Here is a 143,335-nt window from a genome sequence, read left to right as displayed (position 1 = left end):
TCTTCAAATGTCAAAATTACTGTAGTGTTCATCATCCATTTTCTTTCCAATTAAAGGCCCCCCAAATGTCTTTGATAATTCAAATAATTGCCCTTTTGCTGCTCAAAAATTGAAAACTAATTTACAAATATTAACCCACAAATTCAATATTTTTAAACTTTCCACCTCGGAACCTTTTATCTTCTCTTAGACAAGTTGGCATAATTAAAAAATGATAGAGAACAAAAATACCCTACCCTACTGTGTATAATTACCTTTTACTTATCGTGTGTGAAATTATTTTTATCTTTGGCTGCAAAGAGAAAATGTTTTCATTTTAGTTTCAAAGGAATTGAAGGTATAAAATATTACATTATGACCAATTAAGTCCTATGCAATGTTATATTCAGTAATATAGGTCCCGTTCTAAGTTTTCAAAAGCAATTTATGCCTCATTTTTGTTTTTAGTTGCCAGAAGTGAATTAAAAAGTTTGGAAGGGAGCCTACAAAATTTTGTTTTTAAAATGAAAAGTGAAACCTGAAAATAGCTGAGAGGCTACAAAATGACAGAAAATATGTAAAAGTCATATTTTCTCCTTTTTTATTTTCCTAATAATGAAGTTACTGAACTAGAGGGACCCTCCAGAGTTTTTACTGCAAAGATCACTGAGCTAGCTTCTCTCTGAATTCTGTATGTTCGTGACATCCAACTCGAGCTACTCGATTCTGTCTTAGTAAGTCTATTCTGAAAGAGTATGTTCTGCTCAGAAAACAGAGACAAAAATAATGTCTGTAACAGAGTAAAATTAGTTCCCCTCTCTAAAAAACTGACAATATAATAATGTTATGATAAACATCGCGGTGACATATCTAAGACAACGCATGCCAGGGATTCATCTACTACAGTTTAGAATTTAGAAAGAGGATCTTTGGCCCTCATTCATCAGTTCCGAGCCAGCTCAGGCTAAACATGAATGCTTCCACGCTCACCCTTTCTCTGACACTTAGTTTCAATGTCCGTTTCCGTGCTAGGTTTATTGGCCTAATATTTGCATTGAATATATCAGGTCTACATTAATCGACCGCTTGTCTTCAAGATAACTGAACTCTAAGTAACTAAAATAACACCTATATTAATATAATTGTATTTACTAACCTTCCACTACACCCTTCTGCCTGACATAAGTATTGGAATTATAAGTCAGCCAGGCCTGAACAGCAATCTTCAAGAAAATTGCTTTAAATTGGCCTTCATTAGCGCTCACAGCACTGAAAAACAACTCCAAGTGCGTGTCTTATGGAAGGTAAGCCAGAAGCAATAGCTGCCTATTAAAAAGGCAGCCATTTACCTGCTCAACCAGCACTCACCACATTTTATAAATACTATTCAATAAAGAATCCTCCACCGTGGAATAATCCTGCTATTTCTAAGTACTGGAACTGTTACGACCAAATTTAAAATTCCATCTTTCGATGGCATGGATGTTAATTCCAGTTTACTTCTTTTTAATTCTAGGGAATTGGAGATTGTAATTGAACTTTAAAATTTCCTTTACATAATGTTGCTCCTGGGTTATAAAAAATTAGTGCCACACAGTAACAAAGAATAAAGAAACCAATACTTTCACAGAAAACTCAAACTTATGAAATACTAACACCAAGAAGAAAATATATTTCCAAGTGAAGCAAAAAATTTTCTGTTTCACAGCTTTGCTTTGAAGAGCATGCTCTTTCTTCCCTGACATCTGCATAGTAAAGGGGAGTTCAGTTTCCTTGGTCAACTACCCTTCCTGAAATCCCTGCGTTGGCAGCCTTGGAAATGGAAGGAATTTTCTCAGGGATTAATTCGCAGCTCTTCTTAACACTCAAAATTCTGAATATCTTCAGTACACAAGCCAGAGAATTTGCCCCTTGGAGTTACGCTTTTTAGCAAACAGATGTTAACAAGAGATGTTTTCAACAGAAAAAGGCCACATGAAATCTCTCAGACGTGTGGAATTGTCTGATATGAAATCGAGATGATATGAAGGGCCCCTTGAGTTCCCTCCAGTTTACAGCTTGAATGGGCGCCAGCATTTTATCCTTTATATTGGCATTTCCATTTCTGAACCTCACCACTGGTTTTATTCCAAAACATAACATTTCAAAACAGAACAGTAAAGTAAAACATTTCAGGCCCAGCAAGTAAGACCACCTTCTTGAGCGCCAGGTAATTTTTCTCAAAGTCTAAGTCACAGCCAATTCTTCCATTCCAACCTGAACCGTTTAATTTGGTAAACATTTTTTTTTTAAATACAAGGTTCTGTGAATTCATGTCTGTTCAGTGAAACATGGTTATTCATATCAATAGATGGATACAGCTTAGAGCGGTGGCTAAAATTTGGATCTTAAAGTCAATTGATCCCAGCTCCATTATTTATTATCTATATGGCTGTAAGGAAGTTACTTATACTCTCAGAGGCTCGATTTTAGTAGTGATAATACCAAAGATTTTCATAATAGCAAATGAAATAATGTATGTAAGGCACCCAGCACAATGCCTAGAATGTGAAAAGCTCTCAATAATGGTAGCTGTTATTTCCATGTTTGATTTGACTATTTTTTTTAAATTAAGTGCAATAGTTTTTGTTCAAAATGCCCAGCCACAGCTTTTAAAGCTTTATCAATGTTCGGTTTAAATTTCAATTGATCTATCATAGATGGCCTAAACTCACCAGATAAAATACAAAAATCTGAACCAATCATAAAATACTACCCCCCCCAAAAAAAAAAGCCAGATTTTTTTTCCCTCCAAAATATCTGGACATCTGTTCCTGTAAGCAGGATATAAAGTGACAAATGGAATTTTTCACTTTTCTTCAAAGTCCTTTGCTTTGTGATATTTTCCTTCTGATGCCATTTGGTTTACATGCAAATGGCATAAGAAGCAAAATGTATTTTAAACATTTATTTCAAGATTTAACTTGAAGCTGACTTTAATTTTTTTCAGAATTGCCCTCTGTCAAGTCAAATGTTCAAGTGTTGTTCTTTATTCAAATTCCAGGCTCAAACAAGTTGCTTTTTTGCTAGATAGTTAATCTTAAAAAAAAAAAAAAAGCTAAGAAAACACATATATAGGAAGTAGGTGTACAGTTTTTTCCACTTATCTAGAATACATAAACAATTTTTAATACAGGTGATATAAATTCTTTTTCTTCATTGCAACACCCATCAGGAACCAGGATTATTTATTGCTGTGCCAATCTACCTGTTCTTTACTCAGATAACCACTTCAAGGGGGTTAATTATCTTATTGAAATTATTCCTAATTTTAAGATTAAGACTAAAGAAGTATAGAGATTCATGATAAAAGCCACAGTGGCTCATTGTTTGTGTGGGTGATAATGATTTCAAACCCATTGGCACTAAGGAGAGAATTGGGTGCACTGCTAAGGGAGAAAGGCAGCTTTAATTTAGGTTTCATATTTGTAAGACAAAGTTGGGAGGACAGCCTAGGCTAACCAATGGCAAAAAATATATCCCCAATGTACAGATGGACCTGTCATGTGGTCTCCAAAAAACTGGCGGAAGAAAGGCCCTGGGAGTTACGCGCTTCCTTCTGTCCTGGGGCCAGGGCCCCTGTGGAATGCAGTTAATGTCAGGCATACATACGCACCACACAGATCTGACCAGTTTACACTTCACCATGCCATTTTCTACTTGCCTTCCTCCATTCAGGGAGGAGGTGGGGACTCTGGAAGTCAATGGGAGTTCAGGGCCTGTGAGCATGTATATAGCAAGCCCATACAGCCCAACCAGGCCCATAAAAGCCAGGAAATGAACAAGTTCAAGTTCTCATAGTGTGTTAATGTGCCCACAAATGTACCTACTTTATACATTTAACAGCTCATGTAGTAATGAAAAATGCTATGTACAGCATATAGCTGCATGTGCAAGGTGGGGTAATTAATATGCCTATATGTGCTGCTTAATTGTTTCATTCCCTGTATTTTTGGTCAATGTAACACTCTGCAAATTTTTATATAAATAGTTTCTATTTTATATGGAATTCCACGTAAAAGAAACCAAGGGGGAATGACGACGAAGGGAAAATTCTAATGGTATTCTTGTTCAATTTCATTAGCTCTATATTCTACCCCTTTCTCCCCCTATAAACTGCCAATATATTGACACAAAACTTCCAGTCCTAGCATGGTCACTCAGCAAGTCGATGGCTTGCAGATAGTTCCAAATCTGTCTGGATTAACATTTTACATTTTCACTCATTTCTCAGCCAAGCCATCTTTGTAAAACAGCCAGATAATACCAAGTTTGACATTTTGAAGTCCAAACACGTTTGGACTGTCAGTTTGAAATCTGGGGAAACCTGGGATAAAAAGCTACATTTAAAGTTTTCACCGTCACTAGGGCGGTCTGGGTTTTTGTTGTTTTCCTAGATGTTTTTTTCCATCCACTTTTCATAAGCATTTAAGCTAAAGGGAAAGAAGCGGGGAAAGGTGGGAGGACATGGCTTTCTCCGGGGGAGGAAATTACAAGACACCGCAGATCATTCACTGGGTAGGCAAAGACGAGAAAACACTTTGTGTGTCACTGACAACTTCCCCGCCTGCTGCTCCAGGGACGGCCTGAGCCTCTCGCTCCACTTCCGACGCGCAGGGAAGGGGCTTTGAGAAGGAACAGGGGAGGGGCCGTGCCAGGCGTGGGTTCAGCTCGGCTCCCGCCTGCGGCCTGCGCAGGTGGCTGTCGTTGGCAGCGGGACCCGGCGCAGGCCGCCCCACTGGGGAAGCCTGACGCGCCCCTCGTCCGAGCAGGCAGGAAGCGACGCCCCTGCTCCCGGCGCGGCGATAGCGGCCCCGGCGAGCCGGCTGCTGCAGGGCCCAGTGTGCTCGGGGCAAACCGCTGCACGACCCGAGTCAGGAAACACTCGAGCCGCGACCCTGTCCAGTTGCTGGACCGCGTCCCATCCAGCCACACCCCAGGGCTGGCGGGGGGGCCTCCTCGCCGGACTGGGCGTCCGCAAAGACGCTCGCCAAAAAGCCCGGAGCCCCTGCGGGGATCTGCGGCTCCAGTGCCACCCGGGGCCCCGCACAGCGGGCACCGCGAGACTCGACGCTGGGAAAGCGACTCGAAGGCCAAAGGGACCCGGGAAACGTGAGTGCGGGACAGTGCGTTGGCCCTGCAGACGTTATCGCGGAGGTGGCTTCGCTGGAGGAAGTGGCTTAAGCGCAGAGAGCTGGTCCCAGGCCTGGCTCTCCACTGCTGAACTGTCCGCTCACCGCGGGCGGGTCTTCGGCCCTCCGGATGTCCCCAGGATCCCTCGCACGGGGGTCCCAGAACCAGCTGATGGAGCCAGGCCCAGACTCCACTCCCCCTGACGCCCGCCCCGCAGCTCCGGGCGTCTCTCTGTGAGGTCCCTGAACCACGTGCCCCGGGACCACCCGGGGGTAAAGCTGCGGATCCTGGGCCCCACCCTCGCCCGCTGAAACCGAGCACACTCCCCATTGAAGGTTTGCGCGTCCCGAAGTGGAAGATTTGCTGGGCCGGGGCACTGACCCGAGCTTTTTCGTTAAGGAAGCGCCTCCGCCCTCTTTTCGCTTCGCAACGAGGGAGGCATTACCAGATTCTCTTAGGGTAGAAGGACCTGCAGCGCAAAGAGAAGTGGGGGTGCCCAAAGCCGGTGCCGCAAGCTGCCCCGCGCGGCTGGGGCTCTACCCTCAAGCGAGCCGTCCGGCAGGGCGCAGCGCTGCAAAGGTCTGGGAGATTCAGCACTCCCGCTACTGTGAACTTGAAAGAATTGCCCCTCCACCTGCTCCCCGCACTTTGATTGCTGGGGTTCCAGGGACCGGGAGGAAGTGTCCCCTGTGGAGGGCAGAAGCAGGTTTCAGCCAGCTTCACCTTCCACCCCTGGGAAGTAGCGGGAAAAGAGGGAGAGACCGGCCCTGCTTGGCTGGACCTGTGCATCGGGCCGGCGACCTCCAGGAGGCCCTGAAATGTGCCCGGCAACCCCATTCCACGCAAACCACGCCCGCCTGCGGCCCCTACCCCATTCCATCCCAGTGGCGCCAGGCCTTCACCATCAGCTGGGTTCCACTCCACTCACCTCTGGCCTACTTCCCCCCCACCCACCCACGCCGGGCACCCCAACCACCACCAGACCAGGTTCCCGGCCTGGTCCTCTCTGCCAGTGGTGCCCAGGTGATGCCCATGAGACCAGCGTGGCCTTCGGGCACAGACCGTCCCCCCGACCCCCTTTTACACACGCATTCTTAGCTCGCGCGCCATGGCCTCCCGCACCCTGGACAGGCTCCATGTTTTGGATGAGATGGTGAGTCGGTGGCAATGGGGTGACCTCTGACTGGAGCGCTCCGGAAATAAATCAGTGTCCTCTGGTCACCAAGCCATTAATTCACAGACCCTCATGCTCTGCTTGGAACAAAAAAAAAAAAAAAAACCGCGAGCATTGAAGGACAGATATATATTAAGCTAGTGGCTTTCTGCCACCGCGATTCTCACCACGGAAACGACCCCACGCAGCCTCGTTTCCCTTCCCCGCGGGATTGTCCCAGCAATTCAGTTCTGCCTGCTCATCTTGGACAACATGAGGATAACAGCAGCTTCCTCTTTCCAGCTGTCAGGCACCATCATGGGCCCCAGGGGAGCAGCCGAGGCCGCACAGAGGCCTGGCTAGAGACGCAAGTTGTCAAGGTTCAAATCCAGGTTCAGTGTCTGGTTAACTGTAGGACCACAGAGAAATTTCGTGTTTGTAGCTCAGTCCCCCTATCTGTAAAATGGGGGTGATAATGATATGTCTCTTATAGAACGGATGTGACAAATAATCTGATGAGCTTGCCCAGGCGGCCGGCCTCTATGGAAAGCTCAACCAATCATGAGCTGTCTCTCTTCTTACCTTGCTTCAGAGTGCAGCATGATGCCCACCTGCTCTGGTCCTGCCAACCTTTCCATCGGAGTCAGAGGGAAGGGATGCCTACGTGAAGAATGAAGGGGGGAGCCAGCAAGCCCGGTGCTCTGTGGGAGGCCACCATTTGGCCCCCTGCCAATAGGAACCGGAAAGCCAAACACACAGAGATCCCTCTCTGCTCTCCCAGGCCTTGGGGCCTGGCTACACACAGAGGTGATCGGGAAGTGCCAGGGCTGCAGGGCACGGACCAGGTGCTGCAGAACCAACCTTGGGCCTCCGGTGGGCACAAAGAGGGCCAAGAGAAGCCGGAGACACCACAGCCTCCCTATGCACGGGCGGCGCTGGGCACTGCAGGCCGGCAGCAAGCACCAAGGGAGCTTAGCCGCACCTTTTCCGAAGTAAACTCCTAAGATCGCCTCATATCTGAGGGGGATTCCAATAGAAAAGGTCTCTCAGCTGCAGATGTGCGTCAGTGAAATGGACCAAAGCTGCAGCACGGGACTGTCAAAGGCTCTTCTGGGAAGGCTTAAAAATAAACCTGGAGCCTTCTTGTAAATATGTCCCAGAAGGTCCTGCTTAGGCCCTTTCCTTTCAGGCATTTATGATCTGACTTAATAATAGGGACTTCCATTTTTTCCAGTACTGTGTTCTAGGCGCATTGCCAAGCATTTTTACACGCTCTAATTCTAAATCTACAAAAGAGGTGCTGAAGCCTGTGGACCTTTCGGCACCTTGCGGGCACACCGTGAGTGGTACCTAAGATGTAAGTAATAAGGATTTCTGAGCAGCATCGTCTTCCAGGGAGCCCCAGATGAATTCTGCTCTTCTGCCCATGTTTTACGAAGGACTAAGTAGCAAGTGCCCCAGTCAGTCAGACTAGAACACAGCCTGTCTGTCCCAGGCACAGACCTGAGGACATGCAATAGGATGTTGGCACAGCATTTTGCCCGTTATGGGTGGACAGCCAAAGCCCCGGGGTCTGTGGGCGCCCTACCAGTGGGTCACAAGAACACACCCAAGGCAAGAGCCTGTTTGCCCTGCCAGAATAGCTTTAAGACAAACTCCCAGCTGCCCACCTCCACCCCAGAGCTCTTCCTATTAGGAAAGCCACGAGTCTCTGCCTAAGTGGAGGTCGTTCTCCTCCTCGGAGAGGTGGCAGCTGACTCAAACAGGCTGTGACTGGTGCAAGGCCACCCAACTGTGACTGATCACGCCAGGCTTGAACTCAGATCCTCGCTGAAGCCCTTGTCCCTGGGCAATCAAACACAGTTCCCAGAGCATTTACCAATTATGTCATCTCCCTCTGTACTGGCAGTGCCTCTAACGGCAGTTTATATGCTAAGAAGGAATAAAAGCTAACAATATTGAGCTCTTACTGAATGTCAGACCCTGAAATAAATGCTTTACGCTTGTCTTTTTTAAAAAATCATCTACAAAAGAAGAAGCTGAGGCACATGCATGAGTTCAAAGTCTCTTGGCTAGTAAGTGGCAGAGCTGAAACTGACATACAGGCCCCTGACTTGAGAGGCCAGGCTCCACACTGCATTCTAGGCAACCCTTAAAACACTGCTTTGCACCCTGGCTGGTGTGGCTCAGTGGACGGAGTGCAGGCTTGCAAACCCACCAGTCACCGGTTCAATGCCCAGTCAGGGCACATGACTAGGTTGCACGTCAGGTCCCCAGTGGTGGGCATGCAAGAGGCAACCACATATTGATGTTTCTCTCCCTCTCTTTTCTTCCTTCTCCTTTCTCTAAAAATAAATAAAATCTTTTTAAAAAAGATTACAATCTTACCACTTCTTGGCCTTAAAACACACACACACACACACACACACATAAACACACACACACATCACTTTGCAGGACTCCATCAGTGAATGGTAGCTTCTATCTATATTTGTTTGTTTAAACACAGACAAAGACTTGAGTTTCCTTCCCCGTGAGCCACAGAGTATCTTTGAAAATAGCTACCACGTATTAATTGCTCATATGCCAGGCACCAGTAATTAACCAGTCATTATGTGCCAGGCACTCTTCTAAGCCATTTAGAAGTTTTAAAACATTTAACACTCAACAGAACCCTGTGAGGTAGGTTATATGGCTAATCCCAATTTACGGATGAGAAAACTCATGAGGCCTAATGTCATGCAAGCAGTAAAAAGCAGACTCAGGCTTGACTCCCACACAGTCTGGCTGTAAGTGATTCTCTACTGGATGCGAAACAGAAGATCCCCTTGGGTAGGGGCCTCTGTACCAATATCTACCGCATCCTTTCCCCCCAATGTACTTACAGGGAGGTGTCTCCTATCGGACGGAGTTTCTCTACTGACCTAAAGCTCCAAGCAGCCTAAAGAAAAGGAGAAAGCCAGGACCCCAACACTTGGCCTCGGTGTCCAAATAGGTAAAAACGAATGGCCAATATGACTCTTGTCAGTTTGAGAGTTGTGGATTGTGCCTGGATCCTGAATGACAGGAAGGCCCGAAGGGCTCTCAACCTGGGCCTGCTCTTATAGAAAAGGGTGGGCTAGCTACCCCCAATGCTCTTTGCTTACTCTGATGGCTACACAGCCCTTTCACAAACATTCATCCATCAAGGAAGGTGGTAGAAGGAATCTGCTATTCTCTGACTTAATAAGTAACCGAAACATAGAATCGCTGCAGATATGACCCACTTTGGTTTCAAGTCAACCAAGAGATTGACCCAAACAGGCTCTTAGTTTGTCCTGAGAGTTCATTGTCTTTAGTCGCCCCCTGTGGAAGCCTCCAACTTATTTGTGTCTGAAAAATGTATCCCCAAGACATTTTTCTTTTAATCAACGAAGGCTGACTCTGGGGATAGGATGGGGTAAGTGCCACAGAGAAGCTGGCTGCTTTAGCATTTACACTCCTTGGGGCATCTCAGGGCCTCTTCCTCCGTCCGCCCCTCCCTGGGAGAGCTGGACACCACAATGCAGGCTGAGGCCCTGATGAGCTGGCCCCCAGCAGACCTTCGGCTCAGGGAAGGGCAAAAGCCCCACGGGAGGTGGAGAGCGGAGCCCAGTCGGCCAGGGCCCAAGGACACACACAGGTAGGGATGGTGCCATGTGGCACGGGGGCCAGCGCATGGCTTCCAGACCTCGGCGTGTGATTTCTCTTCCCCAGGTCAGTTTCTCCGGGTGGGTGCCAGGTCTCCTTGAGCCTTCTGAGTCAAGGCTGTTGTTGTGAAAGAGGGGTGTGTTTAGAGCAGAGGGCATCTGCACACTCGGGGGACCCCTAGCAGGGTGGACTTCCCAGCGAGGGCCCAGAGCTCGTCCTCAGCCTGTTCCAAATGCTTGTATCACCCTCAGCTCAAGGAGACACATGACTTCCAGGGACTCACTGGAACCCTCGAGGGAAGGCTGTGGCTTCCCTGGCGACTGGGGACGCATTCCTTGGCAATGCACCCGGTGCCTGGAAGGTTGGTGACTTCCTAGTGCCTGCACAGGAGGCCTCTACCAATTTCTCAACCATTCTCAGAGGTTGACCTTTTTAAACCCTTGTCTTACAGAAGATGAATCTGAGGTTCTGTGACAGATTTCTAAGGAAGGGTTAGTGAATTCTGAGCAGACACTCACCAGGTGCACCTCCCTGTTCCGCAGAACAAGTGCACATTGGTCAATATTGGGACCCTCACACCCTTGAGATGCGATCACCATTGTGAACCCCTTGTGGAGGGGTTGTATTCCTTCACTACGGTATCCTCAGGGCCTTGCCCAGACCCACACCTGAAGCGAGGGTTGTGGGAGATGCAGAGAGGGAGTGGCTCCGGAAACTGGGATTGTTAGCTAACAATCGGGTTCCCTTGGGGCCCCCCTAAAGTGGACGAGACCTAGGACGTGGACATGAGAATCTCAATGTTGGCTCTCACCTACTGGCCTCAATTTCGTCACACCCAAACTGAGGATAATAATCCACTCCCTCTTCCCCGGGGTGGGTGCTGAACGTGAGAGGTCAAGGTGAATTTTGTGACCTTAGAAAGCTGTTAAATTCCCGGGTTCTGGGCTGCACTCCCACCTCTACCAGCTCCGTGATCTTGGGCAAAGGACTTGCACTCTCTGTGCCTGAACTTCTCCCTGTGCCCGTAGCCCACACACATTGTCCGTGTTCTAAAAGGCTCTGCTGCCTCCCTGAAGTTTGAGGCTTGCAAGTAAAGGAACAAGCGAGGTCTCCCTTTCCAGGGCTGTGGGACACAACCGTCTCACTGCTGGGGACACCAGAGTGCTTCTGAGAAAATCTTGCCCTCCATCCCACCCAGATCTCAGACAAACTGCACTCCCCTCTCTGCCCCTCTGTGGCCCCGTCCATAACATAGGTCCCCGAAAATGCATCAGTCTCAGGTCCGTTCTGAGGTTTAGTTTCTGTCACTGGTGGCAGGGGACCTCAGGTTGGAGGAAGGAGAAGCCAGCAGGCTGAGGATCGAGCAAAGTCCCTCCCTAGGGCCCCTCCGGGGTGGGAGCACCACCGGGCAAGATCGCTTTGTCACTGCCTTCGGGAGGGAAGACCACGGGGCCCAGAGTTCCCCCTGCCACATATGGTCTGTGGATTTAGGTGTCAAAAACCGGAGAATTAGAAATGGTAATTTTCCGTCATTATGGCTGAAACGCGATCTGTCACAACAACTGGAACATGTCTCCGTGCTAGCGAAAATAATGTTCGTGATTAGGAATCATTACGCATGTCAAGCCGAGTCCATTAAGTTGTAGGGAGAAATTAGCCTTGACGGGCGGAATCAAACTACAAATATACAGGCCTCGCCTTCAGGAGGTTGAGCTTGGGCCCCAGGGAGGAGGCGAGCAGGGGCTGGTGTTTTCTTAATAGGGAACTGCCCAGAGAATTAATACCCCCTTCCTCACCCCCACCCTGGGCTCCTCCTCCTTCCTTCACCAATGAGCCCTACCCCCCAGGAGTGGGAGTGGGGCACAGAGGTGTCCGAGGCAGTAGCTGGAAGCTTTGAAGTCCTTCAGGCCCAGGGGCGGTTTCCTTGCTCACCACTTGCAAGCTGTGTGACCCTGCCCTAGTCACTTGACCCTCCTGAACTCTGCTCCCTCATCTGTAAAGGAGAGATAATCCCATCCACTTCATGGGGTTCTCCTGAGGATTAAATGAGAACAAATATGGTCAGTGCCGAGCACTAGAGGCTCTTGGAACCTGGGAGACCCCCTTTTCCTTCTCAGAGCTCCTGTCTCTGTGCTGGGGACTCCGGTGATTGGTCTGCAGTGTGTGTTTGGGGAACAGGGGGAGGTGGAAAGTGGCATTAAGAAGCTCTTGCCAATAAAGTCCTGAGAAAGAAAGTCAGAATTTCTGAAAATCAGGGAGGGGTGAACTCACAGCAACCCAAGTGCCTTGTCTAGACCTTGTACCGCCCCTCCCCCCACATCTAAAGGTATGACAAGGGGAACTGAGTTCTCCAACCTGCCTCCCGGGGTCTGCCCCAGCGCACAAGACCATGATGTCACCAGGAATCACACCGGCAGTCACCAAGGATCGCTAAATGGCAGATGGGGCCCGGATTTAAAAGCCTTCCTTTCCAGACTGCTGCCTCAGTCCCTGCCAGAGGTGAAAAGGCATTTACTGTCCCCTGACAGCTCCCCAGTAGGACATTTGGGGGAAATTCTTCGCCTTCTGCAGATGGGAAAGAGACTCGGGTGAGCGAGTGGGGAATGGGTGCTAGGCACCAACTCCAAAGGGCTCTGTCTGCAGCAGCTCCTTTTACCTCCCAGCAAGCCTGTGACTCCACTCTTCCACTGGGGAAACCGAGGGCTAGAGGTCGGGGAACTCACCCCCAAACCACGAAGCTGGAAAGAAGCAGAGTAGGACCCAAGCCTGGCCCTGCGTCTAAAGCCTCAACACCACGTTGTCCACCTGCAGGGCCGCGGCCAACGGACCCTGTCGAATCCGGTTCTCTTTCGTCCTGCGCCCCGGGCGCGCGAATGCTGCCTCTCCCAGAGCGCGTCAAGATGAATCGAGCTAAGAAACCTAAACCATTTAGCTTGGTGCCTAACAGAGCTTACTCTCCCTGGGCTTCTTTTCTCTCCTCTGTACGGGGCATCTCATGGGGCAGCTCTGCGGCGGGGAACCCATCGGAAACGTGGCCAGGGCGGAGGAGCGTGGAGCCAGACAGCCTAGTTCGAACCTCCGCCCCGCCGGCAATAGCCGAAGCCTCGGGTCCTTCCCCAAAGTGGGGTAGGAGTAATTGCTGCCTTGAGGAATGAATGAAGTAATTTATGTAAAGCACTTAGGGAAACATTAAACGCTGACTTAGGCACTGGTTACCAGGACGGTGACTGGGCCCCGCAGGCTGGGAGGGCTGCTTGGGGGAAGAACAAGAAGCTGCCCCTGCACCCCTCTGGAAACTTCTCGGCGTTTCCAGCAGCTCCCAATGTTCGTGATACGGAGCTAGGGCCCCTGGGTCCCGGTGCCGCGCTTCTTAGACGTTCCGGAGACTGGAGTCCTTTAAAAGGACAGACACCCGCACTCAGGGCCCGGGGCCTGGTCTCCGCCCCCAGGTACCCTCAGAGAGGGGAAGATTCGGAAAAAGACAGAAAGGAAGGGGCACAGAGGATAAAGGCAGCCCGGAATAGACATGATGCGGTCAGGAGGCAGCGACGCGGCCCTCCCGATCTGCGCACTGAAAGCTCTCCTACAAACATTCAACGTCCCGGTGACTTTGCTTGACTGTCCCCACAAATGACCTTCGCGCCCCTGCCCGCCACCCCGCAGCCTGCTTTATTTTCCTCCTGGCACGGCCATTCCCAGTCTCCCATCAGAGGGCAAACCCCACCAGGTGCGGGCCTTTCTCCGCATACCCCTGGCGCAGAGTAGGCGTCTCACAAGCGCTGCCGAATAGTTGAACAGACACATGAATGGATCAGGAAAGAAAGCAGAAAAGAGGTCAGAACGGATCTACCATAAAAAGTTACTCTCTTTCAAAAAAAAACAACTTCTAGGTTTATAACTGCCCTTGACCTCTCTTGAGGACTCCGGTGGTGAGCACCTGTGCGGGCCGGGGCGGTTCACAGCGCACACTGTGGCTGTCTCCCCAGTGTGTTCTCCAGCGCATTCGCCTCCAGGTTGAACCTGAAGGCAGGACATCAGCCCCCCACAAACAGGAGGACCAGTGCGGTGGGGAGAATCTCGTCTCAGGCAGCGTTGTGTGAAAGATTGTAAATCTAATGAACAATAGGCATCTTAGGAAAGCATTATTTAAAAAAAAAATCAGGTTCTTGTGCACTGAAGGCAGCCACTGGAAAACAAGGCTTCTCCTTATGTATTCCTTTTCTAAACTCTGAAAGTCTATATATCAAATTAAAACCCCCAACTGCAGTTGCAAAAGATTCACAGAACCTGTTGCCTCAAAGGTTTCCAGTGGAGGGGGAGTGTCTGCTTTCACCGCTTTGGTTCTTTTTACAATCACTCAACACTCCCTGTCCACTCCTTACCATCTCTAGAGATAATGTTTTTAAATGGTAAGTATTCTTATTTAATTTTGCACAACTTATTGTCAGTTAGGCTGTGAGCATTACTGCTCAGGAAGCATGAGGTGCTTGGATGATCCCATCTTCATTGGGGGATTATTATCTATAATTTCAGCCCAGAGGCTCCAGTAAGGTCTTCGCGAATGGCCTAGTTTCAAACCCATGCTCCGTTCCCACGGGGTCTTTCAGGAGGATGCTCTCACTGCTTTCCCTCCAAGACAACCAAGAAGACCTTGCCTGGGTTCGGCTTTCCCCGCTGAGCGTTCCTGGAGGAACCACCAGCTTCTCCCACTCCTGTGGCCTCTCATGGAACCAGAACTACCTGTCAGGAGACTCAATGGAAGTGGCCTGAAGAATCCGTTTGTGAAACATGAAATACTGCACAGTAGAAATCTTTTCTCCAAAAGCATCTGCGTGCTTACTATGTGCCAGTCCCTGAGCTGAGAATCCAGAGAGCTAGGGCAACTCTACTAGCAGCAGTGCATTTGGCCGACACTCACATCCCAGCACTGGGGCGCGAGCTGGGCTCCCCTCAAGGCTCTGGGGAAAGCCGCTCTTCACTCTGCGAGGGCAGCTGAGGCACAGGGGGCCTCCTAAGTGCGGTGTCTCCATAGGACCACCTGCCAGTACCTCTCCAAGGATATCCCCACCCATTCTGCCCTGGTCTCTGCGTTCTTTGGGACAGCTGACCCTCTCCAGTCCAGTTTCCAGACTGGACCATTACCGCCCCCCACACAGAAACCCCAAACAAAACATTCTGTTCAGAGCCATTTTTTTACACAGCTGTTAGCTGGTTGGGTACCGTGTGTATTTAAATGTGATCAAGAATGAGGTGGTGAGACTTTTGTGGAGTTCGCTCAAAGCTAAACAGGCTGCCTGGGTGCCAAAAAGAATCCTAAACCTGGAAGCCGGAGAACTTGACCCCAGACATGCCCAGCTCTCATGCTCTGGTTTTTCCCCCAGGACCTGCGCACAGCCTGGAGAAGGAGAACTGGGCGAGGCTCTGGAGAGCTCCACTGGCTCTCCTGCCCTCCGCTGGCTCATGTCCTCCTGCGGCCATGGACTCAGGTCCAGGGTTGCAAGTAGAAAGGAGCGTGGGGAGGAGACAGACAAGGGCAAAGCTGAAGCATCTTGGTCCTTATTCATGAGTCTTACCAATACTATTGGATGTCAAGAAGGACAGACTCCGCCCTAGGCACCGGGGCCTATGGCACAAGCACTCCTGGCCTTGTCTTCCCAGAGGTCCCAAAGCCAGAGAGCACACGACGGAGCCCAATGTCACTTATCAGTGTGCAAAGTGATAAGGCTCAGGACGTTGGAACGGACTCTGGAGGGACTTTTGATCAAAACTCGTGGGGAGGGTCAACTCTAAGAAAGTCAGAGACCTGTAAGTGGAGGCCTTTAGAACACGGAAGGACGTAGCCAGGCGAGGTCTTCCCGTTAGCCAGCTTTTACTCTCACCTGCCCTGTGTCCTTACGCGTCTCTTCTCTAGTCTTCCCCTAGAGTGTGTGTCTCTAGCTTCCTTTCCCACAGTCTGGTGTGGCCAAGGACACAACGCTTGACCTCCCTGTAAAGAGAAGGAGGGCCAGTGTCCTCCGCCTTCTTGGGAAGCAGGGACCCCTGGAAGTCAGGGATGTCCAGAGGTCCCCCAAGGCCGGGACCCGCGGAGCCCAAACCCAGATGCGGGCAAACACCAGAGAAATACGTGCAACACCTGCACGGGGAGGAATGCCAGGTCTGTTGACGCCCTTTGCAAAAACACAAGCCAACACGCGGGAAAGCAGGACACACCCTCACACCTGCGAATCCTTTGCCGCTGTGGGGACAATTAGGGGCCATTTCTAAGGTTATCTGGGCTCCTTAGTGACCTCTGACTCCCAGCAGCCCTGTATTCCCCAGTGGCTGCAGTCTCGCTGACCTCCCTCGGCAAGGCGTGGACCAGAGGGAACGCGGTGGTCCTGATCTGGCACCCTGGGCACTGCCTGGCCAGCCTCGCCTCTCCAGGCCCCCGCGCGCGCGTGTGCTGGTAGATGCGTAAACACCCCCGCCGCACAGCTCGGCTGTGCACCGAGGGAGGCCTTGGCGCGCACAAGGGGAGCCATTCAAAAATGTTAATAAGCTTATTAAAATGAGCTGCTTTACTAGCTCTTGTTTTACAGTGTGCTGCCCACCTTGCCTTCTGGTGGACCACGGGAGAGAAAGCACTTGTGGCATTCGGTTTTTTTTTCTTCTTCTTTTTAACACGTTTTCCATCCAAGGACAAGAGACTCTCCGAAGCTTGGTGCGGCCACAGAGGTGGATTGGTTTCAAGTCTCCTCCCTCCCGAGCGCGGTGTGTGGGGAGAAGTCCTCTCAGAGAAAGAAAGCTTGACTTTCCAAAAAGAGCTGACCACCCAGAGGAGACAGAGGAGAGCCCAGAGATAACTTTGGGGAGGCCTGGGGCACAGCAACTTGGGGGACCCAAATCCTTTTCAAAAATAAAACATTCCCCCACCCATGCCACCCCCCAAAAACCCACTGCCATTGAAGGGCGTGCCTCATTATTTAAAGCAGAAAATGGCTTTGTCCTTTACCTCCACCCCAAACCAGAGGTGGTGTGGGCTCCAACAATACCTAGGAACCTTAAAAGTTGCCTCCCAATTAAAAAAAAAAAAAAAAGATATACAGAGAAGAGAAGCTCATTGCCTGAGATTCATCAAGTCAGGGGCAGAGCTGCCTCGGCCAGAAAACTGCAGGCCTGAGGCAGTCACTCCGCGGATCTATAAGGCCATTGAGCCCGACCAGATCGTTCCCACCCTGAAGTGTGCAGGGTGAAGAGAGACACTTCCCACCTTGCGGTAGGCAGGGTTTCCGCGCCCGGACCCCCCTAAGCGCTGGGACACAGGCCCAAATGGCAGGGAGCGCTGCTCAGCCTGCAGGCCTGCGTTGGGTGACAAGAGGAGGCCGGGTCCGGGACAGAAAGGTCTCTCCGAGAAGCTCCCAGGGCTGCACAGGCCCCGCGCTGAGTCCTCACACCAGACGTTAAAGTTGCAATAGCAGAAACAGCAAGTGGAGTGTGGGAGGGGACACCAAGGGGGAAAACCGGGGGACTTGTGGGAGGGAGAGGGGATGAGATCGCGGGCCTTAGGTCCCGGGAGTGTATCACTCCCGCACACTCACGAAAGCATGAAGGAAATGTCTGAGCCCCGAGCGAGCTTACCTCGAAGGAGGCTCCAGGGAGGTGAGGCCCCAGCTCCCGCAGCTACCGAGTATTCCCTTTGAACTTGACATCCCGACAGGAACAGAGCGGTGCTATTTGCCGGTTCGAAGGATTCAGGTTCGGCTCTGTGTCTGACAGAAGTCACGCGCGCGACTTTCCCTGCCTGCTTTAGAGCAAAAAGCTGCAGTAGGAATAGCGCCCCAGGCGGGATGCGGGCGTTTGCCTCGTCCTCACGTTCGCGAATTGCCCCCAAAATGGCCTTTTGTCGTTTCCTTCTTAGCAGGCACAGGTTCAGGTACACCCAGCAGATCTGAAAGCAGCTCACCCTTTAGCATTGCCTGGAGCCCCACCGGACCACCCCTGTTCGCAGGGCCCTGGGAATCAATCTTCTTTTATAAATGTTTTAATGATTTGAACAACCCAATTTCTGTTGAATAACTTCTATGTGTAACTACAGGAAAAAACCTTTAATTTATTACATGATGTAACCATTTACAATATAATACAGTTTTTTTTTTTTTTTGCAACCTTGCTTTGGCATTTCTTCATTTTTAAAGCATATTAATCAGGAGAATAAAAAACCGGTGGAGGCCCAGCGCCTCTACACCTGAGGACACTTCACTGAGCACAACTGAGGGCTCTTGAAGACCTCTGCCAGAGGCGAGCGTTCAAGGCACCTTGTTTCATATCAACCGACTCCGTACTGCCCAGAGGCTCACAATAATAATAATAATGGTAACAATAATAGACAGCCCATACCGGTCGCACAGTGCTTAATGGTTTCCAAAGCACACCTGCACATTGTGCTCCAACCTCCCCAGGCCCAGGCCGCAGGGAGGCCAGCCATGAACCGCAGCCCACCCTATCCTCTCAAGTCCTAGGCTTCTGAGCTTGAACACCCTGACTCAGCCTATTAAGGGCCTGTGACTTTCAGGCAAATCACAGCACCTCTTTGAGCTTCAGTTGCCCCACCTTTGAAATGGAGATCTAGTCCTTCGGCTAAGGTGGCCAGGGAGGGGCACTGCTGTGGGACAGAGGCAGGAAGCACTTGCTCACGTGTGAGGCCCCAAACGGATGGAGTTTTCTTTGTTGTTACTGTTCTTAGGTGTTCTTTGGCTGCTCCTCCGCTCTCCCTCGGATTAGGGGCCTCTGTTCCTGCTTCCTTCGTGGCTCAGGCTGCTGGGGCCTCCGCAGCAGCCACGCACCTCCAGCCAGGGCAACAACCCGTTTGCTTTCCTACCACAAAATGCTTTCAAGCATTTGCTGAGTCCGGCAGTCCCTACTCAGTCCGGCGTGGTTCCCACTTAAGATTGTCAGCAGGGGCAGGTTGGCGACCTTCAAGATTGAAGCCCTGAGGCAGCACCTCGCCTGTGGCCTGGACCCCAGCGCCTGTGCTTGTGGGCCTCGCTCCTCTCCTCCTCCCTTGGGCCCAGTCACTCCTCCACCAGTTTTCAGGGGTTCAGGAAATGTCTACTTCTCTCTGGTGCTCGAGGTCTGTCAGGGACGGCTTTCCTTGAAGCAGGAGTTGTTCTGTAAAGTGAGCTGGACTCACGGGAGGTGGGCTTCTACCTTTTTCCTGGAGAACCCCGAGGGAACATGGGCCAAGTGTCAGCCTGGCTGGGACCGAGCTCTGGCGGCCAGTTGGGGAGTGTACATCACAGGACCCTGCCCCGCGGGATGCCTGCAGGCCTCGGATGAGATCCTACCTGGACTGCTAGCTGTGGCACTACCATCCCTGCAAGTTTCCGCTCTCCCAGATGCTCCTTCTCCCCAGCCTCTCAGGGTTGGGGACGGGGTCACCACTACACCACCTGTCAGAAGCGTGGTGACATCACATTTGAGCCCTTCTTTTAGACCTTCTCGAATGAAGTCAGGTTCAGTTCCCCGTCCCTTTTCCCTAGAGCTGCCTGGAAGCTATTTATTTTCGGAATGGAACCCATCCCCTTACTGCCTCTGCTTGGCTGAGCTTTTCAGAGCTACTCTTGGGGTTCTGAGAGCCCCTCAAACTCCTCACTCGATGGGAGTGAGACTCAGCTTGGGATCACCAAGGCCAAGCCCCACAGGATGGTGGGCTTGAAGGGAAGGCCGAGTTAGTTACACAAACGTGCGTGTGTGCGCGCACACACACACACACACACACACACACACCAGCAACACCTGGCAGCCAATGGATCTCAAATTTGCAACCCAGAACCAGATTCGTGGGCTGAACCTTGATCCTCGAGACTGATTTCAGTACAGTCACAGCGTGTTCTGCCCCCTTTCCCAGTCGTTCCTCCTGCCTTAGTTTACCCATCTCTGTGTGTGGGTCCTCAATGGCACCCAAGGCCAGCTCTGAGATTCAGTAAGCGCCGAAAGGGACTGAGAAAGATGAAGCGTTCAGAAGCCCACTGGCCTCAAGTGGCAGCTGCTCAGTGCGACCAGGTCCCAAGGAGGCCGAGAGCGCTCAGCGCAGCCCGTGGCGTAGGGATCGCCTGGGGCAGGGAGCAGGACCAGCTGCTTCTCATCTTTTAAAAAAGGGCTCGGACGTGAGTGTAGAAGGAAAAGGAAATGAAAATAATTGTACCGCAAATTTCCAACAGGAGCCGCGTCTGCGGTGTGGGGCCCAGTGAAGACACCCGTCCTGGGTTGCGAAATGGCCGTGGGAAATCCTCGGAGGCCCAGAGCCCCCGGGGGCCGTCCCAGGCTCCCCACTCAGATCTCGCGGCGCTCGGGCCGACGCCAGCCACGGGACGGTTCAGAGCGAAAGTGCACGGAATCCGGGTCAGATGGAATTCGTTTGAGTCATTTTTCCCGGGCCTCTCCAGCCAGCGCCTCAGATTGGCCAAGGCGGGGAGCCCGAGAGGGGACGAGAGAGGTACTGTCCAGTTCAGGGGACTCCAAATCCGCGAGGGTGGGGCACAAACTACCCTTTCAGGACGCGGCCGCAACCAACTGCCATTTTCAGAAGGGGAGAAAATAATCGACCCCCTCCAAAAAAAACAAAAAACAAAAACAACTCAGTAGTGGTGGCCTCTGGAGAGACAGGAGGGGATTCTAGCATTATTGGAAATGTTTCTACAAAAAAACAAATGCGTACATGGGTAGGAAATTAAAATAGAAGCCTCAGACATGTCGCAAAGAAACCAAATGATTGCAGGAGCCACTTAGGAGCGAGCTGGACCTGGGGACGAGGAGGTGCGCTTTCCCAGGCCCTTCGCCTTTCCTTTCGCGTTCCTCTGTCTCCAGAAGCGGGGATCGTTTCTCAAAGGCTTGTGGAGACTCTCCGCTCCGCGCGTCCCGAGGTGCGGCAGAGGCCCGGCCGAGGCCTTTGGGGCACCGAGGCCCGGGGTGGGGGTGGGGGTCTCGAGGCCGGGGAGGAGGGCCGATCGGCCCTTCCGCTCCCGGTGAAATTGAAAGTAGCCCCGGCCCGGTGTCCCAGCCAGGGCCGCGCACCAGAGGCCGCGGCTGCCGCGCTGTGGCCGTAACCCTTTCTTGCTCGTCCGGGGCCAGGGTGAACGAACGGGAGCGGTGTGCATTTTGCCCGGGTGGATCCGTGGCATTCCGGGGACTCCTGGAACGCCAGCGGGGCGTACTCATCTGCAGAACGGGGGTAACAACCAGCCCTCGCCCTGACCATTCTCTGCTCCCACCTTGGGCTTCCGTGCAGATCGAATGACGCTGGGCCCGTGCAGAGTGGAAGTGCCGTGTGCACCCGGCAGAGGTCAAAGCTCAGGTGACCCACCCAGGGAGAAACTCTATTATCGCCTCTTTCACCCCTAACCGTTTCAGAATCTTAGCGGGAGTTTTGACTGGCCTATTCTAGAAACAAAATAAAACCAGAATCACTTCAGAGAAACGCTGAGAAGTTAAAGCAGAGAGGATGTGGACAGGGGAAGGGGTCGGCAGGTTAGGGCGAGGGATGGAAACTGGCTGCGGGTTTGCCTGTGGGCTCTTCCTGGCTTGAGAAACCAATGCCCAGGAGAAAAAGGGAATCCTAGGGGTCCGCTCCTGCTTCGGTGGGATTCGTCTTTGGCTCTTGCAAAGTCCAGGGAATCACGATTCCCTGAGCTGTTCAGGTTTACACCCTTCCTGCGGCGTGGGCAGCAGGGCCACTCCCCTGGGTATGGCGCTGGGGGAGGGCATCCTGGGTCCAGGACTGAAAAGCAGTTGGGAAATTGAACCCCAGATAGTTCCATGTTTCTGGTTTCCCCAAAGCCAGGCAGAGAGAGGCTCAGAGAAAACGAGGCGTCCAGGAAGGCATGTTAAACTAAAAGTTTATAAATTAAAGGGAAAAATACAGGGAATAGAGCTTCCAAACTTCACAATTAAAAAAAAAAAAGTAAATAGTCTAGTTGAGTGCACAGTGCCCTTAAGGAGGCGAAAAGCGGCGAGGGTGACAAGAGGTTGACAGGGTCACCTGTCTTAGGAGCAAAGACAGGGATGGGAGAGTCCAGGGTCAGGACGCAGGCATGGCAGAGTGGACAGGAGACGAAGGGCCTGGCGCGGGGCTGCGGAGGACGCCACGGAGAGGCTGGTGGGCGATGTTCACATTGAATACAAAAATAACCGTCATTTGAATACAAACAACTTAAAAGTGCTACAAGTTTTAACCTCCTTTTAAAAAAATAAAAAGAAATAAAAATTTTCTGCAAAGGCTGCCAGGGGTAGGGTTTGCTCTCTCCTTGTTTGGGGGCTTCGGGAGCTTCCCAGTTTCTTGCAGCCCTGGACCTCAGAGAGGGGAGGGGTGCCCTGTGCTCAGAGGCCTCCTCCCTTACATTCAGCATCCAATAGGGCGCCCTCCCCCGAGCTCTCACGCCCTGGCGGGGTGGGACAGAGGCCAGAAAACCAAACCCTTCACGGTTCAACCAACCCCTGGCCTGGGGCTTCTAGAGGCTGCCAGGGTTTCGCACCCCTTTGTTACAAAAGCAATTTCCAAAAAAAAAAAAAAATAGATATGTAGATACACATAGATCGGTAGCATGGATACCATGAACTAGTGTGGCCTAGCGCACGAAGCTCCTGGCGGGCCTGAAACTCAGGGGATTCAGGCTATGTGGTCTCCAGGAGTTCTCTCCACCCCGGGGAAACGCCAGCCCCAGGCAGATACAATCCAAATCCAACGCTGTCGTGATAATAAATAATGTCTAGGGGCTTCCAGGCAGGTGGGGGGGGGGGGGGGGCGCCGCGTGGGGGAGCAGGGCTCCTAGGCCACAGGGTGCCTCTGTTCAAACTGGAAAAAGGCGCCCCCTCCGGGCAGACTCAGTCCAGTCGCCAGGGAGCTCGTCCTGGATTGCATCTTCCACCTGATCCCTCGGCTGGACGCCCCTGTACAAAGCACAACCTTCGCTGCCGTCAGCGGCCCTCCAGAGCCGGGGAGCCGGGGTCATTCTCTGCCTCGCCCCCGGCCGGCTCACTGGGTGCCCGCGGCGGCCGCGCACGTGGAGAGCGCCCAGCCGGGCAGGCAGTAGTAAGGGTAATAGTAGGAGGGCTGCAGTGGCAGCAGCGAGGGCGGCCGCAGCACCTCCCCGGGCAGGTACTGTCTCTGGTCGTCGCGTACCAGTACCTTTACCGCCACCTTCTTGGCGGCAGGCGCGGAGGCCAGCAAGTCGGCCGCCATCTGCCGGCGCTTGGTCTTGTAGCGGCGGTTCTGGAACCAAATCTTCACCTGCGTCTCGGTGAGCTTCAGCGACGCGGCCAGGTCGGCGCGCTCGGGCCCGGACAGGTAGCGCTGGTGGTTGAAGCGGCGCTCCAGCTCGAAGACCTGCGCGTGGGAGAAGGCGGCCCGCGAGCGCTTCTTACGTGGCTTAGGCGCCACGGGCTCCTCCTCCTCCTCCTCCGCGCCGCCCGCCGGGCCAGCGCCCGCGCCGCCGCCGCCGCCCGCGCCACTGCACAGCGCCGGCACGCGCGCGCCTTCGGGACCAACGCCGTCGTCCTCCGCCCTGGGGCTGCGGTCGCCTGCGGACCCCAGAGGAAACAGAAACAACAGACCCTCAGCACCTCGGAGGAGTGAGGTCAGGCCTCAACTGTGGGGGTTGGGTGTGGCATGGGGGGGCTGGAAATGTTGGGGGGGGGGCTGGAAATGTTCCGGATCCCACCGGAGCGGCGGCAGGGCCCTGACGCCGGGGTGCCCGGGGACAAGTCTCAGGGCTTTGTCCCACTCCCTTCCCGCATCTAGGCCTGTCGGGCTCAGCTAGTGGCCACGGCGGCAGTGTGGACGCTGTGTGGCCCAGATCCGGCTCCCTCCTCTACCCGGGCCGCAGGCTCCCTCACTAACGCGGGGCACGGAGCCCGATTGTCCTCGAAAGCCTTCTGCGCTCTGGGGTTCTAGATGGCGTTTCTCTTTCCTTCTTTGCGTTCACCCGCCTCTCCACACTCACGCTCAGGCACACCAGGCACACGCGTCCTCACAGCACACACGCCTCGGCTGCACGTGAAGGGAAGGTGGGGGGACAGATCCTGGGGACCCGGGTATTCAGAGTCTTCCGCTTCCAACCACCCAGAATTGCTGCGAGAAGTGTGGCAGTGGGCTGCCCCCAGGCCTTGGGTGGACCTGTCCCTCTCTCTTCGCAAGGAAATCAGACCAGGGCTGGGGGTTGGGGGTGTCTGGAGCAGGGTGTCTCTGCCTACAATCCTTGGATCCGAATCTGACGCCAGCTCCTCGGCCTCCCCCGCACTCTGCACTGCAGCCCAGCTGAGCGGGCCAGCGCTCTGGCCTCTGGCAGACACCATCTTCTTGGGGCCCGAGCGAGGCCTACTGCAGCAGCGTCCACCCGACCGGGGCAGGCACTGGGGGCTTCCCGACCGAATGACTTGTGAGCGCGTGGCTGAGGAGGTCCCTCTCCCTGCTGCGTCTGGGATGACTTAACTCAGCCCCTCTGCCTTCAGCTGGCGGCTGGCTTTGCCTCCAGCTCGTGGGTCCTCAGCCCAGAACAGCTTTCCAGGCCCTCGGGTCTGGGAAAGCTCAACAGATCCTCCTCCCAAAACCTGGACTCAGCAGATGCTCCGCCGGCCCACTGGGTGGTGTCCCTCGATACCTGCCGTTGAGCTGCGGAGCCCGGCCCTGGGACCTCCAGTTCGGAGCGTCTCTGCTTTTTGGGCGCGGGGCCAGGTCACTGGCTACTCTAGGTCTCTGGGCCCCTAGCCCCCGCTCCCCTTAACTGATTTGGGGGTGGGCGATGGGGTAGTGTTTGAGGCAGACACGGCTGGCCGAAAGCATTGCGATGGGCTCAGTTAAGGGCGCGGTGGTTCCCTCCCAGCCCCGTCTGGAGGACGTCTCAGGCCTCGCGGCAGGACGCAGGGCTCTGAGGACTCTCGTCTCCTCTCGGGAGCAGTTGCCAGAGGTTTAGAGCAGCCCGCGCCAGAGCGCAGAGCTCCGGGTCTGGGTCCCAGGGTGCAGGGTGCTCACGGCAGGCCCACCCCACTCGGCGAGGTTGACCTCCTTGCCCAGCCCCTCAGCCCGGCCCCATTCCCCGGGAAATCTCTGCGAACCTGAGACGCTGGCAGACATCTCGCTGTCACTCCGGCCCGCGGCTTCCTCCTCCAGGTCTTTGGCGGCCGGCAGCTCGCAGACCGGCTGCACGAGGCCCAGGGTCCCTCCAGCACGGACGGACCGACTGGCCCTCGGCTCGCCCGCGCAGCGCCGAGCGCCCTCGTTCTCCTCGCTCAGCGCGGAGTCCGAGGAGTCCCAGCCGCCCGGGCTCTCCACGGTCCGCCCCGCAGCCGTTCTGGTCCCGGCAGGGGATGCCAGCAGAGAGTCCTCGGCGCCCCCCAACGCGCCTGCGTCTGTCTCCCCAAAGAGCCGCCAGCAGCAGATAGCGGGCGCCCCAGCCACTGCTACCGGTGTGCCGCCGGGTACCGGGCGTCCCTCCGGTATGGGCAGCCCCCCGCGCTCCTCTTTTTTGTTGAGGATCGCCTGGATGGAGAAGGGCGTCAAGGTGTTGGCACCGCGCACAGCCATCTGCGCCGCGGGCTGGGGCGGCCGGCCGGCCGGGCGGCTGGGGCGCGGGGCAGCTCCGAGCTGAACGGAGCGCGAGGGCCGCCGCAGCTCGAGTGCGCCCTGCGCTCGAGGCCCCTGCAGCCCACTCCTGCGCAATCCAGTAGCCCCCGCCCCGCTCTGGCCGGGATCAGCGCCGACCCTCACCCCTACTTCCGAGGCTCACCCCGCCCCGAGAGCCCCTCCCTCCCGGTTCAGCTCCAGACGCTCTCCTTTCGCAGCTCAGCTGAATTATCTCATGGCCTGGCGCCCTGAGGGGCGGCCTGGGGTCGGCCCATCGGAGGATGTAGGCGGAGGATCCGCGGCTTCAGTCCCCTCCTAAGCTCCTCTGGAGCGCACGACCAGAGTCACTTTTTCTTTGCGCCTCTGTCTCTTCCCCGCCTGCAGGATTTCGCTCCTGGCTCGTCTTCTTCCTTCCCTGCTGGGCCAGCTCTTCCGGAGCCCACCCCCGGCGGCGGCGGCGGCCGCTGGATTCCGAGAGGCGCGGGGCACCTTTTCACCCCCTGCCTTGGTTTTATCTGTTTCTTCTCCTTCCCTTCCCCAGCGTTCCACTGCACCCCCCTCCCGCTCGGGTGTCAAGCCTCACCGCTGAGTGACAGCCGCAGGCCACGCCCCTTCACTGGGCCGTCCCGGGCGCTCCCCACCGCCCATTGGCTGGCTCCAGCTGGGCGACGTTCACTTACAGAGACAAAACTGGGCACGTTGGGAGGAGAAAGTCAGGGTCTGACTTAACCCCTTTCCTTCCAAGGCTGGTCCACGAAGTATCCTCCAGCGTCGAGGAGGCCCCAGAAACCACGGTTCTTACCTTTGTGGATGAATCCATCTATCCCCGCGCTTCTGTGGAACACTAGGTTTAGTTGAGTCAAAGTCTGGGGGAAAATCCAAGATAACGCAGTTCATAAATCGCGCGTGTGGTTTCTGTTCTCTACGAAGGTTCATAGGTACAAAGAACAAAATGCTTCTTTTGCCCCCTTAGAGTCTCGCGGCCCTTCATTGCTAATTATTTGAGCTAAAATAATCAGCTAATTAAAATCACTCTATTATTTTTCTTTCCTGGTCGTATTTTATTTGATTCGATTTCTGTAGAGGAATTGGAAAAAAAATGGTTCAGTTAGAATTATAGTTAGGCGAGAGATTGGAAGTCACCTTTAGGAGGCTGTCTGGGCATTGCATGATTATTCCCTGATTGTCAATGCTGAATGTAATTGGAGCCAAATTTTACACCAGGAAGAAAAAAAAAAAAAACAAACCTTTCAAGTTGTTCCTTAAATATTCTGTTACTTGTGATTTGAATAAGATTAGAAGATATGTGTTTGTATAAAAGAATTTCTAGGAATTACCATAGTAATGATCCTGAACTGACATTAAATGCTCTTCAAAAAATAAATAGCACATTGTTTTCTGTAAAAAAAAGGGGGGAGGATCAAGGTAAGATACCAATATTGTGGGTATGTCAAAACATTTGTTACTTATTTATGTTGTTTATTTTTAAATAAAATTTTGCTCCAGTACCGTATTCTACTGTCTTCCATAAATTTTACCAGAGGTTTAATTTAACACCAAGTACACAATTTGACCCATTAAGTCACTTTAAAGAACTCTGATTTTAATTTAGCAAATTGCAGGGACTGGTGTTTCTGGTGTCCTGAGATAAATAGCATTTCCCCGTGTTGTTTTCTTTTGGGTGGTTTTTGCGCTGTCCCGCAGGATGGAACACACCCACGATTCGCAGTTTTCAGGCTCAGCGGGGGCCTTTGCAGCGTCTGTTTCCCAGCATTCCCGCCACGCGATGCTTTTTCATCCCCATCATAGGACAGTACAGGTCCTGTAGTGTATTTTTGGGTGGGGGGAACGTGCAGAGGTCATTGTGCTTCATAGCTCTTTACAATGACATCAGTTTTTGAGAGAAAGGGGTTTAAATTTGGTGTCAATATCCGGCAAGTGTAAGGCACCGGACGCCCTTCAGGCCGGGAGGGGAACAGAACAGGTTTCAAAAGAAAGCGTGTCCTTTCCTTCCTCTCTCTGACCTTTAAATCACAGCCCCCCCCCCAACCTAAGCAATTTATTTTTATTCTCTGGGGTCCAGCTGAGGAAGGGGTTGATCCAGGTCGCCCAGAAGGGGAGAGACGGGCAGGTGTGAGCTGTGTGCCGCAGACAGCTAACCCATTGCGGAGTCAGGAATTGGTGTGGACAAGTAACAGTGTGAGTCCGGACGCACAGACAGGCAGAGATGTTTGGGGACTGAATAACTGAATATTAGAGTAAGTTTGGGGGCTATTCAAAGGCTTACTTGGTTGCCCCTCCATTTTTTAAGGACCCCAAATCAAAGTAGGATATACCCCTCGACACAGGCTCGGGCAGAGGTGTTCACGGAAAGCTGCGGTTCCGTGATTCTGTGTGCACCTAGGGTAACAGAGTAGCGGCATTCCGCGGCTTCAGGGGGCGCACGGCCGCGGCCACTTCGGGGGATCGTGTCATCCCCGGCAACTGCAGCGGTCAGCCTATCTTTAGGTCTGGTGAATGGCTGCAGGCAGGGCCGGGAGCTGGGTGTCGGCGGAGTGTAAACACCAGGGTCTGGAAGCTGCTCCTAATAAGGGCTTGGGTGGGAACGAAAAGCCTTTGCGGACGGAAAGCCGAGGTGGTCGGATGCACCGAGATTTCTCCGGGTACGCGCAGAGAAACGGCCAGCGAGGGGGGGTGTGTGGCCAGGGCTCAGCAGGTCAGCGTGGAACGCAGATCCGGAGATCCACGGCACCTGGGAGACATCCGCGCTCGGGCGCGCTGGGACCCGGCTTCCAGTCCACTGAGGGCGATTTGCTCCAGCGCGGCTGCGAGCTCCTGGAACCCGCGGTGCCGGACCGCGTCTGGAGTTCGGTCGGCACTGCGCTCCGGGCTGCGCCGGCCCCGGGAGTACGCAGAGCCGAGGAGCCCGGCCGACCCGCCAGTCTACGAGGAGACGAGGGCTCGCTCCCCGCGGTGCCTTCCTCGGTTCCTCGCCCAGCTCCTCCCTGGTCTTTTTCCTTCTCTCTCTTTCCTCCCAGCCATCTCCTTTTCCTTCTCCGCAGTTTGCTTCCTGCGCGCCCCCTATGTGCCCCGAGAGCCGGGGCCCGAGGCACTGCGGGGCGGTGAGGCTTCCCCCGACCGCTGGCGGAGCATGGGATGGGGGTGGGAGAGACCAGGGGGCGGAGAGAAGGAGACCCCGGCTCTCCCGCGCGCGCCGGAAAGCCGCCCGAGCGCTCCGCGCCCCGCGCCCCGGCCACCCTCCACCCGCGCCCCGTCCCTGGTTTTCCGGGGAGGAGTTGACATTTGTGCCGGGGGTGGCCCAAGAGCGCGCGCCAGAGGTTGCTCTACAATGGGCGGCCAAGCGGTACTTGATTCAGACGCTGGTGACCGTAACTGAACACATGTGCCTTTTCTGGGCCACAGTTTCTAGTCCTTTAAAGCGAGGGCTTGTACCGGGTGCCCTCCGAGGCCGCTGCTGAACTGTGCGAGCTGGTGGGCGCGCAGGAGGCTCCAGTGCAGGCTCTCTGGAGCCGGGTCCAGGCAGAGGCCGCACCGGGGACTGACCGTCTGGCCCCATGGGCAGGCTCCCGAGGGCGCTCCAAGTATCCCAAGTGCCAAGCGACTTGCCATTTCCCCACCATCCGACACCAGCTGCCGAGTTCCTAAACCATCCTTTTCCAGGCGCCAGGGTTTTGTCACACACGTGTTCCAGGTGTCTCAGACTGCACAGAAAAGCATTACTCTGGACCAAAGCAGTTTTATATTTAAACAAATACTATTCACTGGCCAAGTTCCAGAAGCCGCAGCCTATTGTTTTATTTAATGTGCATCATCCTGAGGGTGTAGTAAGTAGGACACATTATTATCCCCGCTTTACAAACGAGGAAACTGAGTCACAGAGTTCAAATGCCTTGGCCATCAATAAGTGGCTAAGTCAGAATTCAAATCTGACTTCTCTATGTCAGTCCTGTTGGGTTTTCTACTCTAACCCGGTTTTCTCATAAACCTTCACATTTATTCCCATTATATGTTTCTCATGCTCTTCCCGACCCATTTCAATGGACTCATTCATCAGAAAAGGAGCCCGGAACTTAAGGGAGTCAAAGGAGGAACTCAGGCAGGCGAATCTAAGGAAGGATTTTTCTGTTTCGTGCATTTGAAAATAAAGGACGCCAAGCCCTACGGATCTGAGCCTCACGCTGGTTACGTGGAAAGAAACACCGTTATCATGACGATCAACACACTAAACGGTGCGTTAGAGGGAGACCGCCAGGTGATGGAGGTTCGTTGAGCTCAGAACGACGGGGGCCTGGGCTTTGCCCGAGGCCCTGCGACGCAGCGATACGACTTCCCGGAAGACACTTTCCTTTCTGATCTTCAGTTTTCTTACCTGTAAGCAGCCAGGGTTGGAGATGACGTCTCAGGGTTGGGCCCCAAGGTACCCGCTCGCGCTCCAGCCGGGGTACCGCGGGGGACGCGCGCCCTCTCGCGGGCACCGCTGCCGCACGCGTGGCGCCCCGACCGAGCGAAGCACCCAAAAGCAGAGGTCAGTGTCACCGAACGGGATGGCTTTGCTGTTAGTTGTATGTCTCCACGGTCTCGCGTTATCGGTGATCTAATAGCGGAGGTGTTCCTTTTAAAAGACTCCTGCAGGCACGGTCCGGATCCCCACTGAAGACTCACCTCCCTCGAAGGCAGGAGGGACATATTGGGGCGGGGCAGGCATGGGTAGGGCTCAGTTCCGAAACCGACGCGGTCCCAGAGCCCAGAGGCCTCCTGGCCGAGCTCATCCTCGCTTCCTCTGTGCCGGCTCTTTCGAGTCCCCGACCCAGGTTCCCGCGGGATGCCGATTTCGGGCACAAGGCAGTCTGGATGCTTCTTGGATTCATAAGAAGGTTTTTCACGAGACTAATTGGGGTATTTCACCTTAAACATCAGCCAGTTCAGGCATTACCAACAAGCCTGTCTTGTCCCTCAGGTTTTGTTTTTCTCATTTGAGTTGTCTGTTAGACATTGGGTGGATGATGGTGCTCTTTCTTTCTTTCTTTCTTTCTTTCTTTCTTTCTTTCTTTCTTTCTTTTCTTTTGTAGGGAAGACGAGAAGGTTTGAGTGGATCAACAGGAAGATATTATGTGCAGTTCCTTGTGATGAGTTTTGCTTGTCAGAATTCAAAGAAAGTCTCCTAAATTTGTTACCTTTCTGAGTCTAAGCACCTATCCTGGGAGCTCTCAAGGCGTTATGCCAGATTCTCCTTGCAGAATTTCCCACCTCATTTCCCTTTCTCTAGTCTCTTCCCTTCATTCATTTAACGTCCAACAAATGCTTCTTCTGTGCAAACTACGTCTCAGGCACTGGTCTAGGCTCTGGGGTTCAAGGCCCGCTAAGGGACTAGTCTCTGTAGCTAACATTCCAGTGGTGGAATGCCATCAAGAAATAAATGCTTAAACACAGCAGTGGACAAAGTGTCAGATGGTGTACGTACCATGAAAAAAAAAATTGAAAGCAGAGTGGTGTAGCAGCGGTGATCAGGGGCCACTTGAGATCGAGTGAAATCTGAAGCAGAAAGAATATAGGGGAAGAGACTTCAGACAGCGGGGGAAACTGGTGCCAAGGGCACAGGGTGCTCAAGGACCCAACAGGATGCTCTGGGCACTGCAGCGTGGAGAGGGATGGGCAGAGGGGCAAGAGCTGGGGTCCCAGAGACAACCAGAGGCCAGACTGTGCAGGGCTTTGTAAGCCACGTAAGGAGCACGGACTGTATCCTAAGTTTGATGAGAAGCCATAGGAAGAGTCTAAGCAGAGAGTTAACTGAATATGACGTACAGCTGAAAAAGATGATTCCTCCGGCTGTTGTGCCCCACGAGGATCGTGGGCGTGATGCAAGGACAGTTAGGGAAGTCTGTTGGCAGCTACAAGCCAAAGGTCATGGCAGCTCCTATTAGGGGTGCTGGGGATGGAGGGGATGGACAGTGTGGCATTGATTTTGGTAGTATTTGTTGTTTATTTTTTAAAATTGTGGTAAAATATACATGACATAAAACTTACCCCTTGAAGCATTTTGAGGGTGCTGTTTAGTGGCGTTAAGTACATTCACAATGTTGTGCAGCCATCCCCACCATCATCTCCGGAACTTCTCTGGCAAAACGGAAACTCACGCAGCTACCCATGAAGTGATAACAGCACTTCCTGGAGCAGGAGCATGAGTATTTGAGATATTAGCTGGAAAGCAGAGTGGCCATAGATTCGGGCACCTGGTCAAGATGTCAGAGGGGCTCAGTGAGGCCCAGGTCAAGCGCGATGGCCGTGGGGGCAGGTGCTAATTACTGCAGGTGCTCTTCTGCCTTATTATTATCTCCAGTTGCTAGCACAGCCAGGTGAATCTACGGTGTTCCTGTGAACACCTCCCCCACCCAAACCTTCGGCTCCTGTCTCTTCCACCTGCAGGCCGTCTGCACTATTCCCCACCGTGGAGTTCCCACTGACCTGTGCACTCTGGCAAAGGACACAGAAACAAGAAAATGTGCTACTTTTAAGACACTGTTCTCCACAGCCAGGCTCAACTCACATATTCCTTTAGTCCTCAGTCCTCTAGGGACTCTCTGACCCCTGTGACTTCTTCCTTCTGGAATCCAGGAAACCTGGTGTCTTATCTGCCCATGCATCGAACTTGACCTCTTTGACTTGACCTCTTTGTCTTAAATTAAACCAACTAACCTGGGCAAGTTGCCACCTGGTGGTGATAAACAAAGATGCATAACCCAAGAGCACGGTTTTCTTAGAGTAGTGTTTCCTAAATTACAGTCTCCCCAGACCCCCTCACACCGTTTGCCATCTCTGTGCGCCCAGCTAGATCACTATTTACTTAATACCTTTATGCACATGATTACCCTTGGAACTTAAAAAACCATATTTTCAAAAGAACCTCTGTATGAACTACATAATAATAATGTAAGCATATTTATATAGAAATATATAAACAAATGGAGCACCCCTTACCACATATAAACTTAAAAAAAAAATACCAATAAAGCAGTGTTAGTAAACGAGTTAGATATAGCAAGATGCCGAAGGCCTGGGCCTGAAGTTGGCTCTCTGTTATAGAGACAGATGGACAAGGGCTAGAAAGATATCACAGCACACTAGTACCCACCTGAGACTTCCTTACATAATCAGAAAGACTAGAAAAGAACGGACCCAAAAGAAATATGCATTGTAAGTTCACTGAAAGATATACAAAGTCTGTCCAGAAGAAGTCCAGCCATTGTTAATATAATGAGAATGGTGTGCGTGACGTCGATGTAACCTGGCAGCCAAGGAGAGTGGACTGGAATGCGTATGCGTGAACAATGACGACTACACTGTATTAGTCAGTGGCGGTGGTAGACGCCATTGAGAGAGCATGTGTCCTGTATGGCCATTGTATTCAAAATAACTGAGCAAGTAGAGCAATGAATCTGCATCAAATTTTGCATTAAGCTTGAACATTCCTCCATGGAAACTATTCAGGTGATTCAAAAGCCCACAGCTATGGGCACCTGGTGATTGGCAGCTTCAGCATGACAATGCACCTGCTCATGCATCACATCTCTTGCAGTTTTTTGGCACAACATCAAATCACTCAGGTGACTCAGCCCCCTACAGCCCAGACTTGGCGCCCTGCTACTTCTGACTTTTCCCAAAACTAAAATCACCTTTGAAAGGGAAGAGACTTCAGAGCATTGATGAGATTCAGGAAAATACAACAGGGCAGCTGATGGTGACTGGGAGAACCATGTGAGGTCCCAAGGTGCCCACTTTGAAGGGGACTGAGGTGTCACTGTCCTATGGACAATGTTTCTTATATCTTGTACCTTCTTCAATATATGTCTTTTTTTCATATTACATGGCTGGATACCTTCTGGAGAGACCTCATATGCCAGAATATTTATAGCCTCACTTTCTAGTTTCTAAAACCTGAAGGCTTCTCAAATGCTTGCTAAGAGTAGAATGCATAGCCCTGGCAGGGTAGTTCAGTTGGTTAGAGCATCGTCCTGATACACCAAGGTTGTGGGTTTGAGCCCTGCTCAGGGCACATACAAGAGTCAACCAATAAATGCGTAAATGAGTGGAACAACAAATCAATGTCTCTCTCTTCCTTCCTCTCTCTCTCAAATCAATCAATAAATATTAAAAAATTATCCATTAAATTAGAATGGATTAATCATTTATGACCTATTTACAAAATAGGCTACTACTTCCTATACAGCAACAAGAACGAACTATCTATAGCTACCTGCAGTCATATGGACAAATCTCCTAAACCAAGTTTTAAATGACTCACCATGTGTCCCGTTTGCCAGGAATGAGCCTGGCACATGGTATGCTATTGGCAAATATTTATTGAATGAGTGGTCTCATTTTATCCTCCCACAACCCTCTGAGATCAGCGGGACAGATACCGGAGTTTCTGTTTACGGATGAGGAACCTGAGACATGGAAAGGCCAAGTGATTTATTCCTGGCCGTGCGGACTACGGCCACAACGTTGGGGTGTCTCTCCCAGCTTGCTCTGGAAACCATACTAGCTCCCCACCGTCCTCAGGGCCACAGCTATTCCCTTCGCCTTTTGGCACAAATGACATATTTCAGTTTCTTTTGTTGTTGTTAAATCATCTTCTGAGGCCTCACTTGGAGATGGTTTTTTCCATCCTGGGATATTTTGGACTGGGTTCTGAAAGGGAAAGGGCCAGAAGGCTGTGCTTTCAGAGGAAGGGGCTGGGGGCGGGGGGCGCCAGGGAGAAGCTTACCGGAGAGATTTATGTCCAGGAATTGCAGCAAACTGTCATTCTGCCTGAGTAAGTGTGGCTAGAAACAGGAAGGGGAAAACAGGATATCGTGGTAGCTCTCAGGCTTAATGGAATGTCAAGTGAACAGATGGGGCTGGGCTGTCCTGGGAACTGTCAAAGGAAGGAGCCTGAGGAGGCTTCGGAGAAATCTCTATGCAAATGCAGGTGAGCTGGGGCTGGGACATGTGCTTCCTATAGATTCAAAAAGCTTCTTAGTGAACTATGAAAAGGAAAAACAAAGTCTCCTTCTGTTCCCAGCATCTTCCTAGATCAATCTATATTCAGGCCAGAAGGACATAGGGGTCCGGGGAGTGGAGGGCGGACACATTTATTAAGATGTGGATTTCACTCAAGGGTTAGATTTACTTGTTAATTTTAAGAATCCAAAATGACCAATTCTATCCTTTTAAACTCCAAGGATGTTTACCGGGGAAAGAATCTTTCTGAAGGACCAGAGGACCCCAAAATGACAGGGATGGAGTTAACAACGTTTGAGGGTAAACAGAGACACACGAGTCAAAAATAGGAACAGGCAAGTCCTTGTTGAATAGTTCCTTTTGGTTGAAAAAAAAGTGAGTTTGACTATTTCAAGTAAGACTCACTCAAGACTGACAAATTGGTTTCTGCAAATAAAAACAACTCTGAACTTTGATGATAAACTCATTTTGACAAGATGATATTTTTTAAAAAAACCCAGCACGGACCAGATTCTGCACATGGTCCCAGGGAACTGCGCTTTTTAGAAGCTAATGGAGAGGCTGGTCCTTTAGGAGCTAGGGACTGAGGGAATGGGGACACATGATTTCTGCAGAGATTTGAAAAATGTCTGTGGAGCTTTTGTTAGAAAGTAGGGTCTCCTGGGCCCTGATCAAGGCCCGACGGCTGCAGAACGCGCAGATGCCAGGTACAATGACACCCCGACGGCAGACTCCAGGGCAGTGGTTCTCAGCCTCCCTAACGCCGCGACCCTCTCATACAGTTCCTCACGTTGTGGGGACCCCCACCCATAAAATGATTGTCGTTGCTACTTCATAACTGTAATTTTGCTACTGTTATGAATCCTAATGTAAATATCTGATGTGCAGGATGTATTTTCATTGTTACAAACTGAACATAATTAAAGCATAGTGATGAATCACAAAAACACTATATATATGTTTTCTGATGGTCTTAGGCGACCCCTGTGAAAGGGTCATTTGAGCCCCAAAGGGGTCGCGACCCACAGGCTGAGAACCGCTGCTCCAGTGCATTGCTGAGCTTACAAGGGAATGAGGGAGATCCGTATCACAGCGGTTCTTGTGTAGAAATCTAAGCGTGTATGGAAGCGGGAGGTGGATGGACGTGGGCAGGCAGACGCGTGGGTTGTGCGGATGGTTAAGCTGTTGTCTTTTCTCTCCGTCCCACCATCTCCATTGTGCTCCGCGGTGCGGGACGGGACCCTGCGAACACCATTGGTCCTCTGCCGGCCAGCTCTCCAGCTCATGTCAAGCAAGAGACCAGAAGGCTGAAGCTCCAGAAGGGACATGCTTCCTCTTTCGGGTCACCCTTCCTCCCGTTAGCATCCCCCAGCCGCGATGGCTCTTCCCCCGGTGGGGGCAGCTGATTGCTGTGGCTGTTGGCTCCAGATGCCCCACTCTCTGAGGACAAGCCCCAGTGTCCTGTCTGAGATGCCACCAAATGGGCAGTGCCCTCCTGAGTCCCAGCTCTGCATGGCTTTCTCCCCGCCCCGCCCCACAGCCTTCCAACCTCAGTCTTCCGTTAGGTTCCCCAAGCCCAGGGGACCCAGTGACGGCTGTTTTCTGGTTAGTCCGTGTCACATTGTGTTGTCCTGTTGCTTCTTTGTCCTTTAATGGCTCTTGAAGCCCATTCCCAATATTAAATGATCTGTTAAAATAAGTGATGTGGTTTCTATTAGTTGGCTGTCCCATGACTAAAACCAAGGTCTAAAGTGACTGCCTATGATGCAGTAGGAAGACATTGCATCCAGCGAACAGTGATGGATGCCCCCCAGTGGAGGAAGAAACTGCCCTGGAGGCAGAAATTCCCGCTCACTCTAATGTGTGGCCTTCAGACCAACTGCTAGAGGGGGTTTAGTTAATACTTGTGGAAGGGCTTTATCGGGAGATGCCTGCTCTCTCCAGGGTTGCTTATGGCAACAACAGCAGACACACACACACACACACACACACACACACACACATGCCCTTGGAATCTACTGATTTTGGGGGCATGGCTCCCTGGGAAACATCACACAGAGCTCTGTAACTACCTGAGTAGAGATCCCCCATCACCGTACTGGCTTTTGATTGTGTACAGAGCTGTAGGCATTCTTTAGACTCCATGTGTTAGTCTGGGCATGTGTGTACTGATGAGAAAGAGCCAGGGAGGCAGGTGGGTTGTCCACTTGGGCCTGGCAACTACTTATGTCCTTGGAATTATTATTAAAGCTTGGTGCTGGGTATGATCTCTTAGTTACCGCAGAGGGCATTTCTCAGAATGTACTGGTGCTTCATCAAAATATGGGAGTAAACAAGCAAGCAAGGGGAAGATGTGGGATACAGGCCTCAAGGGATCCGAAAGGGAAGGGAAGTGGAGGGCATCCCCAGGACAATGGTCAGAGGGCGCTGGTTTGACTCGAGAAGCAGCTTAATGCGACGTGCCTGTGATTTTCTTTTCCTACCAGCCGAGGAAAGGAAGATACCCATGAGTGGGCGGTGCCTTTGTGTTTTGTTCCCGAAGTGTGTGCAAAGGATCATCCGGTCCACGCCTAGTCGCCAGCTAAAGGTGGGAGGAACTGAGGAAAGACATTTCAAAGCAACAAGCAGTTGATATGACAGATTAATTTCTGTCATAGTTTTTTTTTCTTAGTGGGGAAAAAAAGGAAATGATGCATTTTTATTACCAATAGCATCTTAGATTTGATGAAATGTAGTATGTTTTGCATATATATGTAAACCAAATAAAACCAAAAGGAATTACATATCGAAGAGGAAATATATCTGACTTGTGGGATTACAAGTGGTCCCCTCCCCGCTTGGTTACTATACTAACCAAGGCACCACTTGAACAAAATCATTACTTAGAACACATCGAGATTTTATATTTGTTTAAAAAAAAAAAAAAATCAAGCGTGCTGCTAAGAGAATGTGGAAGGAACCTGTAGCCCACTTATATCCGCAGGTCAAGGGGGGCCACCTCTGTGGCACTAGCAAGGCCAAGTGCGGAAAACCCTCACCTGAGCCTCCTGGGATCATGGTCTGTCCTGGCAATGCTAGCACGTGGGCTTCAGCTCCCCCAGTTATGGAACTTGGAGCCTGATCCGCCCGGGGCGGTTACTTTGGGTGTGTGTGTGTGTGTGTGTGTGTGTGTGTGAGTTTATGTGAGTGATCCATGGGTGTGTGTGTGAGTGATCCATGGGGTGTGTGTGTGAGTGACCCATGGGGTGTGTGTGTGTGATCCATGGGGTGTGTGTGTGTGTGTGTGATCCGTGTGTGTGTGTGTTTATGTGAGTGATCCATGGGTGTGTGTGATCCATGGGGTGTGTGTGTGAGTGATCCATGGGTGTGTGTGTGAGTGATCCATGGGGTATGTGTGTGAGTGACCCATGGGGTGTGTGTGTGTGTGTGATCCATGGTGTGTGTGTGTGTGAGATCCATGTGTGTGTGTGTTTTTATGTGAGTGATCCATGGGTGTGTGTGATCCATGGGGTGTGTGTGTATGTGTGCGTGAGATCCTAAGGCTTGATAACTTGGAAAATTCCAGGTTAAACAAAATTAACTAGATTTCTTGGAAATGTCTGTGTTCTAAGGTGTCCAGTGAACCTTCCGGAAGGGCTGCAGTGTGAAGAAGCGTGTCTTGGAGCTGGTGTTCGGTGTGATGCAGAGAAGTACAGCTATTGCCCGCACAGCTCTCGGGCAGGAAGTGTCTGAAAGGGGGACGTGGCTGAGAACGGCACCCACCCTTGCCTGAAACCCCATCTTACACTAAACATAAATACTTTTCTTTCCCTGCCAGGAGTTAGTTAGTCCTTCAGGGGCCTTCTGGTCAGGAAGGTCCTTTGACCCCCGCTGTGTGCTGGGACTGGCCGCCAGTCTCGGTGCGGCGCAGCTGTTCGCTTCATGCACTGTCGCCGGGGCCTGGGTTCCCCTGTGCACCCCGGGTGCTGGGCGCGCAGGAGCCCCACAGGTGCCTTTCCCAGGACGGCGGTTCAGTGGGAAGCCCTGGCCATCCAAGTGCTCCCTCCCCGAGAAAAGCGTCCGCTGGCGCGTGCTGTGGGAAACCCCTCGTTCCTGACTTCACCGCAGGCCGGGAGCAGCGACGTTAGGGAACGTGCCTACTCTCGCGTACGGGATGGGCGGCGAATAAAACCCCGGGATCAAAGCGGAACAGAAAAAGGAGCAAGCCACCTCAGCGTTCCCATCGCCCCCCACCCTCCCCAAGTCTAAGACAAATCATTTAAAGAGCAGAAATGGTTTTCACAGGGAGAAATTTAAGTTCAGAAAAGAAAAAGTCTTACTACTCAAGTTTTGGGAAACATTTTATAATTTATATATAAAATCTCAGTAAGAAACCATGTAAAATGACAGAAATATTCACTTTACATTGCGTCGAAAAAAAAAAAATTCACACTGAATGTAAATTTTAATTACAAAAAAAGAATATGAATAAAACATTTTAAAATAATCTCAATTATTTGGCAACTCATCACAACATTGCTAGAGACAAATTTGATCTTATATGAAAAACATAAGTTGGACATTTTGCTCATATGCGAGATTAAAGATGTTTAAAAAAAGATCTGGCAGTAAAGCCAGTTTGTATCCTGAAATAATTGTGCAGGAAACAACATAAAATCCTGAAGCATGATAGGAGTGGCCTAATCTTCAAAGCATTTCTCTTCACGGGGAATGATATGGAGAGAATACGGGTTAAGCCGCGGACCAGCAGAGAGGAGCGAGCGCTGCCCCGTGGGGGAGGGGGCGGCGGGGGTGTTCCCGCTGCAGGTAACGGGGTGCGACTTCACCCGACCCAGAGCCTCTTTTCCCACTGGGGCTGGTGGTAAAATCACAGGGGAGAGTGTAATCTAAGAACAAGTAACATCCTTTAAAAAAGTCACAACTGTGAACAGGAAAGCAACGGGGCCGCCTGAGCTGCACGACTTCACGGGAGCACATGCGGGAAGGCTGCGTCTCCTGCCGCTCATGTCCGTGGTCACAGGCAGGCGGCCCTACAACACGGCTACTAATGACTGCATAGCATTTAAAACCCCCTTTTCAATTAAAAAAATAAAATAAAATAAACAGATATATAGTAAAGTTCACAGATAAGTTTTCTCTGTAAAATAAATAAAGTGTCCATTGATTAGCATCATACACAGAGTAGAATACAGCCTGTTTTTACATGTTTATATACTGTACACAGACGACCAGGAGGGAGCCCGGTGTCTGACGGGCTGAAGGGCTTGCATTCGCCACGTGCCCCATCGGGAAGCCCCAATTTCGAATGCTAAAATATACAACTACTTTGCTTCGAGTTCAGATACAAAGTGAACTTATTTTCCTTTATCTGAAGTAAATGTACATAATATCTATCTTCTATGAACAACAGTTTATAAAGCTGTTTAAAACAGAACAAGTAAAAGCTTGCACCTAGGAACTGAAGAGTACATGCATGTCCTTTCCCTGGTTAAGAACGAAACAAAACAAAAAAACCAAGCAGAAAACGGGGAGCCTACAGCCGGAGGCTGGGGCCTTCTCCCTCTTCTCCCGGGTCCGGCGGGGTCAGCTCAGGATGATCGCTTGGCCTTCTTCCCGGGGGCGTCCTCCACCCGCTGCTGGCCTCGCGTGCGCGCCCCCGGGGGGCTGGCCTCCCGCCTGCGCTTGGCCGAAGGGGAGAGCTGTGCCTTTGACCTGCAGCGGACACAAGCCGGGCAGTGGCGAGGGGTTAAAAGGATCTGCTACCGATGATTTGGGAGTTTTTTTTAAGTTTTTATCTTGTGAGCCAAGAAGAGAATACTCGGGCCAGGTTTATATACGGGAAAAGGGCTCTGGAAGCGCCCGTGCCGAACGGACAGCCTCACCCGCAGGGCAGGCAGAAGCCCGCGCTCACGTCCGGCTCGGCCCTACTCCAGGTGTTGACCTTGGTCAAGTCAACCCTCCCCTCTGGGTCCCAGTTGTTCTCTCTGAAATAATCCACAGCCACTCCCCTGCGCACCACCCCAAGTGGGAACCGGCGGCAAGGACGCGGCACGCTTGCCCCTACTGCGTCCCCGGGAGTGCGCAGTCCAACGGCGCAGCGTCAGCGGGCGACGTCCCAACAGGCGTGCCCCACACCCTGCCCCGCCCGCAGCCCTGGCCTGCTCCCTACTCCGCCACCAGAACTATCCGTCGGAAACGCCTATTAGGACACCCACACCTGTACGCATGTCTCTACCTCTGGCTCTCTGAGGTCTTCAGGATCGTCAGCCACAGCACAACCCACCAAGTCCTTGATCATTTACCCTTGACTTTGCACCCCTGGTCTGCATCCTGCCAAAGTACTCCCTTCCCAAACACATCGTGTTCTTTAACATTTTCATGCTTCGGCATGATTTTTTGGGGGGAGGGGAGTCACCCCACACCTCCCATTTGGCAAACTTCATTTCTGCCCCAGTTAAAAGCCACTCCTCCGGGAAGCGACTCCTGAAGTTCCACAGCACCGACCATGGTAACTTATCCACGGCAGGTTACAGACATTATTTTACAACAAAGTATTAACAGAAGACAGAAAACACCCCTGGCGTCATGTCCATTAGGCCTGGCTCATGAAAACTGGGTTTCAGTTACCACTGCAGTATTACAAAGCACGTTCTCGCTGTCAGAAAGGTTTGGGAGTCACATATGCGTCTCCCCCACTAGACAGGATGTTTCTCAAGGACAGCTGCTGGGTTTCAGTCATTTCCCATCTCCAGGGCCTGGTACCAAGCCCAGCGCACACCACACCTGGGAAACTAAACTTGCAGGAGATGGGAGAAATGGGACTTCACCCGAAGGAAGACATGTTTGTTTACTGTTCCTCTGACAGCAAAATAAACTCAAACTGGGTCAAATGTATGATGAAGTTTCGGTACCTAGCACCGATGCTGGGTTGAGCGTGGCCCATTATTAACCATGTCTAGGGCAACCCGCCAGCCATGAAATGAGCCCTGCTTACTGGACAGGTGGGGTGTCCGGGGTTGTGCCAGGTGCCATGCAGCAGAGAACAGAAGCTTGGGGTCAGTGCTTCTCCCCGCGGCGTGAGCCCGGGAGGTCACCAGGCCCTGAGTGCAGGATGACCAGCATATTGGCACACATGGAGCTTGTTACAAATGCAGACTCTCAGGCCCTGCCCAGCCCCCCAGAATCAGAGGTCTGCGTCTTAGCAAGAGCCTCTGTGATTGGTCTGTACACTCTGAGAAATAAAGAACGGATCTGAGATTCTTCTCTCATATAAATAATAAGGAAAATACTACATTTTACTTGATGAGGGTTCATGGGACAATCTGTACGAGGAGCCTGGCACTTGAGTTTGCTTCCCTTTCTGTACATGGGGACGATGACGCATCCACGCGTTATAAGCATGCTGTGATTGATGCGGTCCCAGATGTCGGAATGGGTTTTGAACACTGTGAAGGGTCTGGTGTTTTCCGGTGCTACAATGTCCGGAGAGTAAGACAAGTCCCTGATCTCAAGGCAGACGCTCCGAGCTCAGAGGGGAAACAAAGCTAATATGCCCAAAGCAACGGCACAGCCGGCCGGAAGTGCGGCAGGAAGGAGAAGGGGATGGGCTGACGCGGGCGGGGGTGGGTGTGCAGGGCACTGCAGGAGCTGGCAGGAGCCAGGGTGGAGCAGGACTCCGCGCAGCCTACGGTGGGAGGTGCCTGAAGGGGCCACCCCACTGTTATGCCCCCACCTCTCCAGCGCGCAGGCTGAGTCAGAAGTGGCTCCGGGCCGGCAGGTGCCCCGTGGTGCTGAGCCGACTGAACTAGGCATTCAGATCTGTGACCGCTCAGGGAAAACACGCCTCGTCTTCGGTCCTGGTGGGCAGGCGTCACATGTGACGCTCACAGGTATCGCGGACAGTTCTGCGTAGGGGACCACGAGGCGAGGCCACCAAGACTCCCCCCTGCACCCTTGCTATTATGTTTGGAGTAGGTTTCCATCTGGGAAACCAATGATCCCCAGAGACAGTTACCTGGCAAGATAAGTCTTCAGGGAAGTGTGCCAAAAATAGTCTCGAGGGTTAAGAATGACCTGAAGTGTGAGCAGGGACTTACTACCGGGGCAGATGTACTGACTTTTACATGGGTAGGTAACATCTCTGGTTGATTTTTGGCAATTTCTAGATCGTGCACATGGCTCGCTATGGTGCTTTCTGAACTAGAGCACAGAAGCCCTGGGCAGTGGCAGCCCTAAACACGCGAGGCCCTGGGACGCTGCAGAAAGGATGATGCTCCTCAGGCCTGCGTCGGAGAATGGGGACTAAAAGCAGGAAAATAGCTGGTCCCCTGGAACACAGTTAATAAGCAGAGCACGTGTCATCTGAGACTCCGCATGGCTTTGAGTGTGTGAGAGTTTACAGTGGTGCAGAGAAAGAAAAATCTGTGACACACAGAAAATATATTGGCGGACAAGATAAAGAGCTCAGACGTGCTCACGAGAGAGGAAAAGGGGCCAAGATTCATGAAAGCACAACTCACAGGCCTGAATGTAAGGGCCCTGTAATGGGTCCACGTGGTCACCTGCACAAGGCATGCGCTGGCGCAGTGACCGAGGCACCGATCGCTGAGCGGCACTGAACCACGGACAGCCACCTCACCCTGAGAATCCGGGATTTACGAAGACGCCAGCACCCTGGACCTACCCACCAATGCCGAGGAACCTGAACCGAAGGGGAAAGAACCCGTCTGTAAGTGAGGCGCACCAGGGGAGAGCACTGGTAAAGCCCGGTGGCCAGAGAGCCCCACGGCAACCAACAGCTATTTTTGAAGGATGAATATTAGAAGACAAATGTGACAGCCACTTTACACACTCCCTTGAGGAAGCCCCGAAGGCCTACGGAATCTTCTCTGAGGCGGGCCCTACCACACTGGGTGGTCTTCCCACGACTGTGAGGGAGGGCTGGTGGGATGTTCTGTACCCGAACGAGCGCCAGCACCCCCACCCCCTCCTGGCAACAGGAATCGTGATTCTGACTTGCCTTCCCTTTATCTTCTGTTTATCTGAGCTGTCCCACCTAATAAACAAATAGGAAACCCCCATCTTCCTTCTAGCCATGGGAGCACCTAGAGCCTTCCAGCGCTAAAACCTGGTCTTTGGGAAAGTAAACCACGCTTTAGAAAAAGTTATTAAACTGTAAACTGATGTAACATTTCTCAAAATGTGCAGCGGGGGGAGGAACACTGGTTGATGTAAAGAGGTACAACGACATGGGTTGGGGGATGGAGTATAATCGGCAAATAATGTTTGCTCAGACCGAGCTGACGGGTTTCTTTCCTTCAGGACTGCGCCCAGCCCTGACCATTGTCACGTACACTGTGACGTAAGGAGGGAGAAGTGACTGGTACTGTGCAAACTCCCTGGACTATGGTACTGCTTTCCAGAGGTTTCTGGCTGTGCTAGAGTTTGGGAAACATGAAGTTACCAGTTAAGTAAGTTAAAAACGGTCACGTATGGGCAGTTTCACGTGACCAGCCTCTGCCACAGCGCAGAGAGGGTGCGTAGGGACTGTGCTGCACCTGTCTGTGCTTTTACGCATGTGCGACATGTACTCATGTTCCATAGCTACTGTAAAGGGACTGAATGGGTTCCACCACTCAGGTACCGAACACCTGGTGAACAGTCTGAAGTGACCCTCAATCCCGGTTTACGATGGAGAACAGGTTCTGCAAGAGGAACTGAAACGCCAGAGGGCAGAGAGCAGGTGCCGCTGCCGAAGACGACAGGAAAAGACACAACCCCCACTGGGGCAGGAGCGAGGCCCGAAAACAGCCCCACGCCACCCAGCTGTTCCCTGGTGGAGAAGCTGGGGAAGGTCTTGGAAGCTGCCCCCCCGCCCCTTACCTCTGAGCCTCGGATCTGGCGGCAGACCTCGTGGTGGCTCCCGAGGGCTCATCATCTTCCTCCTCGTCCTCCTCCTCCTCAGACTCCTGGTCTTTCTTGTCCTCGGTTGCTTCAGAAATGGATTTCTGGCGTTTTCTTTCCGGTTCTGAGGATTCTGTTCAAACAGAAGGGTAACACCTGGATTATACAATCCCAACGATACTTCTTCCGAAGGCCAGAGTCCTGGGGTTCAGAACGGAGGGCATTAGGGGCTTGCAGGCAGAAGTGGTTTTCCATTTCCTTTCTGCTTCAGTACTTGAACTCCACAACTGTTTAACTTAAGTCTCAAACACTTTCAGGAGAGTTTACTCAGGCAGTTCGCAGCCAGCATTCACGCGGACTGCACAAGCATTCGGAAAAGCATCTGGGATGTACCATTTCTGACACAGGATTACAGCCGTTCCACACGTATTTACATAGAATTAATACTAGCTGTACCCCACTGACTTTTTCATCATCCAAAGAAAAGCTTTAAAGAGGTGATTAAGACTCTGTAATCAAGCGTCTGCTAGGCACACACCGGCATCATCCGATGACGTGAGTGAACGCTTGGGCTTCCTTCCTCTCCGACGCACGCTTGCTACTGATTTTTCTTCGCTGTCGTCCTAGAAGCAATGACATTCAAGTTGACGGAGCAGTCTATTGCCATTTACTGAGCTTATTTCTCAAGGACACATCTTGATAAGAAAATCAACACTTACATTGCTTACACTTCTTTCTTGTAGGGCCCCTGTTTCTTTACTGGACTCATCTTTAAGAGAAAGGAAATCTCTGGATTAATACTTGCGCAGTGCAAACTTAGATATCAGCAGTCCGGCTTGTGGTCTACGCCTGTATCAGCGCTAATGAATGCCCTGTTGTACAACTCATCATTGTTCTGTATTAGCCAAGGACAGTCTGAGTCAGAATAGCTGGCATGCTGGAACGTAAGTCAAGACACCAAAGATTTGTTGCTAGTAAGCTGTGTGAGCTGGGCAAATTGAGCTGGAATTCTTTGACTAGATACTTAATGGTGGTAACTAAAAAAATACATATCATAAGACAGTGTTAGGGTGTATTTGCCTGTTCTTTACATATTTGCTTTCTGTAGGTGTTATACTTTTCTGAGACTGGATCTTGGTAAAAAAAAAAAAAGTCTAGGTCAATATACTACTTTCGAATTGCTAAAACTATGAAATGCTCGTAAGACAATCAACAACCCAGATACTTATTAGTGACAAGATAGTAGAAGTCGGCCTTTTCTGCAAGGTCACTATATCCAACGCTAACACATATAGGGGAGCTGAGCCAAGAAAAAAGACCAGCAAAGAGTCCCGTCTCACATTGGCCATCACCACCCAGGTTCAGAAAACGACTGCTAAACAAAACTCCAAACATAATCGCACAGCTTCAATTTGAGTTTTTTAAAGGGCATTCAGGTAACATAAATTCCGTTATATGGATTTAAAATATTATAATATTGTGACTAAAACTTGGTTAAAAGCCAAACATAAGCAGAATCTTCTTTGTAAAACCAACCAACCAACCGATAACCCTTATTTTTCTAAGACATACGAGAAACTGAAGAGTGACCACCAGATCACACACAGTTAACCGTAGAGAAATTGTCACATTCTACATTTGCTTGCCACCGGTGATGGGAATAAGTCCTCTCCTGATCTGACCACACTGTTCATTTGATCCAAAATAGCCGTCGCACTCATTTTTGGCCTATGTCAACCCTTTAAAATCCACGAATGGCTCTTCCTGCTTTTATTGTAAAAGTTATTAAACCATGAGATGAATATATACACATTGTAAAAAACTCTGGAAAATGTAGGCAGCAGTAACAAGTAACATGGAACGTTCCCATCCTCCCACCATCCAGAGCTAATCGGTAACGTTTGGAACTAGGACAAACACACTTGAAACAATTTTATCTCCCGCGCCCTGGCTTTGTCAGCTGCAAAGGCTGCTCTCAGAACTCCTCTTCTGAGAACAACAGGCTTTTGAGCGGAACCCGTGCTTCCCGCAAAGAGTGTCCTGTCCCAGCCTGGTCTACTTCTCCCTCACGCGTGCCCAGTAAATTACGGCTGGCACATGGCAAAGCGCCTTCCCCAGTTTGCTTTTCTTGTCTTCGCCCTCCTCTCTGAAGGCTCCTGAGACTTCTAAAACTGGTAACAGCTCAGATCACAGGAAAAGCCAACAGGCACAGCCTCTCATGGCTACAGGGACAACCGTTTTTCCCCGAGCAGGCCACCCACTTCAGTGAGACTCATGAGACCGTGGAAGCTCCCCCACCAGCCAGGCCCCCGTGCCCCTCCTTCCGGCACACGCAGAGGAACGCTGTGGGTACGGACCTGTGGGCGTCGGTCTCAGCTTGCCACCGGGTGGGGACTGTTCCACCTACATCGAAAGAAAGAGAACAGTGAAGTCAGCAGTGTCATCACCACCGAGAAAGAAGGGCTAGGACTGCTGTTCATTATGCAGGCAGAGCACTCGGGCCCCATCTTCTGCAGGCAGAGCACCCGGGCACCAAGCGCCCACGGATGCTGTGCTTCTATCATGGCTGCCTCGGCCCTCTCCCCGGCCACCCCAGTCCCGGTGCTGGAGGACACGCAGCGCAGCCCAATGTCAACAACTCCTGCAAACCAGCTCACATGTTGGGGAACGTATTCACAGGTGCCCCTTCGGTTTTGTTCTTACAATAATTCTATGATCTCCAAAGAAAAGGAGTCTCAAAGGGTCACGGGACTGGCCCAGTGTCACAGGGCTGGGAGCAGGCGTATAGCTGAGGCTTGAGTCCCATCTGCTTTTGTTAGGTCAGCGGACATATGTCTGTCCTAATGATGTCGTCACTGAAACTCTCGCAATGAAATCCTGATACAATGATTTAGTTGGGCATACGCTTCAGGCTCAAAGATGAAGAATGTTTACAAAGAGCAAGTACCACTGAGTAACTTCCTTCACTGAAAGCAGGGAACAATTTATTACAAAAGGGATGCCACGGAAGTAGTGACACAGGGAGACATTAGCAGTTTTCAGAGAGAAGGCACTATCTAAAAACCATGTAATACAGCACAGTTCTTTATTTTAATTAAGGGTGACCACAACAGGGTAAGTCCCTAGAAAATTTTTATGTAATCAAACTCACAAGTGGTGAAGGAATCAGACTGAAGAACTAATAATGCTTATGTAAAAATATTAGTAATCAGGTATTATTTGAATGGTTATTTAACGTTTTATTTAAGAAAGTAATTTAAAGCTTTTCAAATACTTAAAAAAAAATAAAGTTCTTAAAATACTAGAGACTGCAATATGCCCTTTTGAGGTCAAGGGCAAACTTTTGGAGAGCTTGCATCTATCCCAATTACTTACAGTGACAACGCCAGTATCTGTTCTGCAGTCTTCTTCTAAAAAATGCAAAAATAAAGCTCACTTAGAAACTCAGTTTGAAAATTTCTTGTGTGAGCTAAAAACACACCCAATACCTACTTGTTTTTAACGCTGTTTCCACAGGGTGCTTACGAGGTCTTCCTCTTTTCCTTTTAATAATTACTGGCTGATCTTCCTAAGGGGAAAAGGAAAAAGAGTGATTTATCCTCTATTATACAAATAATATCTCCCTTTCTCAAAATGAGGTTTAGAGTTCCTTGCTGGCTCTGTCACTCAGAAAGCACACGCCCTGGGCTCAGGGCTTCACATCTCAGCGCGGTCCCCTCACCCAACACTGGCAGCTGCAGGGGGAGCCCACGGCCGTGAGGAATCTGAGATAATGTAATGCAAGTGAGCCCTTGGTGCCAACGTTCACTTCTGGAATAAATACGTACAGCCATTTAGATCTGGGGCTAGTCCAGTCACTTGTGACCAAAGTTATTTCTTATGAAGGATAAAGGTGGCCACTGAATTTCTCATACAGAAGTATAAGAAACAGAAAAAACCATTAAAAAGACGGGCAAACTTGGCGATGGTTATCTAGGAGATGTGGCTGGGGGCAGGCAGTTTCCCTTGATTTCTGGGCCTGTCCCAGGCCAGTGTGACTCTGCGCCGCACCGGGCTCTCTGCAAATGCCAATAGGCCAGGAGCAGGCAGCCTCTGAACCCGGCCTCGTGAACCGGAGTCCCACATGGGACTGCCGGCGGGCCTCGTGCACAGCCCGCTGCCGCCGCCGCTCCCGTCCTGTCCTGTCCAGACTCCAGGGGTAGCTGCCCCCCGTTCTTTGGCCTGAGCCGGTGCATGGCTCAGCTGTGCTCAGCTGCCAGGGCAGGAGCCCGATGTGGCCAAAGTGGCACAGCTCTGGGCTGATCCTACGTGGCTGTGACAGAAGTAGGTCTCATACAAATGCTTGGATAAAATGAGGATGAAAAGAACAAAATTAATCAAAATGACACTGATAAAATACACTGTATGAAATGGTGTTCCACTGTTCTTAACAAAGGGAAAAAAAAGCTCCTTCAACTCCTTCGAAAGGACTAAATTTAGGTACCAGCATTTAGTGCAACTTTATTTATTTTTAGTCCTCAAGTGCAGCAGAAGAAACAAATATGAAGACCTTCCTTACCTCCTGAGATTTTACGGTGTCATCGTCGTTTTGCTCTGTCTTTTCGCCAGCAGCTTCACTGCTGCTATATTCATCTGCAGAAATGGCAGAGCTCAGTCACAGCTGGGGACGCGGTCAGCCTCGCGGCTGCGACACCACCAAGGTGACCGGCGCAGCCCCCGTCACACCCGCACGCGCACTGCACTCTCAGGCCTGGGCCACCGAAGTTAGTAAGCCCGAGTCTGGTTAACGGGTAAGCAGCACACTTTGGGTAGCAGAGGATCCAGGTGAGAAACGAGGCCCAAGCCCTACAGGCAGTAAGCAGGTGTGTGACCGGAGCGTCACGGAGAAGTGCAGGAGAGGGTGCCATTTCAGGCGGTGAGGTCTGGCCAGAGAGCCGGTGGTCGGAAGGCCTATTTCTCTCCCAACTCACCTCTCTCCTCCATGGCCCGGGAAGCGGCGCGGCCTGGGTGAGGACTTGTTTTAGACGGTTCTTCCAAATCCCCAGAGCTCTCTCCCTGCAGAGAAGTTGACCAAGACAAGAAGTCTCTTTTTCAAACTGCCTCCACTTATCCTCCCAAAGCTTTTTCTATTTCAAAAACAAATTTCCCATGGCCTTTTGGAATAGTTTGTTGCAAACTTTTTAAAAAGTAACTACCGCTGCAGCTAGTGACACTACAAAAAAGATACAAATTCTGAAGGTAAAAGAACACTAGATAAGGTTCTGCAATGAGGCACCGACGCTGCTATTTTTTTGCTCACCCCCGCAGAATGGAAATCACTCTTCTCCCTCGCCCTGGACCCTGTGTCTGGAGAGAAACTCCGGAGATAAGACAGAAACGTGTACAGACTTCTTCCTCCCCCGGGAGGAAGGGGTAAACTGGAAGGGTCTTCAGTGGGCTGATGGACAGCAATGATCTATCTATCTTTCCAGTTAAATTACTCACTTTGGTTGCAAAAAAGTGTTGAGTATGAAACACCAGAATGTTTATACTATAATACTAATATATGAGCAGAAATGATATAAATAAGGCTTAATCTTAGAGTGCTGTTTTATAATGTTGAGAATATTATATATATATCTAAAATATACATACATTTATATATATACACATATGATTTTTTAGCTTCTCTGCAAACGGAGGAGTATTATCTCAGGATTCTTGCTCTGGGAGGACAGGGTAGTGGTAGCCTTAAAGGCCCGTTTCTTCCTTGGCTACATTCCACTGAAATTCAAGATGATATGTAACTTTCTTTAGTCATTAAAATTCTTTTACTACTCTTTATTTAGTTCATCAGCTATTGAGAGAAAAAAGGACTGAACTGGTTTTAGTGACTGGAAGTCAGCTGCATATATTTTTATACGCTGATTTAAATGCTTTGGGAATATGGTGGAAAAAATAAATTAGGGAAAGGGAGAGAATGAGGAGAGGGAGCTAGTCTAGAGTAGTCACTTAGCAGTACTGAGTCTCAGAAATGGAAGAGCTGCCAAGAATCGGTATCTACCAGCAGATGAGAAAGCTGGGCCTAGAGCAAGAGGAGGAGGGCAGAAATAAAAAACTGTAAGCTATAAGATGGAACTAAACCACAGGAAAAAAAGTAATGGGTACTGGCCATCCTTGCACGGTATATATTTTAGGGGCAGGAGATCAGGTGGAGAGAAGGCAGAATATTAACATTTTATATTCACATGCATTCCTGTATTTCACTGATATGGTGTATGTATATCTGTAAAAAAGCATGTTACACTTCGGAAGAAAGCATCTAAAAACTTAAAGAAGTCAACAATATGACTGAACAAAACCCAAGCAAGGATTATATCTAAAACTGTGATAAAGTACAATCATATAAATCATATAGTAAAAAGTTATATAGAAATCTATACTTAGCCCTGGCTGGGGTGGCTCAGTGGACTGAGCGCCGGCCTGTGAACCAAAGGGTCGCCGGTTTGATTCCCAGTCAGGGCACATGCCTGGGTGGCAGGCCAGGGCCCCAGCTGGAAGCGCTCAAGAGGCAACCACAGATTAATGTTTCTCTCCCTTTCTTCCCCTCTCTCTAAAAGTAAATAAAAAATATCTTAAAAAAAAAAAAAAGAAAAGAAATCTATACTTAAAACCTATATAATCTTATTAACCAACAACACCCCAATAAATTTAAAAAAAGAAAAAGGAAAAAAATGTCCCTGGATTTCTGTTAGTGTCTATCTTACAACAATATTAAATGTAAACTTTTATGTAAAAAAAAAATAACATTAAAAAAAGTGCAATATTCGTTTTTTTGAGCCTAAAAAATACACCTTTTATAACACAGAGGTTGCTATTAAGAGATACATAAAGTAAAAGCGATAATGGAATGAAAAAAGAAAATATGTGCACAGGGACAGAATCAGGTTACTCCCGACACCTGAAACGGAAATGGGGAAGAGATACCTTTGAGTCCTGCGGCTCAGGCTCAGAACGCTGCCTCTGTGCCACTTCTGCTTTGGGATCCGGGACATCGGAACTGTCATCTGTAAGTCAGTGTGGACAGAATCACAAGGCATGAAAGCTAAATGGAAAACCAAACGCACAGTTCTCCTGTAACAGAGTCTGGGACGTCCTTCTCAGGCCCGTGAGGCAGTAGAGCTAGCGGTCCTAAACAACGGAGGTATACTGTCACGTGACCTGAGCCCCGAACAGGGACAGGCCTTGGCAAAGCCAGAACATCAATAAATAATAATATAAAAACCCACAGATGCTCACGACAGCAAAAAACAGCAGCTCTACAGAAAGGGTTCAGGGCAGGCGAAGCCCCCAGATGTCCTCCAGCTTCCTGAACGGGCTGCCTCAGAGGTACAGGTTAGTGATTAACATCGTGGGCCGGGCTGGGACTCTCTCAGAATCTTTTTCTTTTTTTATTAAGTGGTGATAATCCCTAACACACAGTTATTACAAATACGTATAAAGTACCACAGATAATACCTAGATATAGTATGAATTCAATAACTATAAATAGTTATGTTCCTCACCAAAAAACAAAAGCAGTTGTCTGGACGTTTTCACATATTATTTAATAATTACTTGCTGAATGTGTTCTTTGTGTCGGGTAGTAAAGGGTCAGTCTCTGCCCTGTCCACCATGGTAGCCACTGGCTGCACGTGGCCACAGAAGTTTAAATGTATTAAAATGAAACACAGCTAAAACTGCAGTCTCTCGTTGATGCTGACCACATTCAAGTGCTCAGTGGTCACACACGGCTGGCGGCTACTGCCCTGGACAAACCACGCAGAGAGCACCCTTCCCATCGCTGCAGCGAGCGCTACCCAACGGCACCGTCACAGAGCGGGGGGAGCCCAACAGCAGGAGGCACAGCAGGGCCCTCCCAAGCCTCCACCACAGCGCCACATTGGCTCTGCGGGGCATTTGTCTGTAACGCCAGGCCCGGGGGACAGAGGGAGCCCGGGTCCATGTGTGTTCCAGGAGTTGGGTTTCCCAGGAAACAATGTAGTTTCTAGAGCAAATCCAGAAACAACCCCACAGGGGTTAAGCTAGTGTCAAACTGGTCTCAAGAGATAGGGAGTAAATAATTATAATTCGCCCTTGAACAACGCGGGCTTGATTTTTAAAATCTGCGAATATGTGGACTCGTGCAGTTCAAACCTATGTTCTTCAAGGGTCAACTGTATTTTCCTTCCTCATTGGGAATCTGTTTATGAGGAGGGCTCACTTAAGTTACACCCAAATTTTCAACTTTGCAGGCGGTGGGGGCTTCAACCCTTGCACTGATCAAGGGTCACCTGTACTACCCTCTAGAATGTTTGTTATCATCCCATTATTTTGTATGTGAAAATAATATGATTTTCAAAGATGTCTGAAAAAGAAAGATATATATTCTAAATACCCAGTTCGTCTTCTGAAGAGGGGTAATGCTTCTTTCTTTTTCTTTTAGGCGTATGTCTCTCTTTCTCTTCCACCTGGAATTAAAGAATGACTCTGTTAAAGGCACTCGAATTCGCATCCTATCAAAACGGGGCACATTCGATTTTAGCCTTTGGAACACATTTTTATATAAATCTTATAAGTCTAGAATAATACTCTTGGCATCTAGATTTGAATTAGACTAAGCTTGAGTTTGTTTTTGTTTTTTTATTCTAATGCAAATCCATACAAAATATTCAAATGTTTCTGGTTACATACTATAACTCAACAGCTCTAAAACACATTTTAAAGTATTTCTTATTTTACCATCTCTGAATCAAGCTATGCCTTACAACTGACAGCACATCATGGACTAACTGGCAGTGTTTCTAGTACCTGCAAAAGGGCTGATGAAAGGCAGCAGGTGAAAAAGGATGCTTGCGTATCCTGCAAGGACAGGTCCAAATGGCCCCGGGGTCTGTCAGTTACCTGAACAGTGCCCGAGCACACACAGATGAGGTGACAGGGAGAACTCTCACCACTCCACTTTATTTCTCATACATACCAAGAAGTCAAGCCTTGGTGGACAGGTGAAAACACTGTATGAAACATGAATCCTTGAGCTTCTTATGAAAACCCACCTCTTTAGAATTTGCTTCAACACTGTGACCTCTTACGGCTTCTGTGTTGTCCTTTCTACCACTGGATATATCTGAGTAATAAGTATAAAGAAGAAAAAACCTTAATTAATGTTCACTAATTTCAACTCTTACTTTAGGGTACGTGTGGCAAGGGGAGGGGAAGGGGGAGGAGCACATCACAGACGACTGGGACGGGTTCCTCACGACAGCTACGTTGGCAAGGTCCCACAGTGTCCATTTCTAGACATGAGCCAACGGGTTCAAGGAGGGAGGAGGCCCCTGGACGTCACGTGGCAGCTGGCGTAGCAGCAGAGCGCGCAGAAGCACCCACTTCGTAACCATCAGGTTAGCCAACATCCCAAACCACCCGACAACACCAAGTACGGGAAGAGGCATGGAGTGACAATTCGGCTCATTCAGTAAAGCTGGAGAGGAGCCCACGGGCCCAGCAATGGCACGCCTACAGTGACAGGCACGCTCACGACACAAGCACGGGGAGGCAGGGCCAGGGCCACGTGTGGGAGCACTCTCTGCCATGGGGAGAAGTGGCAACAACAGCCCGAAGAAGCAAAAAATAACCGCACTATTCACGTGTGGAACACTGAAGAGAGACAGAAGGGCAGTAACCAGACAGCGTCAACACGGTAACATTTCAGAGCATAGTGCCGACGTAACAAACGTGGAGACCGTTCCTACGTGACAGGCTCTTCCTAAAGCGCGCACCACAGGCTGCACATTGTGGGTGGCAGCGTACACGGCGGGCAGGGTGGTGGTTCCCTGTGGGGTAAAGGGGGCGCTGGGACTGGGGCTGGGAGGGTCTCGTGTGGGCTCAGCTGTATCTGCAGCATTTTAAAAAAGCTTCTGAAGCAAATGTACTAAATTGTAAGATATGACGAGACTAGGTGATGAGTTTATACACGGATTTATAATTATTGCTGCTTTACTTTGGTTTCAAATATAGCATAACACGTTATAAAAATAACTGTATATACAGGGCACTAAGACCTCTTCCCCCATTCTTGGAAGAGAGAATTAACAAAAGCAGTAGGAATGAAGGAAATTCCATGTCCTGTTTGAGAAGCAGATTATCCCTCTGGAGTCGGCAGTCTTCGGGGGCGTCGTGGAGCGAGCCCTGAGCCCTGGGATGGGCCAGCCTGACACTGCCCGTCAGCAGGGCAGCACAGAACGTCTCCCGCTGTATGACCCGCAGGGACTGTACACTTAGTAATCGCACACGATGGGGCCACGGAAGAGGCAACCGGCAAAGTCCTCTATTGCAGGCAAGGCCCCACGGACACGCTGCAGGGCCTGGAAGCAGCCACTGGTTCCTCAATGCGATGCTGTTAACACTCACCTGACTGGATTTCATTGATTAAATAAGAGCAAATCTGAGAAGTAATCGGCACAGGGCCGGGCACAGAGGAGGCACTTAAGAAAAGGTAACTATAATCACTACTAGAATGATCACTGTGAAATTCATTCACGTACCTTCTTTGTTAGGAGATTTGCTGTGAATTTCTTCATTTGTTCTTGAGCCCGAATTTCCGACCTAAACACACAACAGAAAATCTTGTTAATGGATAACCTCAGGACCTGTGAGCAGGAAGAAAAAGGCTGTTTGTGGGGTGCTGAAAGGAGCTGGAAGACAGGTTCTTTTTAGTTTCACCAACAAGTTCAAGTTCAATAGCATAAGCACCTTCCTTTGGAAGAAGTTTACATTTAACAAATTACCATCCTACCGTGTTTGTCCTCCTTTAAAATCGGATGGCAAATGAATAAGAAATGAGAGAATACTTCTAAATTCTATGCATTCTCTTCCCATCCAATGATCCCTCCTGATTTTCTTTCCCTTTACTTAAATATGCTACAGGCTGTAATAGAATAATAAAAAATGAAAAAATAAAAATAAAAAAGCTACAGAATTCTGTATGCAGTCCTAAGATTTCTCTTTCAGTAAATCTTGTCAATTGTACTTTTTCTTTCTTTCCTTTCCTTTCCTATTCATTCATTTTTAGAGAGTGGAAGGGAGAGGGAGGGAAAGAGAGGGAGACTGGCTTATTTGTTGCTCCACTTATTCATGCATTTATTGGTTGATTCTTGTATGTGTCCTGACAGAGGATCGAACCTGCAACCTTGGTGTATCAGGATGATGTTCTAATTAACTGAGACACCCTGCCAGGGCTTTTTTCTTCTTTTTTACCAAGGGAAAGTCTCAGACTACCCTACAATGTTCGAAATCCAAGCTACAGAATGCCATACCTATTTAGAAAGTCTGGTTACGCTGAATGGGGACTCAGGGATTCAGGGAAACTTTGAGGTAGGACAGAGCACATTCTGGGGGCTCCCCATTGTCTTGCTGGCTCTGCAGGGTAAACCTGAACCACCCAAGTGGGATTTCTCCCCCCGACCCCAATCTGTAGACTGTGTGTGACCGCCCAGCTACAAAGTGGGATGTGTCAGCAGGGTGAGGAGAGCGCTGTGACACCACAGCCGTCTGGCACTAAGTCCCCCAGGAGCTCGGGAAAGGCCGCGGCTGCTCGCAGTTTGCAAGTGTTCACAAAACGTTTGCTCCTGGTATGATATCAGGTCCCCCCAAGTACCTTCAGAAGTACAGAGAAGACAAAACTCCTTCAAGCACAAAAGGGATTGTGAGAGCCACATGTGAAAAAATATGTACGCACGGGCATTATAGTTTGGCATCTTCAGAAAAGCTTTCCAAAAACATAAAGTCAGTTCTCAAAATGAAATCTGTTTGGTCTACAAGCACCGTGACCAATTAATGTCACGATCCGATCTGCAATGCCATTATGGAAATCACAGATGCAAAGTCCACAGTTCTTTGGAGGGTTCCATCAACATTCACACACCGGGTGAGCTTTCTAGCCTGAGCAACGTGGGCCTTCTTCTATTTCCTTGGTTTCATTCCATGATGCTGGCCTAGATTCGGTGCTGCTGATGCAGAGTGATTTTCGGGGATGGGGGGTGGAGAGAACAACTATATCTATGTCATGGCAGCAGTGGATATGTTACAGCTGAACGTAGAAAAGGACAAGTAAAAACTCTGGCCAGTATGTTGAACTCGAGCGTAGAGCATGTCACCAACGGCCTCCTGTCCCCCTACGAAGTGCACAGACAGCCCCTCTCATGACGTCCCCTCCACAATCGCTCTCCAAGCACGAAACCAAAACAGCCCAACAATGATAACAAAAGCCAGCCACTACCCCGACTCACCTTCAGTGACTCGTTCGGCAACAAAGGCTCTCTCTGTAGCTCAGCTGTCCAAAGACAAAAAGGAGAAATAAGGAAACTGAAGTGCAGAGAAACCCATTTAGAGATGTTTAGGGCAGGCAGGTAGGACAACGCTGCTAAGTGGCCTGGCTGCCTCTGCGAATTATAAAATTCTGACGAGTCAGTTTTCTACAATTCTTGTCTGTCCCACTACGAGAAAGAAAACAGGAATGGGCGCTGCCTGCCTTCTTCCCGCGATGGCGGTGGTCCCTCAGGTCACTCCAGTGCCTAGTATGTTGATGACCTGATGCTCAGAAGAAAGGTGGGGGACCTTTACTGGCTGTTGCGCCACAGGGTAACACTGGTTCATTTAAAAATAATGCCATGATCCTAGCCCCTCAAACGGCAAAGGTCTATTTATATTCTCTGGAAACTTGAAGTACAAGGTCTACCGCTTCTACTCAACAGCGACAGATGTACATCGAGCTTTTACTGAACCGTTCGTGACCACAGGAACCTGAGCTACAGCTGTGGGGACAAAGGACTGCAGAACCTCCACAATCCTACGTTTCTGACAATTAACAAGTGGGACGTTAATTATTTGTTCTATAAGATACACGTACAAATTTTAACTAACGTCTCTGATCCTTTAGTCAGGGTTTCGACATGCCAGCACGAGGGGCTTCCCAGCCTCAAGGCGGTCAGCCTGGCCTGCCTGCCAGATGCTTCTGCCTGCGAGGCTCCCGAGGTCACACATTGGGAAGGCTGCCTGCGAAGGTCCCCACCCCGACCACCCCAGACAGCCCGGGTGAGGATTCATACACGCTATTCCTTCCACGCTGCCTTCCTCTTTGCCTTTCCCTCCTACTGCACACCTACTCATCCTTCGTTCGCTATTTGGCTAAAAAAAAAAGGGGAAGAGACAAGTGTATATCAAAATTCAAAACTTATGTATTCTTTGACTTCCCAATTCACTTTTATGGAAACACCTGGGGGAAATATAGTTACATGCATATGGAAGTTCACTGTAGCTTTATTAATAGTAGAAACTACAAAAATTGGAGATTCATAACATCTACAAATGGGAAACTGTGTTAGGGATTACTATTCAGCTCAGAGATGAAGTCAATCTGTATAAACTGACAATGAAGGAAGCCAACCCACACTATATGGCTGAGTAAGAAAAAAAAGAAATTACAGCACAGTGTAAACATTATGATTTCATGCCCTGACCGATGAGGTTCAGTTGGTTGGGCGTCATCCCACAAAGCAAAGGGTCGCCGGTTCGATTCCTGGTCAGGGCACATGCCTGGGTTGTGGGCCTGGTACCTGGTTGTGGCATGCGTGGGAGAGGCAACTGATTGATGTTTCTCTCACACATCGCTATTTCTCTTCCTGTCTCCCTGTCTTCCCCCCTAACTACAGATGACATTGTGGCTTCTCTCCTAGCACCTTCCCGTGTCCAGACTGCGGTCCAGGGCACACTGTGGTTTCAGAATTAGTTTAGGGTGCACACAGCTACCTAAGCTGAATTAGAGGAGGTATTAGGATTTTGGCCAAGAATAGTAGGACAAAGAAATTTTCCCGGAGATGATAAATGAGAACACAGTTACCCCTGCTGGGAGCCAAGGGAGAAAATAAGAGATGGGGCCTTTTTAAGACATGTCTGTGGGGAGAGCATCATGCTCCTGAATCATACTTTGCCTTTACTGTTCAGTTTTCTGAATACTGTGGACTGGACATTTGTGTGCCCTGAAATTCATATAGAAAACTTAGTCCCCAGTGTGACAGTATTTGGAGCTGAGTCTTGGGAGGGGACCAGGTTTAGATGAGGTCATAAGGGCAGGGTTCCCACAAAGGGATCAGTGCCCTTATAGTCAGAGGAGACATGAGATCTCTCTCTCTCCCCGTACGCATACACTGAGGAAGGTCTTGTGAGGACATAACCAGGAACCAGACCAGGCTGACCCCATGAATTCAGACTTTCCAGCTTCTACAACCATGAGAAATAAATGTTTGTTGTGTAAGTCACTCAATCTATGGAATTCCAGCAACCTGAATTAAGACAGTGAGCTAATACATTTCATTTAAACGAATATTTGTACGGGTTTTCTGTTACCTGCAACCAAATCACCCTGACTGTTCCATCTGACTTGCAGACATTTTAACCTTGTAAAAAATGAAAAAACAACTAGCTTAAGTTTGGTCACATACACTGAGGTTCCTATTACTCTTTTCCCCAGTTAATGTGTTAATCAGAAGAAAATGTACAATAACATCTAGAGTACAAACCAGAAAAACCCCTCCGATGTCACAATTCTTCTCATTTCCATTTCCCTAACCCTGTGGTTCTCTAAGTGTGGCCTAGGGATCCCCAGGAGTTCCTAAGACCTTCTATTAAGGGGTCTACAAGGTCCAAATACAGTCATAATACTAAGATGCTATATGCCTTTTATTAAACTCATGAGTACGCGGCGAGTTGTCCAGAGGCCATAGGATGTACCCACAATTATTTGAAAAGATTATTATAAAAATCAACCACACAATGTGTGACGCTGGATTTTCTTCATGTATTATAACCAGAACAACAGATAGCATTATACTGTCATGGAGAAACAGATATGAGAAACCAGCTATTTTCTGTTAACCTCGTCTGAGGAGAGATGTGCAAAAATGTAAAACAGTGTTACCTTTCTTACTAAATTCTGTTTTCGAAAATCTAGCTATTTTTCATGAAAAACAATGTTATTTATGTTAACTTACAGTGAGTTAATGATACTGAATTAATGCATACTTTATAACTTTCTCGGTTTTAATTTTTTCTTTGGTAAATGTTAAGAGGTACAAGCCATATGACAAAAGCTCTCTGGGGTCCTCACTGAATTTTAAGAGTGCGAGGTGGTCCTGGCCCGCCGAGTCAGAGTCGCTGCCCCAGCCCTTCCTGACAGCGGGCACAGCCCTACGGTCTGCAGCGGGCACCGACGGCTGAGGCGCAGACCCGAAGAGGCCCTGTAAGCCGGGGGTAGCTCTGGTGCAGCCTGCGGGCCGAGAGTGGGGCTTTAAAGACGTGGGTGCGCAAGCTGCCGGCCTGCCACCGGGCATGAGCCGCGATAACAGCACCCAGGGGGCAGCACAGGGACACATCTGGGGACAGAGCGAGAGTTTGCTCAAAGCAGCTTCCCATTTGCCACAATGGTTTGGAGCTATCGGATTCCAACAATCACCTCATATGAAACTGACTGACACTTCATAAGAACAGGTACATGCTAAGAATAAAACAGCAGAGAGCTCTCTCTAACCTATTTTAGAAAGTGAGAGGCACGTTCGCACAGCCCGCCGGAGCAACATTATGAATCGGCTGCTGATTACAGGCTGCGGTGAAAGGCACAGCCTGCTCAAAGCAGCTTACCCGTTTCTGTCGGCTTTCTCCTCCGTGGGCTTTCTGATGGGCCTGGAATTTCATGATTTTTCTCTTCCTCTGCAGGTAGAATTGTCTAAAAAGTCCAAAGCACCGCAAAAAAGAAGTTAACTGCAGTTTTAATAACAACAAGGCAAGACTAACCTCAAGTGAATGAAAAGAAAAAAAAAAATCCAGCATCTTTTAACAATATACAAGCCTACTTTCAAGTCTGCACACCTTACAAACAAATACATGTCACCCTTTAAAAGCAAACAAAAATGAATCTAATCTTGCATCTCGTCCATCAATGGCTCCCCTACTGCTTTAAAAGTCACACCCCAATTTCCTGCACCGCGCTGTCGCTGGGCTCACCTGCCCCGCAGTTGCCCTGAACCACCGCGGGCCCGGGGCTCACACGGGCCCCTCCCTCTCTGTCTAGCACACGCTCCTTTGACTGGAAGGCTTTCTCTTCGTTCTCCTCTGGTACACTTCCACTGCCCGCAAAACTGAAACCCATCTCCAACGGCCTCCTTGCGAGCCCGCCTGTGTGCCTGCCTGCCGCTCCGGCTCGGCGAGTAGGGCGTCCCCTGCTGTTCCCAGCCCCACGCTTACCACCAGCCTGTCGTGTGTACCTGGGGGTGCCACAGGATCAGGTGGGAAGGCGATAACCACATATATCCGTAGGCCGTGATAAACTTGATTTTATTTTAAGCACCATGGGAAGCCACTGGAAATTTTAAGCAGCGTAACGACGTGACCTAATTTGTTTTTCAAGAGCGCTCCCAGGGCTGTGCTAATCAGACTGCAGGGGGCTGGGGAGGGGGGGGGGAAGTTCAACAGGGACACTCCTCAAGTAGTGGCTTGGACTAGGGGAGTAACTGCAGAGGCAGAGACAGGTAGACTCAAGGTATACTTTGGAAATGGAAACTATAAGAAGTGGCAATGGAGCCCTGAACGGTGTGGCTCAGTTGGCTGGGCATGTCCTGCAAAGTAAGAAGTCACCAGTTTGATTCCCGGTCAGGGCACATGCCTGGGCTGTGGGTTCTGTCCCTGGTCAGGGTGCAGATGGGAGACAACCGATCGATGTTTCTCTCTCTTTCTCCCTCCCTTCCCCACTCGCTTAAAACAAAACAAAACAAAGAACTGGCAATGGATTCAATGTGGGGTGACAGGGAGCAGCAGAGGGTGACGCTGGGCTTTCTGGTTTGCGTACATGGAATTGATGGCGGAGCCACTAACAGAGACGGAGGCTCTTTGCTTCCCCCACGCAGGATGTAGCTGTAGCAACACTTACGCGTCCGAAGTACAACGCAAAATAGAGGTACACACCGCTTAAACGTACGCGTACACGGCTGGTGAAACCACACCCCACTCACAGCCTGGTGTCATGGAATGACCAACCGTACCTCGGCTTTCAGGTTGTCTTTCAGGTCTGATCCTCCCAGAACATCTGATGCAGAGTCTTCGTTGCCTAATGGAATTTAAAACCATTAAACCGTTTTAAGAACCTGCTTACAAAATACAATCTGAACCAAAACATAACGCACTGTTCTTACCTAGCACGCCATGTCCGCTGTGCTGTTTTATTTTGCAGTCTGCAGAAAAGAATAAAAAAGAAAGTGTATGAAAATTATCAGAGGAAGTGCAGGGGTCATTTACTTTTTGCAGAAGGTGAAATTGTTTCTTGCTGTTCAGACGGCTACCCAGAAAGAAGGATACAGTACTATTTGTGGGGACATCTGATCTCTAAGTGTTTTTGTACTGCAGTCTGTATCATTTGTCCCAAAAAGAAAATGTTCTGGGCCACTGAGGAATATTCTTGATAAAAAAGGTGACTTATGAATAGAGACACTATACTTGCTTTACGCTGACACAGCAAAATTGAACATAAAGGTAAAAACCTGTGAGGTGGACGAAAGAAAATCAAGCTTTTCTCTGGTGGAGACTTAGGTCTGTCCCTGTCGTGGACCTTTCTTTCCTCCTCTCCCCTGTCTGCGACTTGTGGCTCACATAAGCCTCCAAAGAAAATCCTTCTTTCCTCCAAGAGGCTGCAGGCTTTTGTTTGCTAAAGTGTTTCTATTTTTGCTCCTTCAAGAAAATAAAGAAGGGGGGGAGGAAGGAAGGAAGGAGTAACAGACTGCGGGAATGATTAAGTCATAAAACTTGCAGAGCATTCAATGTACCACAGGCCAAGTTCAATGGAAAATTTTTAAGTTACTTATGTCAGCCCTGGGAGCATTTCTTAATGGCTCCTACTTAAGCCTCTCCAGTGAACAGGACTGCGTCACAGGCCCCGGCTCCCGAGGCTGCATTAGGTGTCACTTGAGGCTGTTCCAGTTCGGAAGACCAGGGTGCCAGAGTGGGGAAGGTCCTTCTGCCTTCGCACAGCATCCTGTGCTTAACCCAGTTCTAAGCCCCTGTCACACGACAGCATCGCTGCCTACTTTCAACACAGGGCCAAATTCACAGCCGTGTTCCCATGGCGACCATTCACCTCTGCATCCCTGGAGCCTAGCGCAGTAGTGGTTGGTACGAAGTGTCCGAAGCTGGATGGTACAGTGAATGGACTGAGCTCAAAGCTTTTATCTTGGAGGTTACCAACCACCTCTTATAACACCAGCATTCCCTGAAATCTGTCAGGAGAGAGCACACTTCATTTCCTTTTATACAAATTCTAAACCAGAAACTAACTCATTTTACCTGAACAATAAACTCAGTTTTTGTTTTATTTTTTAAAAAGTGCTCCTTGATTGGTCACTTGGATTGAACCAACACACACTGAAAATCTGTAAATCAGATGAGAATAGAAATGATGCTTATTTTTGTTATTATCCCCATTTTATACAACAGAAATGATGTTTTCTAAAAGGCACCCAGGTGCCATGCAAGTTACTTAAATTCTGTGAACCTACCCGCTCATTTGTGAAATAGCGGTGATAAAAACATGACTAATTCCACGGGGCTGTTTGGATTGACAAGAAACCTGAAGGTCAAGGTCGGGGAGGCTCAGTGTGCGCAGCTGTGTCCTGCCTCTGCCCTCCTTGTCCATGAGAAATCGTTCTGGGCCTTGAGCTTCTGAACACACATTTCTTATAGAGAAATTTGACTTTCAGGTTTGACAAGTTATTTTGTGAATTCTGGAACCAAAACCACGTTTTGGAAGGTTGTAAATGTACTCTGCATACAATCATCTGTTAAATGCTAACATGGGCAATTAGAGATTCTCACCTATGCCACCCAAATTTTCTTTTGAAGGAACAGTGGCCGTGACGTCTCCCTCTTTCTGGGACGATCTCCCTGGGCCTTCTCCCATTTTCTCAGCTGATGCCAGGACGGGCCGCCTGCCACTGTGATCCCTCTTCAGGGTCGCGTCCTGCTCACACTCCGGGGCCGGCAGAGCCGCAGGGCGGGCAGCTGGAAGGACTGCGTGGGAAGGAGCCATTTCCGATTCTCGGCCATGACCAAGCTCGGTGGAGGCGGTTTTCAAGTTGCCCCCAGTCTCCCGCGGGGCAGGAGGGAGGCAGGCCTGCTCTGTCACAGCGCCTCCGCCATGTGGCCCGTCATCAGCCACTGTAGCACCAGCACTTGCTGACGTCAAAGAGCAAATCCTGACGGAGGGGTCCTGGGTCATCGGCCCGGACATGGGCTCTGGTCCCCTCGGGCGGCCCGGGGAGCCAGCTCTCCTCTCTGAGTCCCTCCCTGCCGACCAGGGTGCCGTGGCGCTGTCCCCCCGGCTCTGCACAGACCCCACAGTCACACTCGTCTCTGCGCGCGGTGGGCCGTCCTCTGCGGAGAGCTCGCTGTCCGAAACCCCGGTGCGCCCTTCCTCCGCCATCGCTTCCTTTCCTCCTGGGAGGACCCCGGGCCCCCGACGGTTGTCCTCGGCATCGAGGCCCGGCATGGGGGTCTCGCACCGGCTCGCCTTTGCGGCCGGCAGGTCGCCCCTTCCTTCCGGGCAGCCCGCGGGCAGCGGCCTCTCTTCGTGCCTGTCCAGGCCGGTGAGAACCGGCACGCACTCGGCCGTGCTGGTGGAGATGACGGCGGCGTCGCTCACATCCTCCGCCCTCGCCACCGCGGGCCGCTCTTCGTCCCGGGGCGCGGCGCCCCTCGTGGCCGCTTCGCGTCCCTCCAAGGTGCTCGTGGAGATGACGGCGGCGTCGCCGAGCTCGCCCACGGCTGGGGCCGAGGGACGGCCGCCCTCCCGAGGGGCGGCGCTGGACACTGAGCCCTCACAGTCCTCCACGGAGCTCGTGGAGATGACGGCGGTGCCGTCCTTCTCCTCCGCGGTTGAGCCGGGCTGCCCGCCCCCGCGCCCCGCGGCTGGCGCGGACGCCGAGGCCTCGCAGTCCTCCGCGATGCTGGTGGAGATGAGCGCGCACTCGTCCTTGTCCTCCTTGCTGGGCGCCGCGAGCGGACCCTCGCCCCCTGCGGGTGCGCTGGGCATCGGCGCCTCGAAGTCGTCAGCGCCCACGGAGGCGGGGCCCTCGGCTCGTCCCGCTGCTGCCACCGCCGCGGGCTGCGGGCCGTCGGCCACCAGGACGGTGGTGGCGCTGGAGACCGGCACTTCGCACTCCTCCCCGCCGCTCGTGGAGATGAGGGCGCACTCGTCCTTCTCCTCCCCCGCGGCGGCACTGGGCGTGGGGGCCTCGAACTCCCCCGTGTGCACGCGGGGGCTGCCCGCATTCTCGTCCACCCGCAGGGCACCGGGCTGGCCCTCCGCGCCCGGGCCGGCGCTCCCCTGCGAGGCGCAACCCCGTGCGGTGCTGGTGATCACCACGCCCGCGCCTCGGCCCTGGCCGCCCGAGAAGCAAGGCTGGCTGCTAGCACTGCCACCAGCTGTGGTGGCCATGGGGCCGCCGCGCTCCTCGTTTTCCGCGGAGGTGATGACACCCTCGTCTTCCTTCTCACTTGGCGATGTGTGAGGGGCCTCGTAATCCGGTTCTGCACCAGACACCAGCGCCTCATAACTGCCCCCCACCAGGCCGGTGGAAATAGTGGCGTCTTCCACTTTGTCCCGGTGGGAGAGTTGGCTGTCGCGCTGCCCCAAGGCCGCGCTAGTCATGGGCCCCTCCCAGCCCTCTGGCGCCGCGGCCGCGCCCCCCTCTCCCGAGGCCACGCTAGTCACGCTGCTTTCCACGACCCCTTTGGCGCTGGAGCAGATCTCCGCGTCTTTCGTGTCCTTCTCTGTGCCGCTCACACTGTGCACACTGCCCTCCTGGGCGCTCCCGGCGGGGGCCCCGGCCGCAGTCCCCACGAGCCCGAGTCCCCCTTCCGCACTCTCGCTCACGGGCACCTCCTCACCGTCGTCTTCTGTCCCCGCGCCCGTGGAGCTGTGCCCAACGTCGTTTCCCCTTCCAGTGCTCGTCACAACACCCTCACCCTCGTCGTCCTCCTCTTTGGCACCTGTGCTGGTGACGATGTCCTCGTCGTCACAGGGGCTGGCAGCAGCCAGCGGGGCGTTGGTGACGCCCTCGGCCACTGTGCTGGCCATGGCGCTCTGTCCGGTCTCTTCGGACTCAGAGCTTATGGCAAAGCCCTCGCTGCCCTCTTCCAGACGCCCGCAGCTGGCCGGTCCCTCCGCGTCCTCCTCCGTTATTCCCGTGCTGGTGACAGCGCTCTCCCCCTCCGGACTCTCGTTCCCGGGACCGGCTCCGTCCTGGGCAGCAGCAGTACCCGGCGGCGTGGCTTCGTCCTCCAGGACAGCAGCCGCGCCCGTGACCAGGCGCTCCTCCGGGGGCCCCGCGCCAGTGACCGGGCACATGGCCGAGCTTCCGCTTCCTCTTTCTGCTCCTGTACATGTCACAGTCCCCTCGGTTTCTTTTTTGGGGCCCAAGCTCGTCACATTTCTCTGGAACCTGTCTACCTCTTCACTGCTTAATGACCCCTCTTGCATTTCTGTCCCAGCACTGGTGACGGCCCCGTCACTTTCGCCTTCACCGGTGAAAGTAACAGCTCCCCCGAGTCTTTCCGAGTCTCTGCTGGAGGGACCGTCGCATTTTCCTTCCGAGCCGGCACTGGTCACAGCATCGTCTTTCTCCTCTGTCACAGCACCACTGCCACCGTCTTGCAGCGCGGCTGCTTGGGCAGTCACTGGGCCTGCCGCTCGCTCTTCAGATCCGGCCAGAGTACACTCCGCACCTTCTCCCTCCTTGGTGCTGGTGAGGAAGGTCTCACTTTCGGCCCGGCCCTCGGTGACCACGGCGCCGCCTTCCTCTGCTGCGGCAAGCACAGTGCGCTGGCTGGCTCCCGCCCCTGCGCGGACAGCACTGTTTCTGGAGCCTTCTGTGAGGCCTTCGTCCGCCTCAATGCTTGTGCAAGGCATGGCCGCCGCCTCCCCTTCTCTGCTTTCTGAAGAAGTGGTGGTGGCATCCCCGGCGTTTACTGTGTTCGAGGGAACGCCTTTGTCGTTCCCGTCGGTGCTGGTGGCGAGGGAGATCTTCTCTGCTCTGCCAGACCCGGCTGTCACATTCCCAGGTTTTCTATCCCTTTGGTGTGAAGCAGAGCACGCAGGGTTACCTCCAGCACTGGTGCCCACCTCACCATTTTCCTGCCTTCTTTCAACATCAACTGATACATGTTCTCCTTCACCTGCGCCTCTACTGTGCTTATGTTCAACAGTTTTAGCGTCTTTTTTGGTACTCACGCCTACGACGTGGTCAACAGTGATGCCATCCTTTTGGCCGTTTGTTACTGTAGTTGGAACAGTCTGCTTTGAAGTGGGCTCTCTACTGAAGTCGCTTTCTTTCCGGGCCACGTCCACCAAGCCGCCGTCTTTGTTAACATTCTCATTCCCCATACTGGTGTCTGTTAACTTGCTATCGGGAGGCATGCTGTGCAGTAAGGCGGCCTGGGAAACTTCTGGAATGTGTCTTTTGCTATCTAGGCTTGCCTTTGCTGGCGTATCTGCTGGGGAAATCGCACCGCCTTCTTTGCTGGGACTTGTCCTAGGGACTCTGGATTCCCTAACAGTCGGACTTTGGTTGGGCAGATCAGAGTGGTCCCCCAGGCAGGCGCCGCCTGTGCCCCCTTCTGAAACAGCTTTCCTGTCAACCACAGGAGTTACATCAGCACCCCGAGATTGCTTCTGAGGCACAACAGACACTGAACTTAAGGCAGGCAAGGGATCTACATTTGTGGAATGTTCAAGAACAGCATCCCCTTGAGCAACACGCTCTTCAGCGGGTCTTGTGTATTTCAAGTTCTTCTGTGCCCTGTCATCTTCTGATGGAGCACAAGTCAACATTCTATGAGTAGCTTCAGAGTCTGCATTCGACTCCTGAGTTCCTTGTTGAGCTGGTGTTTTCTCCCTGGGGTTTGGTTTGGATGCAGCACTTTGGATATGCACTTTCTTGGTCAGCGTACTTTTATGCTCAGCATGCTTTTCAGAATTACCGGCAACCCCTGTTCCACGTCCCGATTTACAGGCTGGAGCGGCTGTTTTTGAATCCACGGTGGAACTTCTTACGTCATCCTTTAGAACCGTGGCTGCCATTTTTGGTTTCGCCCCGTTTTCAGAATCAGTGTCCTGCTGAGCACCATTACTGCTGCTCTCAGGGGTTTTCGATACTTCAAGTACGTTTTCGACAGCGGGTTCAGAATCAGTTTCCATCGGCTCTTGTTCAGAGATCAGTGTGGTGTCACCGCCTCTCTTTGGTCTCTGAAGGGAGGAACTACTGAGAGAGCTCAAAGTGTTTGCTGCTGATCTCTCTTCTCCTTTGGTCATTTCCTGGGACGTGCTTCCTTTTCGATTTTCACACAACCTTCTGCTTAATTTCTTTTCCGTGGCTGCACCATTTCCTCTGGCCTTTTCATGATTACTGTCAACTTCTTTACCGTCCTTGTCATCTGACCTGTTATCTTCCTTCTTTTTCACGTCCTTATTACTATGCTTTGAGCTTCTGCTCTTGTGCCCGTCTGATAACTTTCTCTCTAGTCTGGAGGAGCTTGAATCCTTCTCACCCTTACATCTGTCCTTGGCTAACAGGAGCCTAGCTCTGTGACCAGAGTCCTTCTGGGCACTGTGGGCTGAAGAAGCTGCATTCTCTAATGCAGGGTCGACACCAGCTTCCTCAGGAGATTTATCCTCGGCTTTAGACTTTCGTTGTCTGTCTGGGTCATTTTCTTCTGAGTTCTTCTCCTTATCTGGTTTTGAAGTGGTTGTCTGTTTTGTGACACCCTCTTGTAATTCCGTTTCAATGACTTTGGACTGTTTGCCTTGACTTTTTGACTTAGACCTGGACACAAGCCTCTCGTCTAACAAGCTCTTTGTTCTCCGCTTCTCCCTGTGAACAGCCTCTTCGGGTTTTGAATTATTATCTAAATTAGTCGAGTCCAGATCACATTTATCCTCTGAATAACTTTCACTTCTTCTCTGTAACGTGGTTCCATGTTGCTTGGAACTCAGAGCATCTTTCTGAATTTTAGAATCACTTGATCTTCTTGATTTGTGCTCTGCCTTGGTTTTGTCGGTTGACAGGTGTCTCTCTTTCTTGTTTTCTTTACGAACATTCTCATCTGTTTTTATAATATATTCAGAAACTGGCTTTCCATCTCTGCCTAAAATTGATAATTTCCTTTCATTCCTATGTTTACTTTTTCGTTCGGCTTTATCATCCAAAGAAAGCTTAGTTTGTTGACTTTGCTTTTGAACACTTTCATCTGCTTTTAACCCTTTCTCAGAAGAGTGAAGCTCAGTCTCATCACCTGTTTTATGCACACTGTCCCCTCTATGTTTATGCTTCATAGATAACTTGTCTTCTGACACAGTTTTTTCTTTTTCAGGCTTTTCCTTGGAATATTTTGTCTCCTTCTTAGGGAGGTTTCTCACATGCGCTGTTTCACAATCATCTTTCTTTAGATGCTTTTCATTTTTAGGTGTGCTTTTCTGTTTCTGGGGTTCTTTCTCTTCTGTGGCCACATCTGAGCGTTCCACTTGCTTTTTCCCGTCTCGTGTGTCAGTCTCTTCCTGGGCCCCTTCCGCCACAACAGGGGTAGATGTCCGCCTTTTATGTTCTCTTTCTAGTTTGGATTCATTTTTGTTTTCATCAGCTGAATGCAAACACTCTGAGAGTCTCCGGGTAGGTTTATTTGCTTCACTTTTTGTATGAACGTGCTTCAAATCCTTTGAAGAAGACACCTTTTCCTTTTCACAATGCTGTAAGAAAACAAAGGTTAAAGTATGAGAAATACTAGTCAATTTTTATATTCAAATTTAACACCTGGGTGCATTTAATACGTTGAGTGCTGTCACATATTTTAGACCTTACTTACTCTTCGCAAGCAGTCTGTGGCTGGCATTATTAACTTTACCCTGTGCACCAGAAAACTGAAGCTCAGCAGGATTCAGTAACTTGACGCCCAGGCAATGAGTTTAGGCGATCTCTGTCTGAGCCTAGGACTCTTCCCATTCAGTACATGGCAGGCGTCTTTACAGAGACTAGTTACTTAACTCTAAGTCGCTGAAGCCCACAAATAGCCATAAAGAAATATAAAATGAAGGAATGACAATCCAGTGTTCTTTTTAGTCTAAAAGTATGATGAAGACAATTAAAAATTTTTGATATTTTAATTTAGACACCAGAAGCTTTTAGGCAAACCTCATGAATTTAGGGCACTTGTTGGATGATCTACTTAGGAAGTTTCAAATGCACACAATAACTCACAGGAACCACATCCTATATATGTGTGCTTATACACCCAAGGGTAGATACTCAGAGATCATAGCATCTAAACTTTCCCTCTGCCCAACAGTATGGCATGGAATAGAATACTAATATAAATAAGTGGATTTTTGACAAAACATACTTTCATAAAGACTTATTGACTACTAGCTATAATTATTTTTAAACAAATAATGAGCTGAAGTTCTCAGAAAAACCTCTGGGCCTCTGGGTAGGCTTACCATGGCACTTCCTTACAATTTAACACAAAGATTAATATACTTCTACTAATATAGGGACCAGGACATAGCAAAATATAAAAAAATCAAAAAAACAAAACAAAAAAAAACCCCAAAAAAACCAGAAACAAAATAAAAAATATTTAAAATTAAAGGGATTTCATAACCTTAATTTTGACAATTTTGTTATTGCCAAGATAAGAGACAGGGTGGTCAAGGGAGCAGACGTAGAAAAGCAGCTATCGTTTAGATAAAGGGTCACATAAACCAACTTGCCAAAACGAGGAATTCAGACCATAATAGGATGGTGGTTAATACTGAACGCGAGGAATCTTCATTGAACTTGGAAGAGACCCAGCTGCATATTGAAGCATTACTCCAAAGGACCGAACAGCCTGTATCTAACAAAAGAGCATTCAGAATGGCTTTATAATTAAGACACACCTCACTGGTTTTGAGGGTTTCTTTGGTTTCTTCTTCAGCTTGCTGTTTCTTTTTAGAACTCTCTTCAACATTCCTACATGGGGGTAAAAGTCAAACATAAACTTTGAATAAAATGTAAAAAAAAAAAAATTTTAGGAAGGTACAAAAAAAGCTTAGCTTCCCCTTTCTATAAACACTTGTCCTATAAATGAAGACTTGCTATATTTCAATTGAAATCTTATTCTTAGTCAACAGAACACAACCCCAAATGTGATATGGACTATTCTTGCAGCAATAGGAAAGTATAATTGAAACAAAAATTCCTCAATTGTTGCTTGAAATTGAATACTTCATAAACTATAGTTACATTTTCAAAGTCTTACTATCTTTTGAGTAAACAGGTTAGTCTTACTTATTCAGATCAATAGAAATGAGGTATGAGAAAACCGAGAGCCGACTCCTCCCATAGTTTGACAAAATGTTGATTCAGGTGTCTCGAAGTAATAATAAATTTACATAATTGCATTTAAAGACACAGCAAATTGTAGCCCATGGCTCACATGATTTCATAGCCACTCTGTTTCTTCAGCTTTCTAATTATTATAGGATCCATTATGATAATGCAATATTAAAAATAATTTGGGTTAGACATCTGGTTAATGGGGAGAAGCATGAGATACTGGTGAAAAGAATTGCCTAGAAATACTGTAAGTAAGTGGTTACTGCATGTCCAGAATGGTGAGACGTCCCGAGCCCTAGTCTAGAGGGTCCATAACCTTCTGAAGCTCTAGGGACAACCATTTACGCATGTGCATTTCTATGGGGAGAGAACAGAAAGCAGTCTGGGACCACCCCCGCCCAAGATATTAATTAAGATTAATTCATGAAATACAGATATTAGCACACTGAATTATGATACAAAAAATGAAACTCCACGGTCTTTAATAAGCATGCAACAACATACACATTCAGGGGTTGGCTCTTGACCATCATTTTTAGTGCCTCTCTTTTGAAAGCATGCTGGGAGAATGTTACAACGGAAACGATGCCAGATAAAATATGTACCTTGAATCTTTTCTTTTTTTTTTACTTAAGGCTACTTTTTTTTCTAAAACTTTCCGTTCTTTAAGGACTTCTTTAATTCTGGGGGCTTTAGGTTCTAAGCTCTTAGTTGATGATTCTTCTAAGTCCATACTATTTTTGCCTAGGAAATAAAAAAAAAAAAAAATCAATAAACTATTTCATAAAAGTTCTAAACAATGTAATATTTATTTTTCATTAAGATTTGCTATTCACTATAAAAATGCAAAACGGCTTTAATATCAAATTGTGCTGGAATAAGAATATTTTAGATGAAGAAGACTTCTTTTTATTTCAAATGCTTATACGGGGTGGGCAGAGGCAGGTTAATAATAACAATAAATAACAAAGTAGTTAATAAATAAATAATAACACAAGAATAAACTGTCTCACGCACTACAGCTACAAGCCTGCTTCTGCCCCCTGCCCCTGTATGTGTGTGTGTTTGGGGATAACACAGGGTTAGTGTCCAGAGGAAATTCAGTTTTGTTCAATTAAATACTGCAGACAAGTATCTGAGATTTTAATTGACATAAAGCACAGATTAATTCCATTAATATCACCAGCACAGCTTGATTACTCACGTGTTAACAATCCATTTTCCAGTGATAATTCATTCCACAGCCACTGGAAAATAAACTGCTAATGTGAGTTGTGTAATCTGGTTGGTACCTGATAGAATGTTTAATTTAGACACAGCAATAGAACTTTAAAAAAAGTGACTAAACACACCAGATTAAAAATTAAGAAAATTTTCCACAACTGAAAATAGATTACTTTTGAAAAATATTAACAGCTTTGCCCTAGCCAGGTGGCTCAGTTGGTTGGAGCATCATCCCATACACCAAGAGATTGCTGGTATGATTCCCGGTCAGGGGACATACTTAGGTTGTGGGTTCAATTCCCAGATGTGGAGCCTATGAGAGGCAAATGATCAATGTTTCTCTTACTCTCTCCTCTTTCTCTAAAAATCAATGAACATATCCTCAAGTGAGGATTAAAAGAATATACATACAACAGCTTCACTGAGATAGAATTTAGATTGTTTTATTTTATAATCATATGTCAGAATAATATAAGTTTCTAAAAACTAATGGAGTATATAAGATAGTTTAAAATATTAAAATTAATATCTATACCTTGACTCTTAGCTTTTGAAGACTTTGTCTTTTCTGCTTTCTGTTTTCGTTTTTCTTCAAGTTTTTCTCTATTAATTTGCCTTCTTAAAAGCCTCTCTTCTTTTTCTTTAGCCTAAAACCACAAAATACTCACAATTATTTTGATTATCATGCAAAAGCAAAATACCCCCCTAAAGAAATGTTTTCCCTTCAAACATTCTTACAAATTAACAGACCCTGCAAAAGTGCACGTACAGTACATAATTTGGAAGCTTCCAGAACAAATGAGACAGATGGGAAAATTTTCCTTTACTCTTTCAGAATGCCAGTGGTTTACAGAACGGGAAAGGTACCATTCTGAGAAATGGTGGCTTCAGAAACCAGGTGCCATAAGCAAAAGGACAGCTGTGAAAACATCTATGAGGAGAAAGTTAAAATGCAGATTCGAGTGACAGGCGGGGCCTGCGACAAAGGTGGCCGGTTGGCCGCACTCTCAGGATCGTGGTATTGGCCGTGGGACTTCAGGCTGTTGAACTTTAAAAGCCAGAGAGCGCCCGGTTGCTGTGTTACTCCCCCTGCCCCCCGCCAGGCAGAGCTCACTGTCTCCGAGCGCCACAGCCGTAACCCCCGACCGAACAAACTTTCCAAAGGCTAAGCCGCTAGTAGCATTGAGTGCGTGTCTTTCAAATCATTTTCCTACGTAATACTTCCTTATTCTGGGATGCACAACTCCCATATTTTAATGTTTCTGAAATTTTAAGTCACCTTACAACGGATGTACACATATGATACGGAAGCAGTTTTTTTCCTCGGCAAGGCTGTTCATTAAAATTAGAAGTATTTTGGAAGCCAGTAACCACGTGGGCTGCACTCCCCTCTGATGTGGTGTTCACAGCTGTGTACCACGAGCTCAGTCCATGCCGTGGGAGGCCGGCTGTGTGGCACAGAGGCCTGTGGCCGCTGGTGGGGCTGGGACCAGAATACGGGCCTCTGAGCCTTAACCGGCCGGCAACTGCGCCCCACACACCATGCTGCCACTCCCACACTCTGGGGGGGGGGGGAGGTGTTAAAAGTAGAATAGGAATGGACCGTACTCTTTGATGCTAATGAAGCCTGCTTGCTCTGTGTAGCCCCAAATTTTTCTCAGCAGAGTGTGAAAACAAAATGTTCAAGTAAAAAGAGCCACCCGGACTTCTGTGATATGCCTTGGCACCTCACGGTCTTGCTCCCTGTCTCCCTGTGCAGATTTAGGCTTCCCTTTGTCGTTACTCCCAACCATTTGGTGGAGGCCTGCATGCTCACCCCGTGCGTTTCTGCACGTGGCTAACTCATTACAAACCCTGACTGAGGAAAGTGATCGGTGATCTCCTCTGAGAGACACTCACCCTCTCTCTCCTCAGACAATTCGTTTCTGGGTCAGCTCTTTCGTCCGCGCCGAGGGAGCTGCGGGACGGGGAACCCCGCACATACTCGATTCAAACATTTCCATACCTTGAAACATCCAGGTTGTTACCAGTTTTTTACTATTAATCACGATGACATGAACACCTTTCACATGGTTATGTCTATTCTGCCCAGTTAAATGACAAGGTGCCCGGAGGCAAAACCTGTGTGCTCACCGGAAGTACCCTGCACGCAGAAGAGGCAAGTCTGTCAACCTGATCTAATATGTGAAGACAGTAACAGGTCGCGTAGGACTTACAATCGACTGTCGCCGCTGCTCTACTGTGAGTTCGTCGTCGGAATCGCTGTAATACTTTGAGTAGAGGTACGGTTTGTGAACATAAGCATGCCGTACACTTTTTGCTTTTCCTTCACTGGGATCACAGGTTTGAGTTTTTGTTTTATTCTGTTTGTTCTTCTCTTCATCTGGAAGAAAGTGAAAAGAAGGAGGAATAACTTTGTCAATTAGCAATAAAATCTACGTTAGCCTGATCAACATCAAGTAGCAAAAGCAGTATCACTGTGGCTCAGCTGCATTTGTAGGTCAAACAGGAAATATCAGTATGTGAAAATTCAGAAATTTAGAGCTTTTTAAAGGCTAAAATCCATATCTTAATTTATTTCTTAACAATCAGCTTCTTACGCATAAAGGAAGACGGTAAAGAAAAATTAAACCTTGTAGTTATTTATGCCTTCTTGACAAAGAGTGGAATCTCATTTTGTACACCAAGTAAATGCTAAAACCTCTCCACCTTAAGGAGGTAGATCGGCTTCCCCCGACACAGCAGGAAAACTGAAACAAGGTTTTTATTTCCCACCACTTGGTGCTCTCAAAATAGCTAACTTCTTACCTTTTGGATTCTATACATATAAAATCTAGCCCTGCCCAGTAAAACTTGAAAAGACCTGAAAAAACATCTAGAATTAAGACGTCTGGTCAAGATGGAGGCATAGGCAGACATGCTTTGCCTCCTTGCACAACCACAGGAAGAATCACAACTAACCTCAAAACAGAAAATGCCCCGACTGCCAGAAAACCGAATTATATGGAAGTCTGACAACCAAGGATTTAAAGAGCCAAATTCATCCAGGTGGGTGTGCTAAAAAAGGGATTCAAAGCAGCTCTACCTAATACACAGAAACAAACACAGGGAGGCTGCCAAATTGAGGAGACAAAGAAATAGGGCCCAAATGAAAGACCAGAACAAAACCCCAGAAAAAAGAACTAAAGAAAATGAAGATAGCCAACCTGTCAGATACAGAGTTCAAAACACTGTTGATAAGGATGCTTAGAACTCATTGAGTACAGCAAAAGCATAAGGGAAGAAATGAAAGCTACACTAAGTGAGGTAAAGAAAAACCCACAGAAAACCAACAGTGAAGGGAAGGAAGCCAGGGTTCAAATTAATGAATTGGAAAATAAGGAAGAAATAAACAGTCAACCAGTACAGAATGAAGAAACAAGAATTCAAAAACAAACAAACAAACAAAAACGAGGAGAGAATAAAAAGACTCTGGGACATCTCCAGAAGTGCCAACATCCAAATCATAGGGATGCCAGAAGAGGAGGAGGAGCAGAAATTGAACATTTATTTGAAAAAAATAATAAAAGAAAACTTCCCAAATTTGGCGAAGGAAATAAGACAGACAAGTCTATGAAGCACACTGAATCCCAAACAAGTTGGACCCAAAGACGACCACACCAAGACACATCATAATTAAAATGCCAAAGGTTAAAAACAGAGAATCTTAAAAGCAGCAAGAGAAAAGCAGAGAGTTCCCTACAAAGGGGTGCCTATAAGACTATCAGCTGATTTCTCAAAAGAAACTTTGCAGGCAAGAAGGGACTGGCAAAAAGTATTCAATGTCATGAAAAGCAAGGACCTACAACCAAGATTACTTTATCCAGCAAAGCTATCATTTGGAATGGAAGGGCAAATAAAGTGCTTCCCAGACAAGGTAAAGCTAAAGGAGGTTCATCATCACCAAGCCATTATTATGAAATATTAAGGGGGCTTATTTAAGGAAAAGATCAAAATTATGAATATAAAAATGACAACAAACTCATAACTATCAATAACTGAATCTAGAAAGCAAAAGCAAACTAAATAAACAACTAGAACAGGAACATAATCATAGAAATGGAGATCATATGGAGGGTTATCAGCTGGGGGTAGGTTGGGGAGGGGGAGAAAGGGGGTAAAGGTATAGGGATTAAGTAGCACAACAGGAAGGTACAAAATGGAAAGGGGGATGTGAAGAACAGTATAGGAAATGGAGAAGCCCAAAGAACTTACATGCACAACCCACAGATATGAACTAAGGGGGGGCGGGATTGTTGGAGGGAAGTGGGGTACCAGACATAGGGAGGCAAAGGGGGGAAACTGGGATAACTATAATAGCATAATCAATAAAGTATTCTTTTGAAAAAGGATTCTAGAATTAGAATTTTAGTTAGGCTAGAAATAAATCTGTAGTACTAAAAGCTTCTACTTTTTCTCTCTAGGTATTCTATCTGGAAGCCAGCATCAAATTTACACGATACTATCTATCTACAATCTTACTGATTTTTAAAAAGTCATAAACAGAATTAAATCATGTGGTAAAGAGTAGTACAGTGTTGTTAGAAGTCCAGACTCAGGTCTGAAATAGGTACTGATGCTCACTAGTTACATGACCCTGGATAAGAAGACATTTCTCTTCAGTGACTATTTTTTCACCTAAACTTATTTGTGAAGGTTGTTGTGGGAATTACAGGGATTGGTACACAGAACAGAGTAATACCTTAGCGCAGGGGCTGGAATAGAGTAAGTACATAGTAAGAGTTGACTGAAAAAATGAACTGTATAGTAAAGAGAGGTCCAGTGATTGCCCTTGGCATCTGGGAGGTCATCTTTAAGCCTCTGGAATACTAGGCCTGGCAGGAGTGTTTTTGTTCTCCTAAAGGTCTTGTGACAAGCCAAATCATCTAAGACTGTAATTTAGGGTGGGGGCTTTGGATCATGGAGCATGAGCTTGGCCTCCAGAGGGGCTGGAGCCCGAGACCACTCGCATGGGCAGTCAACTGTGACTCCATTGTGGAACGCCAACAAAAATGCTGGACGGGAAGACTCAGGTGAGCTTCCCTGGTTGGCGACTGCCGTGCACATGTCAGACGTCAGCGCTGGGAAAGGAACGCTGCCCGTCCTCCACAGGGGCAACTGGAAGCTGTGTTTGGAACGTTCCTGGACTCTGGCCTATACACCTCTTCCCCTGGCGGATTTCTATCCGGGCCCCTTAGCTGTAATAAACTGCTAATGGAGAGTTTAACAGATTTCAGTGAGTACTGGGAGCCCTTTTAACAAATTACCAAACCTGAGGGTGGTCTTGGAAACCCCAAACTCACAACTGGCCTCAGAAGTGAGGGGAGCCTTGTGGACAGTGCTACCTCACACACACACATAATCTTCATATACATTATCTCATCTAAATTGTACAGTAGTCCTAGGGAGCGGAGGTAAGAGGGGCAAAACCAAGGCTTGTTGAGGGTTAGTAACTTACCAAACTTGCTCAGACAGAAAACCTTGGAGCTGGGACTCAGAAACAAATCTTCCAACTACCAAGTCCCATGCTCTTGCCACTATACCACACTGTCTTTCACGATATAGCCATCTGAATATACAAATAATGCTTGATGGGAAGCTTCACAGAGGCATTATTAAGTAAAATGCTTTACCATCTGATGTAATTTCTCCTTCTTCCATGCTATCAGACATTACAACCTCCTCCTCAGTGTCTTCTTCAAAAGATGAGAGGTCACTTGTATGGACAGAGCTAACTGTAATGTCTGTAAGTCCATCCACATCAGAATCTATCACAGAGCAATCTTCAAGAAGACAATAAAACACAGAAAATAAATCATCTTGTTACAAGAACATCAGCACCTAATTTCCAAATTACATTTAAGATCTTTTCCTTTAAATACATTTCAAAGAACTTCAATTTTAGAAATAAAAATCTCATTAGCAACCAATATCAAACAAGGTAGAGCTGTTACCAGAAAATACAAAGGCAAACTACTATCCAGTAAAATAAATGAAAGTATTACCTTATGATGTAAATGACAGAAACAACAGCATATTTTAAGTAACTGATATATCTACTGTGTAATGTTTTAAAGATTAGGATAGACAACTATGAATTAAGTTACTTGAAATAATGTATGACAATAAATTATAAGAGTTAAATTATAAGGTCCAGAGTGTCTCTGTCCACTTACTTTGTGAATTTGTACACTAGTCTAGAAAACAAATACACAAATGTTTATTGCTCATTTTTAAAGCAAAGTAGATGGAAGTTCTCAGGCTTTTGAAATATAAGAATCAAATTTATTAAAATGTGAAGGCAAATTTGATACCCCCCCAACAGACACTATTTGTTCTTTAAACTGTTGTAGATTTTTGCAGGTTTTTTTACCTTCTTTTGTTCCTTCAGTGGTTTTAGCTTTATTGCTGTTCTTTTCTGAAGGAACTTTTGTGTGCTCTGTTTCTTTATCCTTTGCTTGCTTTTCGTCTTTGACTTTTTGTGTATCTTCACTCCTTTTTGCGTGATCAAATTTCTTCTCAGTCTTTTCCTTCTTTTCTTTCTTTCTTTCTCCTTTCTCACTGCTGTCTGGTTTCTTTTCGCCTTTGTCTAATTTATTTTTTTGGTCACTGCTTTCCTGCTGAACATCTTTATTTAGCAGAACTGAACTATTACTCTCTTTTGTGTGATTTTTAATTTCTTCGGCCAGACAAGGGAGCTCACTGACTTCCTCAGACTTAGGGGCTGGTTCCTGTCCTTCCCCCGCGATGTCGGGTGCAGGCTTGTCTTTATCAGCTGCGTCCTCCGAAGCCCTCTCCTTCTCAGCACTGGTGTCGGTGCTGGGCTGAGACGGGAGTTTTCTGGATACTCTCTCGCTGGTCTTAGCGTTTGACACTTCCGTGGAAGCCCTGGCAGCAGTCGCTTCTTGGTTGAGAGAAGTTATGGTTTCTAAGATGGACATGGCATCCTTGGCTACATTAGCACTGGGCCCAGGAGCAGGGACACCTTTGAGGGAGAGACAAGTCTGAGAATAAGTTTATGCAGAAGGCCGCCTCCTTGGTTTAGTCAATGCTACATGTCACCGTCATCTTTATGATGCATATGCTGAGTAGACCGTTCATATGCCTTTATTTTCATATACCAGTGCTAGTACTCTGCACACTAATTCTCTAATTTCTAATACAGTTATTAGGCACCATGCAAACCTGAGAACAGTGTAGTTCCCAAGAAAATAATATCTTCTCTAATTATTTTAATTATTCTCACTTTTGAAACACACATACACTCCCAATAATACATCATTAAAATGCCTACTTTTCTGTATTAAAGAAAGAAAAAATGTTATGCCAGTTGAACAATTTGGGTGACATATAATACGATTTCACTACCGTGGCCAAGTAGAGAGATATTTTAAAAACCAAATTTCCTTAACTTGATACTCAGCTCAAGAAGAAAAGCACTGGAACTGAGCAAGGGTAAAAGCAAGGCACCTTGTGTAAGGGTGGAAGGGTCTGGCTTCTCCTCCTCGGGGGCCGCACTCCCACTTGCTTCCTCTTTGTGACTCAGCGTGGCCAGAAACTCGTGCACAGCTTTCTCCACCTGAGGTCTGAACGTGTGGTTGATCTTTGGATCCACAACCTGAGAAATAATTCGGTCAATACCAGACTCCAACATTCCTGATCTGAAACACAGGATAATTTACAGAAAGGTTAAAAAAATATATGTATTATTTCATATCATTTGCATTAACTACTTTTACATAAAACTGTGCCTCTCCAAACTTAAGAGTTCCCCAACCCATTCATCTGGTTAGAGAAGGAGCAGGAACTGGACAGCAAGTTTCACACTACGGAGGTCCTTGGACTTCTACCACTGCATCAACAGAACGACTAAAGCAGCCCAAACAGAAACAAAACAAAACACCACTAGGCTCTGACTGGTGTGGCTCGGCTGGCTGGGCATTATATCCCACAAAGCAAAAGGTCGCTGGTTTGACTCCCAGTCAGGGCACGTGCCTGGGTTGTGGGTTTGGTCCCCAGTCAGCATGTGTATGAGAGGCGACCAATCAATGTTTCTCTCCCCCTCCTTCTCCCGGCCTTCCCCTGTCTCTAAAAATAAATAAATAAAATCTTAAAAAAACAAAAACAAAAAACTCTACCCTTAGAACTAAACAAGTCCACCACCTAAAGCCTCGGCTTATAGACGATGCTATTTTACCCTGATCCGGCCCAAGGCATAGAGAAACAAATAATCACTAAAGCTGAGTTCTGGGTATAAAATAAATCAATGGGCTTTGCACCTTTATTTTTAAAGAGAAAAATGTAAGTCTTTCTTAAGTATTAGAGTCTTCAGAAAAACTGAAGGATATGTACAAAGTGTAATTTTATCACTTACCAAAAGGAAAACTTTAGAACAAAAATAAAACGTAAAGATTTCTGCCTTTTTTTAAATTAGCTTCTTGCTATGAAAAAACCACATGATTTATTCATTCAACAATTATGTCACGAGTGTCTTGTACATCAGCAGGGACTGTGCTGGCCACCGGGCTGCTACGAATCAGACCTGGTCCCCACTCAAGTGAGGAGACGGGAACAAACAATTCCACAGAAGATGACAGGTACCAGCACACACCTCACACGGCAGGAAAGGCGTGGAGGAAGGCCTCGCTCGGTGTATCCGAGATAACGAGGAATGCCTCACAAAGGGGAAGACATCTGAGCTGAGTCTCGATTTCCACAGAAGACAAGAGCTTAAAGAAATATCACATGCGAGAGATGGGGGAGCAAACAGGGCAGCTGAGTCCCAAATGTGCAGAAAACCACACGGGCGCGTGAGCTGAAGAAGAGGATGTGCATTTATTTTAAGAAACATACTGAAACCTTGTTTCTTCCTAAAAAGAGCTTGAGAAGTTCCCTGGGTCGTGTTAGAGGAGCCTGCTGGTCCTTTCCAGCTCCCAGGCCTCAGGATCTCTGTGCAGAACGGGTGCAGTCTCTCCTTACAACTGAAACGCTGTTTTTGAGTGCAGCTCTGTCTGGAGTGGAGGGTGAATCTGACTTTCATTTCCTGAGGCACCTGGCGGCCTTGTTATACTATGATGCTGCTTATGTGGGCCACAGAGAAAAATGAGTCAATTCTGTGCAAAGTAGGTAACCTGCTTTTTAAAGTTCTAAGATAAAAAAAAAAAAAAAAAAGCAAATCCTGCAAACATCGCTACATCTTAGAACTGTCTTTAAATTTAGCAGGTGGAAAAGAAACAAGGCCAAGCGACCATAAAAATGTTTTAAGGCACAAAATAAAAAATAAAACCCACCCATGCAAAATGACTGCTTCGGTCTGCCTGCCTGTACTCTGGCCCCGCGTCCACTTGAGTCCAGTCTCACAGTGAGTGGTCAGCTCTGATGGCCAGTGACATTAGAGGCCGGCACGCACGATGACCCCACCACTCTCAGTGGGCTCACTGGAGACAGCTGCCCAGAAGAGTAGCCGCACTCCAAGTTCAAGGACAAGGCCAAAATGCTAGTGGCTGGCACTGTTCTGGTTAAAGCTGTTATCTTGTTTTCCTTTTAAATCCTGTTAAGAGAATTATTTCTGAGCTATTTAGCACTTTTAGGTTTTGCTGTACAATGAATACATAGGCAAAATAAGATTTTCCCCGTACTTAGCCTGCAGATTAGCTATTAAACTGAACAGCAAGAACTGCTGATGTTATTTTTGTGCTACAAAAATGGCAACTGTAGATTCAACCGAGTGCTCTTCAAAGTGTATGTATGAAAAACTCTTGGAAATTGTATTTATAGAGGCCAGTATATCGTATATAGTGGACACAACTAAACAGTCTCTTTAAGGGAACTTTAAAATGTTATTATCACGAACAGAAAACTTTACTAAGAGAATCGAAATTCGAGCAGAGGTCATTAAAGATAAGCAACACAGCTAGAAGAAAACTTACACACGTCCCAGGAAGAACACTGACTAATTTACCAGGAGATGACTGCTCCCCCCCGCCCCCCATCACCCACAGGCAGAGCGCTCCAGCATTACTCCCGGACAGTCACAGGGACCCCGTATGGAGTGGGCTGCAACCCCCCGCCAGGCGCCGATTCTGTGACAACAGTGTCCCATGTTGGCACAACGAGAATTGTAAGGGCCGGGTTTTACACAGGCCAGACCTGAGGTCAGTTTCTGTAAAAGAACAGAATAAATGGCTGCTTCCCTACTTCACTGGTTTTAAGCGCTGAGGGGGGGAATGCAATTCCAGGAAACCGCTCTTCCACTTAAGTCTCCACCGGAACACAAAGAATGCAAATGTGTTTTTAAAGCGAAGTCCTCCCTGAGGAAGGGGGGCAGCAGGGAGCCGGGCTCCAGACTGCAGGGGACACAGTGGCTGAGCCCGCCGCCCCACTCCCCTCCCACCTGTCCTGGTTACTGTTCCCCTAACGGCCCGGAGAGGAGCAAGTGGCCAGGCCTGCTAACCCGACAGACGCCCCAGCCTCTTCTTTTGCAGGAAGGCCTTTGACTTCTCCCTGCAGGCACTGCCAGGCCGCCCTGGAAGGCAACCTGTGACCTCACCAGGACCCTGTTCGCGTTCCTCAAACACCCTCTAAAAGGCAGACAGCAGAGTTATTGTTAAATTTCCCCCTTCTCTTCTTCACCAGGAGACCGTGTGAGCCCCCAGGCTCCCGGTTCCTAGTGTCACCTGCAGTTACATGGGTCTTTGAGGCGGAGGGGGAGCAGCATTTGTGGGGCTTCCTGGGGCTGAGAACTCTCACTGAAGGAGCACCCTGGGCAGACTGGCGAGGCTCCCACGGGACAAGAGGAAACTCACAGGTGGCAGGTGCAAAACAGACTGCACTGTTGTACAGCAGGCTTTCATTCTAAAAGATGTGCTTGAATGTAAACATTTGTCAAGGCAGGAAGAGCAGGTGCTCCTTAGATAGCTTAGTCGTCTTTGTGGGGGGACTGAAGCAGGGACAGAAGGCTGCATCTTCTTGTCTCGGCAAATATTTATGTTTAAGGACAAGATAATATAGTAATAATGTTGTAAATCTGCTTTTTGGGGAATAATATGACTTTTGGGTCCCTATAAACATTTCCGCTCTTCTCATGCTCTTTATCTTATGTTCATCCAAAAAACGTCCACATGCACCCCCCCCCCCCAATATCATGACTAAAATGTAGAGTTAAAATCAGAATAAAATGCAAGAGAGAAAACTGGGGCGAGGGAGGGGGGCAGGCCGTACTAGAAGATAGAAGACACGGCCTCAAAAATCAGAAACAAATATTTTAATTTCAGCGATCTCTAATGCCTCTATTTGCAACATAATTATAAAGCTTACTCTTTTAGGACCCCTCCCCCACCAAAAAAAAAAAAAAAAGGTTGTGAATTTAAACCATACAGGATATTCTGGCATTTACCAGCTATTAATATTATATCAAGGACTTTTTTTAAAAGCACATTGTCATTCCCTTCCTTCAATATTTCCAAAGGGCTACAGAAAAACCAGGCTGCTAGAATTCATTAAGGAGCTGCGAAGTGAGTAAAGCCTTCGGAAAAAAGAAAAGAAATCACACTATATCACAGTATGGAGGAGTCAAAGTTCACAAACTTCGTCTGAGAGGAACAAACTTCTGCGCCATGTCCCTGCTTTCAGGCAAAGCAGGCCGCGCCATCTGCAAGCCCGCCTGGGACCTCCCGGACTCGGACACTTACTTGAGTACTTGTTGTCTGATATTATTTCTCAGCTGGTTCTTATTGAGGTGAGGGCTCCACGTATGAGTTGCTAAGTGGTTCGCAACAAAGTTGTCAACCCGTTGTCTCAGATTTTGATAAGCAGGCTAGAAAGAAAAAGAAGACAGAAGCTGAAACTCTCCAATGTTGTACAAAGAACACTGCCGTTCTCAGGATCTGAGTCTCTTCAACAGTAGGGACATTTCTTAGACGAGCCGCATCAATGTGGCAACAAAGTTCCACAGCTCATGTGTGACGACAGGAGGAACACAAAGAACAGAGACATACCTCTCGCTGTAGACAAGGGAGAAGAAAATAAGACACCAATAAATGTTACTGTGAGGACTTGGAGCGAAGAGAAACAAGCCTTCACTGAGAATGTGGCATGGGGGCGGGACCTCCAAGGTTTCACAATGCAGGTGGGACTGGGAGGTCACCTGGCAGGCACGGACAACAGGATGTGCAAACAGCAAGTGGACAAGAAAACGTGGGGTTGGGACCACTTGCCACCCCCTTCCCCCCAACTGCTAAGTCCGATTTGGTTAGAGAAGAAGCGGAGAAGCGAGGCTGGAGACAGAGCACGGAGCCAGGGGAGGGAGGTGGGGCCCTGGATTAGTTTGGAATTCTGGGACAGAGAATGTAAGCCACACATGAGCAGAGTGACCCGTGATGGCTGAGCTTTCCGATGATTCATCTTACAGTGAAAGAGTAAAGGGACACAAAGTGCACTTAGCAAAGCAGGCGACAGAGTGACGAAGGTCCGTATGGGGTGGCAGAAATGGGCTGAAAGGCCTGGATCCAGGAGAAGTTATGGAGGGGGGCTGCCCTGGAGCCAGGCATGACATCTGATGTCAGGCAGCGGCTCTCAGCCGGAGCGACGGCCCCCACTCCCACTCCAGGGGACAGCTGGCAGTGTCTGGGGATAAACGAGGGGAGCCACTACTAGCATCCCGTGGGCAGTGGGCAGGGATGCTGCCGAACACCCTACAACGCACAGTGGACCCCCCCCCCAACAAAAAACCATGCACCTCAAAATGCCAGCACTGTTGAGGCCGACGACCTCTGACATAAGGGAAGCAGGACAGGGGACACATATTATGTCATCTCTTCTTAAAAGGCCACTGCCTAGAAGGAACGCTTGGCCACTCAAGCAGGACTGCACACTCCGTTCCTAGCTGTCCCCCATCACGCACATTCTTCGTATCTTTCTCTTAAGTGGCTTTGAACGCAGATGGATTTGAGTGTCTCCAAATGATGTGAAACAGAACTGTACAGCCTCATCTTCTGCCGTGTGCTCCTTGCCCTGGAGCAGTAAGCTCTCAAGCCTTTGATCTTCTGCGCCTGCCACTCCCACTACTTGTCCATCTGGCAAACCTCTCACTGCGGAGCTCACCCTAATCTGTGCAGCCGTCCTGGCACCCAAGGGTGGGATCACAAAGCCCTTCTCCACTGTGCACTGCAGTGTATTTTGGGAAGGGGGGGGGATTTACCTCCCCACTGAAGCATAAGCTGCTCCTTCCACTCCCTTGATCTTTGTTCTCAGGAAGCTTATCACACTGCTTAATAGATAAGCAATTAAAATGTGGCTCTTAGATGAGATGATGGGTAAGCATCTCCTAAAGGGATCAGGAAGGTCTCACCCCTCGGGGATGCCCTTGTCCCTTCCAGTCTCCAGACTTGCGCTAACCCCATTACCAACCCTACGAGAAACAGTCTCACGATCATTTCTCATGTTCCTCTCCATTTATCCAAAACCAGTGTGAACTAAAAAACGAATCCTTTCTCTTGATGATTTTCAGCAAAACTGTAAGACATAATTCTTCTGGCCAGTATTCCCACATACCGGAAATATTAGGCTAAAAACATCACCATGCATTTAGCACTCCCGTCGCTGCCCCCTAACCAGCTCGGATTTGAACTACAACGGGTTATTTTCCTTGTTTCTAGTTCTCCTTTCAATAAAGAGCGGGGAGACTCAAAACAGAAGGGTTCCATTACTCTTCTGGGAATCTTTCTTGGTCTCTATTTCCTTGTCCAGTGCTCTGGTCAGAAGCCTGGAGTCATTCTCGACTCCTCCCCTTTTCTTCCAGAGCAAACTCAAACCATTAGCAAATTCCGGCAGCCCGCAGCCAGAAACCCACCCCTTCCCGTCTGCAGTCCGGCCCAGGGCGCGCTCATCCGCTGGATCACCGCCACTCCTCTGCACGCGTCTACGCTGCCCACCTGAAGTCTATTTTCCATACAGCAGCTACTGCTCTTTTAAAGTCAGGGCAAGCATGTAATTTATTGTCCCAACCCGAGCGTGAGGGGGACACCATTAACGGTTACACGTGGCCCACACACCTAAAATGGAAGCCAGAGCATGGCCTTCTTGCGCACACCACGTGCCAACGGCTCCGTAAAAGGTAAACTCTTACAATGGCCCGGAGGCCAGCCGAGCGGTGCAGGGAGGGAGGGGGCTCCTGTCACCCTCTCCTCAGCAGTTTCAGCCCCAGGCTTTCTTCTGCGGTGGCTGTGGCCTCTACCTGGGACATTCGGCTCAGAGCGGAGAGCGGCAGGGCTCTGGCAGCTCCTTCAGTGGTGGCTCAAGTGGGACCGTATTTGAAATCTTCCCTGAATTTACTCAGAACGAATCAGTCCCTTCCAGGCGCATCCCGTTTTATTGCTTCCATAGGCCCTGTCACGTATTTATTGTCTGGTTTTCCCTGCCGGGATGTAAGTTCCATAACGACAGGGACTCTGTTCACTGCTCCCTCCCTGGTCCCTAAAGCAGTGTCTAGTACATCATAAATATTTGTTGGGTAAATAAATGTATCCACTTTCATCTTTGATATCCCTTCCAAAGCTAAGGAACAAAAAGTAGACAATAATCATAGTGACCAGGAGTCATTTACACCTGAGAATGTATCCCAAAATGGGCCTTTATTCCCTGGGGAGCGAGATGCCATGTTTGCTTGTTTGGTAAGCTCCCTGTCCAGGGCAGAAGGACGGACCACCCCACCCTCCCTCCTCACACTCTCCAGTTGCCCATCGATCCGTGCGAAGGCGTGAGAATGGCTTTGTAACAACCCCCGCGTTTACTTCCCGGATCCGGGAACCCCGAGTCTGGAGCAGAGGAGCCTCAGCATTAGCTGGGTCCTGGGGCTGCTCAAGGCTCCCATTCTTTGGGGGGCAGGGCTGACGCAGTCTGCTACCCCCAGATCTCCCTCTTGGTTGGACTGGCAATGACCCACAACAGTCTGAGGGGTTCTCTGGTCTTCTGGAGTGGCAGCAGACTTTGGAACTTCTCATGTTTGCCTTTGGGACACCAGGCTGGACGGCAGCGCAGCTCTTGGACAGCATCTGGGAGGTGTCAAGTGTCTCGATTCTTAACTATGCATGCGACTGACAATCCAGTTACTGCCTCAGCTCTACATACGACATACCTGTGGGTCGGCAACGTCAGGCTTCAGGGTTCAATTACCAAAAGCACCGTGCCACAAGTGGTCTAAACTCGGGGGTGTTCTTAACAGAAGAGGCCCCAGGATTCCACTGGAGTGATGCTCCTCTGCCTGAAGAGGAACTCTTATTTCTACTTTGGCCCGCTAGCCACATCGATAGGAATGTTAAGGTCATATAAAAAAACTTTGATTTTTATATGTATTTTGAGACTTTCAAACTTTTTATTTTTGAAGGAGAGAGAGAGAACAGAAGACATACTCTGTTGGGAGTGGGTACCATTTCAGTTCTGATCTTTTCAACATCAAGCATTAAAACAGGGGACCTTATTCTGCGGTCCCCGAACACTCTGTAAAACTGCCTACGAGGTTGAGCCACATGAAATTGCCAGTAGTCGACCATTTCCGAACTGTAAAAACGGCATTTTAATATTTGTATGTGCATTTTTCTTGAGGGGAAGGTCCTAGATTCCAGTAGACTAGGAAACTGTGCTGCTCTCCTTCTCCCCGAGAAAGGATTTAAGGCTTCGCTTTCAGAGGCCCTGGCAGAAATATCAGACACAGAACAGTGACATTTCGTGCGGATGGAGCGAAGAGAACGCCTTACGTCTGGTCACCCCGACCACATGGTGACAATTTCAGCTCGCACACACAGTAACAGATCCGAGGTTCCCCCGAAGAGCAGCGTGAGCGCTCTCCTTGCAGGATACAAATAACCAGCTGCACCCCAAGTAACTGGAATTCTCGGGGGTGCAAAAACCCACTGCCGCGAAAGGGCACGCTGCACGCTGGTCTGCACGGGGGGCCAGCGTTCTTAGAAGGAAAAGGGTCCCAGATTTCCACCCGGGGTTCCCCAGAGGACGCAGCGCAACTGCAGGCAGCTCCCCCCCAAGGCTGTGGACACGAGGTCGCGGGGAAGCGGGGTGGGCCCCGCACACGCTCTTTTCTCGGAGCAGTGAGGCCGCTCGGAGCAGCGCAGCCCGTGATGAGGCCCCCACCCCACCGAAAGCGCGCAGCCGGACCGAACCCACCCCAAAGCAAGTTTCCCGGTGACCCCCCGCGGAAGGCCCCTGCTCCGCCGGCGTCCGGGAGCCCAGCCCCGCCCGGCTGCCCACCCGCCTCCCCGGCGCCCTCCGCTCGCGCTCTGCGCCGCCGGGAGCGCGGACCGGGTGCCTCCACTTTGACCCTCGGCCCCAAGCCCCTCCCCCCGGGCAGCCCCCAGCCTTTCGGACGCCTGACCTGCGCTCGGGTTCCCGGACTCCCCTCCACTGCACCGGCCGCTGCCACCCGCCCTCCATCTTCCCTCCGCGGACCGGGCCGGCTCGCCCCCGCCCCCCACCCCGCTCTCACGTCGGAGAGGGGACTCGGCCTAAGTCACCTCCCCCGGCCGCTGGTCCGCACCGAAGTCCCGATCTGCTCACCCAGCGCCTTCTCGCTGCCCCGCGCTCCCGCCTTCCCCTGCGGCCCCGGCCCGCATCCGGCAATCCGCGCTGCACACGACGCGGCCCTTCGCTCCTCCGAGGGACAAGGACGCGGCGCCTCCCGCCCGAAACTCCTGGCCGCAGGAGAGCGGACCCCCAGTAAACCGCGAGGCGCAGTGAGCCCGAGAGGGACGCGCGGCGGGTGCTCCCCGCGCATCTCCGCCGGCACGGCGCCGGCGTCCTTCCCAGCGCCCAGGCGGCACGGCCGGGGCTCGGCGCCGAGGGTCAGCGGGCGAATGAATGGGCGCCGCGCACGGGGCCGCAGCCCCAGCAGGACGCGGCCGCACAGTACCGCGCGCAGCGGCCCCGCCTGGGGAGGCAGCGGCGCAGCCCCTCCACAAGCGCGGCAGCCTCCCGCGGCCCCGCGCGCCCCGCACCTTAGTGTCCACGTCGGCCAGGCAGTCCCTGCGGAACTGGTCGAAGAGCCCCTGGCTCTTGAGGTGGTTCACGATCATGGCCACGAGCTGCGGGTCCCCCGCGCCGGCGCCGGCGCCGCCCGTCCCGCCCGAGCCCGGGCCAGCCCCGGGGCCCGGCGGCGGCGGCGGGGGCTGCGGCTGCGGCGGCGGCGGCGGCGGTGCAGGAGGCGGCGGCTGCGGCTGCGGGTTGGTGGCCATGGCGGCCTGGGCCGGCGAGGGTGCGGGCCCGGGCGAGCGGGCGCTCGGGAGAGGCGGCGGCCGCAGCGGTCCCGCCGCCTGAGGGAGGCCAACGGGATGTTGTGACGGAACCAGCGGATCCCGAGCAACCCCGGAAGTGAAAGGGAACCCGGGGCCAAGGAGGAACAGGCTGTGACAACAGCAGCGAAGGTCTGACCACGGAAGCCGCGAGGGGCCATTTCCGGCCGCCGTCTGCGCAGGCGCGCGCGCGGGGGGCTGGGCCGCGTCCCGGGCAGCGGCGGGAAGGCCGAGCGGGCCGCGAGGTCCGGGGCTGGGAGTCCGCGGCGGGCCGGCGTTCGATCCGCGCCACTCCCGGGCCCCGGGCCGGCGGTGGCATTTGGGCCTCACGCACGGGCTCCCGTCCCACGGGGCAGTGGAGATCCACAGACATTTAGGGCGCGATCCGTACGCGGCAGTGCTTATTGTGAACGCTTCCCCCAACCGCGCTCTCACGACCCGGGCCCGTTTTCCTGCAAGCAGGCAGCGCCCGGGGCCTCCGATCCCGTCCCCGCCCCGTCCCCTCTGTCCTGGGGCCCATCCCGTGTTCCGCTCCTAAGTGCCAGCGGGCTGGGACCGGCCCCTCCAGCCGCGCTCTCCTGCCCGTGAAGACGGACCCGCAGGCGGCCAGTTTGCAGGGTTTGGCCTTTGATTCCCGTCACCACGGCAGGTCGCGCCGGCATGGCGCGCACCGTGCGCCGCGCTCGGCGCCGAGAGCTTCCATTGCGTTAACCCGTTCAGTCTTGGCACCCGGGCCACGCGAGGCCCTACCACCCCCTCAAGGCGCAAAGCAGGAAACTTGAGGCCCAGAGCGATGAACTAAATTGCTGAGCGTTACCGAGAAAGAAAACCGCCTGATTGGGGGCTGTCACCTTTACAGTATCAGTACACGATCAAAGCAAAATAAATACGACCGATATTCATAACTATTAAGCAGAAGGTAAAATTCAATGGAAAAAGGCACCGCGATGCAATGGCTCTCATTGCGTTCTGAACTTCACAGCCTGCGTATGCACATGGCGTCGCTCTGGAAGGGGAAGGGCGGCGCATCCGTGTCCCCGTTTCTGGTTGTCATGGCGGTGCGCCCTCGGAAACGCTGTTCCTCTCAGACAGGCGCTGGGCCTGGGGATGCAGTTTGGTGCCATGTCAGTTCTTCATCTCGAAAAATAAGATCTGATGACCTGGGAGCTCATTATTCACTCAGGCCCTCCAATTTTATTGAAAGCAAAGAATTGAAAACCCACTGACTTGCCAGAGCATTTGTTTACCTTTATTCCTTCGGGTTTTTTTTTTTTTTAAATAGTTTCTGAGGAATCTACCAAACAGGGTTTACCAGGACATCAAATGACATTGAAGTGGACCGTTTCCCCTCAGTGAGATGTACCATGTTTAACCTGATAGACTCAAACTTTGGGGAAAACCGAAACATTTTTTCGTTTTCATGAAGTTTCGGATAAAATGCTTTTTGTTGTTGTTAGGTGATTCCATTTTGTTTTTGCCACAACGTGGCAGCTTATGATACAGCTCATTCAAGGTGAGGCTGCCAAGTATGACAAATGTTTGTCATGTCACCCAATCCACAGAGCCCGCGTTCTTCATCAAACTGGCCCAATTGGATTTACTTTCCCTCAGAAACAGTTTGACTTAATTGCTTCGATTCCAATAAAGCATCATGCATTTTGAGGAGTGTAATGATGACTGTAGAGAGACTGTCATGAAATGAATCTTAAAAGATTTATTATAGTACTAAAATTAACGAAGATTAAAGTGGTGTAAGATATAATTTTACCCATTTTCAAAATTAGTTATGAAAATACGACATGTTTTCCCCTTTCCCCAATTACGAACAATGCAATATATGTTGCTAAATGTATGTTATAATAAGTGTGTAGTATGGTAAAAGACATGGTATTTTTCTTCCTTGTATATAGATGTATCAGATTTATTTGGATTTTTGCGAATAAGTAAGAATCATCCATAAAAGTTCAGCAAAGTTCAACAAATTTAATTAGGCATAAGGATCAAACTTAAAAAAAAAAAAAAAAGAAAAGAAACAATGAGGCATTTGCTCCTAAAAATAAATTGGTTCAGTGACTAGAAAATAATTTTATGTTTGTGATCAGCATATAGAAAATCTGAAGTATTTTCAAAATTGTACTAAGGTAAAACTTGATTTTAACTTAAATAAGTCACAATTGATTTTATGAAATGTATGTTAACTGCCTAATTGAATAACATACATGGAATAGATAAAAGAAATAATGTAATATTCTTATCCATGAGTTCAGGTTACACTGGGGCACACACATACTGGATATAGTGTACTCTGAACAACTTTGTAGCCTTACGAAACATCCTAGTTCCATTGGGAAGAATTGGGGTCACTGATTTGTACTGCTCTGACTGTTCAAAGATGCTTTTCTTTCCACCTGAACATGGATCCTAGGGATAAGTATGGTGACTACCTGGGGGGAAAATAGCACACATTTAAATCTGAAAAAAAAAAACCCAGCAATTCAAACAGTTACCATTTCCTACCAGTGACAACTTTGCTTTCTTCTCGCCTCTGTTTCTTTTGAAAGAGTAATATAATATTTGACAATAACGAGAATATAAAGAGGTGAGGTCTTCAAAAACAATTGCCATAGCTCCTCTGCCCTACTGTATGTATGTGTGAATTCAGGACATCCCAACAAGGACCCGATATCTTCCTGAATATAATTGGGCTCTTATTTCCTAAGACCAATGCTCAGGTGACAAACTTCACAAACACTGGGACTAATAGAACAACGGTGGGTCCCGTTATTGTGGCCGTCATTCTTGTAGCCATATGTATCCTTGGGTGCCAGACCCCTCTTTTCTATGGTGCAGCCTGTCGTCCCTGCTTCCCCCTCCTCCCCATCCAATCCAAACCTTATTTACTGGGACGAATCCAGTGAAAGTCAAACACTGGTTCACAATAGGATGACCTAACCCCAGGGAGCCCATCTGCTTATTAGGCTGTTGTTAAGTTTCCTTTTCCTCTCATCCCGGGGCATCCTCACACCAAATCATGCCCTGGGCCCATCCTTTTATAATCAAAGGCTGATAAGTATCATTTCCTAAGTGAAGTCATCAACCCAAAGCTCTGGATGAAACTTTGGGAGGTCACTTTTTCCATAATAACAGAACACATTCTTAGGTGGGGCTTAAACCATTAGCAGTTTCTGTAAGAGGGGGTGGGAGAGAAGATGCATTACCTGTCTTTGCAAAGCAGACTCCGTGGGCTTAGCCACTTCACTGTTTCTGTTGCAGAATAAAATAGCTGAAGAAGATGAGATGGTGGTGGGCAGAGCACTCACAGCAGTAATGGAGGAAGGGGATTGCTTTTTCTCCTGAAAGGACTTGAAAGAATTGTCACTTGTTCTGGGGCCAGGTCATAGAGAGGAGGGTGGCATCGGGAGACGGCAGGGTGGAGAGAAAGAGGGATGATTCTGTAACATTTGGCAGAGCCTGGGAACCCCCTCATTCCCTGCCAGTTGGGGTGCCCAAGAATAGGGGTGCTTTGGAAATGGTAGCTGTGTGAGCATGTGTTACCTGCAGACGCTGTGGAATTTAAGGGGGTGGATGAGTGCTCGCTGGTGGGAAATGGAACATGGATTTGAGACAAGAGAGCAGTAATAGCAACAGAGAACTAGGATTGGGTTTCCTAAGCCCCTGGGATATTGGAGCAGGAACTCCAGAGGAGGAGAAGAGTCCTGATGTGGGATGTGGAGGGAGGCTTTCTGGTGAAGTGGGGCAAATCGATCAGCTTAGTTATTCATACTTTCTGTAACAGAGTCCTGTGTGGGTGATTGGAAGGCTTGTCGTGTGCAAGGGAGCATTCCTGAAAGTTTGTCCTTCCACAATGCTAGGTTTCTTAGGGGTGACCCCCGCCCCCCAATAAGTCATTAGGTCCTACGCAGGCTACGCACAGAGCGGGGGAGCCAGCAGCGCCAGTGCCCGGCAGGAAGTCCCAGCCCCATAGCCACACCTGTTCGGTTTCGTGTTCAGTGTGGCTGCTTTTGCTGCAAAGGCCAGAATGGGGACGGACTATATGGCTGGCAAAGCTGAACGCATTTACCATAGGACCTTCACACAAAAAGCCTGCGGACCCTGGACTAAAAGGAGGGAGCAAAGGTGTGGCTGTGAGACTTTTGGAGTTGGGAACTTCTCCCTTTATCTCCTCTGCTTCACTGAACAGTGGAGATAATGCCCGATGCATAGAGTTGTAAGGAATAAGCCAGATCACAGCAACGACAATGGTTTTTCAGGTGCTGTGCAGATGAAATTAATTATTAAGAATGGGTGAAGTTTGGACAGAGAGAGGGAAAGCCCTGCATGCTGAAAGCGCAGATTAAAGGCAAAGTCAAGGTCAGAGTTTGCTTTGGTTGTAATCTCCAGTCCTGCCATGGATGAGAATAGAATCAAGGCAGAAAACCAGGTCTCGAGGATGGTACTGGGTGCACGTGATGTGTTTAGTAAATGCTCATGTAGTTCAATAAACGAGGAGCTCAGTAAATGCTCATAAGCTTACTCTATTTCTGTTAGAAGTATTCTGTGATGCAGCTCATACTAAATTGTCCATTCAGCTCATGCACATTCGCTATGTGTTAGTCCTATGCACTCTGCCTAGAAAAGGAAGCCTGTGGGCGTGGGCCCCAGTCTTAGGGAGCCAACATGCCACCTGTAAAGAAAACATGCATGTTAAGCACCCACAGTGCATATAAGATACAATAAGAGTAATTGGATAATGTAGAAATGAGGGCAAAGTAGAAGAAAATTAATGTGTACATATGTGGAAAGGTGCTGAGATGGGCTGAGTTAATCAGTGAAGCCCTCTGCAGGAAGGTGGCCTTGAACTTGAGTTTGAAAGAGATGATGGATGCTGGATGGGCAGAGGGAAAAGAAGGCATGAGCAAGTTGTTAAGTAGCTTAATATTCAAGGTCAGTCATAGAAAAGATATATGCATACAATTACAGGCGTATTCACTCCTGAAGTGGGCATTTTTCTTAATTTTGATTTACCTAGAAGGGTAGACAGCCCTTTGACTAATGACTGTCAGAGAAACAAATCTAAATTTAAGTCTAAAGCAAAGGCAGATTTATTTTCATTTCTTAGACGAAATGTGTCATATATAAAAGGGGCAGGGTGGCCGAAGATGCTTGCTTTTGGAAGGATGGCGAGGTGGAGTTACGACTGGGCTTGCATTTCAGCTTTGCTGTCTTCCAGCTGTACGACTGTGGGCAGATCGCTCAGCCTGTCCGTGCCTTGTGTTCTTATCTGTGGAAGAGAAAGAACAAGAGACCCACCGTAGGGTTTGGGGGAGGATTGATCGCGATTGTTCATGTATTCCACAATTATGTTTCCGGCTCCTAATATGCACCCCAAACAAGTGAGAGGGAGCAAGTGAGCAAAGCAGGCAAACCCTTGCCCTACCTGCGCCTTTGTTCTAGTGGGGTTAGCTGGTCAGCCAAGGCGTGAACAGAATGTAGGGCAGAGATAAGTGCTCTGCAGAAAGGTGAGTAGGGGTACAATGGGAGACTGGGTAGCAATGTGCGTGTTAGGGGAGGCTGTTCTCACATCTGAATGTGCGGGTGAAGCCAGCTGTGGGAAATGCAGCGGAGCAGCCCTGGCGGGGAGAACAGGCAGTGCTAGGGCCCGGGGGCAGAAATCAGCTCTTTGAGGAACAGCTATCGGGTCATTGAAGAGGAAGAATACTGGACAAGGGGTAGAGTAGTGGCAAATGGAATCAGATCACGGAGGGCTTTGGCAACAAGGACAGGGGACATGTTTTGCCTCAAGCGCAATGCAAAGCCCTTAGGGAATTTTAAACTGGTGGGTGACATGGTTTTATAACGGACAGACAGTGCTCACTGCCGGTTCGGGCACGGGATAAACACTCAGTACATGCTCACTGCTGTTACCATTTCACTTAGCCCTCACGCCCGCCCTGTGTGGTGGCCGTTGTGATGGAAATCATTGCAGACCTGATATGGGGCAGCACCTGGCGGGCTGCGGCGATTTTCGGGCCCTTTGGGAAGGCTCCAGCATGCCCGATGCAGCACTGGAGTATTTTTTGTGAAGGACTTTAATGCAATTGAGAGTCCTAGAGAGTTAGATGGACTCCACTCTGCTGCCTCCGATTCATTAGATGAGCTCCATAACCTTTAACCAGGGACCGAAGGTGCGACGGACGCTCTTTCAGCCTGATGTTGTCCTAAGAGCCTTTAAACCAGGCCTTTCTCTTTCAAAACTGTAGCCGAATAGTGTTTATCACGTCACATTTGTTTTTCTCCCTAAAGGACATCTTTGAACTGGTTTTTATTTTTATTTTTGAAGTCGTTTCCCTTGCCAACAAGCTTGAATTAAAATATTCATACTCGGTTCACCTCAGCAACTGCTTCGACGGTAGCATTAACATCACCGTTCTACAGACACGGAAACTGAGGCTTAGAAATGTTCAGTCACTTGATCAGTTCCACAGGATCTCCACCCAAAGCCTATGTCTTCAAGCACTCCCCTCCCCTGCCCCCCCAAAGACCAAACTCAACTCAACCCAGCGTTCTAAGAAGCAGCAAAGGAAGTCTGAACCCGAGGGAAGGCCTAGGTCCCGGCTGCCACATTCCTCTTCCTTTTATCACAATTCCACTATTATTTGTTTTATTTTATATTGATATTTGAAACTGTCATTCTGTGAGTCATTGTGACCCACCCTCAAGAAATATACAGGTGGGCAAAAGTAGGTTTACAGTTGTTCGGATGGAAAAGACACGCAGGTGATGATTATTACAATAACTTTCTTCACTCAAAAGAACATCATTCACAACTGTAAACTTACCTGTGCCCACCCCTGAGTGGGTGGCTCATGACTCTCACTCCGCTGTTGATCGTTAGGGGTTCTCATTTGTTCTTTCACTAATTGAACCCAGTCTTCGCCAAGAGGGAGCTTTTCTCCGGTTTGTCATCAGCCATGAAATCGATTCTTCTGGTCGAGGGTGTCACTTACCTTCAGAATCTTCATTCCTTCAAACCAGGAACCGCAATTTATAATAGTGTTTGCGACTCGTGCTGATCACGCAGCTAGACTGAGCGCATCTGCCGAGAGGAAGGAAATCACCCTTGTGTGAAGAAAACCTGAATGAGATTCCCGAGGGAGGCGAAAACACTCTGGATTGTTTCGGACTGGAGACTGAGGGGCGCTCCCCCCACTTCTAACTAACCGGCGTTATTTTCTTAGAGCAAAACGGACTCCGTAAGTATACGGGAGTCAGTTCACCACGCTGAGGTTAAATAGTCAGGACATTTGTGAAGCGGCTGATGCCAAGTTGGTAGCTTGACATGGGCCCCAGTAGGAGCATGCACCACAGAAATGGGCAAGTGCCACGCATCACGGTTTTCTGTCCCGTAGAGCCCGTTCTAAACGCTGAGCAGCGCCTCACTGCCAGGGCCCCTGTGGTTCACCCTCTTTCTGGCTTGTTATGGGGCAAGTTGAGGGCATGGAGAGACAGTGGGGCAGTTGCCAGGGCAGGGTTTTGGTAGGCATTGAGTTCTCTGTCTGCATTTCCTGTCACATACTCTACCAGGACTTCTGTAGTCCAACAGAGGCCATGTTCCTAGTAGCAAATGAGAATTGCTATAATTTTCCCTGTGCGGTTGAGCCCTGACTCCATCACTGCTTGCTCTGTGACTTGGGCTGGTGAGTTACTCATGACTTTAAGCCTGATGCCACCTCACTGGAATGAGGACAGTATAGTGCCAGCCTTAGTGTGTGTGTGTGTGTGTGGTGTGTGTGGTGTGTGGTGTGTATGTGTGTGTGGTGTGTGTGTGGTTGTGTGTGTGTGGTGTGTGTATGTGGTGTGTGTGTGGTGTGGGGGGTGTGTGTGTGTGGTGTGTGGTGTGTGTGTGTGGTTGTGTGTGTGTGGTGTGTGTGGTGTGTATGTGTGTGTGGTGTGTGTGGTGTGTGTGTGGTTGTGTGTGTGTGGTATGTGTGTGGTGTGTGTATGTGGTGTGTGTGTGTGTGGTGTGTGTGTGTGTGTGGTATGTGTGTGGTGTGTGTATGTGGTGTGTGTGTGTGGTGTGTGTGGTGTGTGGTGTGTATGTGTGTGTGGTGTGTGTGTGTGGTGTGTGTGTGGTTGTGTGTGTGTGGTGTGTGCATGTGGTGTGTGTGTGTGTGGTGTGTGTGTGGTGTGTGTGTGTGTGTGTGGTGTGTGGTGTGTGTGTGTGTGTGGTTGTGTGTATGTGGTGTGTGTGTGTGTGGTGTGTGTGTGGTGTGTGTGTGGTGTGTGTGGTGTGTGCTGTGTATGTGTGTGTGGTGTGTGTGTGGTGTGTGTGTGGTGTGTGTATGTGGTGTGTGTGGTGTGTGGTGTGTGTGTGTGTGTGGTTGTGTGTATGTGGGGTGTGTGTGTGTGTATGTGGTGTGTGTGTGTGTGTGTGGTTGTGTGTATGTGGTGTGTGTGTGTGTGGTGTGTGTGTGTGTGTGTGTGTGTGTGTGTGTATGAGGCAGTGCGGGGCCCATGAAAGACTTTACATAGGACTTGGTGTATTGTAAACTTTCAATAAATGATAGCTTTAACTGAAATTGTGCTGTTTACTAGATGTTCACAGACACTCGGAGGGCTTCTGCCCTCGAGTCACTTGTGAGATGCTGGCTGGTTCCTTGAGGCCGCACGTCTCCGTGACATTGGGAGCCTGGAAGCAGCCTGGCTTGCATCCCCTCTGCCACCAGGTGGTGCGCTCTCCCTCCCCTGAGCTCCGGGCGGCGGGGAGCCCTGGCCCAGGTGTGACGCCCTTGCCACACCAGCCACACGCGTTCCCCTTCTCATTCAGTGCCTGCCTCCCAGTGACACCTCGAATGCATTGAGCGTGACAATATTTTCAGTTAGAAAGAAGTGGGAGGGAAAATCCTTTCTCGAAATATGTTGATTTGGCCTGGAAGGCTTCTCATTAACATACAGGTGTCTGTGTGCAAAATCCTCTGTTTATTCACTGAAAGAATTTTTTTTTTAAGAGGTAGAAAGCTATAAAATCTTTGGCAGAAGGGTCTTTCTATTCTCTGTCTTGGTTTCTTTCTTCCTCATCCTCCTGAATCCTCAAGGCAATAAATAAAATAAGATTAATATGAGGTCAGCAATCAAAGCTAGATTTGACGTGATTCTGCTACTTACCTGCTGAATAGCCTTGAGTTTCTAACCCTCGGCTTCCTAATCTGTAAAATGGGGGCATATCTATAAATATCATCTATTTATCTATTTATCTATCATCTTGGATTAGTCCTGTACTTCACAGCTTGGCCACACATTAGATTCACCCTAACCCTAACTTTAACCCCATGTTCCCAAACCCTTCTGGCTCCGACATCCTAGCATTCTTTCCTCTTCGTTGTCTTTCTTCCTGGTTTCTCTGCCTCTCCATAAGAGAGGGCATTGCAACATATGTTTCAGATTCAAAACAGTGGCCCTCCCATGCATGAGGTCGGTGCTCACTGGGTCCTCTCGGTCCTCCCCAGCAGATGGCAGTTCTGTCTGCCCACCTCTGGTCTCCGAGGAGACACATGAAACCCGTAGGAAAGCAGAGCACACTGAAAGCAAGAAAGGCAGGCAGAGCTCTGCAGAGAATATGTCTCTGCACCTCACTTGGGATTCACTAAGGCGCTCGACGCTCCCTGAGCAGAATACCTAATGTGCTCATGTTTGCAAAAACAAATCTGTAGAGTTAGCAGCCAATACTTTGTTAGTCTTGCAGACTGTTGATTCGATCTTGCTCCTTTTTAACCATCAGACCTCACTTATTTTTATTTACTTCTTGGCATAAAATCATTTCCTACGTTCCCTTTTTAACTCACTCCTAATGGGATAATGCATGTCTATTTTTCTTGTTCTGGATTCTGGATAATTCATCTATGATTATCTATTGTCTAATGTTAGATGTGCACGGGGTGTCTATATTTGATGAAGTGTGGCATGTCATGGTGGACAGACCTTGGATGCTGGGGCAGACAGGACTGGATTTGAACCTGGTTTAGCTACCTGGGATCTGTGGCCTGCTGTTTCTGACTTAAATAAGCTTTGGTATCACTTTCTTTGACTACTCAAAAAGAATTATGCTTCTCTAACAGTGTTTTAGTAGGGAATTAAGAGGTACCACACACACACACACACACACACACACACACACACACACACCCTGGCCTGCTTATGCTGCATATTCGATGCTAAATGAAATCAGTTTTTTTAAAAATCATTTTTCACAAGCTCAACAAATCCTTGTGTTCGATGCTACAGAGAAGGCAAAGATAAATATATCATAGTTGGGTCAGGATGGTACATAGGTTTTATTTCACGTGCCAGCTCTCTTGGAAGGTGCAGCTTCAGGGAGAACTGTGTGCAGATGGATTTCAGAGGTCAGCAGGGAAGAGCGTCACAGCTGATTATCCAAGTCCTCGGGCTCAGGAGATGGCAGAGGGAGACACTGTCCCACATTTGCCATTCCTGAGGCAAGCCCTGCTTGGGGGAAGTGAGAGCTAATGGAGTGTCAAGTCCTGGAGAAGATAGGGAGGGCCACTGAGCTAAGGACAGTCAGCGGTGGGCACTTTTACGTCTATGCCTCTACTTCTCTCAGCAAACTGAAGAGAAAGGAATTATTACTCTCATTTTATGAATGAGGAAATGGCGGCTCAGGCAGGCTCAGTACATTTCTCAAGGTCTTGCAAAGTAGGAAGTGCTGGCAACGAGTTTAGAACCTGGATTTGTCTGAGGTCTTTTGTTTGCAAATACCGATTTTTAAACTGGGGTGTTCAAATAGAGTCCTTAAAAAAAAGAGAGAGAGAGATATAATTAAGTATTTCAAGCTTTGTCAAAGTGCACTAATGTTTTAAAAGATCTTATTTATTTATTTATTTATTAGAGAGAGGGGAAGAGAGGGAAAAAGAGAAGGAGAGAAACACACAAGAAAGAAACATCGATCGGTTGCCTCTTGCATGCGCCCTGACCTGGGACTGAACCTGGACTGGGAATAGAAACTGTGACCCTTTGCTTTGTGGAATGACGCCCAGCCAACTGAGCCACAGCGGTCAGGGCGAAGGGCGCTAATCTTAAATGCTCAGCTTGATAAACTTTGAGTTACACCTGGGTAATTGCAATACACCTGTATAACCAGCAGTCAGCTGAAGAGACAGAATTTTCTCACTTTCCTAGGAGGTTTCCTTGTGTGCTTTCCTCGCCAACGACCTCTCCACTGAGAGACAACTATGATTCCGATATTAATCATCACTGATTAACTTTGTTCTTCAACTTCATGCGAATGGCATCCGATTGTAATTTCACTTTTGTGTCTTGCTTCTCTGTTCAGCATAATGTCTGTGAAATTCATCCGTGCTCTTATATTAGCAGTTGGTGCTTTTAAAATGCCACTGGATGAATACACTACCATTTATTTTTCTGTTCTCCTTTTCCAGAATTTTGGATTGCTTGCACTTTTTGTCTACAGTGACTAACGCTGCGACCAACATTCTTGTAACGTCTTTAGGTGACTATATGGATGCACCCCCTTTTTCTCTTGAGTGCATACATGCCCAGTAGTGGAATTATGGGGCTAAAGGTTTGTTGAATATTTAACTTCAGTAGAGAAAAGGGCTTTGTTTTCCCAGGGAAAGCTCTACCAAGTCAGGGGCTCGGGTCTTCTCCATCTCTGGTGTACCCCAGAACCCCCAGTAATTCCTGGCTCAGAGTCGGTCCTAATGAGTCCCTTTTGAGTAAGTGAAAATATCTGCATCTTGTGCACATTGGTTCTTGGCTTTGGATTGGGGCTGTCACGTTTTAGTGAACCGTGAAAACAGAACTGCAGTCCCTGCGCCCAACGTCCTTGTTAAAACAAGTATTTTATAGTGCCTCTTTAAATAGCTTGAAGTTCACAGACAATGCACCCTGCCCACACATATATTTTCTTTTAAGTCAATATGGCATCCTAAGTATTCTACAAAGAAAAAATACATAGAGAGTTATTTATAGTAAGGTAATGCGTTCTTCATACGCTCGGGGACTATTGCGTCAGAAGACACCATGAAATACACAGATACCTGTAACTGTACATTTGGTCAGCCTGTATGCAGAGTGGAGAGCAAGGTGTGATGGTCCGCTAACTCCTGTCGTGGGTTGCATTGTTACTGGTGACACGATTTCCCACAGGATGACCAAATCTTGGTAAAATTTCTAATAAAATACCCTCTTCCCTCGATTGGCTCTGGGAAATATTTTATTTATTTACTTTTAGAGAGAGGAAATGAGGGAGAAAGAGAGGGAGAGAAACATAAACATGCAGGAGATAACACTGATTGGTTGCCTCTTGTAGGCCCCCAACTGGAGATCTGGCAACCCAGGCCTGTGCCCTGACTGGGAATCGAACCAGTGACCTTTTAGTTTGCAGGCTAGTGCTCAATCCACTGAGCCACACCAGCCAGGGCTGACTTCTTTCCATGTGTAAAATGGAGTTTGGGGTCTAGGTTCAGGTAGGTTTTTCAACTACTGGAATGTCCTGTGGAATACATGTGGCATGAGCATATTCCTCATTGGACAAGACTGTCCCAAGCATCACAAAGAGTGTCCCTCTTCTTGGACCTCAACCATGAAAAGCCAGTGAGTGTCCATTTGTCACATTGCCAATCATCCCCACAACTTTCTAAAATATTCTAGGGGATGGTTCCCCTCTGAGAACCATGGTTCTAACTCAACTTCCTTGTTTTATAGGGGAGGGAATCATGCCTTGGGAAAGGAAGAACTTCCCCCTGGGTTTCACAGGGACTTAGAGATTAAACATGGACCACGATCTCCTGACTCCTTGATCTGGATCAGGATTCTGTCCACCGTAGCCGTTGGAGCTGAGGCTTCAAATCAAGGAGACTCAGGTTCAAATCCTGGCTCTGACATTAGGCAAATCATCTTTCGGAACCTCTGTTTTATAATTTCCAAAATTAAGATTAAAAAATAGCATTTGTTTTAAAGACTTGTGAGAATTAAACAGGATTTTGGTTATAAATTCCAGGCACGCAGTGAGATTTCAATATGTGGTAGCTATTATCACAGCCTTTTAAAGCTCATTTATTTAAGTGCCAGCAGACTCTGGTGTATCATATTGCTGGAGGAATTCTCCATTTGAACTTTTCTCTGCAGAAAAACATTTATCTTTATCTTCCTAATTCTTCACACAGTCCCTTTCCAGGGCAAAATCATCTTCTGAGCCCCTCCCCACCAAAGCTGTTCCAAGGCACAGCCAAAAACAAAATGTCTTGCTCTGAGTAGCTCAGGGCATCCTGACACTGGAAACAGAAACCAAACACACCTTGAGGCTGCACTTTTGTTTGGGAAGGAGGAGGACAATGGTGACATTTTGGAGCCCTTCTTTTGTACCAGATGTGTCGCAGGTGGTCTCGCTTTTATTCTCTCAACACCCTGAGAGGTAGGTATTCTTTATTGTTACCTTCATTTTGTAGATGAGCAAGTGGGGACTCTGAGCTGTGGTGGCCCTTTCTCGAGGTCACACACAGCGCAGATGGGAATCAGGTCTGATAGACATTCTCTTGATTTGGGCTCTTCAGAAGCAGACCCTGAGACCAGGATTTGGGTGCAAGTCTTTTATATGGGAGGAGTATTTGTGATCAATTTATTGCCTCTCTGCTCTGGTGCACCCTTCGTTCTATGCTCTGTGATAAAGGAATTCCTTGAAGTATTGATATTTCTCCTTCGATGTGAGCACAACGTTAAGCTTTGTCCGTAACGGCTGCTGGAGGGACAGTGCAGGAGGAAGAAGGTCTCCTGCCATTTCTGTGCCAGATGGGACTCAACTATGGATGTAATGACCTTTAGTGGAGCCTGCTTCAGCCACAGGCCATAAGGCGTCCTTCTGCAACTTTGCGACCTTGGCCTAGTGATGACCTTCATGCAGCCCCTTCAACACAGAGAACAGAATCTGCAGCACAGCCCCCACTCTCCAAAGGATTCCTACCCCGCTGGCCCCTGGACTCTACAGCCCAAGGCCAGAGGCTGGGTGTCTGCCCTCTCCCATGCCATCTGTAGGGTGGCCTCTTGCGTTTGCGACACCTGCAGACCAGCTCCGGCCTGTCCAGAGCAGCAGGCTGCTCTGCTATTCAGGGGGCAGACCCACATCCTCTCCAGAGATGTCTGGACCCCTCCCGAGTTTCTCCTTGCCTGGGCACTCACCTAAGCCACAGCATGCCTTCTAGAGCTTCCTTGTATCTTAAAGTTATTCTTTATCATAGTTAATGATTCTTTGCATTGAACTTTTTTGCTTTGAATTACTGTGTGGTTTCTGTCTCCAGAATGGACCCAGACTGTCATAGGAGGTGATTCTAGGAAGAAGCCACGAAAGGGGAGATGGGAAAAAAGGCCAGTAAGGACTGGGTTAATGACTGGTCACTACTGGGAGCACCTGGGGCTCACATGGGTGTTCCTCTGAGAATCTGGGTGCCACACGCTTCAGGGTTGACCAGCAGGAGGCAGGAGGGCTGGATGTTTTCCTACCAAGTCCTATCTCTCATTGATTGAAGGTTGCTTTGGGGACCTTCACTTCTGTCTGCTCCTGCATGCCTGAACTGTCCAGGGCATACTTTTGGAGCCAGAAAAAGCCCTCTGGTAGAGAGAAGCAGGTCCTTGTGGTAAGCTATCTGCATGCATGGGGACTCCTGCTAAAACCACGAGTGACCTCTAGGGTGGGCCGAGGGGATGTGGGTGGGCACAAGAAGTGTGTCCCATAGACAAGGTGCAGGTGCTGAGCGACAGAAGTCAACCGGTCAGCTGGATGCTGAGGAATGACGGAATCCGAGGGGACATCTTCTGGAAAACTCAGTTGCAGATCAAATGTTTTCCTAACTGGTATAATCGAATTATAGAGTCAGTGTTTACTACGCATAATTGGATTCTTCTTTGACCTTGGCAGTCGTACTGGCTTGCTGTCTGCACTGGAAGACACAGTTTTTTCTTCGTTCTTTTTTTTTTTTCCTTCTTCTTCTCATTCTTCTTTTTAAGCTTGTTTAACTACAATAAGCCAAACCTGACTTCCACGCAGAGCTGGCCGCCCTGCCATTTTCAGGAGGTGCCGGTGGCTGGGGTGTCCAACCAGAGAGAGGCAGCAGAGTTTTTATTTTCCGTTTTGCCCTTTACAAGAACATTTCAGCTGACGCAGAAGGTTTTTTTTTCTGTCTCCCTGGGTGTTTTAATAGAAATCTTGGTGGCATTAAGCCCTTTTAATTCTGAGCACCAGCTTCTAAAGTTCAGTAACAACCCAGCTCTGTTCTGGCCCAGAACACAGTGAATGTCAAGACAGGAGATTTAAATCAGCGGGACCACTGCAATGAAAACGCAGGCAGGAGACACCTTTATGACAAAGGTGCAGGGTCAGTGCTGCTTTGGGGGTAATGTGGGCTGAAGAAAGTTATTTTTACACTAACAGCTTAGGGCATTCACATCTTGCAATAACTTCACCAGCTTATACGGTGTCTCAACTGGAGATGTGTTCATTCCACAACTAAAATGCTGTGTGAAGAAAGAACAGGAAAGCTTACTCTGCCCTGAACTGGAAAGATCTCTGGGACACTGTCTTAAGTCACAAAAGCAGCGTGTAGAACAGGGTTGAGCAGCTAACTATTGTATGAGAAAGAAGGGAAAAAAAAAGATTATGTGGTTAAAATTGTTGTATTTATATAAAAATCTAACATCGGTGTCTGTGTAAGAAAGGCAGCAACAGAAACAAGGGGTAATATTTTTTTTTCAATTTACAACTTATACATCATTTTGATTTAAAACTCGTGTCAATGTATTTCCTGCTCAAATTAAGAAATAATAAATTGCCCAGTGAAAAATAATCATTGGAGAGCAAGCCTGCCTGCTGATCATTTTTATAACCTGGGAAGGTGACTTCAGATGGAAAGTGCGTTTCACCACATTGAAGCGTGTACACCTAGTGTGCCCTTTGCAAGCCTGTGGAGTTTGAGTCTGTTTATTTCACCATGGGTGTTTGGGGAACATCTGTGCTGCTATCTGCCTTCCAGGCAGCAGGGGGCGGTGTTCCCCTGTTTTTCTTTGCGCCTTCCCCCACCAGCGGCAACGCACAGGCAAACCATCCCCAAATTCTCTAATTCAGATCTGTGCACAAAATGCATCACATTTTCCAGATTTGTGTTGTTCCTCTCTTATCCCGCAACTTCTGGGAGGACATGGAGCTTCCAGCAGACTGCTGAATGGTTACTCAGAAGGGGCTCATCACTGGTGTTGCCGGCGTGACGTCTTTCTCCCCTCTTCTGTTCCCTTCTTATCATTCCACTCATTCTTATGAATCACTTTCCATAGTCAAGTCATAAAAAAGCCCTCAAAGTATGAAAATTCACAGCGCTCCCTCTCTCTTTCTCTCTTACTTTGCAGAGGAGACTCAGGTCTCAGGTTTGGGAAGGCAAAACAAACAATCAGGCAAACAAATCAAAAGAGGGCAGATTTTGGACCTTTATGAATGGTGCCCAAGTTAAAACAAACTAACAAACAAAAAACCATCTGCAAGAGGAAGAGAATGCGTGTTGGTGTTATTCCGTGGGCCTGGCTGGCACTGGACCTGCACTGACTCCTTACGTCCTCACAACACAGAGATGTGAGGCGCTGCTAGAGCCATTTAGGGAAGGAGGGGGTGAGGGCTCCCAGGCATGAGGACCTCGCCCAAGTTCATGTTGCTGCAAAAGCTAGAACTGGCATTGGACGCCAGACAGCATCCACAGCCGAACCTTTAACTATTTCCCACATACGCACTAAAGAAACAGGATGCACGCCTTCCCTATGGCTCTTTTTCTTGTCCCCCTAACTCCCGAGTCCCTGCATCTCTCTCTCCCATGGGTGCACCATCCTGTCCCTACTCTACACCGTGTCTGTGAAGACAGAAACGAGAGAACGGGAAGCCACCTTCAGAACTCCCTCAGTGTTCGGTGGAAGCTCGTCTTGGATGCACGTGGGCAGCCATTTTTTAAAAAATAAAAGGCAGTGATATTGAATGTACCCAAGGTCGAAGATTCCTAGAGCTGTGAACTTGGGTCAGCGCCCAGGAAGGCACTGCACTGTTTACAGGATTCTTTTGGAGCCTTTGGGGTGTGGGGGCATGGACATGTATGTTTCTGTTTTTTTCATCCCAGTTTTCTGGCAATGCCCACGCATGAATATGATGGTGAAGATGCAGAAATGAACAGCCTGGAGTTTCGGATGGTCATTTTACCCAGAGTAAAGTTTTTTGGAGTGCCTGGGTGGTGTTCAGCCTCTGTATTAAATAACATCAACACCCCTTGGGAGAGAGTTGTGACCCTTCCCTTGCTTGGAGTAGGGTGAGGAGAAAGTCTCCTTTGGTGCAAGCATGACTTCAGCATGTTTTATCACTTGCTGTGCTGCCTGTTCAACCAAAGGGTCAAGCAGCAGGCTAGGGTTCCTTGGTCTGGCAACAGCTCCCAGCTGGCATCTTCTTAGGTGGTTGGATTTTCCTTTAGTTGTAATACTATTTGTGGCAAAGGATTATGGTTTTCTGCTTATGGCCATGTTGCGGTGCATGCATTTAAGTAAAAAAGTCCACTTCGAGAAAAACAGTTGAGTAAATCATGGGGTCCATGGTATGTAGTAGCTCTGGCAGAAATGACGTGGTGCTGAAAATGAATGAAAGTTGTAGCGAATTATTTTTAAACGTGTCTCCCATCTCCGGCAATGTGCGACTTCCGTTCCGGAATCCCGCAGAGTTAGAACCGCGAAGTTTCACAGCCGAAAAGGGCATCTGGTCCACTCTCCTCATTTTAGAGTTGATGGAATGAAGGTTTAGAGGCATGGGGCTGGCGGTCACAGTGTTCTCTTGGCTGCTGATCTGTGTGCGTGCGTGCGTGCGTGTGTGTGCGCGCACGCGTGTGTGTGTGTGTGTGCTGCTGGGCTGGGTGAGGCTGAGCAAAATAATAGCCTAGGTGTAGGCTGGACACAGAGCTGCTTTAGGTAATTTGGGTTGTCTTGGAATCATGCGGGGGAAGAGAAAAGGGGGGAGACGATTCTTGAACAAAATAAAAACTCCTAGATGACAAGGGGAAACACAGCCTTAACATCTGTTTGTTTTGCTCGCTGCGGCAGCAGGGACAGGAGCTGCCTGGTGTCCCCCACTGCACGCAGCGGCAGCTCCTGGCAGGGAGTGTGGCGTGCAGTACAATGGGTCCGTATTAGTCTCGGACACAACGCGATGACTGATTAGGAAATGAATGTAAGTCAGGGACAGCGCGTCCTGATTGTGGGGATGCTTATCAGCGCTGTCGCCCCGCCGGAGCCAGCAACGCTGACGACACTGAACCCAATGTCCTTGTCCTGGGGACAATTGAATCCTGGCTCTGACAGTCATCTGTGAGGAAATCCGGTGTGACAAAACTCGACAGTGCTTCAGGCGCTCGGGGACCTCGTCCGGGGTGGGGCCAGGGTAGAGACCACGGTCCCCTGCCTCCCTCTCATTTTGAGGGTGGCTCTGCTCGGCTCTGCGTCTTGCTTTCTTATGTCCTTTCTGAGATGATGAAACGAGAGACAGCCCAGGATTAACGATCGCTCCCCCTCGTGGATGGGGCTGGGGAGCCTAGCGCACGGTCCAGGGCAGGAACTTAACACGTATCCCTGGAATGAATGATCAGAGGGTGAGAAATCCATCCCCAGGCTCTGCACAGTGCTTGGCATAGAGCCAGCCCGCTGCCCACCCACATTCTGACGGGGACAAGTCGCTCGCCCTTTTCAGAGTCACTGCTGCTTCATGCTTAATGTTTAGATAAGAAACGGTGTCCTCCTAATGCACCATTGGGAGACAATGGCTGAGTCAGATGAGTTTGGTGAAGGCCTCTTCCTTCTTCCCTCCTTAAATCACTGGCTCATCTAACCAGCTGATTTCATCAGGCTTTCAGTGGGGGAGGGAGCCTCCTTCTCCCGGTGTGGAGGGTAAGATCGGGTGCAGAAGTCAGATAACTTTATAAATAAGTAGATAACCAAGATAAAGTTTTCAGACTATCACACGTACTAGAGTGAAATAGTCATTACATAATAATAAGAATACTGATAAAACTTTTATTAAATACTTCCTATGTGCCACACCTGTGAACAATTGCTTGTATGATGCATTTAATCTTCACCACCATCCTGAAAGAGGTATAATTATTGTACTGTATTTTATAAAGGGAAACTGAGGAACAGAATTAGACTATAATGGGGAGAGAGAGGATATTTTAGACAACATGAACAAGAACGATTTCATGGGAGGTGACATTTAAGCAGGGTCCAGAGTGCACATTTATGTGAGCCTCTAAAATTCACAGTTCCCTTTCTACTCACCTGACCCCTGCCCTGCCATTGTTTGGTGAAGCCTACCATCTTACTCATTGTACCTTCTAACTAGACTGGCCTCTTTGCAGCCAGAAAGGTGTGACTATGACTGGAGGGGACAGACAGACCACTGCATGCATTTGGGCCTGCTTACTTACTGTTCTGTTGACTTTTCTAGTGTGTGACTTATTGGTGTGCCTTGAATTGGAAATTTACAAGGCCTAGAGCCCTGGGATTACATAGTATGGAATGACAGCTTGTCACCCTGTACTTACTTACCCCTGGGGAGGCTGGATGTATTTCTCTTCTTCCCTTAAACACCAGTCCTGGCCATGTTCTGTGGGAATGGGGGCAGAAAATAACCCAGCGGTAGGGGCAGTCATCAGAATGATCTCCTCTACATTCATAGTGCAATCAAGCTCACAGTCTTTGACCTCTGAGGTGCCCCTTGGGTCTCCCAATGACCTTGGGGAACAAAGATTGTTATGCATATCTGGAAGATCAGAGAAGCAAAAGCCGAGATGCTTCAGAAGTTTAGTCAAGGTCATGTAGCTGGTTGGGAACAAAGCTGGTGCTTTAACTTTCTGGTAAGTAAAAAAATTTGTTAATCCCTCTGACCAGAGGCTACAGGGATGACGTCTTTCTTAACAACAACTGCCATTTATTGTTGTAAATGCTTACCCTGTGCTGGATTCTGAACCAAGAGCTGTATGCTCGTTAGCCCGTTTAATCCTGCTGCCTGGTGAAGGGCAGCGGCCAACACATGGTGTGAACTCTGACCCTATTTTAGGATAAGAGGAAACTGAGGCCCTGAAAGGTTCAGTAACAATGGGGTTGAGATGTTAATGCAGGCCAAGTGGTTATGGGGTTTGTCTCTTGTCCGTGATGCACGCTGCCTGCCTCGCCGTTGGGTCCCCACTGCCTCAGTTGTCCCTCAGAGGCTGCAGAAGCAACCGGCCTTGCGGATGTCTGGATTCTGGACTTCTGGGACTGTGAGACAGCGCATTTCTGTCATTCAGAGCCACTAGGTTTGTGAAAGTTTGTTACGGCAGCCCTAGGAAACTAATACAGATTAGAAGGGGGAAACACTCATGAAAAGAATTGCTTTGGATGATAGATACTAAATATGACTCAGGAAGAAAAATGGAGGTACACACTGTGTCTGGGGACTCATAGGAAAGAACAATTTTAGAGAAGGATGGGAATTATGGTCTCAGAATCTCCATACAAATGAGTAGATTATGAGAAATAAAAGAAACTAATGACAAAGTTAGTAGACAGGATATTTGAGAATCACCAAGACCTGGGGTGGAATTCGATATTGGTACATGCTAATGTGGAAGGAATGCACCCGTTAGGTATGGGGGTAATCTGTATTTAAAAAAAAAAAAGGACAGACATGCTCCTCATGGGTATCTGGGGACCTGAGCTGGCAAACAGGTCAACAGAGCATAGGGTGAGGACATAAATATAGATGCACAGCAGTGCTGCCCTAAAAGGCGTGGCAAGAGACACATAAATTCCCCATCAAAGTGGCCCGATGTCTTTCTCGCCCAGGTCACCAGCCGGCTCAGAGGTAGGGGAATGGAAGCTCAGGTCACCTCTACTTGTTGCAAGCTCGAGCTGGCTGAAGGCGGGAACGTGTGACTTGTTTTTGCCTTGTTTGTTGGGGAATTTCATGTCACAGTGGGTAGTGACTAAGGAATTTCCACTCTGGACTTCATGATGAATTGCTAATTGGTTGCTGTCGTGGAAGTGATGGAATCTTAAGATAAAGTCAGATGGGATTTTTCCTTTTGGGATGACCATGGCCTCAGAGAATTTATGCACTCCAGCAAGAAGAAAAGACAAAAGTAGTCAGGATTGTACCCTAAACTTTAAAAAAAAAGATTAAGAAAAACAATTCAGAGACCATCTTTTCATTATTTCTTGTTGGTGGATACTGCAAAATTCCATAGGTTTTTCCCTCCATCCCTCCACTTTTTCTCTTTCCCTTTCCACAACTGAATGCCAGTATTTTTACCTTTTAAGTGAGCCATTACGGAATATTAAACTTCAGCCTTCAGTAACTGAAATTAGCCAGAACTGGAGTTTGTAGGAGGCCGGACTGGGTGTTCAGGAGGCAGTCTGGTGGCCAGCATGCCTACTGTTTTTCAGAAGGATGATTTGTACGTTTCATCAGGGTTGACTGTTGGATGTGCTTTTCACACGCTGCTATCCGTGCTCGTTAAATGTATATGGCAGCTTGTTTTGCTCCATCATTATTAATTTAGATTGTTCTATATTATTAGATGAACCCCTATAGTGTTTTGTTGGCCCTCTTGTGGGAAATGAAAATATTTGCATCACTTGTTTTTTGAAATTATAGTTCTCAAATAACTATATCTTAAGATGCTTATTATTGTGGATTCTAATGTAAAATAGCAACTTGATATGGTTACAGTAAGAGTACACATTATCTTCATCACCCCCAAATGTTATACATTTTAGTGCTAACGCTAGGGTCAGACTGACTCATTTGAAACCTGGTTCTCACTTTCTTTATAAAATCAGAATAACAGAACCTGCTTCAGTGACACCATGCTTGTACCCCATCTAGACAGTGCTCAATAAAATGAGAACTAAGAATTACCAAGAGTAAGAGTGCTTACAATTTGCTGGGCACTGTATGAAGTGTTTTACAGGCATCGACTAACGAGTCTTTGGAAAACTCCCCGAGGTAAGTATAACTATTATCCCTGCTTTACAGAGAAGAAAATACCTGAGGCCCATGGCATTTGGGTAACGTGCAAGAGCGCAGAATTAGTAAGTTGCAGAGCTGGGGTCTGAACCCAGAAGATGTCATCCTAGACTTATTGCCGGTGATGATCATTCTACTTATGATAATAATAAGAATACACCATTTCTTTTCCAAGTGGGTCATGCAATGAGATCAAGGTCAAGGGAATGGTCTCTGTGCACTTGAAAACTCTTTGTCTCCTTACTTGATGTGGACATCTGGAGAGTCTGTATCTTACTTACTCCTAAAACCACCAGAGTTTAGCTCAGCCCTTGTTCTATGCATGGCTGAGTCAAGGCCTTCCTCTCATGGAACTTTTTATCATTCTAGTCTTTGCTGAGGATGCTAACGTAGGACTGTTAAAGGTTGCTAACGGAAAACTCCATCTGAAGAGGAGCCTTCTGGGGTCCACTTTGAACCCCATCCCCCTTCAGGGCAACTAGTTGCAATCTCATAAGGTTAGGCTTCCTCCAGGATGGAGCCATCCAGTTGAGCATCTGGAAAATGTCACTTTCCACTAGCACTTAAAAATCATGGTGCTTGCTGATGCAAGCTTTTTAGTCTTGAAATGAACCTTAGTGATGGCCTACAAGAGAGGAAATAGGGATCCAGAGACATGATGGTATTTTCTGGAACGTACTCAGAAGGTGAGGGGTAGATTCCAGACTAGAAACCAGGACTCCTGACACTCTCTAGCATACCTTTCAACTTGTATTGAGCAGGAGAATCTAGAAGGTTATGGATTTTACAGTATGGGCTTTGCTTATATGTGATATAACATTTGGATTAAAGCTAAAAATCCAAAAATATTCATATGTTGCTGTTTAATTAAAGGAAATTGTAGCTTTAAAAGACTATTTTAACAAGGAACATGTTTAGGACTTACATAAAGACGTTTGTTTATGGGCTATGCAACTGTAATAATATTACTTGAACTATTCAGTAAGACCTCAGTGAAAATTCTGCACACCTGGTGTTTTGTTGTGTGTACCATAAATCAAGCATGTGTAGTACAAAAGATGAAACACATTCAAAATATTCAAAATTGTATTATTTGTGGAAATTGCTAAACATCCATGAAGCAAACCAGACAGTGCTTTGGACAAACTCAAATGGTGCCACTAATGGAAACTTTAGAAAAGTGGGTTTAAATCAAGATCCATTAAAATATTACTTTAACAAATGAGCCATTTGTGAAATTGGATTTTCAAACAAATGATTTCTCCATATTGTGAAATGAGTGGCTTATGGTTTTGCTGGGAAAGGAAAAAGTTTATGAATTTAGGGGAAATATATTTTCCTAGTGACTATATTAATAGTAGTCAAAGATAACAGTGATTATCAATCAATACCAGGCAAGAACCAGATGGACCACCCGATCCAAGCTGTTGCTCCTTCCTCAGGGCAGCCTCTGTCCTTTGCACATATTTCTGATATGACAATAATCCTACCCTTAAAGTGTATATTGCCCGTGAACTCCGGTGGGTAGGAGCCCTGCCTCTTTAATTTTGTTTAAATAGTTGAGTTATTTAATGTCACATTTGGACTCGGGATTAAGACTCAGATTCGTTGACTTCACATTCCATGGAAATAAATGGAGATCAATTAAATGAGAAAAGCAAAGGCTATTTTTTTCTGAACTTGGTATATAACAAAGGAGTCAGCCACCGTCCCTTGCATTTGACAGAGACTCGAAGGCCGGCAGGGGAGTGGGAGAGCTTTCTTGGGGGAAGAGGGAAGGCTCCAGCTGAGCCCTGATTGGAGGCTGTTGGCGTGCGGGGGCTGTCAAGGGACAACTAGAAGTGGGGCATCCTGAGGGACAGGTTAACGGTAGAGAGTTGACTGACTCTGGTGGGTCCTAATTTGGAAATGGGGACAAAAATTAGGAAAGCCGTTCAAATCCGGCCTGTTTTGGGCCGATTCTTCCAGGAGTTAGTATCTGACTTCCTGGCCCCGTTGGTAGGTAGTGGTCTGACTTCCTACAAGTTTGACGTATCCGGAGCAGGTAGGCTTCCTGAGCACGTTGCTGTGTGTAATGGACTGGGTACATGGGCTCGTAGCCATAGATTCTGGGTCAGAGTTCAAAGGGGTCCTTGCGGGTCCTTTTTCTATCTGGTGTGGCCAGTGTTCCCGTGTACGCTCAGTCTGTCAGTCTGCTTCTCTTCCTTCTCAATCGGGGGGAGCAAACCTTCCGTGAAGGGACAGAGAGAAAATGTTCTCAGCTTTCTGAGCCGTGAAGACTCTGCTGCAATTACTCAGCTCTGACATTTTACCAAAAAGGCAGCCACGGTCACTATGTAAACAAGAGGAGTTGGCTGTGTTCTGATCCAACTTTATTTACAAAAACAGGCAGAAGATGGGATTTTGCCCTCAGGCTCTAGCAGGTCGACCCCTGTCGTACCGAGAAGAGTCTGCACAGAATCAACGACTATGCCAGCAACAGCTGTCCGCTGCGCCCTTCAGCCCCGTGTCCATGCTACCGAAGCTACGGTCATGTGGTGTCATTTCCGGGTGGTGGCCTGGTCAAGAAGCATAAGCAATCAAAAGTTTTTTTTTAAATTTTCAATTGTTTCCTTCCTCTCAAAGGACATTATATGGCACCCATTTAACAACCAAAGTGATCCTTAGAATGTTGTTTTCCTTTTTTCCTGTTCCCCCATGGCCCATACTTCATTTTTAGGGTCTCTTGTTTGTCAGACCCCTCAAAGAAACCCCCTATCACACACAGGGAATCAGCGCAATGAACCATCTTCCTCCCAGCATGTCACACATCAGACAAGAGGAGAGGAGAGGAGAGCCACACTGTTAAATTAGTCAACATGGCCTGTCCTGAGACCGGGCCCTTCGTGTCTGCAGCGTAGCTGCCACGGTTCCAGGCATCGCAGGCAGATAATTATCCAGAGGAAGCGGAGGTCATGTCTTCCTTGTATCACCTCGAGAGTGAAGATCCCTCTTCCAGAAGCTTCCTAGAGGATTCATGCTCATGTCACAATGGCCCAATTGTATCACGTACTCATGCCTAAGTCCACGTTGGGGAATGCGACCACTATGACTAGCTTAGATTAAGCAGTAGTCACCTATTGAGGTCAGGGTACATCTTGCTTCCTCTGATGCACATGGCCTTACAGAGGAGGGTGGATATGAATGACCGAAGTTGAATTTCTGTAGGAAGGATGAAGAGGGGGGATCAGTATAGAGAAGCCAACCAGCTGCATCTTCATCAAGAGGCAAAAGGGCGGGAGGAGAAATGGCCATAGTAAAAGGAAGCAGGAGAAACCAGACGACCTATGAGGAAGCACTCTCTAGGTTTTCAGCATACCTCAGAGTAGGAGTAGTCAGGGATTCCTTTCTGTGGAAGGCAGAAGGCTTGCATTTGTTGATAAAGAGTTGTGTCCCATCTGTCCCTAAACATATCACATACCAGACAAGAATAGATAACAACAACATTGTCAAATTGGCAGTCAGTCTTTCTTCTCGCCAGCCCAATTTTGGTGTCTGCTTTCATTGTTTCCACAAGTCTACTGCGTTGAGTACCTTGCACCCTTTACTGTGAATGCTTTGAGCAGAGGGAACTCTGGATATGGAGATGGAAATGCCTGGCGTGAATCCTGGCCCTGCCACGTTCTAGTCCAAAACCTTGGGCAAGTTAGTCAACAGCAACGGATGTTAGTTGCCCTACCTGTAATGAGGGAAGAGATCTGCCTCCCTTACCTGTGCAGTTGGTGTGAAAATTAAATAAAATTATTTTTCAGTGCCTATAGCACAAAGACACTAAATAAATATTTTATTTTTCCTTTGGTTGAACCCGACCTGTCTACTCATTGTTCCCTGAAGTCGCTTATTTGTTTTATGACTTTCTTCCTCCACATGTGGCTCATGACATTTTTTCCTTCTTCCTCCTTCACCCCCTCCACTTTCAATGCCTTTCCCTGTCCTCTGCACCTTGAACCTTATCTTCTGTCTGAAGTCTGGCTTGACTCCACTTTGCTTGTGACACCCTCTTCTCCATTTCAGACCCAGGGTACCATTTTCTGAAGGAGCCATCAGGAGCCTCTGGGATTGAGGGCAATGCTGGGGAAGGCTTCATGGCATTGGATGGAGCTCCAGAAGATCGTCATTGTCCAGGAGGTAAGTGGTCCTCAGCGGCACCAGAGCAGTGGAACCGGGTAGCTGCCAGCTCTGGGATCAGGACTTACATGAAAAATGGAAAAGGAACCTATGACAAAACACAGAGAGAAATTACACTAGTAGCCTTTGGCTAAAGTCCTATTTTCTCCATATTTAATCTTGTTTTTTCATGGATGAGTTACAGATGTTATTTAGACATCAGTTTTCTCATCTTCAAATTGAAGTTCATGCATACTTTCTATTTTCCATGAGAACGCAGACTCCAAAGAAGCTGGGGCTAAATTCTATTTTTAATTTACCAATTATATCCAGCCCATAGTATACTACCTGGCCTTCAGTAGGCACAACACATACTTGTTGAAAATAAAACGAGTGTAAAAGAAGAGAGCATAGAAGCAAATGCTTGTAAACTTAAGGTATGATACAAGTGTAATGTATTTTATTGCCACCTCCAAGAGCTTGTCACGGATCTCTACACATTACAGTCACGCAGTTTATGTCAGCGGATAGATCACATGTGCCCTATGGACTGTGGCGCATACTGTGAGGTTGTTTTTATCAACATCTGGAATCTCGTAGAGGAGAATGCCTGTCTTGTGTCAGACCATTACCCATGAGTTTTGCCTTCAGGTTGTCTAATGTCTAACGGCAGCTAGGTAGTGTGCATGACTCTTATCTGTCTCCTCCACACTCAGGGAAGACATAGCTTATTGATTGTAACACTTCCTTGCTGGACATGCCCTCCACATTCTTTTAAAACCAGCTGCTAACAATTGATCGGAATTGATCAGAATTCAGTTTAATTTGAAGCCTATTGTTTATCCCTGATCTTAATTTCAGAGTATTCTCCTTTTGCTTGTTGGCTTATTTTCCTGAACATCTCCATCGATGGGCTTCCCCTTTTGTGGATCATTTCTTTGTTTCCTTGGTTAGCCTTCAGGAAATTCTCACATCCAAATACAACCCCCTGCTGAAAAAAATAAGGTTGTCCTTATCCTTCAACCCAAACAAATATCTCAAAGAAATATGATTTGGTTTTGCTTCAAAGAAATAAGAGAAATATCAAAGGGGAAAATAAATCAATCCGCCTCAGTGAGATTCCTGTGAAATTTATTAGAAACAAGCCCCCATGCATGCAGAGGTTGCACCTAAAACACCGATTCACTTTGAAGTGCGCTACCCTGTTTCTGTAATGGGCTGCACTTACCCACACTTTTTATTTTTTAAAGCGCTTTACAGACATTTCCTAATTGATTTATGGCCCAGGACCCCGTTTAGAACACAGCAACAAGAGGGATTAAAAGGCCAGAAAGACTGATTTATGATGAAAGATTAAGAGTGGAATATGATCTGAAACTTGGCCAAACAAAGACGCAGGGCAGACACCTCAGTCACCTGCAATTACCTGGCCATGCGTGAGCTCCAGGGTGGGACACAAATTCTTTCTCTTGGCCATTAGAGGTTTAAAAAGAGAAAGTTGATTTTTCTTTAAATGAAGAAAAACTCAGTCAGGCAGATGGATTCTCTAGGGCTACGGGCTGTCCCAGAAAGCTGCAAACTCAAGGTCGCTGCAGGACCAAGATCGAGAGCAGAGAATGGCGTCTTCTACATTCAGAAAATGTGACCCGAGCGTGCTCTTGTCTACCCACTGTTCCCATGCTCTCTCTCCCATGGCCCATCTGCTTTTCATACATGATTTTGGGAGACTTTGCTCTCTTTGTGTCTTTGGGAATAAATTGGGGATCTACAACACTCAGTCTAAGGAAAATGACAATCTGATTCACTGGGGAGGATGCTCGCAGTCAGATTGTATACTGGTTATAGGCACCCAAATGGGCACTTATGGAATTTATTGTTCCAGATTTTCCATTAGCAAGTCTTCTCAGGCTTACAGAAAAAGTATAGTAATAAAATCAACAAAATAGCTCACATATTCTTTAAGTTTTAAAAACAGTTTGGGCTTTATTTTTGTTTATTATTTTAAGAATGCATGTCTCTCAGCTAAAGGTAAATAATGTTTCTTAGCTCCACATTATTCATTAATTTATAAATACACTCCCCTAAAAACATTCAATGAGTTATTTACTTTGTACACCTTGGGATTTAGCCATTTTGGGGAGACAGAAATGGAAGGTGTGGCCGGTGTTTGCAAAGAGCTGGTGCTGAGACTAAAGAGGGACCCCAAACTCTTCCTACTATGTGGCCGAATTCTTCTGGTTACTGAACCAAGGACTGGGACTCTGGCTAGGGTGGAGTTTTGGGGACTGGGGCTGTGTGGGGAGGGGTGCTGCTTGTCCTTGTCAGATATGGCCCCCAGTGGACACCAGTAATACTGACCCCGGTGAAGTTGAGCTTGAGAACTCGTAGAAAAACAAATATCTTCAACTCCCAAAGCATAGGGTCTGCAAAGCGGTTAGTCTTACGGAGTAAACAGGTTCAAAATGATGGGCAGATCCAGAAGAGAACCTGAGGACTCCCAGGCAGAGCAGAGAGGCTCAGAAAGGGGCCATGGTCGTGGCTATAAGTTGATGGTTTGCTGTGGGAGGGGTGGGGGCGGGGGTGGGAGACAAGAGAGGCCAGCCAGGGACTCAGGTGCAAAGGCTCAGAGCTGCCCTGTCGCACAGCTCCCAGGGCCCACTCTTACTATGTTCAGTGTAAACGGTGCCCCTGGAACTGGGGGGCACAGGAGCACTGGAGAGGCTATGACCCCTGCACAGGGTGCAGAGGAGGAGACACGAGCTATTCAGAAGTGTTTGGGAAGAGCTTCAGAGGAAATGACACCTAAGTGGATTCGTGACGATGCAGAGCAGAGGACGAAGCGGCAGCCGCACACGTAAGGGGGTTTGGGCTAACGGGGACCATGAGCTGCCCCGGGCGTGGCCCGCAGGTGGCAGGAGGGAACACGTGGTGTCTAAGGAGGAGAACGCAGAAGCGCCAGGGAGAGGCAAACCAGTCTACGGAGATCCGTGAGCAGCACGCTGGGGTGCACACATCGTGGGGCACGGGGAAGCCATTGCAGAATTACACAGGAAGCCCTTTAATCAGAGAATGATGGAGAAAGATCACACTGCCCAGGTACAGGGGACGTAGGTGGGTGGGACAGGCGACCAGGTAGGAGGCTGTTGAAATAACCCAGTCAAGAAGCAACGAGGGTCTGAAAAATGCCACTGTAGTGTGACGGCGAGGCCATGAGGACCTCCCAGCTGTTCCCTTCACGCTTTAGCCCGCATCTGTCCCCTTGCAGGTGAATCAGGGCGGATGCCTTTCCCATTTATGTGGTCAGGGTCCTTGTTGGCTGATACATGGAAATACCCAAAAATGTTTTATTTTTAACTAGCTTGGGTACAGAGACTGACGAATACCTAGAACAACAGAACCTGGCATGTCTTCCATCACCTGGGAAAGTGACTTGCCTCATTAATAATGGGAGCCAGGCCCTAAGTCTTTGTCACCTTCCCAGCAAACATTTCTCCTTTGTTTGGGGTTGACGAATTCGATAAAAATTTGGAGCAGGACAAAAGGGTTATGTGGAGCATATCACATATCTCACAGGTTGAGAAGCAGATGGATTTTAAGTCATAGACTCTAATAATGTTTGCTATTACAGGGAGCGAGACCCAAAAAATATTATAGCAGGTCCCACGCGCTGTACCTACTACAATATTCTGAGTTTACAGCCCTCCCACCAGATTCCTAATATATAAGATTGCTGCTGATGCTATAAAAGGAACTCTACAGTCTCTTCTGAAAAAGCTGGCACTTCAATAAATAAGTGGAGGAACCAGGATGTAAGGAAACATATAAAAAATCTTTAGAAGGTCAATGGAGCCTGGGGAGATAAAACGCAATAGTTCAGGGACAGAAAAGGAATGGCGTTTTCTTTGTTTTAGAGAGAATATTACAAGGTGCTGTTTAAGGTTATAGCTGAAATTGGAATAGTCCCTTGCAAAAGTGCAGTATGCCAAGCCAGCTAGGTATCTGACGCTGTCTGTAAATCAAGAGCAATCTCTGTGTTTTGCAGATGAGGAAACTGAGGCATAAGTTGGGGCCTGAAGTAGAGTCAGGACAGGCACTTGGCTCTTGTGATTCACTGTTCAACACTCTTATTTAGTATTTGCCAAAAGTATTTAACTATTTTACTCAATGCCTCTCACAGAAATGAGCAAAATCTTATCAGGAGGGGATTCCACCTTAAGTCTCCCTGAATGGAATACTGAAATCTGCATCGCTTCCATAAATTTGGTAGGCTCTCCTGCCTCCCCCAGGGTTGTGAATGACTGCAGACCACAAACTGGTGAGTATTTGTAAGGAACTGAAGAGTTTCTTATGATAGTACAGTGGTCCAGCCATTTTATGGCTTATCCCTAAACATTTGCCATTCCCTGTCCCTGATTTTGATGGCCTCTGATTTTCCATGAAGTTCTGTGGTCTTGAAACAGTATGATCATCCCAGAGTTTAGGTGTTTATTGAGTGTGTTCTGTGTTGTGAACAGCTGGATGCTTTGCAGGACAGAACAGAGACACAAAATGGAAATCCCGGTTTTTTTAGCAGATTTCCTGTGTTGTGCTCCTGAGAACATTGAGGGCCTGGTCACTGTCAGACAAGAGCAAGTTCTGTTCCTAAGTCACTCAGGCTCATGGGCCTGGAGAGAAAGGACCTGTGAGTGTTCGGGTGGAATAGAGTTAATCAGTACTATCTTTAACTGAGTTGTTTTCCACATAAACCCAAGGTTAAAGGTAAAGTGGGCAGATAATTGCTTTATTTCAAGGGTGACTCATTTCCAGCCCGAGGCACTGGTTGCAAATTTCAGTGTGAGTTCATCACATTCCTTCGGTCACCCTTGCTTTAGCACAGAGATTAATTTCTGTCCTGGTGAGCCTGGGTGGTGAAATCACTAGGCAAGATGTTTAGCAGTTTAATAATTAAAGCAGATGAAGATCTGTCAATAATCAAGGTTCCAAACAGCTGTGACTTTTCAACACAGGGCCCAATGAAGAGTAGGTGGTGATTTAAGAACATTCATCCCAACAGCCTTCTGGGTTCATACCTGCTTGGTCCTTAGCCCTCACTTCTAAGTTTTCTCCTCCTTCTCTGCCCCGATTCCCTTCAGTTGCTTCCACGTGTTTCCTGCTCTGCTCCATTCAGTAACTGGCCCCAATGTATAAGCACTGAAGCCTAGAAATCAAGAGCAACCTCTGTGTTTTGCATATGAGGAAACCGAGGCAAAGGTTGGGGCCTGAAGTAGAGTCAGAACAGGCACTTGGCTCTTGTGATTCACTGTTCAACACTCTTGTTTAGTATTTGCCAAAAGTACTTAAAAGTACTGACGCTTGTTCTTGCTATAAAAGATTACATGGCCCCTATAAAATATGTTTCAAAATTCAGAAAACTGTAAAAGAAAAAAAAATCAACTATCACTTCACCCAGAGAAAACCACTCTTAACAATTTGAGTATGTATTCCTTTCCAGTATCTTCTCCATTCAAATAAACAGCAATCCATCTGTTTTAAAGAGATGATTCTATTTTAGAAGCACATTGGAATCTTTTTTTTCTTTCAATGGTGACCCTTCCTTTGTTAGTATTGTCTCATTAATTTCTAAACTATCCCAACTAAACATTCTTGAAATACAACTTTTATTAAGCTTATAATGTACCAGTTTATGACTGTACCATAATTTGTTTATTCATTTGTGGAACTTACTGAATAAAGACCCCATTTTTTATTTGAAAGCAAGTGAATGAGATTTCATTTGTACCAAAGCAGAGTCTGAAGGGGGATCTCCAACAATCTTAAATGAGTTGCTTTTGTTCAAAGAAGTCAGTTAATTTCCCCACTGTGGGTCAGAGACTGTCATGAGGGAGAAAAAATGCTTCTGTACTATGATTGTGTTGATTTAACTGCCGTGTTTGCCTAGAGACCTTCTTTGTTTTCTGTCCCTGCCCTGGGCAGAGTATCCAATTCGTTCTCCAATTGTTGCTACCACACTGGTGTTAAAACCCAATTGCTTGCTCATGTGACCTGCCTTAGGTGGCTCAGTCACCCAGCTGGCATTGCTCAAACTCCTCCTGGAGCCAAAAAAGGGCCTGCTGGGTACCTGCCAAGCATAGCCAAAGGGGGCAAAAGAGAAGCTTGTTCACTGTTTGAGGATGACACTTTGCAGTTTATAGACCCTCACCTGCCCTGGGAAAAGGAGAGCGACTGTCCCTGAAGCCCATGGAGACTTACTCATGGACCCATTGCAAAGATGAGGCAGTATATGTAATAAAGACTTAAGGGCAAGCAGACCTCTGTCCCTTGGCTCTGTCACGTTGTAGGACTTCGGGTCGCTAACCCATGTCAATCATCTGAGTCTTGGTTCCCTCATTTGTTATTCAGGCTCCGACCCGTGGGCTTGGACAAGGATGAAAAGACATAATACAGATGAAAAGTGCAGTGTGGTATCTGGAAAGTCACGTGGGGTCAAGAAATGGTGGCAAGGATTGTCATTTACCCTGCCTGTCCTGTTGTTTCCATGTTCAAGGTCAGCATTGACTTCTTCAATGAAAAATAGAAAACGAAAATTAAAGGGATATCCTTGAGATGACCCTTTTCATAGAGACATAAAATGAAGCCTGCTTGGATTTAAATTAGGGCATGAGAGGCTTCTATTATTAGAACTTGATGAGGCGTCTTACTATACATATTAAGAGCAAGACACTTGTCCTTTTCTCAGTTCTTAGAGGCCTGTGAAGCTCTGTGGTAATGACTTTGAAGGCCTCCGTCCTGCTCAGTGACCTTTGGGGACAACGGCCCCTTTCTGGAAAGCTCCTTTTCAGTCCCTGGCTGCCCCCTGTGGCTGCCCTTTGGCTTTGGAACCAGACTGGAGCTGTCACATCCACTTACTTGGACTGACATGACCTTCGTTCCACACCTGAGGCTGTACTCTGTGAGCCAAGGATGAATGTACCTGGTGCAGAAAAGATGTTCTCTGCTCTGGAGACAATTTAGAGTAATATTGGCTTATAAACAGCCATTTCCTCAGAAGGCACTGCATTAGCGACGGGCCAGTTTGTGCTGCTCCCTCAGGCTGAAAGGCAGAACCCCCAAATTACCTTCCCGAAGCACCTTGTGACGATTTGCTAATGATTTTTATGACGCCAGGTCAGCGATAAAAGCGGCCTTCCTGTTTCTCTCAGCCGAATGGCAGGAGAGACCGTTTTTCAGCGCCCCGCCTGCCAGCGAGGGCGGCTCTGTACTCCTTTCTTTGCACGTTCTTGTCCCCGTCCCGGTGGTTTTGTCCTTGGACTCTGAAGGTGTGTTCGTTTTCTAGGGCTGCCGTAACAAAGCACCACCCCGAGTGTTTAAAACCACAGAAATTTATTCCTTCGCAGTTCTGGGGGCTGGAAGTACAAGAACGAGACGTCAGCAGGGCTGTGGTGGTGGTGGTGGTGGTGGTGGGGGATTGCACTCCATGCCGTGGCCTTCGCTCCTGGTCTTGCCAGCAACCTTGACCGTCTTTGACCTGCGGGGCTATCATTCCAGCCCCTGCCTCGTTTCCTGTGTGTCTTTCTGTGTCTGTATCTTTCTTCTCTTCTCATATCGAATTAAGGACTGACCCTACTGCAGTTTAATCTCATCTTAACTAATTAATTCTGTAAAGTCCTTATTTCTAAATAAGGTCACATTAGAAGGTAGTGGGGGTGAGGATTTGAGCTTATCTTTTTGGGAACCATAGTTGTAACTATAACAGAAGATACCTAAGGGTACTTCATTTATAAAAGCTTGGGGTATTATTTTCATTTATTTCCCAGTGCTGAGACTCGTTAAGAGCTGCTTTAAGTGTTTGCTCTGCAGGTGAAAAGAGGGGCTGAGATCCAGGCTCACACTGGTGGCACACACATGTGTTGACCAACGTCCCTCTGTGGGCTGTTTGTTTGTTCTGGTGAATGCAGCTCTCTCAATATTGTAACGTGATCACAGTGTTCCAATGAATAAAGAAAAAGAGGGATCCAACTTCCTTTTCTTTTTTTAGTATATTTTCTTGATTATGTTGTTACAGTAGTTCCAATTGTTTTCCCCCTTTGCTCCCCTCTGCCCAGTACCCCCCTTCCCCGCAGCAATCCCACCTCTCCATAGTTCATGTCCATGGGTCATGCATGTTAAGTTCTTTGTCTTCACCCTTTCCTATGTTATTCTTAACTTCTCCCTGTCTAGTTTGTATTTACCAATTACACTTCTTAATCCCTGCACCATTTCCCCATTTCTCCTCCTCCCCCCTCCCAGCTGATAACCCTCCACATGATCCCCATACCTATGATTCTGCTCCTAGTCTGGTTTGCTTAGTTGGATTTTGTTTTTATTTTTTAGATTCAGTTGTTGATAGTTGTGAGTTTGTTGTCACTTTATTGTTCATAGTTTTGATCTTCTTTTTCTTAAGTAAGTTCCTTTGACATTTCATATAATAATAGCTTGGTGATGATGAGCTCCTTTAGCTTCACCTTGTCTGGGAAGCACTTCATCTGCTCTTCCATTCCAAATGATAGCTTTGCTGGGTAGAGTAATCCTGGTTGCAGGTTGCCTTTCATCACATTGAATACTGCTTGCCAGCCCCTTCCTGCCTGCAAAGTGTCCTCTGAGAAATCAACTGATAGTCCTATAGGCACCACATTGTAGGCAACTCTCCACCTCTCTCTTGCTGCCCCCAGGACCCTCTCTTTATGTTTCACCTTTGGCATCTCAGTCATGATGAGTCCTGGTGTGGTCCCCTCTGGGTCCAGCTTGCCTGGGACCCTCTGTGCTTCCTGGACCTGTATATCCATCCCCTTTGCAAAATTTGGGAAGTTTTCCTCATTTTTTTCAATTCTTGCTTCCTCATTCTGCACTGATTGACTGTCTTTTTCTTCCTTATGTTCCAAATCATTGATTTGAACCCTGGTTTCCTTCCCTTCACCGTTGGTTTTGTGTGGATTTTCCTTCATTTCACTTAGCATAGCTTTCACTTCTTCTCTTATGTGTTTGCCATACTCAAGCATATCTGTCATGCTTGTGAGCATCTTTATAACCAGTGTTGTGAATTCTGTGTCTGTTAGGTTGTCTTTCTCCTCATCTGTGAGGTTGGCTATGTCCTTGTCGCTTAGTTCTCCCACTGGAACCTTGATCCGTTCCCCCATTTGGGCCGTACTTCTTTGTCTCCTCATCTTGACAGGCTCCTGTGTGTGTTTGCCTCTGTGTCTTAGATAGAGCTGTCACTCCTGTTTAGGGGTGGAACCTTAGGTATTTGTCAGTACGGGCAACCTGTTTTACCACGTTGTGGCACTGTATGTGGGGGAGGGATCTGAGAGGGAACAATGCTGCCTGCCCAGCACTCACCCCTTTTTTAGGCACCTCTCCCACCTCCACACCAGACTGGTGCCTCTCTAGCTGCTGCCCTGGCCATCGTTCCCAGAGTGGGTGGGTCTGCGGACATTCTAGGACCGTGGGGGCCCTTTAAACAAGCAGACTCTGCTGAGACCGGCAGTTTCTGCCTCCACCCCAACCCCCATTGGTCTGCAGTCAGAAGCAATGAGGCCTGATTTCCCTGGTGCTGGGACCATGGGCTGTGAGGTCCAGTGAGGAGCTGGGAACACTCCCCAGGTGTCCCTCCTGACTTTTTAAAATGTGTGACTGCACTTTCTGCTGGCCTGCCACTGCTGCCACCACATCAGATCTCCTCCACCCCGGCTCCGCCCCTCCTACCTGTCTGGGTATTTCTCCTTTATATCTTTGTTTGCTGGACTTCCATGCAGCTTGATTTTCTGGAACGTCTGGTTGCCTCTAGTTTTGAGGTAGTTGTGTTCCTTCTTAGTTGTGGAGGGAGACGTAGCATGTCTGTCTGCGCCTCCATCTTGGCCGGAAGTCTAGTGGTTATATCGGGATCCCACTTCCTTTGAGTTGAAGGACCCATGTGCTAGGGAACCCTCATCCTCCTGATAGCTCTTCTGTGACAAACCTCTGTTTCCAGCCTGGAGGAAAAAATGTACAGGGTCCTATTAAAATTACCACAGAAAAGTTAAAACTCTACAATTAGTCATTTCAGGGCAACTTCAAAATTTAATGGAAACCTTGCAACCTGTAATGTAATGTGAAACGTTTTATTCCTTTTAGTTATTTCATGAAAAATTGGGCATTTCTGTGGTGACTTTCATCTTAAGTGTCTCAAATGCCTTAAATTATGCTGTCTATGGGGCTTCCATATCCTGCCCTCATTTTTTTCTCAATTTCCAAATCCTGTGGAGGTTCAACCCCTGCTGGGATCCAGGTTGAATGACTCTGTGCAGTAATGACTCTACTGAAATTAAGGTGTTTTGGGATTTGGGGAATTTCTCATTCCTAATTTATATTGCAAAAGAATATTTGGCAGAGTGGAAAGAAATGTGTATTTGCAATTAGCTGAGGATCTGGGCCTCAGTTTCCTTGACTGAAAAATGAAGCATTTGCACTGAAGACTCAGGAGGTCATCCACCAAGTCTAGACTTCCAGGAGCCTAGGGTTCGTGATGCCTTTTCTAAATGGCTTCAAAATGTTGATCAGGAAGTTAACTGTGCTTCTAGGGAACTGTCTGTGACTTGGAATTTGACTCAGCTCTGCTGACAAAAGTCTTCTGTTGCAGGAAGGATTTTCCTAGTATTTGACCTCCATGTTCTTCAGGCTTGTCAATGCCTGTAGCACAGCAGTGACCTTGCAAAAGGAAACAGCCACTTTGCATTCTTTCTGCCTGTGTTTTTGCTCCCTAAAGGCTGTCCCAGAGATTATTGATGATGGTTGCGGCCCACTGTGATCCCTAGTATTGGGGTAGCTCTTCGTACTTTTCACAATGAATTCATGAACATTCATTTACTCAGTCCTGGAAGGGAGCAAGAGTGGTGTTCTTCTCATTTGAAGAATGAGGGAAACAAAGAACACCGGTTGTGCATCACCTTAACAAGGTCACAGAGAATTAGCAGCAGAGAGAGCGCTGGGAGACAAAGTATTCTGGCTTCTTGTTCAAGTTTTCTTCTGTCACATTTGAATTGAACTGTCCAGATGGGGAGGGAAAAAAACTTGACATGTACACCTACTATGTGCGGGAAACTATTGTATATTAGACAGGATTCAAACCATCATCTATTTGATTCCAAAGACTGGAAACAAAATTTAAGCACAAAATGCCATTATATAAAGTAGATCAATTAGTTTGGTTTTATAAGCAGCCTGAACACTCCCAACTGTGAGTGCCTAGCGTGCTTGTGATGCCAATAGCCCCGAGGTGGGTTCCTTGGTGACCTCCAGGTAGATTCTATGAGAAGGGAGTGGGGAGTTAAAGAAGCTACCCAATGAACATACTGTTTCTCTCTGGAAGATACCACCAAGAGGTGTGAGGAGCCAGGAATGTCCTCTTTCTTGAATGGTTGGTGTCATGTTCAAAGGTGCCAGAAATTCCTTGTGGATGCTTTGAAGTCCTCCTCTCCCAATGGCTGGGCCCACTGACCTCAGGAAAGTGTTTTAAGTAGCTGTAATAAATACCTGCCTATTTTGCTCATTGGCAGTTGTGATGATCAAATGAGAGGATGTACGTAATTGTGCTGTGGAAACACAGGCAGCTGGTCACAGTAAAGAAACAACGTGGGGTGTCCATGAGAGAACGGACTTGGGGTGCAAGAGCTGTTCTGCCACGTACTAAGCCTGGATTCTTGGGCAAGTGCTGTATCTTGTTGGACCCCAGTTTTCTCACCTTGCCTGCTGGAGGCTCTGAGGCTTCAACAAGATGACCTTTAAATAACCAGGTCCAGTGCCCGGGGCTCTTTTCTAGTCAGTCTCTGGTGAGAAACTCCCCTTCCTCTTATGTCTCTTCTGGACTAATGACTTGATTCCCATTAAAATATTCTCAGATAAGAAACATTTTTTTTTTTTTGAAGTGCTTTATGCTTTTTAAGAACACAGGATCTGAACACATAGCTTAAAAAGCTTAAAAAAAAGTTCAAAGTTCTTTCTTCACAATAGCTTTAATAACATGTAATTTAGCTGTTCCTTTTTTATATTCTCTGCCAGAGAGTGTTTCTTCTTTCTGGGAACTCTCCTCCCTCTCTCCATGTGTTTCTGGAGGGGCTGACAATCATGTGGCTCTGACTTCCTTGCCACACTGATTGGTGGTCCAGGGATGGACATGAGACCCTAGAAGAGCCAATTCTGATCTTTGTCGGAGTTCCCTGTGCTCCCTGGTGGATAAGGAGCCGCATTCTTGACTCAGAATGCTGGCTGTGAGCGAGGTCTAGCCTGGAGCTGCTGGTGGCTGTCTTTAATGCTTTGTACAAAGAGCCTTCTGAGGATGACACCTTTGTGATGGAAAGCAGATCAAAAGAACTCTTGATAGAAAGATCCCTCATGGCGTGTTTGAATCTTGGTATCTCTGCATGCTCCAATCAGCCCGGCCTCTCGTCTGACTGCTTAGATCATTTCTTAAACTAGGGTTAAGCTAGTTTCTATTGGTTTTCTGTCATCCTCAACTCATAAAAATCCAGCTGAGTACTTGGCGTGGCTGCAGGGGCACGGGTCCTGGGTGTCTAAGGAAGTGCGTAAGTGAAGGGGTCCCTATGGAAGGTGGTCAAGGTGTTAAGGTGGATCGCTGATGACTGGCTTGGCCTAATTCCCAATGTCCAGGGCCTGGCTTGCTTTTTCAGAACAGACTTGCATAGAAAATGCAGGGTGTACGGGCTGACGCGCAATCTCCAGCACAGCCCTAGGAATGACAGACATTTTTGTTGAGGAATATTGCTCCAGGCCACGCTCCTGTAGGCAGGATCTTTCAAGCCAGACTGTAGAGAATCACAGGGTGCTACCTGGCAGGCCTCACGGGGAAAGCTGCCCTCCTTCCACCAGACGTCATTACTGTCTCCTAGAGGGAGATTCAGTCTAGGATCAGGGCTCCGCTGGGCCAAGCATAGTCAGAGTGCATAGCTTCATTCCCAGGCAGGCACTTCCATTCAGAGGCCTCTTTATCGGGGGCCAGGGCTGAGGCCCTTTTCTCCACTTCAACTCAGTACTTTCCTATCTCCAGGCCTTTTCCTCTATCCCCCTGGCCCAGACCTCTGCACAGAGGTAGGAGCCTTTTATTCAGAGCATCCTCTCTCTGACTTCTCTTGGTGCATCTGTAGGGAAAAGTGGAGCCAGCTCCTTTGTTTTTGCCTCTTGCTTGCCTTGTGGCAGTGAGTAAATAAAGGCTTGATTGTGACTTTCAGTTTGGCTTGTTGTCCTAATTGACCACCTGGACACCTGGACGCTCTGTGGCTTTAAATTCATTTCCCTGGATCCTTCTAAACATCATTGTGTGTAATGATCCAGGCTGGCCAGGAATGGAGAGGCATGATAGAGTGGATCTCAAACTTCCATGCAGAATTTTCAGCTCCAGCTGGCCATTTAAACGTGCCAATGCTCAGGTCCTGTCCCAGACTTGTTCTATCAGAATGTGTGTGGCTGGAGCCCAGGCATGGTAGTTTCAAAGCTCTAGGTGATTCTAATATTAGCCAAGCTGTGAACACTGCTTTAATGGCACATGAATCAGTAATCTGGGAGATTAATAGCATAGATTCATGATGTCTTCTTAATCTGATGGGTGAGAATCATATAGGGGTGGATCCTGGGAATCTGGGCAGGGCAGGTGATTTTGATGCAGTTGATAACTAAGTTGAGGATAGCTGAAAAATATTGGTCCAGCACATGAGTATGTGTATGTGCATGTACTTGCTAGTTGGAGAGGAGAGACCAGGGGAAAAAAAAAAAAAAGAACACCGAATCCAAGGAATAACCTAAAATGACCCGTATATTCATGCATCCATCCATCCGTCCAGGTTGGGTGGCTGTGCAGTACAAGAGTTAAGAGCATGAGACCCTATCAAAAACACTTATACCTGAATCCTAGCTGTGTCAATCATTAGATCTGATTCCTATGTAATCTCTCTCAGCCTTGGTTTCTTCATCTGAAAAGTGGGACACATTTGCAAAGCTTGTGATGCCATTTAAATTAAAGCTACTTATAAAGTATTCAGTAGAATGCCTGAAAATGCACCGTTGAATATAATAGTCTTTAGCCACATGTGGCTACTGAACACTTAACTGTGGCTAGTCTGAACTGAGAAGTGCTACAGATAGAAAATGCACAACGGACCCTGGCTGCTGTGGCTCAGTGGATTGAGCGTCGGCCTGCGAGCCAAGTGTCGCTGGTTCGATTCCCCGCCAGGGCACATGACTAGGTTGCACGTCAGGTCCCCAGTTGTGGGTGCAAGTGAGAGGCAACCACACAGTGATGTTTCTCTCCATCTCTTTGTCCTTTCCCCTCTCTCTACAAATAAATAAATAAACAAACAAACAAACAAATAAATTAATAAAAAAAAAGAAAATGCACAATGGATTTTGAAGGCTTAGACTGAAAAAAGAAAGAATTAAAATGTCTCATGAAGAATTTTAAAATATTGACATTATAATGTTTTGTATACACTGGGTGCAAACACTATTTTACACATATTGATTTAACTACATTATTGAAATTAGTTTTATCTTTTCTTTTTTATTTGTTTTGAAATGTAGCTCCTGAAATATTTAAAAATAACATATGTGGCTTATGTTATATTTCTATGAGACAGTGTTGGCCTAGAATATAGTAAACTCTCAGAAAATGTTATGTGTTATTTTATTATTGGTATAGTTTTGTTATTTGGTTGAAAAGTAGCTAGTGAGTACTTGCTATATGGAAGTAAGCATCAATCATTGATCAGGTATAGTGCTTACAGTCCAGTTAAGGCAAACAAATTAATCAGGAGTAAATGGAACTCAATTCATCCAGAACTCTGGGGTGTGCCTGATATAGCCCATATTTTCACAACAAATGCAAGATGAGATGCAGAATCATCCCTGGGGTAACAAAACTTGTGATGATGGCCTCTAGAATCCCAAAGCATATACACTGTCCAATGACAAGAAGGTGTCTCAGAGAGGGCACTAGAATTGCAGACTATCAAACTAAAGAAACCTGATTCTAATACACAACATGTAAGCCCAACATCACACCCTTTCCCAAGATTACAAAAAAAGGAACCAATTAGGGTAACGGGACTAACAGGCCCCTCAAAAGTTGTGTCCACTTGGAAGCTTAGACTGTGGCCTCATTTGGAAATAGGGTCTTTGAAGATGTAATAAGTTAACATGAGGCCATGCTGGTGTAGGGTGGGCTCTCACTCAGCGACGGGTGTCCCTGAAAGAAGAGAAAGCAGAGGCACAGACAGACACATGGGAGAACACGTGTGAAGGTGGAGGCAGAGATTGGCGTCATCCGGCTGCAAACCAAGGAATGCCAAAGATACTGGCAGCCACCAGAAGCTGGATGAGGGAAGGCAGGATTCTTGCACAGGGCCTTTGGAGGGAACATGGCCCTGTTCACAGCTTGATTTCAGATTTCTGGCTTCCTGAGCTGTGAGAGAGTAAATTTCTGTTGTTACAAGCCACGCCGGTTTTGGTAATTTAAGAGTTCTCTAAGAGACAAATGCATTGGATGTTCCTTGAGCCAGTCTTGATCTTCTTAACATTTTGTGCATAGTAAGGAATGCTTGATGATTCTCAAACAAGCAAACACATTGGGCTCGTCAGGGCAGGAAGAAATTAAACAAAGTGCTAACCTGCAATGTTTATCTTTATCTACACAAATGTTTCTAAATAAGAAAACCTTGGGATTTGAGTGGCCTGAGTGTATCTCTTGTAGAGCCCTCCTGATGCGCGCCGGGGCACTGTGTCTCTGTATATTTCTCCTACAAACCTGTGTTCATATTTACATTGCTCTCCTTTTAGTGAATTATGTGAAGGCATGTGCGATATTAGTGTCTGCATTATCAAGGGGAAATGATGTTTTCTTCTGAGGCCAATTTCCGGTGTATAATCAGAGCACGGCTTGTTCTTGCGAAGCTGAGCAAGGAGAGGATGAGGAAGCCCGTGGAGACACCTCGGCGTCATCCTCGATTCTTTCTTCTTCCTTCCACCATCTCATCGGTTGCTGTGTCCTGAAACCTACCTCTGCTGAGCTCTATCCATCCATTTCTCTTCATTCTTTTCCCCGTATAAGAGTGGGAGGAAGTTAAAGATGCTAGAATTAACGGGGAAGGTGAAAGTTACAGTTAACGTTACCCTTGGGAGAAAAACATGGGGAAGACGCCCCTTAAGTGATGCTGAAATCACCCGATATGAACCCATTAAACCAAAACCCACCATTTTTTATCTGGGCCAATGCGTGTTTTTGACAGGGAGAAGGATGACAAGGTAAATTTTTAAAAATCTCTTTTTTTTTAAATGTCATTTCCTTTCTGCCAAATGAAAGGCTGTGACGGCCTCCGTGACATTGGCAGGCTCCTCACCAGCCTTTCAGGCTGGTCTTGGGAGCCCACCCACCTAGATACGGGCATTAACCAAATAGGATGATGTCGCATTATTTCTGCGACAAAGTGTGCTTCGGGCCCACCAAGTAAAAAAGCTACTGGTAGTGTCAACTGGCTAGAAACACGACGACCGAGAACATGGGTCTTCTGGGGTGAAAGCGAATGGGGTTATTGATAAAGGACACCCTGGCCATCTCTGCGTAGGCGGGCTGCCCACTGCTTGTTCCCAGGCGTTAGGGCTGGATTTTCCCTCACCAAGTGGCCCCCCGTGGGAAGTGTTCCTGCTGACCTCATTTCCACTGGCTGGGAATGCTGGAACTGGTGGCCGTGGGCCCCGTGTGCAGACAGGCGCCCTTGACCGAGCCCCGTTACAGTATAGCCGCAGCCACTGAAGGAGCACAGGGCGCAGTGGCTGGAGCCAGCTTTGCAGTGGACGGACCCAGGTTTATGTCTTGGTTTTGCCACAGAGCTGAACATCTCTGAGAAAGTGACTCAGCTCGTCTGCTCCTTGGTTCCTCTCCTCTGTTAAGTGGGGACTTAACTTCATCAGGTGGCTGTGAAGATTACACGTGCAGTTCCTAGAAGTGTTTACAATGGGCGTCTTCCTCTTTTCTGGCCATTATTCTCAATGGAAGAAAATTCCTGGAGGTCCCTGAAGGAGGCTGCAGCCGGCTGGGGGTGGGCAAGGGAGGCTATGTCACCGATGTGTGCTGTGTATTATACCCATAGAAGTCGCACAAGGGCGGAAAGAACTTTGAAAGTGGCTCTGTTTGCACATCCTTTAATCACAAGATTATCCCGTCGCTTCTCATACATAATCACCGTCAGACGACTGTCCAGATTTACAGACTGTTAGGCCTTCACCTCAATTCATGGTGGCCAGTCACCTTTGGTGATTATAAAGGCATATATGGACATGTGTGTGGCTATCCTGTCTGGAATAGAGAAAGGACACTCACTTTCGAACCCTTGAATGAGATGTTATTTCTCAACTGCTTTTAGCCTGAGATCACCTAGAATAGCACCGGGATACACTGACGGGGGAAACCTGTCTTCTTTCTCCTTCTGGTGTGGCCACCCTTCGGGGCAAGCTCCCATTCATCACCCCACACCAGCAGGCCCAGCCCTCCGGGGAGGCAGGCAGTCGGAACCTGTGCCGCTTTGTCGAGACGGTAACTGAACTCACATCTGCACTCCACAGGAAAAGAGCCATGATTAATTTAGGATGTTATTATGTTCACCTGTAATATTTTGATGCAGGTTTGCTTGTCATGTTTAATTACATTTTTAAAGGCTATTTTAGCTTCTTTTTCAACTCTGTCTTTAGAGACTACTTGAATATAACATTTAGAAAAGACAGAGACTATACAGGCCCAGGCAGATGCCATGAGGAGAGAAAGACACAGACTTACTGATGACAGGTCTCGGAGGCCACGAGGAAGAGGTCCTCGAACCCCATTGGGGTCTTCCCTAATTTCTGAATTTGGGTTAAATATGGAACAGCAATGCTGCCCTACTCTTTTATACTTAAGACTTCTTGACTGGAAGTGACCAGACCTTTATTTTACTTTAGGTCCTAATATAAGGTTGGAAAATTGATTTCTGGTTATCACTAACATTCTTCTCAGCACTAAAATGTTACAAGTTTGCCTGGATTAATTAGGTCAGACCTTTACCTCTATCCTTATTTATTCTTCTGACTTCTTCCCACTGGTGTTTAGGAGTCTAAGTTATTCCCATTATCTTGGGAAAAATATAAATATTTTTGGTCCCCATTTTGTGCATGAATGAAGGAGTGGGACCACGTTTTCCAGATCTTATACATCCTTTGACTTTCTGTCAAGACGCCCAAGTCTTCTCTTTACCTTTTCCCTTCTTATCAGATATTAGCAGAACACAGGAAGGAAATGCAGGGAAGGGTGACAGAAATGAATCATTCCCATCGTTGTGTGTTCGACATTTTAGTTCTGTTTTAAATAGTGCCCTTACTTAACGTAGAGTCAGGATTTTCTGTCATTGCGTATGTCTGCCCATGGCCACTCTGTGGATGTCTTGAGGTTACAGATGGTTATTCTGCATTTTTGTGTTAACCCCATCTTGGGCCTCTGCCACTCCAGAACTGGAGTCAATGCCAGACACATAACAGTCATTCAGTCTTAGTGCCCAGTTCAAACGTTTTCATTCTGTTCTCTTAAATCATCCATGCTGCCCCCAGAAATCTTGTCCTTTTTTCTACTTCAAAACCTGCAATGACTCCCAACTGTCCAAAAAAATAAAGCCCAAGTTCTAAATTCTTTATTTTGGCAAAACAGGTCTTTCAAGGCTGTGTTCTCACCCAGTTCTCTGAATCACCTGCCACTACTCTCCTCCGCCTCTTACACAGCACCTTATTCTGTACCTTTGAGCCTTTGTATCTGTAGGTTATTAAGTTCATAATGTCCGCTCTCCAGTGTTTACCCAATGGCCTGCTCTTCATCTTTCAGAATCGTGTCGTGAAGGGAAGTGACAAAGTACAGTGGTTAAAAATATGGGTTAGGCATCAGGCTGCATGGGTTCAAATCCTGACTCTAGTGTGAGCTCATGCAAATTATTTAATTGTCCTAGCTTGAGTTTTCTTATCTGTAAAACGGGGGTAGTGGTGTGCTTGGTGGGAGCAGCCAATGAGCTAATCTATATAAAGCACTTAGCAGATGCCTAGCACACAGTGAATATCCAGTTAAGTGGATCTCTTCTCTTAACTGGGATTCTGAACAAGGCAAACATCCGTTGGGGGAAGCAGACGCGATTGCAATGCCGTGTGACAGTGATTGCTACATGGTGTGCGGGGTGTGCCCCAGACCCAGCGGGGGGATGGGAGTCTGAAGAAAGGCTTCAGGGCAGAGGAGATGCTGGCGCCAGGTTCCGAAGGCTGGGAGGAAGTGCGGCACTGTGATACAAGGATGTGTGCCCCTCGGGCCTCAGGGACAGTGTCTGGCAGTGTGCAGCTTTGTTAAAGTGAGCGGCGATTAACCAGAAGTGAATGTCCTTGCCAGGAGAGTTTCTTTTTTTTACCTTCAATATTATTTTGCATCAGTTTCAGGTGTACATCATAGTGGTACATTCATATACTTTGCAAAGCATTCCCTTCGATATTTCCGGTCCCCAACTGGTGCCCTACATAGCGATTACAGTATTATTGGCTATATTCCCTGTGCTGTAATTTTACGTCCCCACCACTATTTTGTGGCTACCAATCTGCACTTCTCAACCCCTTTAGCTTTTTCATCCAGGCCCAGCTCCTTTCCCCTCCGGCATCCATCAGTCTGTTCTCTGTATCTATGAGTCTGTTCCAAAGTCATGAGTGTTGAGTGTTTTTCCATTGTTTTTGGATATGACAGTCTCCTGGATAGACTATATCGACACTCCAGGCACTTTCCCCCTTTCTTACAAGCAGAAGAAGAAAAGCTGGGAGAAACAGGGCTCAGACATTAACAGCCTTCCTTCTGGTGGAAGGACAGGTGAGAGAGAAGTGTGTTCCTTCTTGTGAGCTACAGGGTGGAAGTGTTGCTCCCAGAAAAGCTGCTCCTTAGTCTCTTATTCTTGACAGAATAAATAGAGATGGGTGGGGAGCAGCCTTCATTCTCTTCTTCATGGAGAGAGTGGTGAGGGTGGGTATCCAGGTCTGGCTGGCCCTCTGTGAGAGAAGAGCAGGCTATTTTGTCCTCAACATCTGGGGTAGACCGGGTAACCTGGGGGCTGTGACGAGCACACAAATCCCATAGCTGCCTTTGCCATGCATGAAGCAAAGCCAACTCTTCATCTCTCCCCCTGTGTCCAAGAGCATCAGTTATGATGAGTTCAGAATAGTTTCTTCCATTCAATAAAAAAAAGAGGAAGCTATTTTTGTTTTAGGTAGAGGAGTCCAAAAAGAGAGGTCCTCATGGGATCTTTCACTGAAGTTCATTTTAATTAGGTAAGAGCTGGAAGGTGAGCAGAGTGTACCCAGGGTGAGGTGGAGAGAGGGCATCGGAAGGACCTGGCATAAGGAGAAGTATGGCACTGTGATATGTTAAAGATTAGAAGAGGCATCACAAATTTTTTCTTTGAAATTGAAATTAGGCATAAATATCACTTAGTAAAAGTCAGGGGAAAAATCAGGTTTGACATGTGAAAAGGCAATATGAATGTCATAAGAGATTTTAGTCGTGAAACTTAATTGCATCAGAAAGTAATGCAAGAGAAAATAAAAAGAAATGTACTTATGAGTAATTACCCCGAGGCTGATAGGAATACGGAGTAAAGGATGGATAGAGGAATAAATGTACCGTAAGACAGTTCTTTAAGTGAAGTCCTTGAATGGTAAAAGAACTCTTACTCTTTTATATCCCTTCTGTCAGCTTCATTAGGATCTTGAATTTGATTCAAAAGAGAAGCAACATATTAAAATGTTATTAACTCTGTAGTTAGGAGCCTTGTAGTCTATGAGCAAACATTTGAGAGGTGCTGGGAAATTGGTCAGCCTTCAGACATCTACCTGTCTAAGCGATGTAGTGAGAAGAAATGGGCTTTGTAGCTGTACCTCCTGGGTTCAAATCCAGGCTCTACCTTTATTAGCCATGTGTATAGGGAAGGCAATTTGTGAAAAGTTACAGGTAAGCCCTCAAAAAGAAGTTGCCCCGTCACTAGCTGTTGTGTGGTATCTAAAGTGAAGTGATTATCGTTCCTTGGAGAAAGAAATATGAGTTTATGAAATATGTCTTTGCTATATAAGGGGGCAGAGGGTTCCGATGTCATTCTAATCAAACACTGACATCATATCTTCCCTAAGAAGGAACATATAATACAGTGCTAGAGACTCTCATCCAGAGTCTAGGTTTTATGAAGTTTAAGAACATTGTAACATTTTGTTGAAAGTGTATGTGAATATGTGTGTACATGCACATGTGTGAATATTTGTTTGTGATCGTCTCATTCTGTAAGTGGACATGAATATTGGACTCCTTTGCTTTCTAATTAATTCCTAAGTCATTTTTCTTGTTCTTTTTTTTTTTTGATAGATTAAAAATAATTAAGTCCTAAAATTTAACTGACTTAACTAAACATGATTATACTGGAGGCTTGAACCTAGCTCTTCTGATCTCAAATTTGTTGGCATTTCTGTTACACTGTGCTGACCCTGTGTGGGCACTTATGCATTGAGCATGGCTCATTTAAATTCTGTTGTGCGGAATAGTAACTCTTTCCAAATTCCGTTTTTGTTGTAAATGAGAACTTGATGATGTCATTCTCCCATTACCTACTAGAATTCTCAACGAGTGATAATGTCCATCTCTCTTTTTGACGATAAAAACTCTATTTCCCCATTCTAGATGCCCACATGGCAATTTAAAAAAATCAATCAACAGTCCATATTGCATCTTAAGATTGAGAGAGTATGTCCTGAGGGCAGAGAGTGACTAGGGCTTTACCTGGGTGCTTTGTTTACATCACACACTTGATTGTCATGGGAACATGCCCAAGAGTTCTCTTGTTTCATCCTATGGTCCCACTGATCAGGCACAGGACCGGTGCTTCTTGCAGAGAGTGCTTCTCTGTCAAGGTCAGTGACTTCTGGTGACCAGATGTCTTGTTATGAGTTTGAATTTCAGGGCTCATTTACTAGGCCTTGCTTACCTTGCTCGGCCACAAGGTTTACTCCCGACACTATTCAAAATTCTGTTTTACCTTTTCAAACAACTTTGGATTTCTTTGTTTTCCTTTTTTCCCCCTAAAACATACTTTTCTCTATTATTTAAAAATAACCTAGTAAATGAATAGGATGAAACAGTGCAAATGGTACAAAATTCTAAAAGCTAGAGTATGAGTCTTCTTCTCATTTGAGAAGTGAAGTTCCTCCTCTACTGGAGAAGAGGTCAGTATTAATAGATGCATTAATTTATTTTGTATTCTGGAAACTTTCTGTGTAAATTTATAAAAAACATGTACATATAACTTGAAACAAAATTGAGATTGAAAGGTACATGGTCCTGTATGTTTTTTTCAGTTAAAACTATATCTTGGTCCTTCAGCACAATCAATGATCTAACTCAATAACACACTTTTTTAAAGGGATAGTTGACTAATATTTCACCATATTAATGTGGCATACTTGATTTAATTAGTTTCATAGACAAATGTTGTTTTACCTGCTGCCTCTGTCAATGCATCATCGCTACAATGAACATCCTTGTGTGCACACATGGGCAGGGATATCTGTAAGATATTTGTAGGTTACATTTTCAGAAGTATCTGTTCAACTTGCTTCATTTTGCAATCTTTATTTCTATATCTATCCAATAGAATACTTACTTAATCAACTAGTTAAATAATTGCTTTTTAATTTCTTAACATAGTTACGAACATACAAATTTGGTCAAATTAAAAGAAAAAACAAACAATTATAACTTCCTGGTCATTAAATAGACTTCTTTTAAATACTGGGTAAAGACAACTTTCTTTCATTTTTAAAACAACTTCTGGAATGTTTCCTGCTTCTGTATTGTTGTTTTACTGCTTCTGGATTGTTCTAATCTGAACTTGACTGACGAAGGTATAAGAATCAGATTGTTTCTTTAAAATTTCGGACAATTCTTTGCTCACGGGACAGTTTAAGTCTTCTCTTGATTGATTTCCTGGTCTATCCTTGGTCTTACTACCACACGGCCATTTGGACTTCCTCTTAATATGTAGACATGTAGCATCTTGTTTTGTAGTCCAAGTCTTCATTATTAAATCAACGCTTTGAAAAGCTGCAGTAACTTTCATCTTACCTGTGGCATCTCATATGCTCAGAGAGGAAGTTGAGAATCTACCCTGGGTCCTGAGATTTGTCCTACCTTGGCAAATTCCTGTATTATAGAATGGGGTCTCACCAAGACTCCTTTACCTCACTTTTTGTTTTACCCATACGCACCTTGATCCAGTATCCTCGGAATCCAATCTTGTACATACTCCCCCCCCAAAACTGCTGGTTCACATTGATCGTTCTTTGGAGTAGAGCCCCTCTGTCCCCCAGCAGTCCAAACACTTCCCTGGCTGGGTGACATTGTAATTTGACCCTAGTAATTGGTCTGGTGGCCAAGTGGGAAGATGGAGACAGACCTGGGAGTGTGAGGGTTAGGCAGGTGGGGTGGACTCAAGTTATATTGCAAGACAGAGACCTTTGCATCATTTTCAAGCAAGTGGAGGGCAATGAGGCTTTTGCATGGAGAAATGGGTCTCTTCTCTAGGTTCACAGAGGTCATAGAATCTGCATGTTTAAGATTTCTAAAGACTTGGACACCAAGGTCTCCATCCTGCATCTAACCAGGGCTCTGATCAAGGCAGAGCAGACATTTTCTGGGATTGAGAATTCAATCTTCTCTGAATTTTTTTATCCCTATGTCCCCATTATCCCTATACTTCCACCCTGGGTCTGATTCTTCAGTTTCTGTTTTTGTTTTCCTGTCCTCTGGCTGCAGATTTTCTGTCCTATATGCCGCCAAGGAGACACTCTGGGTCTTGCACTTTGCCTTAACTCGGACTGAGCATCTTCGGCTCTTCATTTTATTTCTCTAATATATCCCCCAGCAGAAGTCATCCGCTCCATAATCCTTGTGACCATTGCTTTTCTTAAACATCTGCAGCCCTTGAGATATTGCCCCTGCCAGTTTGTTCCCATCCACTGACGTCACACAGTGGTCAGATACAGTAGAAGGAACAAGGGTCTGACGTCAAGCTCTTACCAGCTCTGTTATTTCCAGTCTACCCTCCATTCTTCCTAAGCCTCGCTTTTCTTTTCTGTAAAATGGGGACAAGTTTATTTATTTAATATTCCTTTGCTTACTGTTCAAATCTGTGTTTGTATAAAACTCTTTTGGAAGTGACCCAAAAGAGCCCATCTGAGAAGCTGGTGAGCGTTAGCTTTGCTGGGGTACAAATTTCAGCTCACTGGGCTGGTCACATTGGAATACTGAGTCTTGACTTTTCCAAAATGTCCCATCATCATTATCTGCCTTCCAAGTAAAAGTCAATGGCAATTCACTTGCCAGGCGAAGATTCAATTGCATCTCAAGAATTAAGATCGATACAATCATTGCAAGTAAACCATGTCTGACCTTATTCTTTGTAAGATGAAAAAGAATCAACAGGGCATGAGAAGTGTCAACACTTTTGGTTTTGAGAGGTGAGAAAGGGGGACGAGTTTGTGCAGTGCTCATGCGTCACTGGGTTTCAGTCAGATCGTTCGTGTTCAAACCAGAGACAAAGAGGTAGCTATTTATTCTTGTCTGCTCTTGAAAATTTTAACGCTAATTCAGTTCAATTCAATTCGATTCAATTCACATTCATCAAGTGCCATCATTGTGTATGTGTTCACTGCAAAAAACCCACGTTGTGGTAAATACTAAAGGATATGAATAAAATATAGTAGGATTACTTTGGAAGGAAGCACAAACTACATATTCATAGAAAAAGGAGGTGAATTTTGAGTTGGAACTCTTTAGGATGAGAAGAAATATACTCACGGCTGGGGAAGGGTTTAGTTTAGTTCATTTCAACAATGATTTATTGAGGTGTAGACTATGTGCTGGACCCTGGGATGGGCACTGGTGTGGAGAAGGCAAGTGGAGAGTCACGTCCTCAGGAAGCTTCCAGGCAGCATGTAGCAAGTGCAGGCAGCAATTTGAAAGAGGTTGTAACCTGGTAGAAAAGGTAAGAGAATTGACAAGGAAAGGTCTCATTTGCAACTAAGTTTAACATATTTGCTTCTCAGGCTTTGGTCTGGTTACACACGTTATGTTTTGCCCTCACCACGGCGGCAACATTCCCTGAAAAAATGCCAGGGAACTGGAAATAAGTCAGGACGTGTGCAAATATCTGGCGTGTTTATGGATTATGGTACACGTGTACAGTGGGCTACAGCACAATGGTTCAAAAGGGTGCAAATACATATAACATGGGAAGTTAGGATATTCAGTTAAAAATGCAGGTGACAATATACCATGTACAATGTGATTCTACTCTGGTAAGTTTTTATTGTACAGTCACAGGAAAAATATAAGAAGATGCCATAAAATGTTCATAGAAACTCTCTTTGGATGGAGGGATTATGAATGCTTGTCTTCTCCTCTCTTCTTCTCCCCTCTCCTCCCCTCCCCTGTCCTTTCCTTTCTCCTCCTCCTCCTCATTCTTGTATTCTTATTCTTCCTCCTCCTCTTTTATTTTGCTCATGTGCATTTTTCACTGAGTATAAGTTACTCAACAATGAGAAATAAAGCAAAGAAAGCGTTACCTTGAAAAAGTCTTTGAAACAGAGAAGCATTTCTATCGGTATAACAGTCCTGCTTTTATGGCCTTTGTTTCTCAGTAGAGCCCAATACTATTGGAAGGACTGGTATTATTACTATTATTGTTGTTACTATTTTGCTTCCATGGACTGATACATTTTGTTAACTGGCATGCTTTCCTCCTTCCCAGATTATACAACAAGACACAAATAATCTTTGGAGGAACTAGAAACAAAGCCTGCAAACATTTGCCACAGAAAGATTTGGGGGTATTTTTTTCAGAACAAATTTTCTTATTGGAAAAAATCATGGAAACAATGGCCCCAGGCTGGGGATGGGAACCTGCAGACAGGAAAGCGTGACGGAGCAGGACGGAGAGTTCAAACGGGAACCCCATGAAGACATGCGAGCTGAGCAGGCAGAGCCTTAGTGTTCTTGTCGCCATGTATGACAGGCCATGTAGTGAGAAACCACTCATCATCCACCACCCTTCCAGTCGGGAGTGAGGCTTATCGGAGCCTTAACATTCCGCTCCATTCCCATGCCTCTTTGTGGACATTGCCCACCTCTGTGCTGGGGCAGCCTGCTGTTGCACCCCCTTTTATTGAGGGAGGAGTGGAAGTTTGAGGAGGCCGAGCAATGTGCCTCAACTGTACCAGCAGGGTTGCAGCTAGTTCTTGAGCCTCACGAATCCTTGTACAGAGAGCACTCTCTTCAGTGCTGCATAATACTGCCTGAAATTTGATTGGTGGATTACAGTTTCTCAAAGCCAACAGTTCTGTCCCTCATTGCTCCCTGGCTAATTACCCCTTCCTGTGACAGGTTCCCAAAGTTGTGTCATTTCTAACTGGGTGCTCCACTCCTGCAGCTGGAGACAGGGTTATTTCTAATGAAATCCTTGCTGTCTAGCACCCCAATCAATTTTCCTTACAAATTATTTCTAATATGTAATTATGTAATCAAGCACTTCCATAAACAGGTTGGGCCTTGACATCAAGTGATGGGGTGCAGTAATATTTTAAAGAAAAGATGATTGCAGAGCTATTTATTTTGGAGTCCAATTTTCAGGGTTGGGAACTATACATTAACAGCAGTTTAGAGATGAACAGCAAGCTGAATGTGAAACTCTGTGTGTCGGTGTCTCAGACATAAACAAATGCTCAAAAATAGTATCCTGCAACTGTTTGCAAAGTCTACCAGAGTTACAGGGCTTTCTGCAAAGCAGAGGGTGCAAAGAGTACTGGATTCATCACATTCTGGCAGCAATCATTTAAAAAATAACGGTTTTGTCTACAAATGGAAACTGCTAACAGCTTTCCCCGTCCATGGCGATCGTCTTTCCATCTGCTTGGGTGTTATCATCACGTTGCCTTTGGAAAATTACAACACAGAGCATATTCTCCGGGAGGTCTGCAGTTGAGCTGAATATTCCGGGCCACGACATGGCGACGACAGTTGAAGAGTTTCCCTGCAAAAGCGTCACAGCCATTGCATGCCAACGAGCTGCCCTAGCGCCGCAAGGCTCTGGCGGGAGGGGGGCGTCAGACCGCGCTGAGGGGTGCGCAATTCAAAACCCTTTCACACACCTCACTCTGACCCTTGCAGCGCCTTGGAGTAATGGCTGTTTCTTTCACCCCTCCTGTCTTCAGCTTTCCTTCGTCCCTTTTTCCATTTCCCTAGCAAAATGGATTACTCTCTAGGTGCAAAGTCGTGAGGGATCCAGACAGCCCCTCTTGCCTGTGGTTTGCTCAAGAAAGAATGCTATTCCGTTGTGTCCCTGGACTCTTTGCTCAGACCCCAGCTCATGGGAGATGTATAGCATCTACCTG

At 47.9% G+C, this 143,335-nt stretch overlaps 2 protein-coding genes across 2 annotated transcripts; both read right to left on the bottom strand.

Moving 5' to 3' along the window:
- Nucleotides 1–22,772: 22,772 nt before the first annotated feature.
- Nucleotides 22,773–25,600, bottom strand: NKX3-2 (NK3 homeobox 2). The gene is made up of 2 exons (XM_090268216.1): nucleotides 25,061–25,600; nucleotides 22,773–23,527 (listed from the first exon to the last, which is right to left on the bottom strand). The coding sequence occupies exons 1-2, from the start codon at nucleotides 25,527–25,529 to the stop codon at nucleotides 22,983–22,985; spliced, it is 1,014 nt and encodes a 337-aa protein (XP_090124342.1). The 5' UTR covers nucleotides 25,530–25,600; the 3' UTR covers nucleotides 22,773–22,982.
- A 14,066-nt stretch (nucleotides 25,601–39,666) lies between these two features.
- Nucleotides 39,667–89,478, bottom strand: BOD1L1 (biorientation of chromosomes in cell division 1 like 1). The gene is made up of 26 exons (XM_090267067.1): nucleotides 89,242–89,478; nucleotides 83,929–84,053; nucleotides 79,709–79,899; nucleotides 78,612–79,223; nucleotides 77,872–78,021; nucleotides 74,416–74,582; nucleotides 72,735–72,846; nucleotides 71,581–71,719; nucleotides 70,537–70,609; nucleotides 63,423–69,348; nucleotides 61,601–61,665; nucleotides 60,204–60,288; nucleotides 56,798–56,841; nucleotides 55,055–55,115; nucleotides 53,567–53,637; nucleotides 52,909–52,981; nucleotides 51,459–51,538; nucleotides 49,463–49,547; nucleotides 49,051–49,124; nucleotides 47,985–48,060; nucleotides 47,868–47,902; nucleotides 46,850–46,895; nucleotides 45,212–45,261; nucleotides 45,031–45,115; nucleotides 44,472–44,625; nucleotides 39,667–40,301 (listed from the first exon to the last, which is right to left on the bottom strand). Exons 1-26 carry the CDS (start codon nucleotides 89,476–89,478, stop codon nucleotides 40,178–40,180), a joined length of 8,940 nt encoding a protein of 2,979 aa, XP_090123193.1. The 3' UTR covers nucleotides 39,667–40,177.
- Nucleotides 89,479–143,335: the final 53,857 nt, after the last annotated feature.

The sequence above is a fragment of the Furipterus horrens genome, unplaced genomic scaffold, assembly GCF_987537825.1.
Source record: "Furipterus horrens unplaced genomic scaffold, mFurHor1.1.pri manual_scaffold_2, whole genome shotgun sequence".
Classification (NCBI taxonomy): Eukaryota; Metazoa; Chordata; class Mammalia; order Chiroptera; family Furipteridae; genus Furipterus; species Furipterus horrens.
This window is presented reverse-complemented; position numbering and strand designations above follow the sequence as displayed.

Excerpts from the sequence above, each read along its gene's own strand:
- BOD1L1 (XM_090267067.1), bottom strand. The coding sequence starts at position 89,478 with ATGGCCACCAACCCGCAGCCGCAGCCGCCGCCTCCTGCACCGCCGCCG. Across the intron at positions 84,054-89,241 it reads TGGCCGACGTGGACACTAAG|CCTGCTTATCAAAATCTGAG; the intron begins GTGCGGGGCGCG and ends TTTTCTTTCTAG. Across the intron at positions 69,349-70,536 it reads AAACCCTCAAAACCAGTGAG|CATTGTGAAAAGGAAAAGGT; the intron begins GTGTGTCTTAAT and ends GTTTTCTTACAG.
- NKX3-2 (XM_090268216.1), bottom strand. The coding sequence starts at position 25,529 with ATGGCTGTGCGCGGTGCCAACACCTTGACGCCCTTCTCCATCCAGGCG. Across the intron at positions 23,528-25,060 it reads GATGTCTGCCAGCGTCTCAG|GCGACCGCAGCCCCAGGGCG; the intron begins GTTCGCAGAGAT and ends TGGGGTCCGCAG.